Source organism: Cornus florida, unplaced genomic scaffold, assembly GCF_030987335.1.
Source record: "Cornus florida cultivar Cherokee Brave unplaced genomic scaffold, ASM3098733v1 CherokeeBrave_3.0.0_Hap2_Chr11, whole genome shotgun sequence".
Lineage (NCBI taxonomy): Eukaryota > Viridiplantae > Streptophyta > Magnoliopsida > Cornales > Cornaceae > Cornus > Cornus florida.
Genome location: NW_026775581.1, coordinates 106,444,809 through 106,573,937, shown reverse-complemented (window position 1 = coordinate 106,573,937; position 129,129 = coordinate 106,444,809). Strand labels below are relative to the sequence as shown.

The 129,129-nt window shown below is 34.2% G+C and overlaps 12 protein-coding genes and 1 pseudogene across 14 annotated transcripts; 8 read left to right on the top strand and 5 right to left on the bottom strand.

The window, feature by feature from the left end:
* The first annotated feature begins 23,521 nt into the window (after nt 1–23,521).
* LOC132283299 (ethylene-responsive transcription factor RAP2-12) lies at nt 23,522–26,484 on the top strand. Its single transcript, XM_059785237.1, has 3 exons — nt 23,522–23,921; nt 25,213–26,150; nt 26,257–26,484. The coding sequence occupies exons 1-2, from the start codon at nt 23,669–23,671 to the stop codon at nt 26,103–26,105; spliced, it is 1,146 nt and encodes a 381-aa protein (XP_059641220.1). The 5' UTR covers nt 23,522–23,668; the 3' UTR covers nt 26,106–26,150; nt 26,257–26,484.
* Nucleotides 26,485–29,390: 2,906 nt separating this feature from the next.
* Nucleotides 29,391–30,958, top strand: LOC132285234 (uncharacterized). The gene is made up of 4 exons (XM_059787405.1): nt 29,391–29,983; nt 30,092–30,184; nt 30,281–30,348; nt 30,590–30,958. The coding sequence occupies exons 1-3, from the start codon at nt 29,420–29,422 to the stop codon at nt 30,341–30,343; spliced, it is 720 nt and encodes a 239-aa protein (XP_059643388.1). The 5' UTR covers nt 29,391–29,419; the 3' UTR covers nt 30,344–30,348; nt 30,590–30,958.
* A 1,932-nt stretch (nt 30,959–32,890) lies between these two features.
* LOC132285508 (GDSL esterase/lipase 5-like) lies at nt 32,891–36,875 on the top strand. The gene is made up of 5 exons (XM_059787699.1): nt 32,891–33,188; nt 33,294–33,415; nt 34,696–34,926; nt 35,632–35,887; nt 36,524–36,875. Exons 1-5 carry the CDS (start codon nt 32,930–32,932, stop codon nt 36,754–36,756), a joined length of 1,101 nt encoding a protein of 366 aa, XP_059643682.1. The 5' UTR covers nt 32,891–32,929; the 3' UTR covers nt 36,757–36,875.
* A 341-nt stretch (nt 36,876–37,216) lies between these two features.
* Nucleotides 37,217–40,352, bottom strand: LOC132285509 (GDSL esterase/lipase 1-like). The gene is made up of 5 exons (XM_059787700.1): nt 39,960–40,352; nt 39,746–39,867; nt 38,030–38,248; nt 37,658–37,916; nt 37,217–37,548 (listed from the first exon to the last, which is right to left on the bottom strand). The coding sequence occupies exons 1-5, from the start codon at nt 40,210–40,212 to the stop codon at nt 37,304–37,306; spliced, it is 1,098 nt and encodes a 365-aa protein (XP_059643683.1). The 5' UTR covers nt 40,213–40,352; the 3' UTR covers nt 37,217–37,303.
* Nucleotides 40,353–40,411: 59 nt separating this feature from the next.
* Nucleotides 40,412–42,672, bottom strand: LOC132285510 (GDSL esterase/lipase 1-like; annotated as a pseudogene).
* A 10,045-nt stretch (nt 42,673–52,717) lies between these two features.
* On the top strand, nt 52,718–53,155 carry LOC132281789 (uncharacterized). Its single transcript, XM_059783457.1, has one exon. The coding sequence runs from the start codon at nt 52,718–52,720 to the stop codon at nt 53,153–53,155; it is 438 nt and encodes a 145-aa protein (XP_059639440.1).
* A 15,165-nt stretch (nt 53,156–68,320) lies between these two features.
* Nucleotides 68,321–68,758, top strand: LOC132281788 (uncharacterized). Its single transcript, XM_059783455.1, has one exon. It carries the CDS (start codon nt 68,321–68,323, stop codon nt 68,756–68,758), a length of 438 nt encoding a protein of 145 aa, XP_059639438.1.
* Nucleotides 68,759–79,381: 10,623 nt separating this feature from the next.
* Nucleotides 79,382–82,873, bottom strand: LOC132283781 (small ribosomal subunit protein uS2-like). Its single transcript, XM_059785796.1, has 5 exons — nt 82,603–82,873; nt 81,184–81,446; nt 80,717–80,914; nt 80,250–80,439; nt 79,382–79,694 (listed from the first exon to the last, which is right to left on the bottom strand). Exons 1-5 carry the CDS (start codon nt 82,748–82,750, stop codon nt 79,573–79,575), a joined length of 921 nt encoding a protein of 306 aa, XP_059641779.1. The 5' UTR covers nt 82,751–82,873; the 3' UTR covers nt 79,382–79,572.
* Nucleotides 82,874–87,244: 4,371 nt separating this feature from the next.
* LOC132287071 (protein SLOW WALKER 2) lies at nt 87,245–103,831 on the top strand. Of its 2 annotated transcripts, XM_059789548.1 has the most exons (17): nt 87,245–88,060; nt 89,149–89,224; nt 89,526–89,645; nt 91,966–92,041; nt 92,226–92,294; nt 92,448–92,528; nt 94,451–94,522; nt 96,153–96,245; nt 96,516–96,668; nt 99,129–99,212; nt 99,374–99,517; nt 100,809–100,898; nt 101,466–101,548; nt 101,666–101,778; nt 101,878–102,037; nt 102,321–102,543; nt 102,908–103,831. In XM_059789548.1, the coding sequence occupies exons 1-17, from the start codon at nt 87,319–87,321 to the stop codon at nt 103,523–103,525; spliced, it is 2,997 nt and encodes a 998-aa protein (XP_059645531.1). In that variant the 5' UTR covers nt 87,245–87,318; the 3' UTR covers nt 103,526–103,831. The 2 variants fall into 2 exon arrangements, with proteins under 2 accessions (XP_059645531.1, XP_059645530.1); XM_059789547.1 differs by having other exon boundaries at nt 101,666–102,037.
* An 862-nt stretch (nt 103,832–104,693) lies between these two features.
* LOC132285210 (17.4 kDa class III heat shock protein) lies at nt 104,694–106,933 on the bottom strand. Its single transcript, XM_059787379.1, has 3 exons — nt 106,698–106,933; nt 106,101–106,346; nt 104,694–105,377 (listed from the first exon to the last, which is right to left on the bottom strand). The coding sequence occupies exons 2-3, from the start codon at nt 106,323–106,325 to the stop codon at nt 105,120–105,122; spliced, it is 483 nt and encodes a 160-aa protein (XP_059643362.1). The 5' UTR covers nt 106,326–106,346; nt 106,698–106,933; the 3' UTR covers nt 104,694–105,119.
* Nucleotides 106,934–113,832: 6,899 nt separating this feature from the next.
* Nucleotides 113,833–114,207, top strand: LOC132281787 (auxin-responsive protein SAUR78-like). The gene has a single exon (XM_059783454.1). It carries the CDS (start codon nt 113,833–113,835, stop codon nt 114,205–114,207), a length of 375 nt encoding a protein of 124 aa, XP_059639437.1.
* Nucleotides 114,208–116,913: 2,706 nt separating this feature from the next.
* LOC132281786 (auxin-responsive protein SAUR40-like) lies at nt 116,914–117,231 on the bottom strand. The gene has a single exon (XM_059783453.1). It carries the CDS (start codon nt 117,229–117,231, stop codon nt 116,914–116,916), a length of 318 nt encoding a protein of 105 aa, XP_059639436.1.
* Nucleotides 117,232–119,587: 2,356 nt separating this feature from the next.
* On the top strand, nt 119,588–126,270 carry LOC132284343 (probable complex I intermediate-associated protein 30). Of its 2 annotated transcripts, XM_059786439.1 has the most exons (8): nt 119,588–120,455; nt 120,725–120,795; nt 121,005–121,118; nt 121,616–121,666; nt 123,270–123,361; nt 124,503–124,583; nt 124,712–124,810; nt 125,848–126,270. In XM_059786439.1, the coding sequence occupies exons 2-8, from the start codon at nt 120,744–120,746 to the stop codon at nt 126,034–126,036; spliced, it is 678 nt and encodes a 225-aa protein (XP_059642422.1). In that variant the 5' UTR covers nt 119,588–120,455; nt 120,725–120,743; the 3' UTR covers nt 126,037–126,270. The 2 variants fall into 2 exon arrangements, with proteins under 2 accessions (XP_059642422.1, XP_059642423.1); XM_059786440.1 differs by lacking the exon at nt 119,588–120,455 and having other exon boundaries at nt 120,462–120,795.
* The last annotated feature ends 2,859 nt before the right edge of the window (nt 126,271–129,129 follow it).

Below are 129,129 nucleotides of genomic sequence, written 5' to 3'. Positions count from 1 at the left end.
CTAACTCCTACATATTTTGGAATAAGTTGAATTAACTATAAAAGTTAAGTTCTACTTGTATGGATGTATATGCATCGGTATGGGACGGTGGCATATTAGGGATGGCTTAATAAAAAAAAAAAATACTAAGACTTACCTATTCTGAAATAAGATGGATTAACTACAAAAGTTAAGTCCTACTTATAACTTTGTGTCAGGTCAATAAGCTTTTTGAATGACACACTTTGAACGGACTTTATATATTTATGTTATGGTGCCATGGTATGAGCTTGAGTCTTAGGACCATGGTTAGGGTGCATATATCGCTTAGGATGGATAACTGGACAGTGGTTTTGTTCCTTGGTAGGTCTAGATACATATGACCACATTACGTGCGATTTGCATGATATCTTTACTCAGGCTGAGACATACCTATTGGACTAGTGAGCGTCCTATAGTGTGTAATATATACATATATGGGCTACTCTAGATATTGTTGAGTCTATCTAAGATGTATCTGCGTATCGGATTCCTGTTTGGATCGTAGTAGATCAGGACTTGCATGTGGGCCTGACCCACTCTATTATTTTTTTTTCAGGTGTTCAACAGTACCTGGCTTAGAGCTTGATCGTGTTGATGCAGATACAGACACTCACTCTTTCAGTTACATAGGATTTTCTTTCTATTTTAATTTTGGATTTTAATTCTGTAAATGTATTCAAGGATTTGGGATTAGGGGTCCACTAGGTGGATTCCCGAGTTGTACGATTTTAAATTCTATTTATTATTTCAAGTTTAAGGATTCTTATTTTAGATTTCTGTCAGCGTATTATTAATTTATTCTTAATTCAGTTTTTGTTTCTGCTTGTTTACATATTAATTGTTTGGTATCCCTCGGGTCTGTGCTCGGACTTGATCACCCGTGGCTCTAGAATCGAGGGGTATCACAGTTTGTATCAGAGCACTCCAGGATCTAGTGTCCTTAGGAGTGTTATTCGTTAGAAGTCTTCCGCGTTGCGTCTCTTAAAAACTTAGAGCCATATTAGGATTCGTTGTACTCTTTTACGGTTCGTTAGGAGGAGCAGCTGATGTCAATTATATTCCATAATTATGGAATGGTTGACACTAGAAGGAGGATGGGGTCTGCGGCGACAGCGAATCAGACCAAAGGAGTAGAGGAGTACGTTATCAAGTTCTCTACCAGAAGTAAAACTCGGGATCGAAGGTTTAGTTCTGGTTGGCGCTACTTTTGGAAGTACAAGCCAAGGAAGGATTTGGGAGTGTGTTTTAGGTCACCGTATGAAGGGACCAACACGAGTTTAGATGTTTTCATAGAGGAGACAACCGAGGAATAGAAGTCCGGAGAGGATTCTAGTGTCGAAAGGTTCAACATACTCAAGAAAGAGGGTAGTGAATCTTGGAAAGCAAGGATCACGCGATAGTGATCTTGTTCGCTAATAGTATAGTGAACGATACTAGTCGAGTTGGCATGTATCGACCTACAGATAGTTAAACTCTGGGATTACCTTTAGAAAAAGTAGATAAAGTGAACTTTTTAGGAGATTAAGATCGGATGGAGTTCTTTTCAGACCGAAGCGATGATTTTATATCACGTTTCGAGGAGTATGGGGATTAGGTTGGGACGTACTAAGTTGCTTTACAAAGCTACTTCGGACAGTTGGCATTCCGTGTATAAAGAGGATGAAGGTTAAGCCTTTGGAATTTGCTAAAGCAAATGGATTGTGTTGAGTTATGATTTGAGCTTAAGTTTCGAGGTTGGATGATTTCCTCTGAAACTGTAAAAAGAAAAATTGTGAACCAATCAGGTAAAGTTAATTTCTAAAAGAGATTTTCTTTGCTAGGAGGAACAATATTTTACGTAGGGTTCTATTGTGTTTTATTGTGTTTCATTGTGTGTGCTTTGTGTGTTTCCTTTTTCGTTAATTATTCCGGATCGAAAATACGGTTTAGTTGGGGACACAAGTGAGTGAACAGTCAACTACCGTTTTGGAGGAATAGCGGTAATTACGCTAGGATTTTGGGCATGTGGTCATGGGATTTGGTAAGTATATCTAACTTTAGCTAATCTGATGAACCTAGACATGCGTAGTTATAGTACGTTTCCAGGATGGGATAAGTAAACCAGCAGTTCGAGTCAAATGATATAGATTCATTTGATAAACTGCAACGTCACGATGGTTTATCGGAGGATCTTCTTGGAATTTTTTTTTAAAACAAGTGTTTTCAAGTCAGTAAGAGGATTTTGGGTACTAGTTTAAGTACTTGGTAAATGACACCGACTGAGGATAGTAGGCAGATTAACTATTCGTCAGTCTATCCTTAAATCAAGAATTTGGTTCATAAAGGTATGTCGTTAGGAGTAGTTACCGGAGTTGCATATCGAGGATGAAGCAAAGTCAATTCATTTGCACAAATAATAGGGAAATTTTTTTTTTAGGTAATGGTTCGCAACAAATAGTTATTGCTCAGAAATTGTTATCTATTTAGAGGATGACAAGATTCTATATGAAGTTGCGTTTGGACAGGATGTTTATTAGACACTTACTTGTATTAGAAAAGTAGGGTGTTGAATACTTAAAGGTGGGACCGAACACCTAAATCTGGAAGCTGGTGTTACCGAACTAACGATACTTTCCTTAAACAAACTGGAAGGGGAATGTACGGACTGAGGTTCGTAACTCTTAGTTTTTATTGCGCCTGAAGGAAACAAAATGCTTTATAGAAGGAAACAGATGTTTGGAGGGAAGGTAGGAGGAGAGACATAGTGCTTTGTCGTGCTTTGTCTCAAAGTCTGATATCTAGTAAATAATTTAGATGGCCCGTCAGAAATCATTAGATCTTTGTGGCCATTTCTCGTGCTAGAGCGGGCCTGACAGAGTAGTTTCCACGGATCTAGATGAGAGATTGCTAATTCTACGCAAGGGACAGGATTCTGGGTGACTGATACAATTAAATTAGCTTTGTGTTGTCTATTTTAGAACTGGTAAGATATCAGTTCCTACGCATAGCACGGATCACGGGACAGCTTAGTTGGACAGGTGTGGTGATTTACACTTTGCATTAAGTTACATCTCGTGGAGGTGGTGGAGAGAAGGCTGATTTTATCAACCGCTAGGGTAATTAAACCTTGGGTGGTTATTTTGAAAGTCAGTTAAGTTTTCGCATGAAAAAAATAATAAAATTTGCTATTACCAGGTAAATGGAGGTGATCAACTTGGAATGTTTGGGTTGACCCCATAGGGGGTAGTGCCTTCCTTCGATGAGTTTAGGGTACTGAGGGAGGAATAGTAGTTGTATTTCTAATTCTGGTAAAGGTCGGAGTGACTGAGGTGTAAAATTCATAAATTTTACATTGCAGTTAACTGAATAGGAGTTATAGTACGACTTATCAGGTTTGTCTTGGTGAGCCGGTATGGATAGAGACAGGTATATCACTATTTCTAAATGTATCATTTGCTAACAAGATGGAACATTAATACTTGGAGATCACTGGAGGTTTTTAGCCACTTCCTATATCGAGATAGGGTAGGACTAATCAGGAGAGGATTGTTGGTAGAAGTTACCAACATTAGTTGAAATTTTAATTTCCATATGGTTTAAGAATAGGGGATAGAGCGAGTTCGCGTGAGGATTACACTTTAGTGGTGTTTACTTTGGCGCTTCTTATCCGTTCTCCATTGCACTGATAACGGAGTTAGAGCATGTGGTTATTCAATATAACAGATAACCGGTGCTATGTCCAAGGAGTTTTCTGAAGGTGTTGGAGCAACAACTATGCTTCGCATCTCTAGACGGGATATGTGATCGCAATATTATATTTAAATCACGGTAAATATGCTTAGGATATATCCTAGGTTGGCATGGGTAATTGGAAGCGTTACTCAACTTTTCAGATATTATCTATGCTATTGTTGGTACAAGGGGGTTCATGCGACAAAGTCTGGGATTTTAGATAGTAGGTGGTGCTAATCTCTCACTGGTTGGTCCGGCCTGGAAGCGAGGTTATATGATAAAACCTTGATTTATGTAAGGATACATCGGAGAAATATATTCTCTTTTGGTAATAGGTGTGTACGGTTTGGAGGCGGCAATCGGATTTTGTAGATAGTTGAACTCGTATATAAGAGTTCTTTATCAGGATATGGTTGTTTAGAATGAAGGTTAGTTTTCTGTATTACACTGCCTTTTCACGGATTTTGCTAATCGAGTTAGGCAGTTACTTATATTATAGCGTTACCAACTTGTTAAGCGTTGCATGCATAAGAATTCTATGAGTCTGTTCTATGGAACATGGAGGAATAGGGATCATTACCCTTCACTAAATATTGGGTACGATTGGATCGTTGATAGATACAATCTCGGAGTTGTACATATATGTTATTTCTTATACATGGAAACTGAGTATATTGTTGGATATGTTGGAATTTAGTGGAGCTCATCTAATGGAGCTGTGTCACACGAAAACGGAAATAAATTTTGTAAAGTCATTAATTCAGAGTTTTGTGAATTCCGAGGACGGGATTCCTTTTGTTAGGGGGGAAGAATGTAATACACCTAGTTTCCAAAAAGATAGAATGGGAATTTAATTTTGATAATTTTGAGTTTTATTGCATTTTTAATATGCAAGCTATGTGTTTTGGTTGTTTAATTGATTAAGTGTGTATTTATTTTTAAATAAATGATTTACTTAAATTTATTTTAATTATTTACTTGAATAATTTGTTTAAGTTAATTGTTTTATTTAATTATTTTAATTGGATTAATTTTGTGATAGTTGATTTATTTTGTTCTCAACGTGACTGTTATATAGCTTTTCATTGGGTTTATAATTTTCATAGGCAGCCGTCATTGATTTGTAACCTAGGTTTACATATGGGCCGGGTTATATATGGATTAGGGTTTAATGTCTAAACTTATATATATGTATATTACAGTGGATTAGGGTTTAAAACAATACAAAAACAAAACGTAGGTTTTCTGTAGAACAAAGATACAGTGAGATATTGAGAGACACAGAGGAAGATAAAGAGAGGAGGTCTAGGTTTTGGTTTGGATTAAGTTTGGACCAAGAAGGAGGAAGGAGAGGTGTTTTTGGGTTGAACCAAGGCACTGGAGGAGCAGACTTGCAGTTTAGGAACCAAACATATTACAGAGACGGTGAATTAGAATTTCAAATCTGAAATTCAAAGGCAAGTTTCTGATCTTCCCTTTCCCAGGAATTTGTGTTCTGTGCATGCTTAGTTACACTCCAGGAATTAAAGTAAGACTTAATGACATCGTTTATACATGTTGTAACAGTATTAAACATCATTGAATATAAGCTGTTTTCATAGTTTTACACGTTCAGCTTAAAATCTTATTGTCAACGCTTTACAAATTGATGTTTAGTTCCGTTCTTGTTTGTATAACTCTGTCTTGTGGTTACTCTGGGATATGAGTGGGATCTTAAAAACTGAAATTAAACATGTTAAATAAGTTTCTAGTATGATGGAATTGGATCTGTTTCTCAGTCGACTACAAGTTCAGTCTTTTGTATGGTTGCCGTTGTTTCAAACTTTGATCTGTTATTTAACTAAAAAGGGTATAACTCTGTCTGGTGATTTATCTGGGATGAGGATAGGACTTTAAAATCTGTAATAAAACTATTTTTAAAGACTGTAACCGCCGGAGTCGAAGATGACAGATGCAGAACAAGCCAAGGCTCTTAGGGGTGAGAGCAGGCTTCAAAAATAGAGGGAGCCTGCTCCCAAAACACTAGAGCCGGCTCTCTAGGGGTGAGAGCCGGCTCCCACCCATCTAGAGCCAGCTCCCAAGGAAGGGGAGCCGGCTCTCCTAAAGTGGAGAAGGCTCTGTGAAACTTAGAGCCTTCTCTTTCTCTTAAAGGTGCGTAAAACTGAAATTTTATGTTCTATTTGGCTGAGTCTGGGTTTCTGGAATGGATTAAAGGCTGTTGAGTGAGGTAATACACTGCTTCTGATGTATGAAATAATTAAGAACCAAGCTTACATTCTGAATCTGGGACAGAATTAACAATAGTTTGATCAAAGGTCTAAATGTGGTTAAGGGAGCAACTGGCTTGTGTTGCAGACTGATGTGCAATTTGTTTTCTTTGCATGGTCTTAAGTTTTGAATTATGATCTGTAGTTGAGTTATGAACATTATGTTATTTAAATACATGTATGCTTGGTTGGGATTGACTGATAGCTTAAATCTATTATATATCTCATTTGCTACAACACTGTCTGGAAGAGATTTGATTTCTTTACATGTTCTTAGGTTTTGAAGCATGGTTGGCAGCTCTGTTATAAGCAGGTTATTATTCAATTATGTGTATGTGTGTTTGGAATAGTCTGATGCTTAATTCAGTACATATATGCACAATTATAGTACTGTTTGGAGAAGGAAGTTGCATAAACCTGTTATATCAATTTAATGGACTGAACCTTGGGTTCTAAGTCTTACAGTGGAGGCATGACTTAGTTACACCCATGTTTAACTATATTTATGTTGGACCAAATTTATATACACCCTGCTATGGAACTGCATCGATTTATGTACAAGTTGAGGAATGTGAATGCTTAGATTACTTTGGCAGTTTACATTATTGGAATGTTATAGTTAGGCCTTATAATGAATGCCTAATATTGATATATATGTATTTAGATTATAATGATGCATATTTTGGAGAATGGTTGTTGAATACATTGTGTTATTTGTAAACTATGATATTTGGAGGGTTGTATGCACCGGTATGGGACGGTGGCATATTAGGGACGGATTAGTTAAAATACTAACTCCTACCTATTTTGGAATAAGTTGAATTAACTATAAAAGTTAAGTTCTACTTGTATGGATGTATATGCATCGGTATGGGACGGTGGCATATTAGGGATGGCTTAGTAAAAAAAAAAATACTAAGACCTACCTATTCTGAAATAAGATGGATTAACTACAAAAGTTAAGTCCTACTTATAACTTTGTGTCAGGTCAATAAGCTTTTTGAATGACACACTTTGAACGGACTTTATATATTTATGTTATGGTGCCATGGTATGAGCTTGAGTCTTAGGACCATGGTTAGGGTGCATATATCGCCTAGGATGGATAATTGGACAGTGGTTTTGTTCCCTGGTAGGTCTAGATACACATGACCACATTACGTGCGGTTTGCATGGTATCTCTACTCAGGCTGAGACATACCTATTGGACTAGTGAGCGTCCTATAGTGTGTAATAAATACATATATGGACTACTCTAGATATTGTTGAGTCTATCTAAGATATATCTGCGTATCGGATTCCTGTTTGGATCGTAGTAGATCAGGACTTGCATGTGGGCCTGACCCACTCTATTATTTTTTTTCAGGTGTTCAACAGTACCTGGCTTAGAGCTTGATCGTGTTGATGCAGATACAGACACTCACTCTTTCAGTTACATAGGATTTTCTTTCTATTTTAATTTTGAATTTTAATTCTGTAAATGTATTCAAGGATTTAGGATTAGGGGTCCACTAGGTGGATTCCCGAGTTGTACGGTTTTAAATTCTATTTATTATTTCAAGTTTGAGGATTCTTATTTTAGATTTCTGTCAGCGTATTATTAATTTACTCTTAATTCAGTTTTTGTTTCTGCTTGTTTACATATTAATTGTTTGGTATCCCTCGGGCCTGTGCTCGGACTTGATCACCCGTGGCTCTAGAATCGAGGGGTATCACATTCTGCTTGCAACAGATTACTTTACCAAATGGGTAGAGGCAGAACCGTACCCTAGTGTCATTCAGACTCACGTGAGACGTTTCATTTGGAGTAATATCATTTGTCAGTTTGGTGTACCGAGGTCGATCGTCATGGACAATGGGACTAACCTCGATAGCAAACAGGTGAGAGAGTTGCTAGAATAATATGGAATCAATCAGAAGTTAACAGCGGTCAGCCATCCACAGGCAAATGGTCAGGCTAAGATCACAAATAGAACGATCTTCGCTTGCATAAAGAAGAAGCTTGAAGATGAGAAATGGAAGTGGTTGGATGAACTCCCGAACATTCTGTGGGCATACAGAACGACACCGAAGCGACTGACCGGAGAGAACCCGTTCACTATGGCATATGGTACCGAGGTAGTAATTCCGGTGGAGCATTAAGTTCCCACTGTTCGAAGCCTAGCATGGAATCAGGAGCAGAATGGTCATATGCTGAGTTTTAACCTCAATTTGCTTGAGGAAAAGAGGAATGCTGCAGCAGTAAGGCTTGTGTCATATCAGCAAACACTTATGAATAGCCATAACAGGAAGGTGAGGCATAGGGATTTTGTACTTGGTAATTTAGTTCTGAAAAGGAAAGTTGGAATTATCAAAAAAATTATGTCACATTGGGAAGAACCGTATAGAATTGCGGAAGTTATAGGAAAGGGGGCATATATGTTGGAAACTATGGCTGGAAGGCTGGTAAACAAGCCTTGGAATACCACATCTTTGAAAAGGTATTATCAATAAAAGTAAATTTTTGTTTGAAGCAATATTTACTTTTGAGTGTATAATTGCAAATTGACAAAACCTCAGAAAGTTGGTAAAAGCATTGCCTTCATGAGCGCCAGGCACTTATGCAAGATAAGTGGCAGCTGGCACTACGAGCCGAACGCTAAACACTTGCCAAAAAATAAGAAGCCAAGTGGTAAGTGGCATTCTAGCCGAGCGCCAGACACTTATGCAAGGTAAGTGGTAGCTGGCATTACGAGCCGAACGCCAAACACTTGCCAAAAAATGAGAAGCCAAGTGGCAAGTGGCATTCTAGCCGAGCGCCAGGCACTTATGTGATACCTCTTGGATCCGAGACGCGTGTTGATCAGGCTCAGGCCCAAACCCGAGGGATATCAAACAATTAATATGTTATAACGAACACAGATGACAAAATGAAATAAGAAATAAATAATTAACAGCCGGAAGAAACCTAAAAGAGAATCCTTTAAATTTTAAAAACTTAAAATATGATAATCCAAAACCTCCATAAGTTTAACAACTCGGGAATCCATCTCTAGTGGACCCCTAATAAAATCCCAAACTGCATGGAAGTAAAACTGAAGATAAAATCCAAATATAATATCTGGAAAGAAGTCCTACGTTGTCGGTAGAATAGAAGTCTGTATCTACTCCGCACGATCAAACTCTAACCCTGAAACTGACGAGTACCTGAAAAATATAAGGGTGGGTCAGCCCACATGCAAGTCCTGATCTACTACAATCTAAACAGGAATTCGATACGCAGAAACATACTAGAAAGACTCCACAATATCTAGAGTAGTCCATATATGTATAAGTACACACTATAGGACGTTCACTAGTCCAAAAAGGTCTGTCTCAGCCTGAATAAAGATACCATGCAAATCGCACATACTGTGGTTATGTGTATCTAGATCTACCAGGGAACAACACCTCTGTCCAGCTATCCATCCTAGGCAATATACGCACCCTAACCATGGTCCTGAGACTCAAGCTCATACCCTGGCACATATAATAAATATATAAAGTCCGTGTCCTCCTATTACAAAATATCAACCATCTGAAAAGTGGTTTGATAAATGTAAAGCAAATCCATCCTGAAACCATATTAAGTCATTCAATTATTTGATTGATATGACACAAGTAGGTGATGGACTTAACTCATAGGGTTAATCCATACCTTAATCCAAATTAGGTAGGATTTAGTGTTTGACTAATCCATACCTAGTATGTCACCGTCCCATACCGGTACATACAAATTCTCCATATAGCATAATTATTAAAACAACACTATATAATCAACAACCATCCTCCAGTATATCCATTTGTATAAATTCATACATATATCAATATTAGGTATTCACTACAGAACCTAAATATCATGCTCCAATCATTTAAATAGCTAGAATAAGACATATCATTTAAATCCTCCAAAACAGCCAATAAATTGATACAAATTAAATATCAATTTAAATCCAAGCTAAGTATGGTTAAATGTAATTAATTTACCGTACTCATAACACTGTAAAAATATATGATTATATATAATTAAATTATATAAAATATCTTTGCCAAGTTACAGTAATTAAAACCAACTAGACAGTGTGCAAGCTACCCGTTTCCTCTTAGGTTCTCCTTGCTCTATCCTTCAATCCAATTATGAATTTATATTTTTCCATCATAATACCAGTCTTATACAGTCCCATACATCACTTAAAACAATTTAAATGAAGTGTAGAACCCAGAAAACCCAAACAGCCCCTTAAAACACTACTGTGCGAGGCAAGAATAGAGCAGGCTCAACAAAAACATTGAGCCTGCTCTAAAATTCACTTAGAGCCGGCTCCTTCAACATTGACCCGGCTCCAAGTCCTTTATAGAGCCGGCTCCATCCATTTTGAGCCGGCTCTATTGGTAATTTAGAGCCTGCTCCTTTCCCTTTTGCAACCGTTGCCTGATCCAGCTTCGTCTGCTCCAACTCCGGTGATTATAGAGTCTCTGAGATGTTTTTAAATCTTTGTTCAAGTTCAAACTCAGTCCTAGGCATATATTAAACCACTGATATTCAACTAAAACATGCATGGAACACAAGCTTAAAAGCTATGATTACAGAACCTCTGTTGTCCAATTTTAAGCAAGTTCCAACAGAATTTACTTCAGTTTAATTTAGTGCAATTAAATATTGTTCTAAGCACTTGTTCTAGAGTTCAAACTCAGTCTTAGAGTGATTACAAGACATCTAATCACATCACTAATCCCAACCGCAACAAAACTGAAACATCCACCATACATGATACAAATAGCAGAACATCAAAAATTATTCAAAGCAGATAATTCACGATGTTAATTCAAAGATTAAACTAAATTCATGTATGCATAAAACATGTTACTATGTTGGTTTAAATCTGTTTTAACCTTTATTTAACCCCTGGAGTCCAACTAGTCATGCACAGAACATGAATTAATGGGAGAGAGAAGAACAGAACTTGCCTTTGAATTTCAGATTTGAAATTCTAATTCCCCGTCTCTGTGTGATATGTTCGTGTCCTACCCTGTAGTTCTGCACTACCCCGCTCCTTCCTTCTTGAGATGCTTTGCTAACCACCCAAGTTCACTCTATGTTTCCCTTCAATCTTTCGCTCTGTTTTCCCCCTATCTCACTGTATACGTGACTATGGTGAATAGGGTTTTATTTGTAACCCTAAACCAACGTATACACACATATATATAAACACTACAGAAACCCTAAGTCCATAAAGATATAACTCGGCCCATAGATAAACGTAGGTTATAATCAACGTCGGCTACCCATGTAAATTTAAACCTAAACTTGTAAACCTAACTTACGATAAGTAAGTAAATTAAAAAAGAAAAAGAAAAAAGAAAACAATTAATTAATAACAATTTTATTAGGTAATTAATCAAATAATACAATTTAATGAAAATTGAAGCCAAATAAATAATTAAAACAATTAACTCAATTAATCACAATTAATGCAAATAATTAATTAAAACAAATAAGTCAATTAATTCAAGTAATCCATTAAATAAAAAAAATGTAATAAAAATCATAAATTAAATACCAGAAATAGCCTTTTAAAATTAGGGGTATTACAACTTATGTAAGGTAAGTGGCTGCTGGCACTACGAGCCGAATGCCAAATACTTGCCAAAAAGTAAGAAGCCAAGTGGCAAGTGGTATTCTAGTCGAGCGCTAGGCACTTATGCAAGATAAGTGGCAGTTGGCACTACGAGCCGAACGCCAAACACTTGCCAAAAAACAAGAAGCCAAGTGGCAAGTGGCATTCTAGCCAAGCGCCAGACACTTATGCAAGGTAAGTGGCAACTGGCACTACGAGCCAAACGCCAAATACTTCCCAAAAAGCAAGAAGCCAAGTGGCAAGTGGCATTCTAGCCGAGCGCCCGGCACTTATACAAGATAAGTGGCAGTTGGCATTACGAGCCGAACACCAAACACTTGCCAAAAAGTAAGAAGCCAAGTGACAAATGGCATTCTAGCTGAGCGTCAGGCACTTATGCAAGATAAGTGGTAGCTGGCACTACGAACCGAACGCCAAACACTTGCCAAAAAACAAGAATCCAAATGGCAAGTGGCATTCTAGCCGAGTGCTAGGCACTTATGCAAGGTAAGTGGCAGTTGGCACTATGAGCCGAACGCCAAATACTTGTTAATTAGTAATAGACAAATGATGCAAAATAAAGTAGCAATTCATTCATACAAACAGTTATTGACAAACGATGCAAAGTTTGAAATCAAGAGTAATAAAAATTATCATTTTCATTTATATAAAGAGCTGTGAGAGTTACAAAGAAGACGATATAAAGAAAATGTAAGTACAATCAAGCTATACTCTTCTTCTCATTAACCCGCTCAGCTTCATCAACCCACTCAGCTTCAGCAATCCCCTCAGGATTGCTAGCGTTTCTTTCCCCGTCAGTGGTTGCTGCATCATTGTGAGGGGGGGAATCTAGCTGGATCACTGTTTCATTCTGCAAGGTTCGGCCCTCGGCAGAGGTTGTGGATAGAACCACGATAGACAGAGGATTCTGCAGGGTACCGCCCTCGGCAACAGTTGCAGATAGAACCACGACAAACAGAGGAGGAACGTCCAAAGGTGGAGAAGGAGGGGCAGGTATGACCCCGGAAGATGCAATCTCCGGGCATTCATCAAAGATATGCTCGGAAGGAGAGGAGTCAGGGTCAGTATAGATTCCTGGTGGATCAATCTCAAGTTCATTGTCAATGTCATCTAAAGTGGAACCGGTCTGACCCTCAGCAGGAAGACGGTCATTATAACCCTCTCTGAACCCTTCAGCATATCTGAGGGCTCTGATTCTGGAGAAGCGACCATGCAGAGCTGTCGCCCTGCTATTAACCTTGCCAATAACGCCAAGCAAGGCATTGCGCTCATTAAGAGCCCTCTTCTTAAAGGCCATATGCTCCGCTTGTTCGTCATGAAGCAAGCGCTGAAGGTTGTCCCTTTCAGTCTTACGCGACTCACGTTCGGTCTGCCAGATATTCATGAAGAGCGTTTTTCTCATCCTGAAGGGAGTCTGCTTCCTTCTTCAAACTATCCCTCTCCTTCTCAACATTGTTCAGTTGCACCATGAGTTCAGCATTTTTGGTGCTAATGATCTGGTTCTCTTTGTAACCTACTTCAACGTCTTTGGCGAACTTTCGTGCCTTAACATTGGCAGCCTCAACATGCTTTTGCATGGCTATCATGCCAAACAGAGTCTGCAAAATAATACATGAATATTAATTAAGCCGAACGTATGTTCAGAGAAATTGTAAAATGAAGATACTTCTGAGATGACTAAGACCTGGGTAAAAAATTACCTCCATAGCAGCTAAAGGAAAACGGCTGAACACTTCTTTTTGAGAAAGAACTTTGGCAACCTCAACATCTTTGGGGGACCACATGTTCTTGTAATAAGCCATGGCGGTTAGGCCATCTTTGAACATGGTGTCGCTCGGTTTAACAACCGATTCATCCGTTCGGACGAATCGAGGAGTCCATGGAGCCTCACCAGAGGCAGAAGCAGCGGCCGTGCCAAATACAGAAGGAACGACCGGTCTGATCTGGGGGGGGGGGGGTATGGCATGTTCGACCCTGAAGTCCGAACCCTCCTCGTCAGGGGAAGGTCATTAGGATTGCCCTTACAGTCAGGTTAGGGCCTTTTCCCTCGCTCTTTGTCTTGAATGGGTGCAGCGGGGGTAGAGGGGCCCCGAGTCCGAGGAGCGGTGCTCGGATTGACAAAAGGAACATTGATGATAGGGTTAGTATTCATTGCATTTGGAGTAGTGGTGGAGGTAATAGTAGAGGACGACGCTGAGGCTGGAGAACAAGAAGCTGCAGGAGTCGTCACAGCCCTAGGAGGAGCCTTCTTCCTACTGAAGGAAGGGATCTGGAGTTGACTCATTGTGGAACCGAGGACTGAAATGTCACTAAGGTTTTCAGATATGAGAAGCTCCGAACAAGAGGGGACGTTGCTCAGCACGTGTTCCTTCAGGTATGTGATCCTATCCCTGTAAATGCTATAACTGAGTTCATTATCCAAAGTGATACCTAGAGAATTGCAAAGAAAAGAACAAAAACGGGGAATGCAAATTTCACAAGGGCAGTCAGCCTTATGAGTCTTAAACTTTTTATAAGAAGAGACAGAACATTCGCCAAAGGCGTTCGGGATAGGATATTCATTGGTTGCTGGAGCAAACCAAGCTCCCCGAACCCCAACAATGCCTCTTTTCCACCCTTTTTCAAATTTAAGTTTGTCTGTACAGATGGACATCTTCTCGAACGGATAGAAATGGTAGTAAGCCTCATCCAACTTGATCTTGCTAACTTTATAACAAAGGAGAAGATAAATCAAATCAAGATCCAAACCTCTATCACGATTCAGAAATAACAGAATGGATAAAACCTTAAAAAAGTTGGGGTTAACTTGGAGAGGAGAAAATTTTCAACCTATTGAATACATAACAAAAGAAAGGATGCAGAGGGAATCTAATAATGTTTAAATGATGGAGGCAAAATAAGGTTTCACCAGGAAGAAGGCCTTCACCAGTTCTGATATTTACATTTGCGGGGCACTCCCTAACATGAATATTACTGGGAAGATGGAGTTTCATACGAAGAACATCTAGATCGATGGGCATGGTGAAAAAGATTATGAGCCTTGGCAAAGAATGCAGAGATTTTAGGAGGAAAGGGGCAACAAGACTAACCTCAAAGGATATTGCAAGGAAATTGAAGATGAAGAATCTTTCACAAGATTCGCCGGAGAAGATGAGATCTGACCAAAAAAGATGCAATTCGCCTTGAGAAAGTGGACTGAATTGATTGACAGCAGGATGTAAGAGATACGACAAGAAAAACTTTGATCGTGGAAAAAGGGTATTTAAAGGGAAAGTGGTCCCATTTGCCGAGACGTTAGGAAGCTGAAGGGATTCGAATTTCAAAAAGGACATTAATTCCGAGGTCGACTGCTCGGTGCCCCACGCAATCGTCTTGAGCTGTCAAATCATCATAAGCCGTCAAGTCATCATTGAGTCTCTAGATAATCACACCCTAATTAATGAGGGAGTGATTATGGGGGCAGTTGAGGATGCCAAAGATGGCTCGGGACAGATCCAACTCGCATAACAAAGTTTGGGCCTGATAATTGACATAGGCCCAAACTTGACGCCCACAAAGCAGACCGGGTGTAGTGGATTGACTAAAAAAGGCCTTCAAAGAGGATTCAGGCCCATAACCATTTAACCTTGAGGATAGGCCCAGCGGCGGAAGTTAGTTAAGAATGCTCTAAAGTAATGCAAATGGTCTATAAAATAGAAAGGAGAAAGGAGGAATGAAGGATGGAAAATTTTGAAGTGTAATGAAATTCTGTCAATTTAGAGAGAGAAAATTCATGCATCTTCACCTATCCTTTGAATATCATGGGACCAAGTGTATACAAAAAGGATAGTTGCATAATTGGAGAGTGTGAAAGTTGTGGTCCGAATTTTGTTTAGGGGATCCGGTTTTGAGAGAAAAATAAAAAATAATGCCGGCGGTGGATTGGTTCTAAAACTCTATCGTATCACAATATATAAGTGCATTTAGAGTTTTGAACAGTTCTAAAACTCTTTTGTATGGCAATATATAAAGTCATTTAGGTTTTGGGGTTGACGTGTGCCAAGAGAGAAGACGGATAGGTTTGGGGGACAGTGGACGTAGGGCCCATGTCGTAACATTGAGAAAACAGAACATGAAGGAAGGATCATCAAGCTCCAAATTCCCCATGGTACGTGATGATCTTTACTTTTCAATTTTCTATGACCAAGATGAGATCTTCCCGTTTCCAGATTAAAAATACGCACAAGAGTTGCAGTTACAGGAGGCTCTGTTTGTCCGCAGCAATCTCTGACAGATTGAATATCAAGAAACTTGAAACAGAAAATCAATCAACCAAGAAACAAAAGCCAACACTGAGAAGAGAAACTGATAAATCTTCACAAAGATTCTGTTCGATTTGCATGGAGGCAAAAGTACGTTTTTTTCTTTCCGGAAGTTGTTCAGACGCAAAAGTTGCAGCCATTCTTTTTGTGCATACTGCATTGGAAAATACGTAGCAATAAAGATAGAGGAAAATATTAGTATGTTCACGTTAGTGTGGCACAATTTTGGGATCATTCTAACAGGGTTAGGGACAAATTTTAAAAAATAATTTAAAACTTGTCAACTCCCAAAACTGTCTTGGTTAATAATAAATACATTTTATATCTTTGTGACTTTAATTTTGTTTTTTCTTCATTTTATATTTAAGTTTTAACAATATTTTTATTATTATAATTATTAAATATGTTTTAACATAATAGTTATGTGTGTGTGTGTATATATAGATACACCTATTTTGTTTTTTGCTTCATAAAATTGAAATTTGTAAAAATGTAAATAATTTAATTCACAAAATTGAAATTAAATTTTTTATTTTTATTTTTATTTCATCAATATTAATTTCAAAACTTCAATTATATGAAGTCAAATTAAGCCTTATAAAATTTATGTTAAATTTATTAAAATTTGGATTGTCTTTCTTATAAAATATGCAGCACGAGGTGCCAACTAGCTCCAACTTCTTCAATACGAATGAAGACGGAATGAGGTTAAAAAAAGAACTTTTTTATTCCTAGAGAAACATTCCATTTTGGAAAAAGTGATAATACTCACCTAATTGGAGAAGCTGCCAAGTCACTCTCTCTTGGCCAAAACACAATGGGACAATAATATTATAATAACAATATATGTCGACATAGTAATAGTAGTAGTGATCATTATTTTACATAAGTTAACTGCTTATTGGCGACACAATATATTAACATAATAGGTATAAGTGTGTGTGTGCGCGCGCGCGCTGCACAAATGCTATACATTAGAGCCGATGAGTTTAGCTCAAATATTTGAGGTGGGAGCCACCTCAAACCATCAAAGGCTGATGGAGGCACTCGATTTTCTGTGGGCTACTCATCCGTATCAAAATCATTTTCCATAATATATATATATATATATATATATATAGTTGTACAGAGTACCAACTTGGGACCTAAAAAAGTAAGAAAATATCAATGCAAAAGTACTGACACAGACATCATCGGGTGGTTTCTGGCCTTAGCAGCCGTATCTCCATGCATGAACTTGAAATTTATCATTTTGTTTACTTGAAATACAATTAACGTCAACATATAGTACGTAATTAACAATATATAAGATGGTCTATACGAGTCTAGCTAGCTCTTTTAAATCCATTATCAATAAAAAGGAGCTCATGTTCTTAAAATTATGTGGCCTAGTAGGAGTAGTGACATACATATATTCGCTCTTTCTGATTGTATTTTCTTATATCTCTATATATATGTAAAGGTTGTAAGATTAAAACAAAAAGTCCATTATTCCATAATATTGTAAGAGAACTGCGTTATGCTTATTTTATGAATAATTTTCTATGTATTTTTTTTTTCTTCATCTTTTTGTGATTATAGATTGCTTCTCTCTTCATATGAGCCAAATTAGTGTTCTTCCTGTCCTTTTTTATTATATATATATATATATATATATATATATATATATATGGTATGAAAACCAAATGAAATAGTACGTGTGTACGTAATTATATATGTACATGCACATGCACATCAAAGAGAATAGTGTCCACCACGAGCTTAACATCCTCGTCATCACCGACTTGGCAACTTGGGACAGTGAAGGCGTTACATATACAATATTGTACTATAATATTATAATATGATCACTATTATTGACAATCATTTTACTTTAACATTATTAATTTATTGGTTCTTAAGATTAGAATCACTAGATTAATTAATAGCAATAATAAAGATGTACCCAGCCTATCAGTTAAATTAGTATTAATTATTCAACTTAATTGTTTGGTGCATGTATGGTGGTGAGTTTCATATCTATCAACTGTTAATAACAATAATTAAAAAAAAGAATAAATGAAATAAAAGAGTTGATTTGACTGCAAATTACAATGTTTCTAAAAACAATAATTTAATTTCGAGTAGTACATTGAACAATTAGTGCTTTACAAATAAAAAATTAAAATGCGTACAAAATAAGATCAAAACATTTGACTATGGGCAATTAATAATCAATATATAAGATCGCTCGTTGGATACCATTAATTATGAAGTTCTGAAATATAAAAGGTTCATTCTAATTATACATGCAATGTTAATGCTATTTGGGGTGTTGAAAAAGAAAATTTTAAGACAATTCTTTTGATATTATTTTTATATAAAATCATTAATTAATGTTATTATTCAAATCCATATTTTAACACTTTTTAATTTGAATTTTCACAAACTTCAAAATTAATGTCAAACAAAATGTTTTTGTTTTTGTTTTGAATAACTCAAAGTATTCGAGGCTTCACTCTAACAAGTCGGGTAAGTAAATATAACAGCAAAAGTGTGGCATCAAATTACCATAAGTTCTTAAAAGGAATTCAATCCCAACCGGTCATTTTACCACTAAATCGACTCCTTAAAAATATGTTAAACAATTTTTTTTTTTTTTTTTTTTAAGGTAAATATGTTAAACAAATTGTTGTGAGAACTCTTCTGATCAAAGTAAAAACTTGTGAAACGTTTTTTTTAGGTAAATATGTTAAACAAAATGTTGTCAGAACTCTTCTGATCAAAGCAAACGGTACATGCAACATGTTATAGCAAACAATTAAAATTGTTGCGCATACGACAAGTGCATGATAGTTGCAACTTGCAACTAATTTACATGAACTGATGTCATCTGCACAAAGCTGTGTCAGTGCAATGAAAACTTAGATTTTTGGGATATCCCCACCATTTAATTTATAGACTTTAATTCATCTAAATTAGCAAATTCACGTAAATTATTTTTACAGATTTATTATTCTTTTCTTTGTAACAGCGACGTCTAGATATGGACCGTCTTGTATATTTTTCTCTTGATGTTTCCAATTGTTTCTAAATGTATTATTATGAGATCTTTACATATTTATATATATAAATAAATCAACATCCGAAGAGGACATGAGATATAATATCACTCACTTTTGAAATTTACTTTTGAAATTCAACATTTTTGTTGACCTTATTTATATAGACTTTTGAGCACTTAGAAAATTACGCATAAATACGTGCATAATACATACGAATATAATAACTTGACACACCAAACACATTGAATTCCGTCTACCGGTTAGGGAGGTGCATGTCCATCAATACAGACTTGTATATGTAGATTGCTTGTTCTTCTTTTTTTTGTTTTTTTTGGTTTTTTTTTGGAAAGGTAAGTTTGTTTTATAGAATAAAATAGATACAAGATTTTACAGGCCATTTGCAATACAAAAATACTGAGAGAAAATAATTTGAAGAACACGGCTCTCTAAGAGAGTTTTTGGGGATGATAACAGTCTAAAGCGCCAAAAGGAACCAGAATCACTCACTTCATGTGTTGTTGGCCCCACATTTCATTACTGTGGGTCCCACTCACCTTACTTTATATAATATTGGGTTGTTTTGTCGTCTTCTATTCTCTGTCATCTGTTCCGGCATTTACGCCAGATTCGGGTGCATGCACCTCTTTTATTTTTCATCCTTTTTAACCAACCCACTTTACGTTACTTCTCATTTTTCACCCTCACCTTACGACCTTTACCACGCCGTAAATAGCACCGGCATTTGCTACACTACCAAATTTGGTCTTCCATTCATACCCTCTTCCTCTCATTAATTCCACAATTTGCCATTTTAAACTTCCCCATTAATCACGCAAATACAAGGTGGCACCATGGTTAAAAAGAAAAAAATTTAGATTGTTTACTTAATAATTTAACATTAATTTAACATTCATAAAGTATGACTTAAATTCAAAATCTAACTAAGAAGATGGTCTCGATTCACTGAAAAAAAGCATTAAAGCCGTATATAATAAGAACGTGAAAGGCTTATATGTAATTTTTTCTGACTAGTACTTGAGTTTGAATATAATATAATGTAATTGAGAAAAAAAGAAAAAAAAAAAGAAAAAAAAAGAAAAGAAATGATTGTGTGAATTTCATGAAAGTTAGGTGGTTGAACAGGCTATATGTCCAGTCAAATTAGGTGACCCCAATTCCTTCTCTTAAATTAGGTATGCTGAACCTCAAAAGGATCCATGAGGGCCATCAAGCATCAGAGGCGGAAATTTGAGGAAGATAAAGTAATTTCCAATAAAGCCCATCATGTACCATTTTTAACATATAATATATATATATTAAATTCTTAATTTTCAAAGAGAAAAAGAAATTGAGTTACCCTAGCTTATGAATTACTCGTACTTTTCTTTTATGCCGATTAAGAAACCTATTTTTTGAGTTGAATACATTACTTTCTCCATACACACAGCGGCGGAGCCAGAATTTAATTTAGGGGGGTGTAATGTACTTGACTAAAAAAAAAATAGTTCAAATGACATGATTAATTTAGTTTTATTTTGAATTTATTGAGTTCATAAAATTACAACAATGAATGTAAATAAGAGGAAAAAAAAAAAAAAAAAAAAAAGGTTACATACGAGTGATATACAAGTTCGAAAAGAAAAATTTTAAGAAGTGCAAAAAAAAAAAAAAAAAAAAAAAAAACAGAGAACTTTGAAGAGAAAAAAATTAGGGTTTAATTGAATAGCAATGTAACTTTTTTTTTTTACAAAAAAAGAAAATTATAGGAATTTGAAGAGTAAATGAAGGGAAAAAAAAAAAAAGGAAATAAAATATAATTTTAGTAAATGAAAATTTTAGGAGAGCTTACTATAAAAATTTCTTCATGTATGATAAAAAAAAATAACAACAAAATGATACATAAATTGGGGATGGAGTGGGGGGGGGGGGGGGGGGGCACTCATAAGTTGTCGTGGAGTTATATATATGTGTGTGTGAGCATTGTTTTTGATAAGACGATTTGTTTTTATTTTTGTTTTTGTGTTTTTGATCGGACAATAATTAGGGTGTTAGTAATTAGTGGTTAGTGAAGATTAGGAGAAAGAGGATTGAACCTAAGATTAGAATTTGAAAAAATAAATTGTATATTGTGTACGTATGATTAAGTCAAACTTGACATAAGTTGTTTGCACGGCTAGCACTGAATATATGTTTTTTGAAGGGTAAACCGTAACTTTCCGGTCAAAAAAACAACAATTGTCACTTTTTGTTGGGAGCAGCAATAAGAACCACATTTTTCTACCACCTTCATACACCAGAATGATCTGGAAGATACACGATGAGGTAAACATATATGGATTTTCCACGTCAAAATCATATGCCTGCTCATGTAACAAATATACATAAATGAATTATTATATATAAATGGATAAATGGTGTTAATGAATTATATTTATTATTTAATAAAATTAACGTCTTATAATTTTGAAAAAATAAAAATATAAAAAAATATTGTTTATTGTTACAGAGATATTCACTTTTTGTCATTAAATATCACTTTTTGTAATGCACAAAAAATAATACCTAATGTACAAAAAATAGTATTCGTACAAAAAAATAATACTTAATACACAAAAAGTGATATTTGACAAACAAAAAGTGGTATATGATTGCACAAAAAGTAATACTTATGTTATGTGCTTAAAAGTAGTATTTTTATGGAGTAAACAATGTTATTTCATATCTATGTCAGTAATTTGGTCAGTTTTTTTTTTTTTTTTCAAAATTACAAAGCTTTGATTCTACCAAATAAAAAATATGAACTATTAACATCCTGAAGTAAAATGAATACTGTACGACTTTTATAATGTGTTACGGCACTGCCTTTATTTCAGAGTCCATGTCCCATGTTATGTGACACATCACGCATCCCACGGCCTTGTTGCTATCCATTCCTTCTGATAGTGACAATAAACATGCATTATACGACAGTGTGCAGTGTTGACAATCACATGATTCGCATCAATTAAGTAATTAAATTTTTTTTTTTTTAACAAAAATATTAGAGATTAATGATTAGAGGGGAGGAAGTAAGCTTTGAACATATACTTCTAAATATATGGAATAATTGAAACAACTCAATCATTCGACTAATACGTCACTAATTTTTAATTTCAGAACTTAAAACTGGATGCAATAAGCTACTTATTTTTAATTTTAGAACTTCAACCGCATACAAGAAAGTATTAGCTATTGAATATCCAAATCTAACATTGTTTAAGAAATTTAACATTAAATTAGTCAGTACCTTGTTAACCAAATTTCAGTACCATTTTCCATTTCTTTACAAGAAATCGTCATATGGTGGATATCTCATCAGATTGTTGTAATCTTCATTTACAGTATCTAAAAAAACTGTAGTTATTGAACCCACCTACAATGTCTACAATATCCTAGATGCATGTTCCTCTGTTTATCTTGAAAATTCTTTATTTTTTATTATTAATAAAATATTTATAAAGAGGTATACCACGTAACAACATACCCAAAATATATATAAATTTTTTTCAGCCCATGACTTATTCTAGGGGACAAGAGTCATTGCCACTGGGTTACCTTTTCTAGATGATACTTAGCAAATGTTTTACTCCGTGGCAGTTCATTTTTTTTTTTAATGTTCCGAATTAGTTGTTTTATTTAACAAGTGAAAGTAAAATAACTATTATCTTTTTATGGTAATTTTAAATTTTATAATTTTTTAAAAAAATTAAAAGAATAAATTGATAATTTTAAAAGAAATAATAATTAAGAATAATGCATTAATGGCATGATTCTTAAAAACTTTAATGGAAGAGATAGACTATTAATAAAAGATTGAGGAAGTATTTAACATAGAAAATTTGATTAAAAGCCTAATTAGTTTTCATCTCCCGACTAATGTGACAGTCAAAGGGAAATAGACTCTGTTTTATTGACTATTGATTTGTGTCTGTGTAAGATTCCAGTTGGACACGGTTTATTTGGGTTGCTAAAAAAAATCGATTTGGACATCATTTAATATAATTAAAAAATATGACTACTTCACAAATTCAATTAATAAAAGCTTTTCTCATTACTTTTAAATAATTTTCTATTAGAAAAAAGTCAACAAAATATTATTTAATAAACTAAAAGATAAAAATATTAGTGAATTAGAGGATAAAATTCATATAAGTTAATGCGGTGAAATTTTAGAATTGAAGGATCTAGTGATTATGCTCTATGTCATTAAACACTTTCATACGTACAGTTTCACCGCATATAAATATGCTCTAACCTCTAAAACATCCCACGTGTGAGTTAAATTGACGTTCCTGTCCTCGTAATAGTACTGATAATACTATAGAACCGAAATTTAAGCTTAATCTTGAGGGTATTCCAGGACTAAAAATCCTACAAACGTAATTAAAGAATTCAATGAAGGGTATTACAGTAACTAATTCCTGTACTACCTCGTTCCTGCCGATTTCAAACTGAGAACTATAAAGTGGACCTTCCTAGCTTATAAACCCTAAACTTTCTGTTCCTTCTCTTCCAAACATTTTCTGAAAAAAACTCCCAAGAAATATATTTCTCGATTTTCCTTCTCTCCAAACGGTCCTGCTTTTCTTAAATATTCCAACATTTTCTAGGAAAAATAAAAAAGAAGGATGTGTGGCGGTGCCATCATCTCCGGCTTCATTCCGGCGAACAAATCCCGCCGGTTGATCGCCGATTACCTCTGGCAGTCCGATTTCAAGAAGAACCCTAGCAATTACTACTCCAAGCCCCTGAGATCTGACATCGTTAACCTCGACGATGACTTCGAGGCCGATTTTCAGCATTTCAAGGAGTGCTCCGATGATGAGGACGAGGACGTCAAGCCCTATGCTTTCTCTGCTTCAAAGTCTGCCCTTTCTCATGGTAACAACAACCATTTCTCATCTAGTTTATCGATTGATTTTTATTTATTTATTTGTTTTTTCTTTTTCGATTTGAACTTGAAAGGTATGATTTTTTGGGGTTTGGAGTGTTTCTGATCGGTCTAAAAAATATTTATTTGTTTGTTTATTATTATATTTTTCTCAGTTTCTCCGTCTTTTGTGGAGGTTCAACTCAACTATATCTTTTTGTGTATTTTAGAATTAAAATTTAATTTTGATTGCTAAAAAACGCAGCTTTGTAAAATTTTGCGTGCTCTTCACTGAGCTACAATGGAAATGATATAGCCCTTTCCGATTGTTTTTCGACAAAATAGTTCCTTGGTAAATTTTTACCGGGAAAAGATATCTTGTTAAGACTCCCTTCTTTTATTTATTTTATTTTTTTGAAAAGGAAATAATGGTCAAAAAGCTTTCTGGGGAAAAAATTCCTTTGCGGATTTTATAATTTCTGGTTCATGGATCTAGCGAGGGAAATGAAAGGGAAAGAAGGAACTAGAGAGGAAATAGTGATTTTCGTCATGTTTTATATCTTAATTATAATTATATTTAAAATTTCAAGAAGAAAATTAGGAAAAAAGAAAATTAAAAAAATCTTCCTTAGCAGGAGACAAGATGGCTTCCTTTGCATGTTGCCATTTTCCTTCCTGATTTATTCCATGAATCAAAGAGGAAGACTTGTGGAAGTAAAAATTTGATCACAGGGTCACAGCTGAAACATTATTAGGGAATAATTTTATTTTTTCACGAGGGTATATTCAATTGTGGAAAAAGCCTTAATGTGGAGTTATATTTCTTGATGTTTTTTCACCTTGAAGCATGAAGAGTGTTTATCATTTTCCTTCAACGAATTAGATTAAGAAATCTTCACATCTCAGTTTTAATTTATTTTATCTGAATTCTTCATTTGACATGTGTTGTTTCTCTTGTTTCCTATTAACAAGTACATATTAAAACAAAATTTTATTGACTATAAAAAGCAGATTTATACTTATAGAATGAGATATGGCTGTAGGAAACTGAAGAAAAAAATATATATATATCAACAAGAGAATGAAATAAATTTTTTTTTTTTAATAAACAATTTTTATTTTTTATTTTTTTTATTTGGAAATAAATACACGAAACGAAAAATGGTTCCAAACAAGCTCTTGATGATTCACGTTTTCCCTAGATATGGTTTTTTCCCAATATAGACTTATGTAAGTTCACAGTGCATTTAGTTGTTTCAACTATTATTTGAAAATTCGTTTTATTTTTTCTTATTATTGAAGGATCTAAATCTACAAAATCTGTGGAATCTAATGGGGAAGCCGAAAAATCTTCTAAGAGAAAGAGGAAGAATCAATATAGAGGGATCCGACAGCGCCCGTGGGGTAAATGGGCTGCGGAGATCCGTGACCCGACGAAGGGAGTGAGGGTTTGGCTTGGAACTTTTAACACTGCAGAAGAAGCTGCTAGAGCTTATGATGCTGAGGCACGGAGGATTCGTGGCAAGAAAGCAAAGGTGAATTTCCCTGATGAAGCTCCACCAAGTGCCCCAAAGCGGACCATCAAGGCAAAAACTCAGAAAACGATTCCCAAGGAAAGCCTGCAATCTGATCAACTCACTCTGAACCTGAACTTCAATTTCACAAACAACACAGATTACTATGATACCTTGGGTTCAGTGGAAGTGAAACCGCCAACTAAGCAGTATGGATTTGCTGATACCTACACTGGTGCTGGCGAGGTTGGACTCGATTCATTTGGTCCATCAGATGGGTCCACCCTTTATTTTAGTTCCGATCAAGGAAGTAACTCTTTTGGTTGTTCTGACTTTGGGTGGGGAGAACATAATGCAAAGACACCTGAAATATCATCTGTTCTGTCAGCGACTGTAGAAGTTGATGAAGCTCAATTTATGGAAGATGGTAACCCTACGAAAAAACTGAAGTCTGATGCAGGGAACGTGGCACCTGTTGAAGAAAATGCTGTGAAGAATTTGTCTGAAGAGCTTTCTGCTTTCGAATCCCAGATGAATTTCTTTCAGATTCCATATCTTGAGGGAAAGTGGGATGGCTCGGTGGATACATTCCTCAGTGGTGATGCGACTCAGGATGGTGTGAACCCTATGGATCTGTGGACATTTGAAGACCTTCCTTCTATGTCAGGAGGAGTTTACTGAGCAACATCTGCCCCTTATGCTGGTTTTCTGTAAATAAGTCTACATGTATGCAAGTTTTCTCATTCTAGTATTATCATGCATGTAATTTGTCATTTGTTGGAGTTTAGTTGGGCAATAAATTGCTTTATGAGTTTCTTTTTTGTTGTTTCAGGTGTCTGTTGTTCGTGGAGATGGGAGGACAAACAGTAAAACCATGCCTAGGCCTTGGATGGGACGTTTTTTATATGCTGTTGGTATTTTGGAGGGAGAGTACATAGGTAATTAGGTTTACTTTGTATGAGACCTTGAATTTAGGTTTTTGAACATGAAATCTGTATGGATGATAATGACATGTGATGAAACTATTTGGTATTACTGACTATCGCTCCTTGTTTGTTTCTATCGTGATCCCCCCATTCACTCTCTCAAACGCCATCAAGTGTTGGTTCTAAATACCTAATATTTTTTTATTGGGAATTATCTTTTTTAAATATATATATTATAAATTTATTTTTACAGGCTTTAATTGTTCAGTTATACCTACTTACATGTTTCAGATTCATTAATTGATATGAATTGATTTACTATAGAAAATGGCATCTTTAGTTTATGATGGTAGTGAAGTTGTGATAGTTAATTTTCATGTATTTTGGAGTGGTCATTATTTCATTAGCTGCGACATGTGGCCTACCTCACAATATCCTTTTGATTTCCATGGAAAAAGATTGGATGGGTAGGGAAAGGGAAAGAGACGTGGAAAGAGTGTCATTTCCTTTGGGCTCATCATATTACTTGTTCTGGAAAGTGGACGAAATTTCTTCCTCAACGAATCTTTTTCTTTTTTGAAACATAAGCAACAAAACTAAGAAAAGTTTGTGGTAATGAAAAAATAAGTCCTCATTTCTTAAAGTTAATTCCATTTTAGGGGCTAGATTGGATGAACTTTACATATACCCATGTTTTAATGGGAATATATGATTGAAGCAAGTTTTGGAAGTTTCCCATGTGAAAGTGTCCAATTTTTAAAATTAGCAAATTGGGTGGCTGAAGTTGTAATTTTAGACATTATTCATGGGTGGACAGTGAAATTTGCAACAGTAGGAAGAAGTTGTAATTTTTAATAATGATGTGGCAAACAGCTGGTAATGAGTTGCTTTCCTCACCCTAAATATAGGAAAATGAATGGGATATTATAACTGAAAGAATAGTGGAGTGATTGACAATCTTTTGGATGCATTCAAGGGAGACTTACTTGCATCCAAGGGTACTAGTACATCAACTTGCTCTTTCTTTATTCCATCCATGTTTCACTTCTTTGTTTCCGCAGTATTTTTAGATATATATATATATATATATATATGGGATGTACAATTATGGGGTGTACGAATACGATAATTTATTAAACAATATCATCTTATTTGATAAAAATGAATCAGGTGACATTGAATGTAGTGAACTATTATTAATCCTTTGTGTGTGAATGACTCTCCTCCTTTCGGCTTTGTAGCAGTCAAGGGGTGGGGTCCAAATATTATTTTTTGAGATCACAATGCTCGGAAGATTAAGACCTCTTTGATGCGGACTACACCCAAAAAATCTAAAAACTGAGCCCATAAACTAGTACTATTGTGATAGTTGGTTAAGAGAGAGCTTTTGTCTTGCACAATCTTCTTTTTTTTTCTTTTTTTTCTTTTTTTTTTGTTGGGATTTACTCACACTGCCTTCATTGAAGTTACATTTTTTTGAGAAATAAGAGCCTTATATCGCTAGGCCACAGGCTTGTTAATCTGCACAATCTTTTTCTCTATTTTATTTAAAAAATTGTTGTATTACTGCTAGGTGAAGTACTTATGTTTCCTGTTTTTCTATTACACTATTGATCTAATATTATATAATTGTGATGGTTTAATCTCATCCAATAATTCTTAATCCTTTAAATTCGAATAGAGTTGGTGTGAAGTCGATTTATTATAGAACCGATCAAATATGCCAAAAAAGCAGTCAAAAGTAAGGTCTTCAAAGTTTTGTTTTTTTTTTTTTTTTGGATGATGATAACAAGGTTTGGATCATTTAATTTGGAGACCTGTCATAACCTATCGACTACATTTCTTACCTGGATACCACAATTGTAGGATAGGTTCCAATTTCCAAACCGGACACTTTTGATCAAATCAAATTTCTTGTCCGAGCAGTTGCTTGATATTATGATAAAAAGGTTGGCCAATCAAATTTAAATCACGGGTTCGGATTTCATAATAATTTCCGACTGTTAGACCTTTGGTGTGTCTGGTCTGTACTCCCAACACATTGCATTAGCGGGGTTACTTACCCATTTCTATTGCCATGGATGCAAAATTGAAGCACATATTAGAAAATTTTCCCCTAAAATCAAAATACTTCTTTTGCATAGTTATAAGGAGTGGCAATATTTTACACCACACGAGATAAAATGATTTGGGTTTGGGCTAATCATAATCGTGTGGACACGAATTGACTCGCTAACCAAACGTGTCGTATTCGTGTTTGACCATGTAAACACTATTAACCCGATTAACTAAACGTGTCTGATAAACGTGTCATATTTATGTAAAAAATGACCTATTTAACTAAATGTGTAGAATAAGTATGTCGTGTTCGTGCCAAAATTGACTCATTTCGTATTATGTCAAGTCTTGAGTCATTTATTAAACAGGTTACACGTATAATAATCGTATTCGTGTCTTAATCGTGTCGACACGAACATAACACACCAACATGAATTATCACCCCTAGTTAGTTAACGAAAATCATATAAGCCACATTTGATTTAATTAGGCCATAATTGACACTGTTGGAGCTTTTTATTTCCCGTACTGTCGGCTCCCTATGGGCACCATTAATATAGACCACCTAATATAACAAAAATGACGATTTTATGTAACATGAAATAATTCAATATGGTGATTTTGTGAAACATAAAAGATTATTTGCATGTGGAGTGACGTGGCACGTATTGGACTGTGACAACTGGCCAATTGTAAAACCTCCAGTACATGCAAATAACAGAATAGGAGACCCTTCATAGAAAAGTAACACTGTTAATTTGGTTCTAATATTTAACGAAGTTCACAGAATCAAAATAGAGTTGTCAATAGGAACAAGTCATACCTTTCCCCTCAAAGTCACTTATTGATACAAAGGGATTTTAAAGTCCTAGAAGTCACTCCAAGAAAGGAATTCAGAATCAGCCCTCACATTCCTCCTTTATTTGAAAGTAGTATCCTTCTTTTAGTAATCAAATAATCACATTAAGAGTTACTTCTTAAACATTAATTCCAATATGAAGAAGTTCTTCCATGGATGCTCATCAAGCACAATGTTCATATGTTTTCTGTTTTGTTGGACAATTTTGCCATCCATATTCCTTCAAGAAGTGCTTCTTCTTTCTTGTTCTCTTCCTTGTGTTCATTGTAACAGCCTTGGGGTTGGCCACATTGATCACCATCTTCATCTTGAAGCCTAAACAGCCCATTTTCTCTCTCCAAACAATCAAATTGGATTCCTATAAGCTCGGTTCTTATTCGGACTCAACCCTGTTTGTTTCATCTGTTGCTTCTTTGAACTTGAATGCCCAAAATCCAAACAGGGTTGGCATAAGATTCAGCCATTCGCGGCTTCACATTCTCTACCAAGGACTTCCCATAGGACTGATTCGAGTCCCAGGCTTCTACCAGCCTCCACATAGCATGAACATAAGCGTAAGAACGCGACTTCTGTTGCCTTGTCTCAATGTTAGCCAGCTCCTAGCTGGGGTGGTTTCATCTCAAGATGATTCAAACAACAATATTGTTCAGATGAAAATATATGGTGATATCAAAGCTTATGTGAGAATATTTCATATTACTTTGCCAAAAGTTAAGGTTTGTATTGTATAACTCATCATGCCAAAGTAATATATGTGTAGGACTACAAGTTTTGTCATGAAGGAAACGACTTCTGGTTTTTTCATTCATTTTTTCTTTGTGTAGGTTGCTTTGGATTGTGACATAAATATTGATTGTAGAGAGTTCACATTCAGAAATGGACTTTATAACATCATGACACTAGTTCAGAATCACACTGTATGTATTATTTCATTCTTTTTTCCCTACAATATTTCAAATGCAAACTCATATATTTATTAATTCTCAAATTACCACCTGATTTCAACTGTCCAGGCATCTTTTCCTTCGAACTCCCAAACATTCTTCAAGAAGTGCTCATTGGCTTTTTACTTGTAAAAAAGGTAAGTACGCATTACCTTTCAATGCCTTTCCCAGGGCTAACCACGGACTGATTTCAGGGACAATTAAATTACTGAGTAATTTGAGTAGCAACAATGTAGCATTCCTTTCCAATAGTGAGTGTCTATTTTCTATTAACGAGTGAGATAGTGACGTGCTATTGGAGGGGTTGGGGGGGCTACATGATTGGTTACCCCCAATTAATACTTGAAAATAATAATAATTATTGCTATGGTTTTGCAGGTAATGAGACAGAGAGAAATATGTTTTAGTCCAATTTTGGGAAATTCAAGTGCTCTTGAGCAACAACAGACAAAGGTTGGGTATTGTGGAAAGTTGTGTTGTGAGTGGGCAAATAGTAAATAGTGATCTGACTCTAATTGTTTCTGAATCAGATTCACAACCCTTTTATTGATGACCTCCTTGACTACAAATTGTTCAATTCCTGAAGAGGTTAATACCATTCCAAGGACAAGATCTACAGAGCTTCCAATTATTTCAGATCCTGTGCTGCCTATTTGCTACTACTCTTAATTAATATGCCCCCTTGTGGTGTGGGATACATATATATACATATATTTATTTTGATTTATATATGCAATGTAACAATTTTTTTGGCATTTGAATTCTGATTTTATAATGCAATGTTGATAAACAATATAAAATAGAAGTGAAAATCAATAATTTTTTGCTCCTCAAAATGGATTGGGATTCATTTAGAAATGGAAAGAAACAGAGCAATATTAATGCCTTGTCAAACGATAAAATGAAGTCAATACTTGACGTCTTATTTTAATTATAAAAGACCATGTGAAATTAATAGATCAACGACTTTGCATTATAATTGAAGAAGTCAACACTGCATTATAAAAGACAACATGTGAATATATAACAAAATTAGTTCTCCGTGTGCTTAGTACTTGGCTTGTACATATTTCTTTCACACGTTGTTGATGCTTGTAAGGAGACTTGGGAGAGGGAACTCATGGAAGACATGAGCCTCGTTTATTTTTATTTTTATTTTATTTTTTACAAGCATGGATGTAATATAAATATTAGATATTTGCAATCACTCTCAAATCATAATCAAGACTTGAACTCGAGACTTAAAGATAATAATTCTGAAAATTTATAATCCGAACAAACTTGATAGGTTGAAAAAAGATACTATATTTTACATGTTTAAATCACACTTTTGATGATTAAGTAAGATTAATAAACAATGATCTTAAAGATCATTGTTTATTATTTTTTAATATTATAATAAACTATTTCAAAAAATAGATGCATGTAGAACCGTTCTAAAATGATATTTCTTTCTTATCAAAAAAGTGTCTTACTTTCTTTTTTTGTCTGTTCCAAAATAATAGTGCATTTTCCTTTTTCAAATAATATATTTTACATCTTTCTATATATGTCATTTGAGTTTAAAATTTAATATTTTAATATTCAAAACTTCAAAGGTCAAGTTTGTAATTTTTTAAATAGACAATGCATTTTTCACATATCCCCTTCAAAATTATTACTTTTCATAAGTAACACACCAAAGAATATAAAATTAACTTGCTCAATAATTCGTTGTCCAAACGATAAAGTTGCTCCGGTTGTCCCAAAACTCCAACTGGCTTCACATGTTGTATTTTGTCACTGAATTAGTTAAATATTACAGCATGCACGAGGAATGATTCCAAAATTTGAAGCTGAGTACTCTTTTACCCCAAATTAGTCCAAACGATGATGAATCTTGTGCCAATTTTTTTTTTTATAATCAATTTCATCAAAGTTTGCTTTGACTTTTCCACATCTAGTTGCAAGCTTTGACCACTTCATTTCAAATTGTAAGAAACCGTGTGGACATCTCTTCAATAATTCCCTCTTTTTTTTTCTTTTTCTTTTTCTTTTTTTTTTTTGGTTTTTGGGAAAGTAATTCTCTTAAATTTAGATGGAAAAGCATTGGGCATGTGATAAAAAAATAAATAAATAAATAAATAAATTCAAATATTTGTGTCACTAGATTCATTGTTGGTAATTCAACACTTACACAATTTAAACTGTTTATATGTCAGTGTTATCATAATAGTCCCCACTTGCATAAAATAATTGATTGGTCCACATATCATTTTTTTTTACCACCATATTATATACTCATCTGTTTTATATTAGTAATATAGTTTTCCTTTTTGGAATCTCCCAGATTTATTATCTCATTTAAAAAGTCAAACAAAATAAATATTATCTTTTTATTATTATTTTTTAAAATTAAAAAATTTTCAACTCGACAGTACACATATTTAAATATAAAAGAATAAATTTATAATTTTAAAATGAAACAATTCATTAATTTCATATCAACGTAAAAACTTCTAAAATTAAATATGAACAACCAGTGTGGGATGAAGGGAATATATTAAAAGCTATTAATCATTATGATCTTCCTTAATCGAGATTATAGAGATATACCTAACACTTAGCGGGATTTATTTGTTTAATTTTTTTTTTACCGTTACGTATGGTATAAATCATAACATATTATAAACAGCTCATCCTGGTAAATGAGAAAGTGGTGAAGAAAAGAAGTCACTCATGGCAAGACTAAGCACCAATTCCTCTATCTTGATCCTCTACATGCTTTTCATCCCACCATCTTGCCTGAGCCAATCCCAGAAGCCCGGAAAGCTCACCGCTTTCTTCATATTCGGCGACTCTTTCTTCGACCCCGGCAACAACAACTACATCAACACCTCAACTCTTGACCAAGCAAACTTCTGGCCTTATGGAGAAACCTACTTCAAGTTCCCCACCGGACGGTTCTCCGATGGCCGCTTGATATCGGACTTCATCGGTAAGATTAGTATTGACATCCCTTATGCCATCATCACCATCCATTATGGTTAAAAATTAGCTATCTCTTCGTTTTACTAGAGTAGTTTGTGTATTTTCTTGGCAGCCAAACAAGCTGAGCTGCCATTGATTCCACCCTTCCTACAGCCGGGGGTTCGCCGGTATAATGCCGGAGTTAACTTTGCATCTGCTGGAGCTGGGGCATTGGTTGAGACTTTTCAAGGAGCGGTATGTAAATTATTTTTCACATTTTGCAAAAGAAAGTTGACTTTTGGTAACAGGGCATTTTTGTAACTAGTTAGGTAAAAAAAACAGATGAGTGCATGTCTTTCAAGAAAGTTACTTCTTTCCTAACAAAAAGTTTGATGTTAGTAGTTGTGAATCACATCTCACAAAGCAAAGATTAGTGGAGCAACCCTAACTTTGAAGCTATTTCAATGAAGAAAATTTTTCAGAAGGAAAATGATAACGCTAAATTCAGACCGTGTATCAGTACACTTTTTTCAAAAATATCCCGAATTACATCCAAATTAAACACAAAGGAACTAGTGGGAAATTTGATTTTCAATCTCCTAATATGCAAAATAAATAAATAAATAAATTTGGGAACTTTAAATTTCTATAGGAAGGTCTACAAATTATTGTAGTATTTAGGAAAAAAAGTGAGTTGAAAGTCTGTATAGCTTGAGAAATAAACTACTAACACAAAGTTTATGGGTATTAAAAGTATGGTTCGTCATATCTTTCGACTCTTTTTCAAATTTAATATGCAATTCGTCAATTTATACTAATTTTGTCTAACCCTGTTATACCCGCAATCGCAACTCATACTACTACCAATGATAAAAAGGTAGGACCTTTTGCAAAAACCCCGGGAATCACATTTCTATAAGTCAACTGAAGAAAAGGGGTTGTTTGTTAGGCAAAATCCAAATAGGAATGGTAATAATTTAAGTTAGGGCTCAACCCCCAATCTACTTTTTACTTTTTATTATAGGGTTGGATGCAAGTATATATTGGGCGTGGTCCCCTATATCATATCACCAAATATGGAGACTTGATTGGTCTAACATCAAGCCAGCTCCAAAAACTATATTCATGTCTTCTTCTTTCCGACACGTCCACACCATATATATTTGTTCTTGTTTCCTAGATACTATCCAAACTCATTTTGTTTCTTTTTTTCCTTTGTTTTTTAGTAGTTGAAAAAATAATGCAGCCTATAAGGAGGAAAAGAAAAGGTATGGATAGGATCAATTATGAAGGAAAACAAAAGAAAATGATAATGTTCTTCTTTAATTTCTTGTATTTTGACTATTATTATGTGTGAAACATAGTGGAGAAACAATTAATCACTATAGTGGACTTCCTTTTCATTTCTTTCTTTAATTTTTCATTCTTTTTTTCTTTTTTTTTTCTTTTCCCCTTTATTATGGTTTACCTATTCCAATGCCTTAGTTTGATCGATCAGTGCAGACTACTTAGTTGTATATTAATTAAATTTTCAGGTAATTAATCTGAAAACACAGCTGAGTTACTACAAGAAGGTTGAGGGTCAATTGAGACAAGAATTGGGGTATGTTGAGGCCAATAAAACCTTATCAAGAGCTATCTACTTGTTTAGCATTGGCACCAATGACTACATCAGTCTTTTCCTAACCAATTCCACCATGTTTCACTCCTATACTAAATCCCAATATGTAGAAATGGTCATTGGCAACTTGACTACTGCAATCAAAGTAAGTACTCTCTCTCTCTAAACACTTCCACCCTTCTCTCTCTCTCTCCAAACACTTCTCCAACTAGAACTCATCTTAAGAGTTTTAGGTGTTATACTGTTGTATGTGATCGGATAACCACATGTTATGGATAACCCCCAAACCCCAAATCTTTGAGATATTTGTATTTTAGTATATATGTGGTGAGGATCTCTCCCTTTTTTTACCATATAGACTTTAAGGTGAATGAAATAGGGGGATCTAAATCATTTCCAGTGAAACAGTAGGTCAGTAGGTTATGTTCTGTCCGTTGGAATGCTGTCCTTTCAAATTTTACTTCAATCATTTATTGAAACACACACAAAAAAAGTAGTAGTAATTTTTGAGGAGATATTCCAAACTCATTATTACATGAGTAAACTACAGTGATCTCTCTTAAGATTTGGACAAATTATACACAATACACTATTTAACATTTGTTAGTTTAATCTCTCCTAATATTTGATGCGTGTGCTCAATGATACTTCCTTTTCACTCCCAAAGTCTCTTTCCGGCTCTGACATGAAATTAGAAAAGGTCAAAAAGTAATCAATGTTAAATAGCTTACTGGTGTAATTTGCTTAAACCTTATAGAAAGTCAATGTAATTTACCCTTATTACATTGTTTAAGACATTTTACCATTGTCTATCACCTTCAATGATTTTGAAGTACTAATAACTTGGCAGGAGGTATATGATCGAGGTGGCAGAAAATTTGGGTTTCTGAATTTGGGGCCCTTGGGTTGTTTTCCAGGACTTCGAATAATTAAACCACAAAGTAATGGAGGCTGCCTAGAAGCTGCTTCAACCCTGGCAAAGTTGCATAATAAAGCACTCTCCTATTTCTTATCAGACTTGAAGAATCAGTTGCAGGGTTTCAAACATTCACTTTACGACTTCAACAGTAATCTGAGGCAAAGAATAAACCATCCCTCCAAATATGGTACACACACATATATATATATATTTATCTTCAACAATTCTCAATTTAGCTTTATATCAATTAGATGCATTCAAGCTCAAACAAAATTTGGATTGAAAAAAAAAAATGAGAATAGCTTTAAATGTTATTGGCCGAACCCTCACATTCTCGTTCCCTCATGTGAAGTGTTCAGTCCCTTAGCAGGCATTTGTAGGTGTGTTGAAGTATTTAGAAAGAAAATATATATATATCTCACTAGTGGGCTAAGATTTGATCCATGAGTATATAATTAAATTGATTAAATTTTGACAAGACCTTGTTGGGACTCTCACATACTATGAAAAATGTATACTTTTTAGGGATTGCGTGTACACTGGACCTCCAAAACCTGCCTTTAAGTACATAGTACACCACCTTGATCTGATCAACACCCTCCCCTCCATTATGTGATAAGGCATGGGCATGATCCTCCCAACCAATTATGGGATGGACCAAAACCAGACTATCCACAATGTTCACTGGTTAGGTGGCCAAAGATCATTTGATGATGTCAACAAACTCTAGACTGTAATGATGTTTATTTGTCTTTAACTCTCTCTACTTTCAATTGCTAAAGTTTCAAATGCTGAATGATGGGAAGTGTTGTGCATTGTAAAGGTTTCAAGGAAGGCAAAACAGCATGCTGTGGAACAGGGCCCTTCAGGGGTACATTCAGCTGTGGAGGAAAAAGGTTAGTGAAGGAATTTCAACTGTGTGAGAATCCAAATGATTATGTGTTTTGGGACTCTTACCATCTCACTGAAAGGGTTTACAAGATGATGGCAGATCAAATGTGGAGTGGAGCCAATAGAGGTTCTTACAATCTGAAGGATCTATTCCAATGCCTCTAAATTTGCCTCAAAATAAATTCAACTGTAAACACAATGTGTTCAAGAATAACCTATAACATTTATTGATTGCCCAAGCAAGCTATTATTTTAATTCTTTTTTTATCCACTTATGCACAGATGAGTACCATGTTTCATTTCAAAATAAAGGAATTGGAGGGGCCTTGCTCATGCAAAAATTGAGGATGGGACTTGGCACAATGGTAAAGTTATTTTATTGTGACTTGGGAGGTCATGGATTTAAAATAAGAAATAAACTCTTCATGTGAAGGTAAGACTATGTACATATAATCCTCCCCAACATCTCAGACCCTCGTGCACTAGACTATCCCTTATTTTACTCAACAAAAAGTTACAAGGATTAATTTAAAAACCATCAAAACATTTATGAAACATAATAAAAAAATGAGGCCTTTCTCCCAGAAGGATGAAATATTGAGCCACACACTTATTTATACTCAGGTTTTTTTTTTTTTTTTTTTTTAATAGGTCCACAAACACAATAAATTGGGGGCCAAATTATTGAGTGAACATATATATTAGTACTAGATTACCCTTGTGTATGTTGAAATAGAGCCTTCACATTGTAAGGCATTGCCACATCAGTATTTCCACTCCACATAAGCTTGGCAACATGCTGATTTGCTGCTTCAGTGGGATGATCAGAGTCAAAGAACACATATTCACTAGGATTCTCACACAACTCATACTCTTCTACTCCTCTCTTCCCTCCACAGCTATTTATTCCCCTGTATAGACCACTGCCACAGCATGCACTATTCCCTACCTTGAAACCTTCACATCACAATCACAAAATATGCTCATAAATACTTCATAGAGAAAATTTTGGGGAAAAGCTTTTTATCTACCATATATATGTTAATTAAGAAGATAGAAATGATACCATATTTTGTTGGGTTGTCTATGATTTCACCAAAACCAATAGATCCCATGAAATTTGAATACATAAATCCTTTCAACTTCTTCTCTAGCTTGTGGAGAGTTTTGGAAAGTGCCTTGTTGTGTTGCTTTACTAACTCTGCGATTACTTCTTTGCAGTCAACAACATTGGTTGGACAAGTGAGTATCCTAATACCTGGTACATTTTCGTAACTCCCCAAGCTATAAATTCCAAATTTCCTCCCTCCTTTCTTATATATTTCCTATAAAAAACAATATTCACAAGTATAAATCATTACACCCAAAGGTATGTGTGTATATATATATATATAGAAGTGAAGGATTGTGAAAATTGTGTATAAATTTATGTAGTTACTTTGAACACTTGTGTCAAGTTGCCAACCACCAGATCCACATATTCTTCTTCAGAATATGAAGAGTTCAGAAAAGGGTAATTGATATAGTCATTGGCACCAAATGCAAACATGTATACAGCATTTAACAACATCTGCTCAGCTTCTGTGTCACCTAGTTTCATCCTCCACAGCTTCTCTACTTTCTTAAAATTGCTTAGCTGTGTGTTAAGGTCAATCACCTACACAACACAACAACACAACTATGCAATCAAAAAATATTTTAAATCATAATAAATCATTAACTTGATGATACTATATATATCTATTTATCAGTACAAGATTAAAAATATGAAAAGTAAAACAGAGAAGTTATGCTAAAAGAGCAACTTTTTGGATGAACATATATTCGAGTTATATTAAAGGATCAAATTCTAATCAGGGCTGCCAAACTATAGAGTAAAGGACAAAGATATTTCAGCACAGGAAATTAACTCATTTGAAAGAATTAAAATATCTCCACCGTGTGAAGATTTTATATGGGACCCACATGGGTCCTACTTGAAATATCAAGAGGCAGATAAATTTTAGATATTTTAAAGAGTAGGCAGATAACTCGCACTCGTGCTTATTAGCCACAAAATTCTTATTTTTAAGGATTTGGGAGAAACAATTAATTAAGAGAGAATCCTTCGCAATTAAAGAAACGAATCAAGCTTTTTTCTTTCTCTTCTCTCCACGTTCTCTCTTTCTCTCTCTTGATTAACACCCTCAACAAATCTGTCTCTTTCTCTCTCTTGATTAATCCTCTAAGAATCTGTCTCTTTCTCTCTCATAGTTGACCCTTTGTTTTTTGATCAAATAGTCTCTCCACTTGCGTTCCATCCTTCCTCATTGCTAACAGACTAGGTTCTTGTAAGTTAGACTTCATCTATCATGTTTGTGACACTGTTTCATTCTATTTGAAATTTTTTTTTTTTGAGCTTTGGAATAACCTCATCACAAAAATTTTACGTGTTGTTTAATTATATTTTGAATTATTATTATTATTTTTTTTTTTTCATGTTTTTGAGCTTTAGAATAGCCTCATCTAAAAAAATTTATGTGTTCAAACTAAGAGAGAAATAAGCAAATTGGTTGAGGGTTAACCGAGAGATGAAAGAGAGGACGTGGAGAGGAGAGAGAAAAAAAGCTTGACTTGTTTCCTTAATTAATTCTCTCTCCCAATTCCTAAAAGTAAGAATTTTGTGGTTTATAAGCACGGACTCTTTAAACTTTTTGCAAAAGCACTCTCACAATAGTATTACTCTATTTTGAAACACCTACTTTTCTCAATTTACCTATAATTTTCCTAGAATAAAACCCCATGTAATTGTGGAAAATATGTGCCATTTTCTTGGTACTATGGTCAAAGATGAGGGCGTCGACCATAAGAAAGTGGGTTTAAACCTTAAGAGCAGCAATCTTTTGCCATTAATAAGAAATATATATGTATATATATATATATATCTAGTCCTCCTCTGCTAACACCTTCAATTAAATTGAGACCATATTGAATAATGACCTAATAGATATGACTTATGAGGCGTCATTTTTATTTTATTACAGAATAGAAGTTTATATAATTAGTGAACAGAGTAAAGATAATTTAGAGCACCTTCATTGATCTTTAGAGGTCCGTAATTGGTAAAAATAAAAAAAGAAATAAAAAAAGGGGTATAATGAATAACATTACATACATATCCTGGATAAATTTCAGCCAAAGCACCAGCTCCCGAAGATGCAAAGTTTGCCCCATAAACAAAATAATGATTGTTTGGTTGTAGATACGGAGGAATCAGTGGCAGCTTGGCATACTCAGCTGCAACAATTAAAACTCCAACTCTAAGCTAACTATCATTAATATAATTAATTTCTAATAAAAATTTTGGTAGTTGTATTAAATGATCTTACCAATAAAGTCTGGGATAAGACGGCCATCAGAAAATCTCCCAGTGGGATATTTGAAGAAGGATTCACCATACGGCCTAAAATTCGCCTGGAAACCAGTGGTAGTGTTGATGTAGTTACTGTTTCCGGCATCATAGAGTGAATCACCAAAGATGAAGAGGGCGGCGTGTTTATAATTATCATCTGTGCAGCCTACTTGAAGGAGAAGGCTTGCAAATGGCAGTAGGAGGCAGCAAAAAAAGCTCAATGTTGCCATGTGAAGCTAGCTACTTCAATTTTGTGCTACTTTCTCTCTTGGTTAATTACTAGTACTTATAGTAGAATCGAAGCACAAATATGTCCATTAAAAACTGTTCACAATGGATTCACATTACAAACACATGTAAACACTGTGATGACTTTTAATCAATTAGCTGTACTTTTCTTTGTTGAAAGGTAGCTACAGTTTTCGTCCACGCATTGAATACCATATGATAAGATTAAACTGACAGAGCCAATGACTCAACAACATAGAATTTTCAAAGCTAACAAATATTGACCCCAAAAGGATAGAAATATTGATCCACAAACTTGTTTGAATTTTTTTTTTTTCTCTGAGAAACATAATTAGATGAACAAATTATTAGATTAAGTTTGTTTATGTTCAAACAGAGTCTTCAAATTGTACGGCCATGCCATATCAGTAGTTCCACTCCACATTAGCTTTGCGATTTTCTGATTTACTGTTTCAGTGGGATGACCAGAATCAAAGAACACATATTCACGAACATTCGCACATAGCTCATACTCTTTCACTCCTCTCTTCCCTCCGCAGCTACCTATTCCCCTGTATGGACCACTGCCACAGCATGCACTTTTACTTTCCTTGAAACCTTCAAATCACAATCACAAAATGTATACTATGGTCATAAATACTTTATAAAGGAAAAGTGGGCATAAGCTTTTATATACATATATATTCATATGTTGAGAAGATAGAAATGATACCGTATTTTGATGGGTGGTTTATTATTTCACTAATAGGAGTGTAGAACTCGAAATTCGAATACATAAATCCTTTCAATTGCCGCTCTAGTTTATGGAGAGTTTTGGAGAGTGCCTGGTTGTGTAGCTTAGCTAAGGCTGTGATTTCTTCCATGCAGTCACCATCATTTCTTGGATAATTGAGGGCTCTGATCACTGGTAAACAACCCAATGGCCCCAATCTAAGAAGTCCAAATTTTCTCCCTCCTTTCTTTTATATTTCCTGCAAAAAATAGAATATTCAACATTATGCATATTTTGAATTAATGGTTTAATGTCCACATCACTACTCTATTGTTATATAATATACATGTGTAGCGACAGAGCAAAAGGGATCATGAAAATTGGATACAAATTTGTAGTTACTTTGATCACGTGCGTCAAGTTGCCAATCACCATATCCAAAAATTGTCCTTTAGAATATGAACGATAGAAACTGGAGTTTGTCAGGAAAGGGCTCACGTAGTCATTGTTGCCAATGCTAAACAAGTATACAGCATTTAACAACAGTTGATCAGCTTCTGTGTCACCTAGTTTCATCCTCAACAGCTTCTCTGCATTCTTAAAATTGCTTAGCTGTGTTTTAAGGTCAATCATCTACAGATTAAAAGACAACTATGCAATCAAAGAAACAAATATTTGAAATCATAATAAATCAATAACATAATGATAATATATCTCTGTGTCAATACAGGAAAACATACTATGAACAACTGTTGATGAACATATATTCAAGTTATATTCAATGATCAAATGCTAATTATGACTGTCAAACTACAAAATAAAACATATTGTGATAACCAAATGTGTTCGCTTTATTCAACTTTTTGGTTGCTTGGAATCTCATGATTGGCTGGAACCACGTGGTCCCGGACTACCTAATAATTTCTTGTGTTAGCAAGTCCAAATCCTAAAGGTAACCGCCTTTTGCGATAAATAACAGATATTAGGTCTATATCCGTTCTTCCTCTCCTAACACCCTCCTGGGATCACATTGGGTAATGACCCTTTGGCCACAAAGTCTAATAGGTATGAGGCATCATTTTTAATTTTTTTTTTAAATTAGACCACCTTCATTGAGAATTAATTGGAGGTATATACGTTGGTATAGGAAAGGGAATTAGTAAAAAAATTAGCTATGAGTAAGATCATTTAGACCAGCCTTCATTGAGCTTTAAAGGTCTGTTGGTATAGTAAAGGGACTTGATGAAAAACAATACATACCATTCCTGGATAAGTTTCAACCAAAGCACCAGCTCCAGCAGACGCAAAGTTAGTCCCATAAACATATTGATGATTGCTAGGTTGTAGATATGGTGGAATCAGTGGCAGCTTCGCGTACTCAGCTGCAACAATTGAACCTCCAACTCTAAGCTAATTACATTAAAGAAAATTATTGAGTTTGTATTAATTAATATATGATCTTACCAATAAAGTCTGGGATGAGTCTGCCATCAGAAAATCTCCCCGTGGGATGCTTGAAGAAAGTTTCACCATATGGCCTAAAATTGGCTCGGGAGGTAGTGTTGATGTAGTTGTTGTTTCCGGCATCAAAGAGTGAATCGCCAAAGATGAATAGGGTGGCGTGTCTATAATTATCATCAGTGTGACCAAGATGATTGGTGCAGCCTACTCCAAGGAGAAGGCTTGCAAGGGAAAGTAGGAGACAGAAAAGAAAGTTCAGTCTTGCCATGTGAAGCTACTTCAATTTTATGTAACTCTCTCCTTGGTTTCTCTTGTTAACTAGCAATGGATTCATACACAAAACACACACAAAATTGACTGTTTGCTAAACTTTTTTGTCTCCACGATTGAATACTAGGCGATTGGAAGAGCTTATATATAACAATGATTTGAGGATTGACTAACAAAAATATGGTCATGTACACGTAGGTAGTGATCTCACTAAAAGAAGAGGTAAAATTGCTCTGGAAAAAAAAAAAAAATTTATGTGAGTATGCTGTATAGGCTTTATTTGAAAGTCGCATAATCTTAATTAGACTATTTAAAATATTCAATTCAGAAAATGTTTGCTGTAAAAATAGGACTTCTTTTAAACTTCAATGCTTCTAGATAAGAACTGAGGACCTTAATTTTTTTTAGTAAAATTGCAGTCGAGCTTGGGCAACAAGATATCATGGTACTAGGAACATTGAATGTGATGATTAATTAACTAACTTTTTTATTTAAAGACCCGGGTTGATTATTTATAGATGTTGTTTTGAATTCTTCTCACTTGACAGTTGACATTTCAATCCTTGTTTCTCAATGTTAAAGAATATAAAATATATTGAGCTTTTGATCGACATAAATTCAGATTTGTCACTGTTAATTAATTAATTGATGTAATGGTAGCTAAAATATCGGGCTGACATAGGATATAAGAATAAACTATGGTTGTTTACACAATAAGAAACTTTCCAAAATTCTCCATCAGCTAGAGAAGCAGTTGAAAGGATTCAAGTACTCAAATTTCAAGTCATTTTCTTCCTTTAGTGAAAGAATGGACAATCCATCAAAATTTGGCATGCCAATACTATCTTCTTCAAACACATAGAACTGGAGTCATACAACTATATTAGGAATTTTTTGGATAACTGTCTCGTGCATGTGGGACAGGGAGACTGTATGTATCTGGTGGTTGTTGGTTATAGGGTGTTTTAAGAGGTCTGACACTAGTCATATAATTATATGAGAGAAACACTCAACCTTGAAATAAATTGGGTACTTGAACTCTCAACTCCTATATGACTATTTATCAATATATATAGTTTTATATATGTATGTAGTTTTTCCTCATAATATAGATTGTGTGAATATGGCTCCGTTTAGACATACACAAGGATGGATCTTAGCATGTATATCACGTCCAATATTATATATGTGTTCATTATTCACTTTAAATTGGCCCAATACTTCACCCTTTGGGGCTTAATAATTTATTGTTAAGCATAAACGATTTTGTAACATTTTTTGTTCAGTATTTGATTGAACCAAATGGATTTGCCAAGTTGATTGAGTGATACATGTATAATTATATATCCATTTAAAAGGACTGGATAAGAAGCAGATCATATACCATTATGGAATGTAATATATCTATTAATCAAGATATCAAGGCAACTTTAACATACAATCACCAAAAATATGAAAATACAATTACTAGTAGGATCTCTTTGGTGTCAAAGGAGCTACAATATTGTGGTAGTTAAAATTTTAAAATAATTAATAAATAATTTTTTTTGATTCCAGAGGTTGTGAACTTGTGACTTAAAGTCTAGTTTAAAATTTGCATCCTGAAAAACGATATATATAGTAAAATTTATGGCCACACCAACATTTTAACACACTCTCTCTCTCTTTTCTATAAAAGCAAAAGGTGGAACATTTGAGTTTCCAAATTGTGGTAATAATTCAACCTTTAGATGACTTGTTATGGGACCCAAATTACCGCTGTATTTATTGATGCAGGACAATAGAGTATGTAATAATGCAAAATATGGAGCAAGTACTAAGTACTAGTAGTAAGTACAGTTTTATCACAATACGAACGTGGGCTGCTCAAATTTGAGCCCCACACACACGGTGATGTCATGTTGATAGAGGAGTAGATCATGAGATAGCATGGGAGACAATAGCATCTGATATACTGATACATTCATAGTTCTCTCCCCCAAAAAAAATAATAATAAAATAAATGTTAGAAAGACATTTTGCTAGCTTATTCAGGCCCATTCATTCACTAAAAAAAAATACTCATTAATACATACTCCGTATATATAAAACAAACATTTGTGTTTCTCAAGAATTATTAAGCTCAAAAGGATAAGATATTGAGCGAAATTATTTATGGAACACATTATACTATGGACAGCATTATGAGATTAAATCTTTTTATATGTCCAAACAGTGCCCTTCAAACTAGGAGTACATGTGATACTCTTCGGATCCAAGACACGGGTTGATCCACCAATGAAATTTCAGGACTATCCTTTATAAAATTAGGGGTATTACATTAATTATTTAATTGCAATTTTTAATGATTAATTGTTTAATTGCTTAATTTGTTTGAATTACTTGTTGTTATTTGAAGGATGTGTCAGTTTACTTGATTATTTGTGTAATTATTTTTATTTGCATTTCATTGTTTAAGTTAATTAATTAATTAATTATTCTGTTTTAATTAGTTGTCTCAATTGTTTTAATTTAATTATTTTAATTGAATTAATTTTGTTGGATTTAATGCTTTAATTGTTTTAAATTAATTGTGTTAAATGACTGGATTTAGTTACATGAATTTAGTTTTTAACGTGACTGTTATATAGCTTTTCATAGACAGCTGTCATTGTTTATCACCTAGGTTTACCTATGGGCCGAGTTATATATGGATTAGGGTTTAATATCTAAACCTATATATATGTATATTACGTTGGTTTAGGGTTAGAAACAAAACCCTTTTCACCCTATTCACTTATACAGTGAAACAGAGAGAAACATAGAGGTATTATAGAGAGTGAGAGAATGAGGAGTGAAACTTGAGAGCGTACTGAGATAGGAGGAGGAAGGAGAGGTTGCTCGTAGGAGAAATCAAGGGCAACAGAGGTGGAACTGTAGTGACATTAACGGAGCATTCAGAAACTGTGGTTTAGAGTTTCAAATCTGAAACTCAAAGGTAAGTTCTATCTTTCTCTTTCCCTTTAATCTGTGTTCTGTGCATGCCTAGCTAGACTCCAGGAGTTTAATTAATACTAAAATGAAATAATTGTGCATGCTAAGTCGGAATTAAACAGAGACTTTCATGTTTGTATATGTTTATACGTGATTTATTTATTTTAGATCTTTATGCATGAACTATGGTATAAGTTTTAAATCTTTGCATGAAAAAAACACCTAAAATAACTTAGAATGGACGTATGGGGCTTAGGTTGAAGCTTAGAGGCCTTAACAATGGAGTTTTAGGGTTTACAGAGGCTGAACAGATGGAGAACAGACGGAGAAGACGAGTCAGCACGAACTCAGCCGACTGAGTTGGGGACTCAGCCAACTGAGTTGGCAATCCAGCCGGTTTAGTTGGACAGCGACGTGGATTTTAGTTTTTAATGCCCAGATTTGTTTTAAAACATATTTTAATTAAATCTAAAGGGTTAAATGGACTATGGAAGGTTCTAGAGTGTATAATACACCTCTTAGGCCTAAGGAATTGGTCAATATGGATTTGAGAATAATTTCTATAAATTATTGAGGGGTTGTTTAAATGGATCCAGTGGCTAAGGATGAGGAATTTGCTTGTTACAGACTTATGAATACTATTGGAAAGTATGTTGATGCTAATAGGTTAAAGCGTGTATTAATACAAGGTTAAACGATAAACTTGTAAGTGAAAAATTGGATAATGAATTGAAGTTCTTTACTGTGGCTCTAAAACGGTTTGAATGCTTTGCATGATTTAAAATTGTTAATCATGTCTCCCTATGTTATAAGCATATAGTTATTTATCTGCAAAGAAATAAGTATGCTTAGATGGAAGTTAATTGATGTTTTAAATTTACTTTACATTGCATAAGTTATGATACTGTTTGGAGGAGTTATATGCGTAGTCCTACTTTATAAATTTGAAGGACTCGAATAAGATTTCTAAGTCTTATATTGGATGTATAATTTGATCATACACATGTTTGACTGTATGTATGCTTATTTTGGAGTATGATTGATGAGTATTTATTCTTATTTTATTAATTATACGGACTTGTGTTATCTGGAGGATTGTATGCACCGGTATGGGACGGTGGCATACTAGGTATGGACTAGTTCAAACATTGTGTTTTACCTAACCTGGATTGAGTCATGGATTAACCCTAAATGTTAAGTCCATCTCATATTTGTATCATGTCAATAAAACAATTGAATGACCTACTTGGTTTCAGGATGGATTGACTATACATATATTAAACCACTACACAGATGGTTGATATTTTGTATTAGGAGTACGGATTTTATACGTCTATGATATGGTGCCATAGTATGAGCTTGAGTCTCAGGACCATAATTAGGGAGCGTATATTGCCTACGATGGATAACTAGACAGTAGTTGTTGTTCCCTGGTAGGTCTAGGTACACATGACCACATTATGTGCGATTTGTATGGTATCTCTACTCAGGCTGAGACAGACTTACTGGACTACCGAGCGTCCTATAGTGTGTACTATATATACATATATGGACTACTCTAGATATTGTTGAGTCTATTTAGGATGTATCTGCGTATCGGATTACTGTATGGATCGTAGTAGAATAGGACTTATATATGGGCCTGACCCACTCTCTTATTTTTTTCAGGTGTTCGTCAGTTCTAAAGTTAGAGCTTGGACGTGCGGCGCAGATACAGATATTCATTCCTCCAACTACGTAAGAATCTTTTCTATGTTTAGCTTTAGATTATTTCTCAGTATTTTATTTACTTTCAGTTTGGGATTTTTATTAGGGGTCCACTAGAGATGGATTCCCAAGTTGTTAAATTATTGGAGGGTTCTATTTTAAGGAAGTTTTGGATTGTTGGATATTAAGTATTCAAATTTTTAAGGATTATGTTTTAGTATTCTTTTCAGCTTTTAAACTTTTATTTCTTAAATTCCTTTTGTATTCTGTGTTCGTTATTATATATTAATTGTTTGATATCCCTAGGGTTTGGGCTTGAGCCTGATCAACCCGTGTCTCGGATCCGAAGGGTATCACATATGTGTCAGGTGGTGATGGATTATAGAGTATTCTAAGAAACCTGACACTACCTTTGTCGGCAAAATATATAAATAAATAAATAAAAGTCATATAATTATATGAGAAAAACACTCTAACCTTGAAATAAATTGGGGGTACTTGAACTCTCAACTCCTATGTGACTACTTATCAATATATATATATATATATATATATATAGTTTCATATATATATGTATGTAGTTTTTCCTAATAATATAGATTGTGTGCATATGTGATGAAGGTTTCAAAGAAGGGAAAAGTGCATGATGTGGCAGTAGTCCTTACAAGGGAATAAGTAGCTGTGGAGGACAGAGAGAAGTAAAAGAGTACGAGTTATGTGGGAATGTTGGTGAATATGTGTTCTTTGACTCTGGTCATCCCACTGAAACAACAAATCACCAATTTGCAAACCTAATGTTATTAAAGACTGTGTCCAATAGTGTGCATCAAACTGTAACAACTAAATAAATATTTTGTCAGCTGCTCCAAAATTCTACAAACGTCTGCTCCAATAACTATTCTTTTTTGTTTCTTAATTTTTAGTTATTTGTTTCATTGATTAAAGGGGAATTTTGACTTCACAAACATTTAAACAGTAACTTTGAGAACAATTAAAACGATCTTAATTTGTTTCTCCAACCCGTCTCATTTAACTTAAGACTTAAAATGCCAACCTAATTGATTAATTCTGACTCACGTTAGAAACCATGTCTTAATTATACCAAGAAACTACCCCTATAAATATTTTCCAACATCTACCCACCACCACTACCAAATTACAGATACAAGATTACCAATATTTACATATATTAAATAATTTTTGGATACATATAAAAATATATAATATTCTCTTTATTTTTATTTTTTAAATTAAATTGATCATCTTTGCATCAATGGCCACATCGAAAGGTTGGATGATTATCTTTTGTCTGGGAGCGCTAATTCTGATGTCTTCCAATTTCTTGATCACTGCCGAAGAAATCAGTAACGGTGCCATTGGAAGGAATAACACTCCGTGCGACAAAAAGTTGCATCCCCAGGGATGTAAGTCTCAACCAGCAAATTCGCCGTATCACAGAGGTTGTGAGGTTCCCGAACGCTGCCGTGGGAATCCACCACCAGTACCAAAATCAAAGATATTGTGAGAAAGATGAACTTTGTGTGGTGGACCTCACATGTATCATGTATGTGGCGGTGATCCAATGGTTATGCAAACAAGTATATGGGCATGTGAAAATCTCAAATGATATCATATGAATAAAACAATAAACTTGTTGCTCTCATGTTATAAGATTACTTTGGCATGTTGTGTTTATATGATTTGGAAAGAAAAGGAACTCTAAATGATACTCAAATTGGTAATTGGACGAGACTACTCACCTTTGAGATTAGAGGCGGCAATTGGGTGGATTTGAAAGAATTTTAAATGAGTTGGGTATGAATGAATCAGTAACACAATATCAAACCATTAATAACAGGTTATAAATGGGTAAGGGTTCAAATGGACGGATCAAAACGGGTTAACCCGTTCCAACTCATCCTTTTTTTTTTCTTTTCTTTTTTACTTTTGCAAATTTTTTACTTTCCTACCATCCACGGCTAAAAAAAACAATAATAATAATTTATTTTTACATTAATTTTTTTTATTTCAAAAAAAAAATATCATTTTTCTTTTGAAAAAAATTATTATACAACTCAGCGTAACTAGGTGTTATGATTGGTGGGCTCAAACCCACCCCGTAAAAATCTAAAAAAAAAAAATTACTATAGGTAATTTTAGCCCAACAAAAAATAAAAAAATTATTACTAGTATTAACTCACCTAAAAAAATTTTAACCCACCCCATTAACAATTCCTGAATCCGCCAATTTAATCAACAATATTAATTTGATATATATATATATATATATCCATTCTCTATATATAACTCCAATCCGGTTATTTACCTATATATAAGTCCAATGCAAGCAGGTATTAAGTTGCAGGCCCAAGAAAGAAAAAAACAAAAAGGCAGCAGGTTCGGAAAAAATAAGAATATTAAAGAGTTGCTGTGCAAAACAAACATGGTGATGTATCAAGTGCACAGTTTTGCGTACATGGGAAAGGAACTCTAAAGAGAAGGAAAGGTCAAGCAAAGAAAAGAATTATATTTTTATACATCGTCGCCTGTCTTATTTATTTTTTTTATAAATTTATATATGTAGGAAGTTGAAGAGTAAGGTAAAGAGAGTGTTATTGCTGAAAGAAAACAAATTAAACAATGATAGTTTTGTTTGAGCAGGATTAAGCTGGGTACTCACTTTTAATCTATCATTAACTCTTGAATGAATTATACGAGTATTCACTTTTTATCCATTACTGACACACTCATTTAAATTTGGGTGTCCAAATAATTTAATTTAAATGGGCGGTCTAATGAGTTTGGACTTAAATTGACGCCTTATTTGAGATTTACAACGCGAGTCCTACCATAATTTTACAATCTTTTGTATATAAATAGAGGCTTAGACATCCAATAAAGGGATCAAGCAATTCTACGCTTCGAGATATATTGTTCTTGTTTATCTTACTATTAATTGAGTAAGTTGTTTTATTTTTCTTAATCATTATTGGTTGAGCGAAATTTTGCACCTACACTTTGGCGCCGTCTGTGGGAAACGTATAGAAATAGATCCCCACCAAAGTTACAATACTTCAAATTAAAATCTCCAAGTCTAGCAACGTGACTTGGAATTAAATTTCTAAGTCAGCAACATGACGAAGTCGAAGGAGAGTATGGACTTGAATCCAACCCTTTTCAGACGTCTGAAGCCCGTGTTCCACACACGGCCAGATCTTTCTTTGCACAACAAGCGCAAGCGTCCAAAAGGATATTCAGACAACTCAACACGCCGTGTTCCTCACAAAGCCGAAGAATCTACCAAAGGATGTAGATCCGGCCAACACGTTTCAACCACAACCCAACACCCACATGGGTCTCTAATCAGATAAGTTTTCCAGGCCAATCTTTATTAAAAATTAAATACGTATTATATATATATATATATATATATATATATATATATATATCATTATATAGTAAATAAAGTCTAATTTGGCATGAGCCCTTGCCAACTCTTAACTTCCTTGATCTTTATTCTTTTCTCTAAATAAAGGAGGATGTTGGTATAAACATAAATTGATTTTAATTTGATTGAGTGTCATAATTCAATTAGTTCTTCATTCTTACTTTCCCAATATAGAACGTAAAAATAAAAAAAAAAATTAATAAAAAATAAATGTCTAGGGAATAATTCTAATGAAGCTAGCAAGATAACTGTTCATTCATAAATAATAGTGAATGAGTACGATTCTTATTATGCCATATATTGGAATCAGCACAAGAAGTTGCAGTAGTTGCACTGCGACTACTCCCCCTACTAATTTATTTCCGAAAGAGTGGATAAATTCTGTTTTGCTATAAACATAAATGAGGCAATTTATTGTATGCACGAATGTATTCTTTTAGACTTGTCTTTTCGTGTCAGTTACGGAGGTACATTTAAATTTGCAAATCACGGTTTCTGGATTTAATACCCACACTGCACTTACCAACGGATAGTACCAGTAGACTAATTTTATCCACTTAAAGGTCCTTGTAAAAAAAAAAAAAAAAAAAAAAAAAAAAAAAAAACTAATGATTCATTCATTAATTTCAAAATCTTGATATTTATTTTAAGTTATTCATATGATGGCTTATTAGAATGTGCCAGAAAGATTAGGAAACCAACGGGTCGGTGAACTTCCTGACTCACAAAAGAAGGCTCTGGATGAGCTCAAACACCTCATCCAAGAAGCCCTCAACAAGCACGAATTCAGTGCGCCGCTGCCATCTAAGGAAGAGGAGAAGCCCGCTGAGGCCGCTCCACCGATGGAAGAGGAAAAATCCGCAGCTGCTTCTATAGAAGAAGAACCAAAATCCGAAGAGAAAACAGAGGCCCCTGCTGAATCAAAGTTGGCGCAGCCTCCACCGCTGCTTGCAGTGGAAGCTTCGGAGATCGCCGAAGCAGTAGAAGAAACCGTCTAACGGGGAGAGGAGGTGTCCATCTTTGGAATTCCGCTTCTGGCAAACAAGAGAAGCGATGTGATTTTACTGAAATTCTTCAGAGGCAGCAGGATCTTTCATCATAGATCCAGACAAAGTACTTGCTAAGAAGAAGTGGATATGGCCTAGCCAAAAGTGGGTCACAACTGGTTTAACTCTGGTGAACTATCACTTTCCAAGTCCAGGCCATGAGCGCCGAGAAGCTCCCCTTCACTCTCCCGGCCCCAAAGTGGACTGTAATGTGAGCATGTTAAGGTATGCCAAGCTCATGTCAACCCATGACTGTCACAGAGCTCGTCCAAGGTGTCATCAACAGTGAGACTCGGGTCCTCTCCGTCTCCATGACCATGGAAGAGATCTTCCACGGCACCAAATCATTCAAGCAAGAGGTTTTTGATAAAGTTCAGCTCGAGTTCAGCCGGAGTTCACCGTCCTCACGGCCGAAACAGAATCCATTCGAGTCGGCTGCCATCAAGCCTAGCCATAACGGTTACCCATCGCCGTCCTTCTCACCGGCCGAGTTCAACCGAGTTGCCGTCGCTGCACCGCTATCAGACCCATGCTCGCCGTCGCTCTCATCTGATCTGTCACATCTGAGCCGTGCACAGTTTGACGCAACCACTTTGCCTCTCTACTACTCAAAAATTGATCAAATATCACTTGAGCTCCATTAGCAAAATCACCAAATTGAGCTTTCCAAATTACCAATACATTTGGATTTTCCATTGAATAACCCAATTCAAATCCCACAACACCAAATTCTGAAAGAGACTCTGGAACCCAAATCGTTCCCTATAAAACAGAGCCTATGCAGAGCAGTCTCTTTGTTTTCTTTTCATTTTCTCTCCCTCTAAACATACAGTAGTAACAATGTCTCTTCAAGAAGATCGAATAAGAAGATGGAGTTTGATCCTATGAATCCACTCGAAACTAGTGAAGAATATTACGACGACTACGTAACGCTCTTCCTAGATCAACCAGACTACATGCCAGCTATGGGTTACTCCAAAAGATTCAACACCACAGAAAGAAAACAAGTATATGATAACATCGTCAGTAATTCGCGTAAAATTGATGATCCATTCATGTCCTTCATCGCCATGAATCACTTTGATCAATACATTTCAAGGCAACCGCCATTGAACTTGAAAGATCTTGACATAGACCTATCTGCTAGAAGCTGCTTCAAACTTGCTGACATGATGTTAAGCTCTGGCACTTCCACAAATGCACTTCGATCCAAGAACAAAAATGTGAAGTATACAGAAGATCAAATTATGGGTGTGCTGGAAGGGAAAACGCGCCTAATAACAGTTTTATACTTCCTGGAACTTTAACTTGAATAATGCACAAATGAATCTTGATCTCAAAGTCGCAGCCGTTCGGATCAGAATGATTTCCCAAAGGGAAATTAAGATTTCAAAGGACTCGGCATCAATGGTTGCAGCAGCAGCAGCTCTTGTGGTTGCTTCCAAGGAGATGTTTCTGGCAAGGTATGAGGAGTTCAAGGAGGCTGTTGCAAATTCTCCATTTGTTAACAAGGAGGAAAAACATTCTACATCGCAGAGTATTAGTGTGTAACCAGTAGTGATGAGCAGATGACCGTCACCGCCGGCCAAACCCGCCGGTGCACCGAGAGTTCAAAGCTGCTTCCTCATGACCGGACAGGAGCTCATCCCAGCTGAACCACTCGTCTGCACTCAGCACCGCTGCCTCCATTATCGCTGGCCATCACCATCCTCGCCGAGCCGCCGTCCACCACATCCGAGCTTCTCCTTGCTCGCCTCCTCAATTGTTTGCTGCCTTGTATCAATTTATATATATATATATATCTATACATATATAGCCTCTGTTCCGGATACAAAATCGAACACACCCATAAGTCCATTCCAAATGACGGTGTTGATTCCAAGCCCAGGTGATGAGCGCACAACCAAGCTTTCTTCGGCATAGACTTCACCAAGTTGTCGTTGGAAACGAACTTGACACTTCAGTTCCTCCCGTTCCAGACCTTGTCAACTAGATCTCTAGACCGCATGGCAAATCCCGGCCTGATGCTTTGATTGTTATCCACTTTTTCAAAAGAAAATAGCTCCAAAGTCGTCGTTGGAGACGAACTTGACATTTTAATGGAGACTTGAGGGCACTGCCCGAGCATTATGGATCCAAGGCCGTCCTAAGAGGAGTTGGTATTCGGGACAAATATCAAATACTTGGAAATTAACAGGAAATGTGGTGGGACCTATTTTCATTGTCAGAGAAAGTGATTCGCATTGCAAGCAAGTGCATTCCCCACCATCTTTTTCAGTTGTTTAGCTGTGAAATTGATTGGGATGTGAGCCTCCTTTAGTACTTCCAAGAAACAATTAAGGAGTCTGTTTGAGGTGAGGAGCAGGACGAGTAGAGAGGTTTGGTTCGGCATCTTGCTGAAGGACTCATTTTGGAGCATTTAAAGCTTAAATATGTTCATTGGAGTGCATGTGGAACAAACGACAAACGTTAGCTTTGTCTTCCACGTAAGTACTTCAAAATTTAATCTACTACTTGAAGTTCTAAACATATTACATACATCAAAGAATTCCAATTGAACTTTAAATGTTTTTAGAGTTAGCATATGTCTCGGACCTCAAGAGTCCATAGATACCAAAAAAAAAAAAATTAAAAAAATTAAAAAAAAATGTGGAGGCAAGCCTAACAACAAAAAGTCTCGGACTTCAAGAGTCCGTAGGTACCTAAGTGTTCGGTACAAATCAACAATTCTTCTCAGGATCACAGCCGAGGAATTACATGCTTCAGACTATAAGTGTTCGATACAAATCAACAATTCCTCTCAGGCTCACAGCCGAGGAATTACATGCTTCGGACCCTAAGTGTCCGGTACAAATATTTGCTGTGAAATAAAAATCTTCGGATCTCAAGAATCCGAAGGTATCAAAAAAAAATTTCCTATAAGGCACAACAAGCGGCAAAGGGGAATAAAATTCATCTTCGGACCTCAAGCGTCTGCAGATTTCAAAATTTCTCTAAGGCACAACGAGCTACGAAGAGGAATAAAATTGATCTTCGGACCTCCAGCTTCTGCAAATTTCAAAATTCCTCTAACGCATAACGAGCTGCAAAGAGGACTAAAATTTTATGAAAATTACCTCAATTACGTTGAAGGTTAAATTTTCATGTAAACTCCTCCAAAGCACAAAGAGGGCCGATGCTTATAATTACATGAAAATTATCTACATCGCCGCTATCAAACGAGACATATTTTTTTTTCCTTCATGGGGGCAATACCTTCCATAATGGGGGCAATATAAGCAGCCCTAAAAAGATATTAAGAAAAGAAAACATATTCTCTCTTTTTTAAGCCCAACTATCTGGCCTAAATACAATTCCTCTCAGGCTCATGGCCGAGGAACTTCCTACCTCGGACCTCAAGAGTCCGATACATTACAGTTCCTCTTAGGCTTATAGCCGAGGAACTTACTACATCGGACCTCAAGAGTCCGATACATTACAATTCCAAACTATCTAGCCTAAATACAATTCCTCTTAGGCTCATGGCTGAGGAACTTACTACCTCGGACCTCAAGAGTCCGATACCTTACAGTTCCTCTCAAGCTCATAGCCGAGGAACTTACTACCTCGGACCTCAAGAGTCCGATACCTTACAGTTCCTCTCAGGCTAATGGCCGAGGAACTTACTACCTCGGACCTCAAGAGTCCGATACCTTACAGTTCCTCTCAGGCTCATGGCCGAGGAACTTACTACCTCGGACCTCAAGAGTCCGATACCTTACAGTTCCTCTCAGGCTCATGGCCGAGGAACTTACTACCTCGGACCTCAAGAGTCCGGTACATTACTGTTCCTCTCAGGCTTATAGCCGAGGAACTGCATACCTCAGACTTTAAGAGTCCGGTATATTACAGTTCCTCTCAGGCTCATAGCCGAGGAACTACATACCTCGGACCTCCAGAGTCCGGTACAATACAGTTTCCCTCAAACTTATCGCCGAGGAACTACATGCCTCGGCTCTCCAGAGTCCGTTACATTACAGTTCCTCTAAGGCTCAACGCCGAGGAATAATTCGCTTCGGACCCTAAGTGTCCGGTTCAACACGTTTCCTCTAAGGCTCAGCGCCGAGGAACTGTACATTTCGGACCACAAAAAATATAAGGTCCTCAAACAAGTGTATTTTCTTGAGAAACAGGAGGACATTACTGTGCAACAAAGCGTATACAATGTAAGGGCAATCACAAATTCCCATAACAGAGCAGAGTCAAAAGCGTCCACCACAGTTGGACTTGAAGTTGGAGGAATCGAAGGGTTGGGAGCTGCAGGAACTGATGAAGTTGGAGCTAGATGATCATCCTGATGAGACTGCACCATTTCAGCAAAAAGCACTTCAGCTTCTTGGGCTTGTGGACCCTCAGGATAAGGGAAGGACACTTCCATGTCAGCATTAAAGGCCTCCGGATCGTTCAACTTGTCTCCCGAACCTTGTACAAAGCCAAACCGAAAGGCCTTAGTCCTGGACAAGCGCACCAAGATGCAATCTTTGCATTCATGGCTGCATACGAGACCTTCTTTTAAGAATTGCCAAGATCTTTCTCCAACTTCTTAATGGAGAGAAGACAAAAAGGAAGGGAGAATGACGAACCTCAATGGCTCGAACAGGGGCAGATGGAGGCAGTTATTCAAACTCCATATTACATTCCCCGAGCAACTGCTAGTGCTACAGAGGGGTCGGTAATCATAGAATCACCAGAGTGAAGAACTGATTTATCAGCTCTAGATATAAATTGCTTCCAAGGTGCTCTAGTCTCTGTCATGACAAATGCTCTAACCTAGTGATGTGACAAAGTGAAGAACGTAAGGAATGAAATGAACGCAGTAAGAGCGGAAGTAACTCTTATGGAAACCCTTTGGTCAGAATATCAGTAATCACGCCTCAAATCCACTTCTTACGAAATTGGTAATCGTACAGCTTCAATTCCCTTCTTATTAGGAGTAGTACTCCAATTAAAAAAGGAATTGGGGGCTAAGTGTGGAGGGAAAAAATCCCCTCCAATGAGAATAATTCACGTCATCATAAATATAAACATATCCTTGATAAGTTTATAAAGCCCACCTCGCTCAAACCCAAATTGAGTTTGATACTAGTCCAAGATCACTGTTCACAAGCCCAATACTATTGTTATATGACCCTTAGCCCTGTTGAAGCCCGAATTAAGAGATTATCAGCCCAACATATTAATATTTAACATCCGATCCGTTACTCAAGCCCAGCCGGATCAAAGTATGTTCAGCCCAGTTACTCAAGAATGCACAAGTCCTACCAGTTGAAGGATTTACCGTAGAAGGAAAATTCTGAGATAGGAAGTTCTGTACAAGGCAAGTTCTATGTATGAAAAATTAGACAATGGAAAGAACTCTATTAGTAAAGAATGTTTATATAGAAAGAATTGGAGGGCAAGCAACGCGAGTCCTACCATAATTTTACAATCTTTTGTATATAAATAGAGGCTTAGACCTCCAATAAAGGGATCAAGCAATTCTACGCTTCGAGATATATTGTTCTTGTTTATCTTACTATTGATTGAGTGAGTTGTTTTATTTTTCTTAATCATTATTGGTTGAGCGAAATTTTGCACCTACAGACCTATTTTACCAAATGTAACAACGGACAGCAATATGAGATTAAGTTCTTACATATGTCCAAACAGTGCCTTCAAACTAGGAGTACATATGAAACGTTCAAACAGTCAGAGGTCAAAAAATTATCAACCGATTCAAACCGAACCATGATTTTTTTATTTTTCACTTAAAGTGTGAGATATATATATATATATATATATATATATATATATATATATATATATATATATATTTGTGTACTTTTTTAATCAAATAATATTTTTTGTTTTAATTCAACAAGTTGGATAGCCCGACAATTTGAACAGGCCAGTAAATATATATAGCGTTAGTTACACCGCTTGGAAATGTCCACTAAATATAATATTGTATAAGATGAAAATAAATTTATAAACAAAATTAAAATATTATTCAATTTTTATTAAATTATATTAATTTTTATAATTTTAATTTTTCAGTTTATTATCTATACTTTTATATATATATATAGATGTATGTATATTGATTAGTATATTTTCATGTGTGTCTCACTGAATTTCTGGCTTTAGATAAAGTGAAATAGAAACATATATAGTCGAGAAAAAGGTTTATTGTTGTTGTTGCTCTATTTTTTACATATTTTTACTACTTATAAATGCATATGAATTTTATAATTTTATATACATTGTAGACACCACATTTTGATGGTCTTGGTTCGACTTGTGAAAACATATTCATGATTGAAAATAATCTAATTAACAAAGGATACTCACATATTTCGCTTGTGACAAAATTCAGGTCTTTTAAAATAAATTTCATTAGATAAAGCATCATTTTTTTTTTTTTTGCATTTTTCAATGTTATAGGAAAGCAGCCTCAATTTTCAATTTTTTTTTTTTACCTCAAAACAAACATTCTTGTTTTGTTCTTTTACTATCAAGCTCTCGCTTTATCAAGCCATAGATTTTGTAGTATGAAAAAAAAAAAAGGTGTCAGATATATTGTTTGGTTATTTTTCTTTTATTTCTTTTCATCCAAATGATAGATGATGGCATTCATGAAACTGAACCCTTGCATGAGTTTTATAGCCAAGTATAAAGTTTTACGTTTCATGTAATTAAATTTGAAGAATTGAAAACTTCACAATAGCGTTTCATGTGATAATGATATTGTAAGGTGAGGGTAAGGAGAATAAGAAAGAAGAAATATTCTTAATAAAACGTGGAAAAAGAATACATTCACAATAGCCCCTCATTTTTTTATTTTTTTTATTTTTTTTTTTCCAAGTAGGGACGGACCTATATTCACAATTTTTATTTTTATTTACTGATATATCGACCTTTTTTTTTAATATATACTCATAAAATATTACTAAAGCCCCTCCTAAAATTATTACAAAATTTCAGTTTTGACCTCTTTTACCTAAAGTTCTGGGTCCGCCCGTGCTTCCAATGAACAATAAAGCAATATTATTGTTATGTCGAGACTCGACACATTGTGATAAAATATATACACTACAAATTACTTCATCATGTGCCATTCAGGAATATATATACGTATACATTTCATGTGCTCATTAATTCACTTTGAAAATACTATATAACTTAACATGTTATTAAAGACTGTCCAATATTGTGTATGATGTGTATAAAACTATAACAAATAAATAAAAATTTTGTTTGCTGCACCAAAATTCTACCAACGGTTGCTCCAATAACTACTGTTTTTTGTTAATTTCTTAATTTTTAGTTATTTGTTTCATTAATTAAGGAAATTTTTTACTTTACAAACAGTTAAACAACATAACTTTGAGAACAAATATGAAACCATATTGGCTTCTCCAACCCATCTAATTCAAACTTAAACTTAAAATGCCAACTCCAATTGATTAATTCTGACCTCACGTTAAAAAGCCCGTCTTAATCATACAAAGAATCTCTCCCTATAAATATATTTCAACATCTACCACCCTTACCAAATCAAAGATAGAGACTTACATATATTTTACATATATGTGTGGTGGTATCATGTATGTTGTGATTCAATGGTGCTATACATTCATATAATAGTATATGGGCACGTGAAATGCATGTGAAGTCCTCAAATAATTATATTATTTACTTGTTGAACAAATAGTTCATAATAATAAAACAATAAATTTGTTGCAAGATTACTTTGGCATATTGTGTTTATATGATTTGGGAAGAAAGAAATTCTAAAAGATATTTGAACTCGTACGTGGATGAGATTACTATCACATTTGAAGTCTACAAAACTATTAGACTAAAAACAGTGAACAATGATGACCAATTCGCAAGAAATTCTGTTATGAGGAGGGGTCGTTGAAGATTTTTTTTAATATATATATATTAAAGATACTTTTTAAAATAAAATAATAATATAAGAACTTAAATTTAATTAATAAACACGAGTAACTAGTTTAGAAAATGAGAGAGTAGAATAGATAGAGTCAATTACTAATTTACATATCATGGGATGCTAGAGAGTGAAGAAATGAGAGAGAACTTATTACTTTATTTTCTTTTAAATTTAAAAATATCATTGGATATAATAATATATAATGGGAAATTTTTGAAAATGAATAAGAAAAGATGGAGATTAGTTGTGTTTTACAATAAATTATTCAGTTCAAAAGGATATAATATTGCGCATGGAACATATCATACTGGGGACAGCATTATGAGATTAAATCTTTATATATATATATATATATATATATATATGCGCAAACAGTGCCTTCAAATTGTAGGGCAATACGATATCAGGTGGTCCCCTCCACATTAGGCTGGCAAATTGTTGGTTTGCCATTTCAGTTGGATGATGAGAATCAAAGAACACATATTCACAAGTATTCTCACATAGATATATGCATGCATTATATATTTGTGTACATGTATGTATATATAGAGAGAGAGAAATGGAACAACGGGTTCTTTTGTCCTCCAAATAATAATATATCAACATCACTGTTGCGCAAAGGTTTGACCACATATGGTATATAAATTACTTTTAAAATATAGAACTTTAACGTGTTATTAAAGACTGTGACCAATAGTGTGCATCAAACTGTAACAATTAAATAAATATTTTGTCAGCTGCTCCAAAATTCTACAAACGTCTGCTCCAATAACTATTCTTTTTTGTTTCTTAATTTTTAGTTATTTGTTTCATTGATTAAAGGGGAATTTTGACTTCACAAACATTTAAACAGTAACTTTGAGAACAATTAAAACGATCTTAATTTGTTTCTCCAACCCGTCTCATTTAACTTAAGACTTAAAATGCCAACCTAATTGATTAATTCTGACTCACGTTAGAAACCATGTCTTAATTATACCAAGAAACTACCCCTATAAATATTTTCCAACATCTACCCACCACCACTACCAAATTACAGATACAAGATTACCAATATTTACATATATTAAATAATTTTTGGATACATATAAAAATATATAATATTCTCTTTATTTTTATTTTTTAAATTAAATTGATCATCTTGGTATCAATGGCCACATCGAAAGGTTGGATGATTATCTTTTGTCTGGGAGCGCTAATTCTGATGTCTTCCAATTTCTTGATCACTGCCGAAGAAATCAGTAACGGTGCCATTGGAAGGAATAACACTCCGTGCGACAAAAAGTTGCATCCCCAGGGATGTAAGTCTCAACCAGCAAATTCGCCGTATCACAGAGGTTGTGAGGTTCCCGAACGCTGCCGTGGGAATCCACCACCAGTACCAAAATCAAAGATATTGTGAGAAAGATGAACTTTGTGTGGTGGACCTCACATGTATCATGTATGTGGCGGTGATCCAATGGTTATGCAAACAAGTATATGGGCATGTGAAAATCTCAAATGATATCATATGAATAAAACAATAAACTTGTTGCTCTCATGTTATACGATTACTTTGGCATGTTGTGTTTATATGATTTGGAAAGAAAAGGAACTCTAAATGATACTCAAATTGGTAATTGGACGAGACTACTCACCTTTGAGATTAGAGGCGGCAATTGGGTGGATTTGAAAGAATTTTAAATGAGTTGGGTATGAATGAATCAGTAACACAATATCAAACCATTAATAACAGGTTATAAATGGGTAAGGGTTCAAATGGACGGATCAAAACGGGTTAACCCATTCCAACTCATCCTTTTTTTCTTTTCTTTTCTTTTTTACTTTTGCAAATTTTTTACTTTCCTACCATCCACGGCTAAAAAAAACAATAATAATAATTTATTTTTACATTAATTTTTTTTATTTCAAAAAAAAAAAAATCATTTTTCTTTTGAAAAAAATTATTATACAACTCAGCGTAACTAGGTGTTATGATTGGTGGGCTCAAACCCACCCGTAAAAATCTAAAAAAAAAAAAAAAAAATTACTATAGGTAATTTTAGCCCAACAAAAAATAAAAAAATTATTACTAGTATTAACTCACCTAAAAAAATTTTAACCCAACCCATTAACAATTCCTGAATCCGCCAATTTAATCAACAATATTAATTTGATATATATATATATATATATCCATTCTCTATATATAAGTCCAATCCGGTTATATATCTATATATAAGTCCAATGCAAGCAGGTATTAAGTTGCAGGCCCAAGAAAGAAAAAAACAAAAAGGCAGCAGGTTCGGAAAAAATAAGAATAATAAAGAGTTGCTGTGCAAAACAAACATGGTGATGTATCAAGTGCACAGTTTTGCGTACATGGGAAAGGAACTCTAAAGAGAAGGAAAGGTCAAGCAAAGAAAAGAATTATATTTTTATACATCGTCGCCTGTCTTATTTATTTTTTTTATAAATTTATATATGTAGGAAGTTGAAGAGTAAGGTAAAGAGAGTGTTATTGCTGAAAGAAAACAAATTAAACAATGATAGTTTTGTTTGAGCAGGATTAAGCTGGGTACTCACTTTTAATCCATCATTAACTCTTGAATTATACGAGTATTTACTTTTTTATCCATTACTGACACACTCATTTAAATTTGGGTGTCCAAATAATTTAATTTTAATGGGTGGTCTAATGAGTTTGGACTTAAATTGACACCTTATTTGAGATCTACAACACTATTAGACTAAAAATAGTTATGTGCACAGAAATTCTATTAAGAGGGGGTGTGGTTGAAAGAATTAAAAATAAATAAATGTCCTCCCTTCATTGGGTCCATCATTGACCCTTGAATTATATGGGTACCCACTTTTTGATCTACAACACTATTAGACTAAAATTAGACTAAAAATAGTTATGTGCACAAAAATTCTATTAAGAGGGGTGTTTGTGACTAGAAATTATGAAAATTTACATTTTCATTTTTCTTGCTTATACATTAAATGTATATATATGGTTGAACTAATCTCAGAATTAGCCCCTGCCCAAGTCCGAAAAGGGGACTTAAGCATAAACATCACATAACATTCCTGGAAATGTTTCAACCAAAAGCAGCACCACCTCCAGCAGAAAGTTTGCCCCCATAAGCATAACCATTTTGGCTGAATTATTGTTGGCTAGTCTTTTCCTTCAGACAATTCAATTAAATGTCACAAGATGTCGAAAGATTGAATAACAATGGTGGAAAATGGCTGTATTCTAGCAACCATATACAAAAATAATCAAAGGGAAAAAGATGGTCAAGTACATGTAGGTTGTGACATAATTTGACATTTGTGTAAATCTAAAATTGAAGTTTGATGCACCAATACGTATGCTTTTGTTTTGAACTGTTTCGTTCAATATGGCGCATCAAAATTGAGGTTTGATGCAGAATGGTCTCAATTGTATGAAGTACCACATCAAATCTCAATTGTCATTTAAGCTTTTGGTATCCATCAAATGGCATCGGAGATACTCCCCATTCATTAGAATTTTTGTTTGTAGAGCAACTATCAACACAATATACATTTTCTAATCTCGCACCCCTTATAATTTGAAGTCATAAAGGTACATAGGCGTGAACCACACTAGCATTCAAGAATTTTCTTTGCATTATTACATTCTCAATTTCTCACCAAATAAATGAATTGTTTTCAAACTCAGTTTTCGACTTTCTAGCTGAAAATCCTAGTTCCAAGAAGAGAAAATATTTATCTATCTTAATTTGTATAGCATTCAGAGTTATAAAAGAAATTTTTTTATTTCAGCTACTAAAATTACTGAAATCCAGCCAACCTGTTTCTCAACCCAAGGGTTAACGCAGTTTCGTGCCACTTTTAACAGAAGAAACAAACATCAACGGGATAGAAAGAAAACCATATAAAGAACTTTAACGTGTTATTAAAGACTCTGACCAATAGTGTGCATCAAACTGTAACAATTAAATAAATATTTTGTCAGCTGCTCCAAAATTCTACAAACGTCTGCTCCAATAACTATTCTTTTTTGTTTCTTAATTTTTAGTTATTTGTTTCATTGATTAAAGGGGAATTTTGACTTCACAAACATTTAAACAGTAACTTTGAGAACAATTAAAACGATCTTAATTTGTTTCTCCAACCCGTCTCATTTAACTTAAGACTTAAAATGCCAACCTAATTGATTAATTCTAACTCACGTTAGAAACCATGTCTTAATTATACCAAGAAACTACTCCTATAAATATTTTCCAACATCTACCCACCACCACTACCAAATTACAGATACAAGATTACCAATATTTACATATATTAAATAATTTTTGGATACATATAAAAATATATAATATTCTCTTTATTTTTATTTTTTAAATTAAATTGATCATCTTGGCATCAATGGCCACATCGAAAGGTTGGATGATTATCTTTTGTCTGGGAGCGCTAATTCTGATGTCATCCAATTTCTTGATCACTGCCGAAGAAATCAGTAACGGTGCCATTGGAAGGAATAACACTCCGTGCGACAAAAAGTTGCATCCCCAGGGATGCAAGTCTCAACCAGCAAATTCGCCGTATCACAGAGGTTGTGAGGTTCCCGAACGCTGCCGTGGGAATCCACCACCAATACCAAAATCAAAGATATTGTGAGAAAGATGAACTTTGTGTGGTGGACCTCACATGTATCATGTATGTGGCGGTGATCCAATGGTTATGCAAACAAGTATATGGGCATGTGAAAATCTTAAATGATATCATATGAATAAAACAATAAACTTCTTGCTCTCATGTTATAAGATTACTTTGGCATGTTGTGTTTATATGATTTGGAAAGAAAAGGAACTCTAAATGATACTCAAATTGGTAATTGGACGAGACTACTCACCTTTGAGATTAGAGGTGGCAATTGGGTGGATTTGAACGAATTTTAAATGAGTTGGGCATGAATGAATCAGTAACACAATATCAAACCATTAATAACAGGTTATAAACGGATAAGGGTTCAAATGGACGGATCAAAACGGGTTAACCCGTTCCAACTCATCCTTTTTCTTTTCTTTTCTTTTTTACTTTTGCAAATTTTCTACCTTCCTACCATCCACGGCTAAAAAAAACAATAATAATAATTTATTTTTACATTAATTTTTTTTATTTCAAAAAAAAAATATCATTTTTCTTTTGAAAAAAATTATTATACAACTCAGCGTAACTAGGTGTTATGATTGGTGGGCTCAAACCCACCCCGTAAAAATTTTAAAAAAAAAAATTACTATAGGTAATTTTAGCCCAACAAAAAATAAAAAAATTATTACTAGTATTAACTCACCTAAAAAAAATTTTAACCCACCCCATTAACAATTCCTGAATCCGCCAATTTAATCAACAATATTAATTTGATATATATATATATATATATATATATATATCCATTCTCTATATATAAGTCCAATCCGGTTATATATCTATATATAAGTCCAATGCAAGCAGGTATTAAGTTGCAGGCCCAAGAAAGAAAAAAACAAAAAGGCAGCAGGTTCGGAAAAAATAAGAATAATAAAGAGTTGCTGTGCAAAACAAACATGGTGATGTATCAAGTGCACAGTTTTGCGTACAGGGGAAAGGAACTCTAAAGAGAAGGAAAGGTCAAGCAAAGAAAAGAATTATATTTTTATACATCGTCGCCTGTCTTATTTATTTTTTTTATAAATTTATATATGTAGGAAGTTGAAGAGTAAGGTAAAGAGAGTGTTATTGCTGAAAGAAAACAAATTAAACAATGATAGTTTTGTTTGAGCAGGATTAAGCTGGGTACTCACTTTTAATCTATCATTAACTCTTGAATTATACGAGTATTCACTTTTTATCCATTACTGACACACTCATTTAAATTTGGGTGTCCAAATAATTTAATTTAAATGGGCGGTCTAATGAGTTTGGACTTAAATTGACGCCTTATTTGAGATTTACAACGCGAGTCCTACCATAATTTTACAATCTTTTGTATATAAATAGAGGCTTAGACCTCCAATAAAGGGATCAAGCAATTCTACGTTTCGAGATATATTGTTCTTGTTTATCTTACTATTAATTGAGTGAGTTGTTTTATTTTTCTTAATCATTATTGGTTGAGCGAAATTTTGCACCTACACTTTGGCGCCGTATGTGGGAAACGTATAGAAATAGATCCCCACCAAAATTACAATACTTCAAATTAAAATCTCCAAGTCTAGCAACGTGACTTGGAATTAAATTTCTAAGTCAGCAACATGACGAAGTCGAAGGAGAGTATGGACTTGAATCCAACCCTTTTCAGATGTCTGAAGCCCGTGTTCCACACACGGCCAGATCTTTCTTTGCACAACAAGCGCAAGCGTCCAAAAGGATATTCAAACAACTCAACACGCCGTGTTCCTCACAAAGCCGAAGAATCTACCAAAGGATGTAGATCCGGCCAACACGTTTCAACCACAACCCAACACCCACATGGGTCTCTAATCAGATAAGTTTTCCAGGCCAATCTTTATTAAAAATTAAATACGTATTATATATATATATATATATATATATATATATATATATATATATATCATTATATAGTAAATAAAGTCTAATTTGGCATGAGCCCTTGCCAACTCTTAACTTCCTTGATCTTTATTCTTTTCTCTAAATAAAGGAGGATGTTGGTATAAACATAAATTGATTTTAATTTGATTGAGTGTCATAATTCAATTAGTTCTTCATTCTTACTTTCCCAATATAGAACGTAAAAATTAATAAAAAAATTAATAAAAAATAAATGTCTAGGGAATAATTCTAATGAAGCTAGCAAGATAACTGTTCATTCATAAATAATAGTGAATGAGTACGATTCTTATTATGCCATATATTGGAATCAGCACAAGAAGTTGCAGTAGTTGCACTGCGACTACTCCCCCTACTAATTTATTTCCGAAAGAGTGGATAAATTCTGTTTTGCTATAAACATAAATGAGGCAATTTATTGTATGCACGAATGCATTCTTTTAGACTTGTCTTTTCGTGTCAGTTACGGAGGTACATTTAAATTTACAAATCACGGTTTCTGGATTTAATACCCACACTGCACTTATCAACGGATAGTACCAGTAGACTAATTTTATCCACTTAAAGGTCCTTGTAAAAAAAAAAAAAAAAAAAAAAAAAAAACACTAATGATTCATTCATTAATTTCAAAATCTTGATAATTATTTTAAGTTATTCATATGATGGCTTATTAGAATGTGCCAGAAAGATTAGGAAACCAACGGGTCGATGAACTTCCTGACTCACAAAAGAAGGCTCTGGATGAGCTCAAACACCTCATCCAAGAAGCCCTCAACAAGCACGAATTCAGTGTGCCGCTGCCATCTAAGGAAGAGGAGAAGCCCGCTGAGGCCGCTCCACCGATGGAAGAGGAAAAATCCGCAGCTGCTTCTATAGAAGAAGAACCAAAATCCGAAGAGAAAACAGAGGCCCCTGCTGAATCAAAGTTGGCGCAGCCTCCACCGCTGCTTGCAGTGGAAGCTTCGAAGATCGCCGAAGCAGTAGAAAAAACCGTCTAACGGGGAGAGGAGGTGTCCATCTTTGGAATTCCGCTTCTGGCAAACAAGAGAAGCGATGTGATTTTACTGAAATTCTTCAGAGGCAGCAGGATCTTTCATCATAGATCCAGACAAAGTACTTGCTAAGAAGAAGTGGATATGGCCTAGCCAAAAGTGGGTCACAACTGGTTTAACTCTGGTGAACTATCACTTTCTAAGTCCAGGGCATGAGCACCGAGAAGCTCCCCTTCACTTTCCCGGCCCCAAAGTGGACTGTAATGTGAGCATGTTAAGGTATGCCAAGCTCATGTCAACCCATGACTGTCACAGAGCTCGTCCAAGGTGTCATCAACAGTGAGACTCGGGTCCTCTCCGTCTCCATGACCATGGAAGAGATCTTCCACGGCACCAAATCATTCAAGCAAGAGGTTTTTGATAAAGTTCAGCTCGAGTTCAGCCGGAGTTCACCATCCTCACGGCCGAAACAGAATCCATTCGAGTCGGCTGCCATCAAGCCTAGCCATAACGGTTACACATCGCCGTCCTTCTCACCGGCCGAGTTCAACCGAGTTGCCGTCGCTGCACCGCTATCAGACCCATGCTCGCCGTCGCTCTCATCTGATCTGTCACATCTGAGCCGTGCACAGTTTGACGCAACCACTTTGCCTCTCTACTACTCAAAAATTGATCGAATATCACTTGAGCTCCATTAGCAAAATCACCAAATTGAGCTTTCCAAATTACCAATACATTTGGATTTTCCATTGAATAACCCAATTCAAATCCCACAACACCAAATTCTGAAAGAGACTCTGGAACCCAAATCGTTCCCTATAAAACAGAGCCTATGCAGAGCAGTCTCTTTGTTTTCTTTTCATTTTCTCTCCCTCTAAACATACAGTAGTAACAATGTCTCTTCAAGAAGATCGAATAAGAAGATGGAGTTTGATCCTATGAATCCACTCGAAACTAGTGAAGAATATTACGACGACTACGTAACGCTCTTCCTAGATCAACCAGACTACATGCCAGCTATGGGTTACTCCAAAAGATTCAACACCACAGAAAGAAAACAAGTATATGATAACATCATCAGTAATTCGCGTAAAATTGATGATCCATTCATGTCCTTCATCGCCATGAATCACTTTGATCAATACATTTCAAGGCAACCGCCATTGAACTTGAAAGATCTTGACATAGACCTATCTGCTAGAAGCTGCTTCAAACTTGCTGACAAGATGTTAAGCTCTGGCACTTCCACAAATGCACTTCGATCCAAGAACAAAAATGTGAAGTATACAGAAGATCAAATTATGGGTGTGCTGGAAGGGAAAACGCGCCTAATAACAGTTTTATACTTCCTGGAACTTTAACTTGAATAATGCACAAATGAATCTTGATCTCAAAGTCGCAGCCGTTCGGATCATAATGATTTCCCAAAGGGAAATTAAGATTTCAAAGGACTCGGCATCAATGGTTGCAGCAGCAGCAGCTCTTGTGGTTGCTTCCAAGGAGATGTTTCTGGCAAGGTATGAGGAGTTCAAGGAGGCTGTTGCAAATTCTCCATTTGTTAACAAGGAGGAAAAACATTCTACATCGCAGAGTATTAGTGTGTAACCAGTAGTGATGAGCAGATGACCGTCACCGCCGGCCAAACCCGCCGGTGCACCGAGAGTTCAAAGCTGCTTCCTCATGACCGGACAGGAGCTCATCCCAGCTGAACCACTCGTCTGCACTCAGCACTGCTGCCTCCATTATCGCTGGCCATCTCCATCCTCGCCGAGCCGCCGTCCACCACATCCGAGCTTCTCCTTGCTCGCCTCCTCAGTTGTTTGCTGCCTTGTATCAATTTATATATATATATATCTATACATATATAGCCTCTGTTCCGGATGCAAAATCGAACACACCCATAAGTCCATTCCAAATGACGGTGTTGATTCCAAGCCCAGGTGATGAGCGCACAACCAAGCTTTCTTCGGCATAGACTTCACCAAGTTGTCGTTGGAAACGAACTTGACACTTCAGTTCCTCCCGTTCCAGACCTTGTCAACTAGATCTCTAGACCGCATGGCAAATCCCGGCCTGATGCTTTGATTGTTATCCACTTTTTCAAAAGAAAATAGCTCCAAAGTCGTCGTTGGAGACGAACTTGACATTTTAATGGAGACTTGAGGGCACTGCCCGAGCATTATGGATCCAAGGCCGTCCTAAGAGGAGTTGGTATTCGGGACAAATATCAAATACTTGGAAATTGACAGGAAATGTGGTGGGACCTATTTTCATTGTCAGAGAAAGTGATTCGCATTGCAAGCAAGTGCATTCCCCACCATCTTTTTCAGTTGTTTAGCTGTGAAATTGATTGGGATGTGAGCCTCCTTTAGTACTTCCAAGAAACAATTAAGGAGTCTGTTTGAGGTGAGGAGCAGGACGAGTAGAGAGGTTTGGTTCGGCATCTTGCTGAAGGACTCATTTTGGAGCATTTAAAGCTTAAATATGTTCATTGGAGTGCATGTGGAACAAACGACAAACGTTAGCTTTGTCTTCCACGTAAGTACTTCAAAATTTAATCTACTACTTGAAGTTCTAAACATATTACATACATCAAAGAATTCCAATTGAACTTTAAATGTTTTTAGAGTTAGCATATGTCTCGGACCTCAAGAGTCCATAGATACCAAAAAAAAAAAAAAAAATTAAAAAAAAATGTGGAGGCAAGCCTAACAACAAAAAGTCTCGGACTTCAAGAGTCCGTAGGTACCTAAGTGTTCGGTACAAATCAACAATTCTTCTCAGGATCACAGCCGAGGAATTACATGCTTCAGACCATAAGTATTCGATACAAATCAACAATTCCTCTCAGGCTCACAGCCGAGGAATTACATGCTTCGGACCCTAAGTGTCCGGTACAAATATTTGCTGTGAAATAAAAATCTTCGGATCTCAAGAATCCGAAGGTATCAAAAAAAAAATTCCTATAAGGCACAACAAGCGGCAAAGGGGAATAAAATTCATCTTCGGACCTCAAGCGTCTGCAGATTTCAAAATTTCTCTAAGGCACAACGAGCTACGAAGAGGAATAAAATTGATCTTCGGACCTCCAGCGTCTGCAGATTTCAAAATTCCTCTAACGCATAACGAGCTGCAAAGAGGAATAAAATTTTATGAAAATTACCTCAATTACGTCGAAGGTTAAATTTTCATGTAAACTCCTCCAAAGCACAAAGAGGGCCGATGCTTATAATTACATGAAAATTATCTACATCGCCGCTATCAAACGAGACATATTTTTCTTTCCTTCATGGGGGCAATACCTTCCATAATGGGGGCAATATAAGCAGCCCTAAAAAGATATTAAGAAAAGAAAACATATTCTCTCTTTGTTAAGCCCAACTATCTGGCCTAAATACAATTCCTCTCAGGCTCATGGCCGAGGAACTTCCTACCTCGGACCTCAAGAGTCCGATACATTACAGTTCCTCTTAGGCTTATAGCCGAGGAACTTACTACATCGGACCTCAAGAGTCCGATACATTACAATTCCAAACTATCTAGCCTAAATACAATTCCTCTCAAGCTCATGGCTGAGGAACTTACTACCTCGGACCTCAAGAGTCCGATACCTTACAGTTCCTCTCAAGCTCATAGCCGAGGAACTTACTACCTCGGACCTCAAGAGTCCGATACCTTACAGTTCCTCTCAGGCTCATGGCCGAGGAACTTACTACCTCGGACCTCACGAGTCCGATACCTTACAGTTCCTCTCAGGCTAATGGCCGAGGAACTTACTACCTCGGACCTCAAGAGTCCGATACTTTACAGTTCCTCTCAGGCTCATGGCCGAGGAACTTACTACCTCGGACCTCAAGAGTCCGATACCTTACAGTTCCTCTCAGGCTCATGGCCGAGGAACTTACTACCTCGGACCTCAAGAGTCCGATACCTTACAGTTCCTCTCAGGCTCATGGCCGAGGAACTTACTACCTCGGACCTCAAGAGTCCGGTACATTACAGTTCCTCTCAGGCTTATAGCCGAGGAACTGCATACCTCAGACTTTAAGAGTCCGGTACATTACAGTTCCTCTCAGGCTCATAGCCGAGGAACTACATACCTCGGACCTCCAGAGTCCGGTACAATACAGTTTCCCTCAAACTTATCGCCGAGGAACTACATGCCTCGGCTCTCCAGAGTTCGTTACATTACAGTTCCTCTAAGGCTCAACGCCGAGGAATAATTCGCTTCGGACCCTAAGTGTCCGGTTCAACTCGTTTCCTCTAAGGCTCAGCGCCGAGGAACTGTACATTTCGGACCACAAAAAATATAAGGTCCTCAAACAAGTGTATTTTCTTGAGAAACAGGAGGACATTACTATGCAACAAAGCGTATACAATGTAAGGGCAATCACAAATTCCCATAACAGAGCAGAGTCAAAAGCGTCCACCACAGTTGGACTTGAAGTTGGAGGAATCGAAGGGTTGGGAGCTGCAGGAACTGATGAAGTTGGAGCTAGATGATCATCCTGATGAGACTTCACCATTTCAGCAAAAAGCACTTCAGCTTCTTGGGCTTGTGGACCCTCAGGATAAGGGAAGGACACTTCCATGTCAGCATTAAAGGCCTCCGGATCGTTCAACTTGTCTCCCGAACCTTGTACAAAGCCAAACCGAAAGGCCTTAGTCCTGGACAAGCGCACCAAGATGCAATCTTTGCATTCATGGCTGCATACGAGACCTTCTTTTAAGAATTGCCAAGATCTTTCTCCAACTTCTTAATGGAGAGAAGACAAAAAGGAAGGGAGAATGACGAACCTCAATGGCTCGAACAGGGGCAGATGGAGGCAGTTATTCAAACTCCATATTACATTCCCCGAGCAACTGCTAGTGCTACAGAGGGGTCGGTAATCATAGAATCACCAGAGTGAAGAACTGATTTATCAGCTCTAGATATAAATTGCTTCCAAGGTGCTCTAGTCTCTGTTATGACAAATGCTCTAACCTAGTGATGTGACAAAGTGAAGAACGTAAGGAATGAAATGAACGCAGTAAGAGCGGAAGTAACTCTTATGGAAACCCTTTGGTCAGAATATCAGTAATCACGCCTCAAATCACTTCTTACGAAATTGGTAATCGTACAGCTTCAATTCCCTTCTTATTAGGAGTAGTACTCCAATTAAAAAAGGAATTGGGGGCTAAGTGTGGAGGGAAAAAATCCCCTCCAATGAGAATAATTCACGTCATCATAAATATAAACATATCCTTGATAAGTTTATAAAGCCCACCTCGCTCAAACCCAAATTGAGTTTGATACTAGTCCAAGATCACTGTTCACAAGCCCAATACTATTGTTATATGACCCTTAGCCCTGTTGAAGCCCGAATTAAGAGATTATCAGCCCAACATATTAATATTTAACATCCGGTCCGTTACTCAAGCCCAGCCGGATCAAAGTATGTTCAGCCCAGTTACTCAAGAATGCACAAGTCCTACCAGTTGAAGGATTTACCGTAGAAGGAAAATTCTGAGATAGGAAGTTCTGTACAAGGCAAGTTCTATGTATGAAAAATTAGACAATGGAAAGAACTCTATTAGTAAAGAATGTTTATATAGAAAGAATTGGAGGGCAAGTAACGCGAGTCCTACCATAATTTTACAATCTTTTGTATATAAATAGAGGCTTAGACCTCTAATAAAGGGATCAAGCAATTCTACGCTTCGAGATATATTGTTCTTGTTTATCTTACTATTGATTGAGTGAGTTGTTTTATTTTTCTTAATCATTATTGGTTGAGCGAAATTTTGCACCTACAGACCCATTTTACCAAATGTAACAACGGACAGCAATATGAGATTAAATTCTTACATATGTCCAAACAGTGCCTTCAAACTAGGAGTACATATGAAACGTTCAAACAGTCAGAGGTCAAAAAATTATCAACCGATTCAAACCGAACCATGATTTTTTTATTTTTCACTTAAAGTGTGAGATATATATATATATATATATATATTTGTGTACTTTTTTAATCAAATAATATTTTTTGTTTTAATTCAACAAGTTGGATAGCCCGACAATTTGAACAGGCCAGTAAATATATATAGCGTTAGTTACACCGCTTGGAAATGTCCACTAAATATAATATTGTATAAGATGAAAATAAATTTATAAACAAAATTAAAATATTATTCAATTTTTATTAAATTATATTAATTTTTATAATTTTAATTTTTCAGTTTATTATCTATACTTTTATATATATATATAGATGTATGTATATTGATTAGTATATTTTCATGTGTGTCTCACTGAATTTCTGGCTTTAGATAAAGTGAAATAGAAACATATATAGTCGAGAAAAAGGTTTATTGTTGTTGTTGCTCTATTTTTTACATATTTTTACTACTTATAAATGCATATGAATTTTATAATTTTATATACATTGTAGACACCACATTTTGATGGTCTTGGTTCGACTTGTGAAAACATATTCATGATTGAAAATAATCTAATTAACAAAGGATACTCATATATTTCGCTTGTGACAAAATTCAGGTCTTTTAAAATAAATTTCATTAGTTAAAGCATCATTTTTTTTTTTTTTTGCATTTTTCAATGTTATAGGAAAGCAGCCTCAATTTTCAATTTTTTTTTTTTACCTCAAAACAAACATTCTTGTTTTGTTCTTTTACTATCAAGCTCTCGCTTTATCAAGCCATAGATTTTGTAGTATGAAAAAAAAAAAAGGTGTCAGATATATTATTTGGTTATTTTTCTTTTATTTCTTTTCATCCAAATGATAGATGATGGCATTCATGAAACTGAACCCTTGCATGAGTTTTATAGCCAAGTATAAAGTTTTACGTTTCATGTAATTAAATTTGAAGAATTGAAAACTTCACAATAGCGTTTCATGTGATAATGATATTGTAAGGTGAGGGTAAGGAGAATAAGAAAGAAGAAATATTCTTAATAAAACGTGGAAAAAGAATACATTCACAATAGCCCCTCATTTTTTTATTTTTTTTATTTTTTTTTTTCCAAGTAGGGACGGACCTATATTCACAATTTTTATTTTTTTTTACTGATATATCAACCTTTTTTTTTAATATATACTCATAAAATATTACTAAAGCCCCCCCTAAAATTATTACAAAATTTCAGTTTTGACCTCTTTTACCTAAAGTTCTGGGTCCGCCCGTGCTTCCAATGAACAATAAAGCAATATTATTGTTATGTCGAGACTCGACACATTGTGATAAAATATATACACTACAAATTACTTCATCATGTGCCATTCAGGAATATATATACGTATACATTTCATGTGCTCATTAATTCACTTTGAAAATACTATATAACTTAACATGTTATTAAAGACTGTCCAATATTGTGTATGATGTGTATAAAACTATAACAAATAAATAAAAATTTTGTTTGCTGTACCAAAATTCTACCAACGGTTGCTCCAATAACTACTGTTTTTTGTTAATTTCTTAATTTTTAGTTATTTGTTTCATTAATTAAGGGAATTTTTTACTTTACAAACAGTTAAACAACATAACTTTGAGAACAAATATGAAACCATATTGGCTTCTCCAACCCATCTAATTCAAACTTAAACTTAAAATGCCAACTCCAATTGATTAATTCTGACCTCACGTTAAAAAGCCCGTCTTAATCATACAAAGAATCTCTCCTATAAATATATTTCAACATCTACCACCCTTACCAAATCAAAGATAGAGACTTACATATATTTTACATATATGTGTGGTGGTATCATGTATGTTGTGATTCAATGGTGCTATACATTCATATAATAGTATATGGGCACGTGAAATGCATGTGAAATCCACAAATAATTATATTATTTACTTGTTGAACAAATAGTTCATAATAATAAAACAATAAATTTGTTGCAAGATTACTTTGGCATGTTGTGTTTATATGATTTGGGAAGAAAGAAATTCTAAAAGATATTTGAACTCGTACGTGGATGAGATTACTATCACATTTGAAGTCTACAAAACTATTAGACTAAAAACAGTGAACAATGATGACCAATTCGCAAGAAATTCTGTTATGAGGAGGGGTCGTTGAAGATTTTTTTTAATATATATATATTAAAGATACTTTTTAAAATAAAATAATAATATAAGAACTTAAATTTAATTAATAAACACGAGTAACTAGTTTAGAAAATGAGAGAGTAGAATAGATAGAGTCAATTACTAATTTACATATCATGGGATGGTAGAGAGTGAAGAAATGAGAGAGAACTTATTACTTTATTTTCTTTTAAATTTAAAAATATCATTGGATATAATAATATATAATGGGAAATTTTTGAAAATGAATAAGAAAAGATGGAGATTAGTTGTGTTTTACAATAAATTATTCAGTTCAAAAGGATATAATATTGCGCATGGAACGTATCATACTGGGGACAGCATTATGAGATTAAATCTTTATATATATATATATATATATATATATATATATATGCGCAAACAGTGCCTTCAAATTGTAGGGCAATACGATATCAGGTGGTCCCCTCCACATTAGGCTGGCAAATTGTTGGTTTGCCATTTCAGTTGGATGATGAGAATCAAAGAACACATATTCACAAGTATTCTCACATAGATATATGCATGCATTATATATTTGTGTACATGTATGTATATATAGAGAGAGAGAAATGGAACAACGGGTTCTTTTGTCCTCCAAATAATAATATAGCAACATCACTGTTGCGCAAAGGTTTGACCACATATGGTATATAAATTACTTTTAAAATATAGAACTTTAACGTGTGATTAAACACTGTGACCAATAGTGTGCATCAAACTGTAACAATTAAATAAATATTTTGTCAGCTGCTCCAAAATTCTACAAACGTCTGCTCCAATAACTATTCTTTTTTGTTTCTTAATTTTTAGTTATTTGTTTCATTGATTAAAGGGGAATTTTGACTTCACAAACATTTAAACAGTAACTTTGAGAACAATTAAAACGATCTTAATTTGTTTCTCCAACCCGTCTCATTTAACTTAAGACTTAAAATGCCAACCTAATTGATTAATTCTGACTCACGTTAGAAACCATGTCTTAATTATACCAAGAAACTACCCCTATAAATATTTTCCAACATCTACCCACCACCACTACCAAATTACAGATACAAGATTACCAATATTTACATATATTAAATAATTTTTGGATACATATAAAAATATATAATATTCTCTTTATTTTTATTTTTTAAATTAAATTGATCATCTTGGCATCAATGGCCACATCGAAAGGTTGGATGATTATCTTTTGTCTGGGAGCGCTAATTCTGATGTCTTCCAATTTCTTGATCACTGCCGAAGAAATCAGTAACGGTGCCATTGGAAGGAATAACACTCCGTGCGACAAAAAGTTGCATCCCCAGGGATGCAAGTCTCAACCAGCAAATTCGCCGTATCACAGAGGTTGTGAGGTTCCCGAACGCTGCCGTGGGAATCCACCACCAGTACCAAAATCAAAGATATTGTGAGAAAGATGAACTTTGTGTGGTGGACCTCACATGTATCATGTATGTGGCGGTGATCCAATGGTTATGCAAACAAGTATATGGGCATGTGAAAATCTCAAATGATATCATATGAATAAAACAATAAACTTGTTGCTCTCATGTTATAAGATTACATTGGCATGTTGTGTTTATATGATTGGGAAAGAAAAGGAACCCTAAATGATACTCAAATTCGTAATTGGACGAGACTACTCACCTTTGAGATTAGAGGTGGCAATTGGGTAGATTTGAACGAATTTTAAATGAGTTGGGTATGAATGGATCAGTAACATAATATCAAACCATTAATAACAGGTTATAAATGGGTAAGGGTTCAAATGAACGGATCAAAACGGGTTAACCCGTTCCAACTCATCCTTTTTTTTTTTCTTTTCTTTTTTACTTTTGCAAATTTTTTACTTTCCTACCATCCACGGCTAAAAAAACAATAATAATAATTTATTTTTACATTATTTTTTTTTATTTCAAAAAAAAAAAATAAATTATTTTTCTTTCGAAAAAAATTATTATACAACTCAGCGTAACTAGGTGTTATGATTGGTGGGCTCAAACCCACCCCGTAAAAAATTTTTAAAAAAAAAATTTACTATAGGTAATTTTAGCCCAACAAAAAATAAAAAAATTATTACTAGTATTAACTCACCTAAAAAAATTTTAACCCACCCCATTAACAATTCCTGAATCCGCCAATTTAATCAACAATATTAATTTGATATATATATATATATCCATTCTCTATATATAAGTCCAATCCGGTTATATATCTATATATAAGTCGAATGCAAGCAGGTATTAAGTTGCAGGCCCAAGAAAGAAAAAAACAAAAAGGCAGCAGGTTCGGAAAAAATAAGAATAATAAAGAGTTGCTGTGCAAAACAAACATGGTGATGTATCAAGTGCACAGTTTTGCGTACATGGGAAAGGAACTCTAAAGAGAAGGAAAGGTCAAGCAAAGAAAAGAATTATATTTTTATACATCGTCGCCTGTCTTATTTATTTTTTTTATAAATTTATATATGTAGGAAGTTGAAGAGTAAGGTAAAGAGAGTGTTATTGCTGAAAGAAAACAAATTAAACAATGATAGTTTTGTTTGAGCAGGATTAAGCTGGGTACTCACTTTTAATCCATCATTAACTCTTGAATTATACGAGTATTCACTTTTTTATCCATTACTGACACACTCATTTAAATTTGGGTGTCCAAATAATTTAATTTTAATGGGTGGTCTAATGAGTTTGGACTTAAATTGACACCTTATTTGAGATCTACAACATTATTAGACTAAAAATAGTTATGTGCACAGAAATTCTATTAAGAGGGGGTGTGGTTGAAAGAATTAAAAATAAATAGATGTCCTCCCTTCATTGGGTCCATCATTGACCCTTGAATTATATGGGTACCCACTTTTTGATCTACAACACTACTAGACTAAAATTAGACTAAAAATAGTTATGTGCACAAAAATTCTATTAAGAGGGGTGTTTGTGACTAGAAATTATGAAAATTTACATTTTCATTTTTCTTGCTTATACATTAAATGTATATACATGGTTGAACTAATCTCAGAATTAGCCCCTGCCCAAGTCCGAAAAGGGGACTAAAGCATAAACATCACATAACATTCCTGGAAATGTTTCAACCAAAAGCACCACCACCTCCAGCAGAAAGTTTGCCCCCATAAGCATAACCATTTTGGCTGAATTATTGTTGGCTAGTCTTTTCCTTCACACAATTCAATTAAATGTCACAAGATGTCAAAAGATTGAATAACAATGGTGGGAAATGGCTGTATTCTAGCAACCATATACAAAAATAATCAAAGGGAAAAAGATGGTCAAGTACATGTAGGTTGTGACATAATTTGACATTTGTGTAAATCTAAAATTGAAGTTTGATGCACCAATACGTTCAATATGGCGCATCAAAATTGAGGTTTGATGCAGAATGGTCTCAATTGTATGAAGTACCACATCAAATCTCAATTGTCATTTAAGCTTTTGGTATCCATCAAATGGCATCGGAGATACTCCCCATTCATTAGAATTTTTGTTTGTAGAGCAACTATCAACACAATATACATTTTCTAATCTCGCACCCCTTATAATTTGAAGTCATAAAAGGTACATAGGCGTGAACCACACTAGCATTCAAGAATTTTCTTTGCATTATTACATTCTCAATTTCTCACCAAATAAATGATTTGTTTTCAAACTCAGTTTTCGACTTTCTAGCTGAAAGTCCTAGTTCCAAGAAGAGAAAATATTTATCTATCTTAATTTGTATAGCATTCAGAGTTATAAAAGAAATTTTTTTATTTCAGCTACTAAAATTACTGAAATCCAGCCAACCTGTTTCTCAACCCAAGGGTTAACGCAGTTTCGTGCCACTTTTAACAGAAGAAACAAACATCAACGGGATAGAAAGAAAACCATATAAATGATAATATAAATGTTAAACAACCAATCCATATTCTAGGAGCCCAACATCAATGTCAAAATTTTCAAACTAAACATAAACTACACCTCAACTTTTTTTTGCCAAAAACAAAATCCTTACAAGATCCCTTTTTTCGGACAGAAAGTTCAACGAAAACTAATAGAGTCGGAGGTCAAGGTCCCCATTCATTTTGAGAAGCAGCAGCAGGAACAGTATTGATTCCAGCACCCGGAATTGTTTCTGGTGGAGGTGCAGCTGCAGTATCCCAACCATCAGCAGCTATTTGCGCTGGCACTACAGTTCACACACAAAACAAATTAGAATTATAAATCCAGACCAACCCAATCGTGAGCTAAAATTGGCAACTGTAGTTCGCAAGGAACACAATGCAAAGAAAATTTATAGAAGAGAAGATAAAAATCTAGACAACATGGGGAACAAGAACAAATAACATAAAAAGAAAGTATTATACAGAAGAATCCACCACAATGGGGAACAAGAACAAAAAACATAAAAGAAAGTATTATTAAAAAGAATCCACAATTCAAAATTTTAATTTTGACAAGTGACTGCTTTGCTCTTAAAGTTACAAAGAAAATTGGCATATAATAAAGGAAAATCTATTATGAGGGACCCTCATTGTAAGTTTGAGCACTCATATGTTCAATCCCAACACGGGTATTTCAGTTGAGATGGTAAACATGTTCAAATTAAGAGAACTGAGAAGCTATCATCATAACCACGCGAACATTGCAAGACAACAAAGAAATTTTTAATTTATAAAATAAAAATGGGCCACATAAAGCCAAAGAGATCTAAAAAGTCCATTGTGATCAATAAAATACACACCTGTTCCTGGAGTGGCACCCGGGACCACGTCAGTGACCCACTGGCCATCAGTAATTTGGCTAGTAGGCCATTGATCACCTGCACCAGGAATTCCAGGAGCAGTGTAATCTCCGTAATCTCCTGCTGCAGGTGCTTCCTCTTCTGCTTGCTCCTTAGATTCCTCGGGCTCCCTGTAGAAAAATAAATCAACCTGTAGGTGAATGGCAAATGTTAGCCAACACAAATAGGAAGTTCACAATATTATCAATCACCTGCCACAATTGAATTATTACAATAAAATTCAAAGTTTGACAACTTGAAATGAATTGTATTAACCAAACAAACTTCATATCCGAATTCATATCTTTCTTTTATATGAAAAGAAAAATCAAATTGTGCAACCATTTCATATTCAAAATCAAAAAATAAAAAAAATAAAATAAAAAAATATATGAACAAAATACAAGCTTCTTTCTGATAATGTTTACCATGACATCCCACTTGTGCCCCTGAGGGATTGTGTTCCGCATCTGCAGAACCATCCTCGCCAGGAGCCAGAATAGACAGCCAATGCTGTGTTTTCCCTTGTTATTTGCAGGGATACCAATATCAACATATCGCATTGGGGAATCAGTGTCACAGAAAGCGATAGTTGGAATATTTCCAAGTGCAGCTTCCTTGATAGGCTGCAAAACCGTTTACAATGACAAATCAAGATCAAACAATATAAAGTATTCATTTCCAGGACACACAGTTATTAACAACCGTAAGAAAAATAAACAGAATATGTTAACACTACTTTATCATATTTGATAACTTCAGAATATATATTTGTTGATTAGCCTCCTATTTTAATAAGTGCAGTTTGTTCAAATGCATTTTCCACAAATGAAGTAATTTTCAATAATGCATCAGATGATTCACTTGAGAGTAAACAATTGAAAGAAGTATTAACTTGGTGATCAGTTCTTGGATCAGTGAGGATCAGGAGGCGAGGCTCGCTGAATGAAGTCTGAAGCTGATTAGTGAATGTTCCGGGAGTATGGCGCCCAGCAATTGCGTGAGCACCTGTGTACTGCGCAAACTTCAAAACTGCTCTCTGACCATATGGCCTAGCAGACTGAACAATGATGTCCTGCGGGTTCTCAATCGCAACAATAACCCTGGCTGCCAGCATAAGCTTATCCCATGTTTTTCCAAGGTTTATAATGTATATCCCTGAGCATTGAAATATTAATATTAATAATAATGCAGGGGAAAGAGTTATTTGGAAAAAAAAAATGAAGAATAAGAAGAAAACCACAGTGGAATAAAATAATCTCATCATCATCATTGTTTTATATACTATATGAATTCTCTTTTTTCCATTCCATTTTATGACGGAGTACAAGCGATCTCCTATTATATTTTTAGTTCTTACACACATATAAACATTGTTATTAATCCACTAACTAATCCATGTAAAGCAAATAATAATGGCATCTGAGAAGCAAGTATACATATTAAAACCTCACAGAGAAACAAAATTAAGAAAACATGCCATTTGATAATAAAAAATCAACCATAAAGTTGCGCAACCAAAGATGTGACAGATCATTTTTTACTCCCCAATAGTGTGAAATGGTACCAAAAACGCTGTACACATACTTTATTAAATGCCACTCTGAATAATTCGTATTGCCTTAAGTCATGGACAGGTTTTCTAGCTTAAATTTAAAGCAAATCCACATATATATCACATGAAGCATATATATATATATATATATATATACTCAAATATACATAAACTTGCAGAACAGTTTTCTGACTGATATGTTAACAAAGAGAGATTATATTCTTATCCAATACTCACAAGAGTCTTTGTTGGACAATTTTTATTGGACTCTACAGTTTATAACGTTACTCGTAGTAAAATGAAATAAATTTGAACACACAAAAATCCAAAAGAAATATTGCATAAAATGACATTCAACATCCAACAAAATACACAATTCAAACTTAGGCGACTGATCAACGAATCGACATGCACTGTTTACCACAGATCAAACAATAACTTTAATAATAATATACAAAAACGCTGTAAGCAAACAACAATAATTAACTAAATGTAGTCTATTGTCAGAAGCATATGAGAGAGGCGCATTTCAGAAAAACACAACTGTTTCAGATCTCAGTCAATAACAAACAGAATCAGAAACACATATAAATCCTTACATAAATATACAAGCATAATGAGCATAATGTTCCATATAACTGTTTGAGATCTCAATCGAATAAGAAAGAAATTCAGATATATATATATATGTGCATTTTAATACAAAAACACATTTGTACATGTATATATTTAGAGAGATAAATAAAGAAGAAATTGGACCATCGGTACGGCGCTTGAAGACGTAACGCTCCATCTGAAAATCGCAGTTTTTGGTGCCGAGTTGAACTTCGCCGGACAACATCATTTGTATATCTGCCTCCTTCGTCGAGAGTGCTCTCTCTCCCTGTGGGATTGACATCGACGCCATTGTTACTATTTGTTAAGTTTTAGGTTAGAAAGTGCTCTCTCTCTCTCTCTCTCACTGAACCAGACTTTACAACCTTTATGTGTCTTCTCAACTTCTCTGCAGTCTGCACAAGCGAAATTAGGGTTTCGGTGTGAAATTTATAGCACTCTTATCACTACTACAACCCTAGGTAATGTGTATGACCAAAGACACCCTGATGTTCTATGATAATTACCCTGTTAACTATGGGCTGGGTTGGACCAACCCAATTTGGGTCTGGCCAGAGTATTATCAATATTTGGGCTTTTGTTAGGTTTCCACTTGTGCTTCGACTTCAGTCCATTCGTTGGGTCCTTATTCACAGTGCTCCAAAAAAAACCACACACCTAATTGGGCCTTCTCACAATTCATCACCGGACTTGCGGTTCTCCCTATGCATCAAATAATTATCGAAAAAATTCTCCGAGAATAGTAACTCCATATCACAGGCGGACAGAGGAGGGTTTAGGTGGGCTTGACCTCCCCCTCAAAAAAATTTACTTATGAAATTGTGTAATTAAATTTATGTTCAAAACTAGTCCCTCCATTGACAATTCCTGAATTCACCCTTACTCCATATAAATTCGAATTTTCGACCTCTATACATATTTATGTCTATCTATACTAGAGTCAGATTTTTTAATTTTTACTACCATTAAAGGTGTATAGGTTTTTTATTTTTTGTGTACTTTTTTAATCAAATAATATTTTTGGTTTTAATTCAATAAGCTGGATAGCCCAAAAATTTAAACGGGCTTGTAAATATAAATATAGTTACACCTCTTCGAAATGTCCACTAAATATAATATTGAATAAGATAATGTATTTACAAAAAAATCAAAATATTATTCATATGTATTAAATTATATTCATTTTTATAATTTTAATTTTACTGTTTATTATCTATACTTCTGTATATATACACACTACTATATATGTATATTGATTTGTATATTTTTCATTTGATTTGACTGAAACTATGATCTTAGATAGAGCAAAATGAAAATATAGTTAAAGGCTTTTTATTGTAATTGCTAATGAAAAAAAAAAAAAAAAAGGTCTTCAAATCAATCCACTCTTGAAAAATCCTTTCTATTAAAGACCATGTCTAATAGTGTATCAAACTATTACAAATAAATAAATATTTTATTAGCTGTTCCAAAATTCTATCAACTCCAATAACTACTCTTTTTTGTTTCTTAACTCTAGTTATTTGTTTCATTAATTAAGGAAAATTTTGACTTTACAAATCGTTAAACAATAACTTTGAGACACAACTCAAAACGGTTTCTCCAACCTGTCTCATTTGACTTGAACTTAAAATGCCAACTCCAATTGATTAATTCTGACCTCACGTTAAAAAAACAAGTCTTAATTATGGGAAGAAACTCTCTCTATAAATTTCTTCCAACATCTAGCCCATCCCTACCGAACTAAAGATTGAAGCTTATCATATATTTACACACATATATATATAGATTTGACCATCTATTGATTGATTGTATCGATGGCCACATTTAAAGGGTGGATGATTATTTTTTGCTTCGCGCTAATTTTGATTTCATCTGATTTTTTAACCTCCGCAAAGGAAATCGGTTATGGTGCTATCGGAAGGGATGACGAACCGTGTGATAAAAAATCGCATCCCGATGGATGTAAGCCTGAACCAACAAATCCGTATACCAGAGGTTGTGAGAAAATCGAACACTGCCGTGATGGACCATAAGCAAAAATATTATGAGAAAGACCAACGTTGTGTGATGAACCACCTTAAAAGAATTTAAATTTTTTATTGATCTCACATGTATTATGTATGTAGTGACCCAATAGTACTACATTGGCATTTGGGCACGTGAAAGCCTTAAATAATTATATTATTTACTTCTGGAACAAATAGTTCATATGAATAAAACAATAAACTTGTTGCAAGATTACTTTGGCGTGTTGTGTTTACCCGATTTGAAAATAAGTAACTCTAAAAATACTCAAACTCATACATGAGATTACCATCACCTTTGAATCCTACAATATTACTATTAGGCTAAAAACAGTGATGGACCAAGAAATTCTATTGAAAGGAGGCGTTGTGGAAGGGGAAAAAAACATTTAAAAATAAATTAAATATAATTTTTTAAATAAAAATAATATATAAGAACTTAATTTTTATAAATAATATTTTCGCTTATTAAATTTACAAAAATTGGAAGGGGATGGACAGGTACATATAATGTGGGACAGGTGCATCACCTTTGAATCCTACAATATTAAATAAATCCAGTAGGGGTAGATGCCCCCACGGGCCCTTGTAAGTTTGTGCCTCTAATTTTTATCAGTATACTGTTAGATACATTCCTTTCTCGAATAAAAGTTTGTTTTGTTGGTTTTGTTAGTGTATTTTATGTTTGTGTTTAAGGGATGGATTTGACATTTTTAGAGAGGAAAACGTTTCTTCTTTTTTATTCATTCTTATTCGATTGAATGAGAGAAAAGATAAGAAGTTGACAACTTAGGTGTTGTTTAATAAAAAAATTAAGTACTTTAAATTTCAAGTGCTAAAGTTTTTAAATGGTTAAAAAGTCAATATTTTTAATAACTTTTTAAATTTTTAGTGTTCGTCCTTAAGTGATCAAACACACTAAATTGATTAAATATTAAATCGTTCTAGAATTAAGTAGGGTTGCAACTCGAATGGGTTGTGTGGGTTTAAGATACAACTCGAGTCCAACCCGACTCGTGAAATGTTTAACATGAGCCTAATTATAACCCCATTTTGAACCCTAACTACTCAACTTTAGATCAACCCATCCTTCTTTTAAATTCAGGTTCGCAACTTGGGCTTAGATTTCAAATTAGAAAGTTGGGTTAATTCGGGTTAATCACATGGTCAATCTTCACACTGAATATATAATGTGATCTTGAATTACTTTAAGATTAAATTATTCTTAAATAAATAAATAAAGCTTATTAAATTTTTTTAATAAATTACAAATAAATTCTTAGAAATTTAATTATCCTAAATGTTAACAAAAAAAATAAACAAGTAAATAGATTTAACAAAGGAAGTTGAAAAGAAAAAAGGTGATCATAAAAGATATTTGTCACCATTTTAAACAAAAATCAAAATGAAAATTCGGTCTCTGTTGGGGCTGCATTTTTTATATGTTATGCTCCATGTGCAAATGAATAATTATGGAAATTTTCTTGTAAATATTCCGAGTTTTAAAAATAAAATAAGATTTTTAGAGCAGATTCTTAGATTGGCTATTTCTTTCTGGATATGATGTATTATTGCACAACTCTTATATTTCTGAAATCATTGTTTCATAATATTTTTGTGCATCTATTATTAGCAATTTTTGGATGCACGGTTTGGGAGATATGAATTTTGGAAGTTCGAATGAATTAAACATTTTGTTCCAAATATTCCTCCTTTTACCTCCCTTAAATAGTTAAGGGGAGTTTACTGAAAACGCCGATAGTCGAGAGGGGTTTATGTCATGGAGACGCCGTGTAAAATTCTTCTAAACGGAGCCAAAATGATATTAAACACAAGTTCTAATTGTTTTCAAACGAGAAGAGCCCCGAATTGAATCCACAAACAAATGAACTGATAAAAAATATACTAAAAATTTAACTTGACTTATTTACAAATCTGAACTATTTGGGGACTAAAATTCTAACCGTCCATTTTAAATAGATATTACTATGCCACGAGTCATTCGCTAAGAGCATCTCCAATCGTTGTGTATCGTTGTGTATCGTTGTGTATATTATTTTGTGTAAATATAATGTGTCATGATGGATTTACATAAAAAATTTGAATAATTTAATTTTAGGTCCAACAGTTGTTTTATACCTTTTGTGTAAAAATATATCTCCCAATAATAATCAACCATATATCATGCCAGGGGCCACATAATTTTTATAAACTTACTTAATATATGGTTGATTCTTTAATAGAATGAAAAAGAGGGATAAAAATGAAATATGTTGATTTGACCATGTAAAATACATAACTCTTTTACACATTGGTGATGTGGCAATGTAGGTTAACAGATTATTAAAGACTGAAAAAATTTACACATTATAAGTGACAGGTGTATTTTATACAAAAAAAAAATATATATATATATATTAACATACTGCTAAGATGCTCTAACCCTTTACAAGTTATCAATGCATATAAAACCCTTGTAACCTTCCCATGAACTTACACTTTTAAAGTGGGAATGTTAATGATCTTTAATGCATCTAATGGAGGTAAATTATTTGGTAAAGCAATTGGCTATTCTGTTTGAGTAGTGTCGCCTTTCTTTTTTATTTATTTTTTTCTCGAATGCTATTCGTTTATTCAAGAATGGCAGGGGTAAGAAGATTACCAATTTGACCCTTGCCACTGTGTTGTACGGAGTGTACTTGAGTGCTATATTTGGTTATTTACTAAAATGGCCTTAGGGACGCACTTGCCTTCCGCCTCCAAAACCCTTCTCCAGGCTTTCTTCAAAGCCTCCGCTGGAAGCTGAAGCTCAAACCTCTCTGCACTTGTATCAATGGCTATTTCAAAACCTAAGAAGTCCAAACCAACCTTAGACTCAGAGCTCTTGAAATCCGACGTCGCATCGTTCGCTTCCTCAATAGGCCTCTCTTCCTCGGTCCCAACCTCAGGCTTCAACGACTCCGATTTTCGTAAAACCGGCCTTCTCAAATCCTCAGAAACACCAAAATCCAACGGCAACAACACAAAGCCAGAGAAGAGAGAGAAAGCTAAGAACAATAGCAACAACGACAATGAAGTACGAGCCAAACCCAGGGAGTATAGGAAGAACAACAATGAAGTACGAACCAAACCTAGGGACAATAGGAAGAACAACAATGAAGTACGAACCAAACCTAGGGTCCAAGTTGAACCCCGATCGGTTGACAATTCGAAAGGGTTTGACAAATACAAGGATCTCCCGAAGCTTCCATTGGCGAAGGCGAGTTCTTCGGGTGTGTGGTACGATGATTTGGCAGAATTGGAAGAGAAAGTGATTGGAGATGAAGGGAAGAAGAGGGTTGAGTTCAGGAACGTTGAGGAGTGGAAGGGTTTGGTGGCGAGGAAGAAGGAGCTAGCGGAGAGGCTGTTAGCACAGTACACGCAGGACTTCGAATCGTCGAGGGGTCAGAGTGGGGACATAAAGATGCTTGTTGCGACGCAGAGGTCGGGTACAGCAACCGACAAGGTGTCGGCGTTTTCAGTCATGCTCGGGGAGAATCCGATTGCGAATCTGAGATCACTTGATGCACTTTTGGGTAATCTTCTATGTCCAATACACTTTGCCAAGCAATCTATATCTTATCATCAACCATTCTATATTTTTCCTTCTCCATTTGTTATACAAATCTTATCAGTCCTCTTATAAGTGATTTTAGTTATAGGTATTATATGGGAAACTATCAATTGAAGTATTTAGGTGTTAAGGGGAAATGTTAGTAAGTTGTAGGCAGACAAGGTGCTAATGAGTTTCCTAATTTTTATGGTAGTTTTTGTTTCCTGCAAGTCAGTGAAATCAAACTTGATGCAGAATATAGAAAAAACTTGGTGAAGCCTCACAGATGATGATTACTTGTACAAAAATCTCCCGGGGTTACCAGTATCATTTGTATTAGGTCCTAGTATTTGAACATTCATGACATTGTTTGTTGGTCAGAAGGCCTTAAAGAACACAATGCAGGAGACACCAAGGGGCTATTTTTGCTATTTTCTTCTTCTTTTTTCTTTTCTTTTCTTTTCCTGGTATATATGAATGCAATAGCTGATGATGATTCTTTGATTTGTAGGTTAATCATCAATCCTTCCGCCTCTGTGTGGCGGTCTCTGTGAATTAGTCATTTTGAACTTTTTCTTCAAATGTATTTTTGGTAGATTCATGACTTTTACTCAATAATGTTCTGAGTCGGCAGAAACCTATATTGGATGGATAACCAGGATGTAAATATTTTTGTATGGTTTACAGAAATGCTACTTTATATCTAAATTTCCTGCTTTGTCCGAATCTTTGTTAAGTAGCTATTCATTGGAAATGAAAAATACTTGCTGGGTTTTGGTGATGGTTCTTTTAGTTACATTTCAGAGTGGGATAAAGTATAAAACTATGCTAGCAATTGCAAGCCAGCTGGGGTCCTTTTGGTTTTGTCTGGTGGTGTACATCTTAGATTTCACCTTGATTAATTGCTGCTGAGATTCTGAGGAGTTTAATATGCATCTGAGCTTATTTGATATCAACCGATTCTAAGTTGTTATCATAGATCAGTTGCTGCCCATTTATATTGATATCCTGGCTGGTCATCTGGTGCTGCATACATTGATATGCTACTAATGGACAAACTATGTGGTGCAGGAATGGTGACATCAAAAGTGGGGAAGCGCCATGCATTGACAGGCTTTGAAGCACTAAAAGAACTGTTCATTTCGAGGTTACATACTCTCTTCTTTTCCTCCCTCAATTGTTTGGTGAATGGAATTTTTCCTTATCTGTAATGCCCGTCTCTGTGGTGGACATATGCCCATGCAGGGAGGATTTGACTTAGTTCTCCCCCCCCCCCCCAAAAAAAAAAAAATTGGATACACACACACACAAACCTCCGCCTCCTTAGTTTGGCGTTTAATTGTTTGCCGTATTTATGTTGACATTAATGCACCCAAAAACTATATCATTGCAAATAATTTATGGAATACTTTTTAATTTCACACTTTCCCACTTTCCTTTTATGCCAGTCTATTACCTGATCGTAAGCTGAAGACCCTCTTCCAGCAGCCTGTAAATCATCTTCCTGAGTCAAAAGACGGTTACTCTCTTCTACTTCTTTGGTATTGGGAGGACTGCCTAAAGCAGAGGTATGCTAGACCTTCTCTCTCTCTCTCTCTCTCTCTCTTTCTTTTTTGTTTGCAGCTAGAAAAAGCATGCCTAACTTCTTGTGAGTGTCCATTTTAATCAAATTAGGTGGTCAAGGATTTTGAGCTTGATTATTCATATTTCAAGTCAAAACTAAACCTTATCATTGTAGCAAGCATCAGTTAGTACTTGGTTTATGCATATCTTGCCCTAAGATAAGGTAAAGTGAATGAATAACTTGGTTTTGGAAGCAATGAAACTTGAATCTTGTAAGCTTCAAATGGGGGTTACTGAAATAAGATGTGTGTTTAATCTTGAAATCAAGTTTCCATTGCTTGAGTTGTCTTGTCATACAAGGCATTGTAAAGTGCTCTGAAATATTGCACTTCATATTTTTACTATTAGGTTTAGGTTTAGGTTTAGGTTTGGTTGGCCAATGCCCAGGAAAAATTTGGAGAATACGCAGGAGATGAAGCGAAAGTTGGTTGAGAAATAGAGTGGGCATGGAAGCATTTCGAAACATAGAAAAGAACCTATCTAGATTGTACATTTTTTCAAGAAGGTATGGGTTTTAGAAAATTGGACCTCAAATGCACTTGCCATAGAGTAAGAAAACTAGAGATTTTGTTGAAATCCAGCAAAAATTGTGGATAAATGTGTTATTTTAATGAAAGTTAGTGGCCATGAACATTTAGCTTCTCCCGCCTACAAAAGAAGGAATTACACTTAGCTTCTCCCAATCTACCTTTCAAGTCAATGAAAGTAATACATGGAGAGCGTTGGGCGGGAAGCTAAAGTGGAGCGCCTACAGAACTACCTTGTGTAAAAAAGTAAATATAATAAATTGTCTTCCAAATGTCGAAACAGTTTTGTTCCTCACATGATAAGCATAGAGAAATAATTTACTTAATTTTAGCCTTGGTTGAAATTATTTAGATGCAGCTTAATTTCAGTGAAGGTCTGAAGTTGTTAGATCCTAAGCTTATAAACAGGGTTTGTGTGTACTGGAGATTAATGCATTTATCCACAAAGTATAAGCCAAAATGAACCAAAGAGGCGAGAGGGAAATGCAACATAACATTTGGAAAACTCACCAAATTATTATTATTATTATTATTATTAGGGTAAAATGCAAAAAAACTCCTGAACTATTACCCTTTTGCGAATAACTCCCTTGAACTAATGATTTGTTGCAATTAAGGACAAACTCATCACAAAAGACTATTTTAAAATTTTACCATTTCTCATTAAATTTGTCATTTCTTATTAAATTATTTTTCATTATTTTTTCTCTTATCTAAATATTAAATGTACCATTTACCTTAATTTTATTATTAATATAAATTTCATAAAAATGAAAAAAAAAAAAAAAAAAAAATAGAGTTGTAACTACCATTTTCTAAAATGATTAACTTATTATTTAAATTTTAATATTTATAATAAAACTTATTATACTTAATTTAAACCTTTTTACTGTAAACAAAATACCTTCTTTTTCATACAATATATTCATGAAAAATTAAGAAAATACTTAAGTAAAAAATGCCTTCTTTTTCATGCAATATATTCATTAAAAATTAAGAAATTACTTAAATTGTTTTAAAATTTTCGACTTAAGATTTTTATTTAAACAAATTTTCAAGAATTAAAGGTATTTTTTTTAAAATTTAATGGAGAATATGCCATCAAATTAATATGAATTTTTAAAATATATTTTAATAAGAAAAATGGATCAAGTGTAATTCAATAAGAAAGGGCATTATGGTCATTTAATGAAAAACAGCCCAGTCGTGGAGGCATTTTGCAACAAAATGTGATAGTTCAGGAGGTATTGTTCACAAAATATACTTCAAGGGGGTTATTTGCAAATTCGGACGTAGTTCAGGTTTTTTTTTTGGCACTTTACCCTTATTATTCTTATTTTGTCTTTTTTTAGGACAGTGTTATTGGTGCTTGACATTTAACTTTGCTCAACTTCACACCGAGTGCGAGGGAATTCAGAAACACACGGAATCGGGCTGTAGAAAGTTGAAATTGGACTGCCTAAAACATACAGAAATTGAATAGAAAATGTCTAAACTGCTCTCACATTTATGTTTATGGCACTTAAACTTGCTTAATTTGATGGGATTTCAGTTTTTCTTTAGAATTATCAGAAATACATCACATCTAGATACGTAAAGACAGATCTAATATCAGTCATGATTTTGCAATGTGAATCTCGACTGCAATAAATATTGATTGACAATATACTGAACTTTAGTTGAATCTTTTCTATTTAATGCACTCCCCTTCACTTGATCATTTACATGGTTGCTGCAGGTATGAACGTTTTGTTTTTGCACTTGAGGAAGCATCCAGAGATATGCTATCTATACTAAAAGACAAGGCATTGAAGGTTGATTGTTCATTTTTTGTTTGTCGTGTGTCGTTTCTGGCTATATCTTTATAATTATCTTGTTTTTCTAATGATTGGGTGTATTGAGATTTGAGAACTTGGGGTTTGTCCAATCTGAATTGTTCCTACACTCAGCTTACGATAGAATTTGGTTGGATTCTTATGTTTTCCTTCTGATGTTCAGATCATATATGCGTTGCTAAGGAGTAAATCAGAGCAAGAGCGCCGGTTGCTCTCTGCACTAGTTAACAAAGTACTTCACATTGAATTTTCATTTCATTTGAAGATATTAAAAATATCAGACATTGTAGTTTTTGTTCTTATTGAAGTCATCTGTTGAACTTAATATGATAACTGGAGCTTCTTTGAATCTATCCTCATTTCTTTTTCCTTTTTTTGCCAACAGGTAGGGGATCCTGAAAATAAGGCCGCATCTAATGCTGATTTTCACTTATCAAAGCTTTTATCGGACCATCCAAACATGAAGGTAAACTATATAGTGTAACTTTTTCTTTTGTTGATAAGTAACTATGTTGTGTAACTTCTTCTAATTATTTGCTTATCTTTATCTTTTTGGTCTATTTCTTTAGAACTAATTACTAGTTTACATAAAGAATATGAAGTGCAGCTTGAAACCTTTAGGAAATGATGGGGTATAGAACCAAACAATTTAAGTACGAACTGAAAGTGCTTTATGCTTTGTTCGGTAGGAAGGAAGGAAGAGGTGTGGAAAGAAAATAGGAAGGAAGGAACAAATTTTCTTTGTTCGATAGAGATGATACAAGGAAAGAAAGGATAATAGGAGGGATGTCTCATCCTTCCTTCTTTTCAAATTTTCATCCGTCCAAAAATGGGCGGAAGAGAGAAGGGAAGAAAAGTGGACTATTATAGAAGTTTTAAATTAAATACTATCCTAAATTACACAAATTTTAAATTACAGTACTATACTCTATAAATTACAATATTACAATATTATAGATAATACTGTACATAATGGTAAAATCTTTTAAAACTTTATCTTTCCTTCTTTCGTAACGAACATAATAATTGTGAGCTTATTCTCTTCTCTTCCATCCAACCGAACAAAAAGAAAGAAAGGCGCAATCTCTTCCCTAGGGATATCTCATCCATTCCTTCCATCTAAATTTTTTCTTTCCTACCGAACGGAGCATTAAACTCACAAATGTGTCAAGATCAGATATTACTTTCTCTTTATCAGAAAAAAGAAGGAAAAAAAAAAAAAGAAAAGAAAAAGATATTCCAACGAGAACTTGTTTAGATATATATATTTTTCAAGGAAACTTTCAAGGAGAGAAATTATTTATAGGAAGAAACCTTATTGGTCACTAAGTTAAGATGAAAATTTGTGGAGGATATGACATAGTGTGTGGTGGATATTGATATGGTAATAGTAATGATGGTGGGGAGGCTAAAAGATTGTGGAGGATATGAGATGGTGCTTGGTGAGATTGATTTGGAGATAGAAATGACATTGGTGAGGCTATTCTAGATGTTTCAGATGTTTCAGTGCGTATGATCTTATTTTATAATGTTAGTGAACACCTCTTGATTTAAGAGAGAGAATGTTTAGTATTTCTTAAAGTGGACTAAATAGGAGTTGGATTGATTTTTATTAACTAGAAGTTCAATTGAGTAACATGTGAAGATTGTAAGGTTATCTTAGGAGAGAGCTTAGCCTCACAACATAATTGATGGTTTCATATCTATATATTAAAGGGCAATAAAGAAATAGAGAAGAGTAAAAATCCAAGAACTAGGCAGTGGAATTTGAAACGATAGAAAGTAATATGTTTAAGAATAAAGTGATAGAAGAAATAACATGGAATTTAGAAGATAAAACTAATGTTGCAGAATGAGAATGTCCAAAACATAACAAAGAAAAAGGAATTTGTAGGACAGATACTTAGAAATGAAGAAAGTTTTAGAGAACACAAATACAGAAAAAGAGGAAGTTAAAAAATATTAAGAGATGCTAAATATAGTGCATACTCTAAATTAGGTAGAAATGATATGGAGAAGAATATATACGATTTTGGAAAGTGAGATGAAAACTAGAAATTTGAATTATATCAATTGCATCAATTGTGAGGTTCTAAGCATCTTGATGACAAGTAGAGTACAAAAAACAAATTTTCTAGGCGCAAGGTGCGCGTGGTGAAAAATGCATATAGCATTACAAGTGAAACTTGAAAGTGTTAAGACAGACACAATTTTTTTAATTAAGATCTAACAATTAAAGGAAGATAAGGCACAGATATATAATTCTAATGTTAGAGAACTAATTTTTGAAAGATCATTAATTTTGAGGTTCAATGCTTTTTTATATGCTTGTCGAGTGGTGTTATCTGGTAAAAAAAGTCACATTTTCGGCCTTCCTTTTTCTTACAGGCTGTGGTGATTGCTGAGGTGGATACTTTTCTTTTCCGGCCTCATTTGGGATTACGAGCCAAGTATCATGCTGTATGTTCAAATCACTAACCTATTTTGAACTCTGCCTTTTACTCCTCAGCAGTTAAACTTCTATGATTTTTAGTGTTTAACTGGCTCTTTAATGTTATTGCATATTATTATTAATTTTTAAATTATTAAGCATTTAGATAATGGATTCTTAAGCTTGACAAAGTACTAATTTCTCAATAGTTTTAGTAGGATCTCTTCAGTTCTTGCATGTGGAAAGTGGTATTTAGATAATTTCTTGCAAAACTATTGGTATATGTTAGAGGACTTTTCTTGTAGATTGAGATATCTAACTTCTCTACAGTTTCTAAATTCGGATCATAAAAATTTTATATGCATGGTTTCCCAATTCGCCCGTCTTATTCATTAAGCTGCAAATAAAGTTTATTGGCGTTTTTGTATTAGGTTCCTATGCATGTGTCTAGCTGTGGAGTACTCAGCTTGTTTTAGCATTATATCAGGATTATTTTTTTGCTGTTGAACAAAAAAATAAGAATAATAAGGATAAATATTGGCATTTGTAGTGTTTCCCAATTGATGGTTAACAATCATTTACAATTTTTTTTTTTTTTTACTTATAAATGAATAAATAAATTAAAAACAAAAAAAAAACGAAAACAAAACCATTGACATTTTTGCAATATCTTTGTCTTAGTATAGGAGAAAATTATTAGCTCTAGGAAATTGGTTAATAAGAGGCTATGAAACTTGATGTTCATCAATTGACTATCCCTGTGGCTCCACTGACGTATAAGGCCTCTGGTTAAGAACTTATTCCTTAATGGTTTCTCAATGCATCTCATTTTTTAAGCATCTGCCTTGTCCTTTTCCAAAATAGCTTCTTATGTTAAAATTTATATTAAATAATTGCTCTGCTAGGCATGGGCAGCTCCATGGATATATAACAATTCTGCCTCTGGAAATAAAAAGATCCTTGATTCTTGGCAGCCATAAGAGCAACTTTTAATGCTCTTAAAAAGGAGTATGTTTTCTGATTCGCAGCCAATTTGCCTAATTCTCCTATTTATACTAATTGCTAAGGAAATATTTATTGTTTCAAACCATCATTTCCAGCTAATCCATTTTGGGTTCTTGATTTAATTGTTCATATCTTTTATATAAGATTTGTTTAAATTTGGTCAAGGAAGTTCTGTTACTATAGTGCCTCAACCCAGACATCATGCTCTCACTCGGGCAAGCCAGTCTTTGTTTTCCAGTAAAATTTATAACTACTGTCAACGCATTAGATCTTTTTTCCACGGGATTGGTCCCCGGTTAGTAGGCAATGTTTGTATAACATTGGCCCGAGCAATTATATGATTTTTTATAAGGTGCAACTAAAGTTGGCTTACAATACATTTTCGTATAGTTTAAGTTGTGCAACTTAATTGGGATCCTGTGTGAAAATTTGAATTGTATTCTTTATGAAATTATGATGAACCCATCTTGATACTTAATTTGAATATCCACTATACGTTCTGATATATTGATTCCAATCACTTGGCTTGCCCCTGATTTCTAGGGCCCTAATCCTGGTTCTGGTAAGACCATATTTTTTATCTTGAACCTCTTTATCTGTGGTAATCTTTGTATAAGCTTCAAACAATTGTGTTCTGAATTTGTTCAATTGCAGGTTAACTTCTTGAACCAAATTCGGTTAAGTCACAAAAGAGATGGACCTAAAGTGGCAAAACATTTGATAGATGTATATTTTGGCCTGTTTAAGGTATCATTAGACTTCCTGTACCTTATTTTGAGTATTCATTAGTACTTTTTGGGTCTCTGAGCCTCTACTCAATTAATATATATATATATATATATTTATTTGACTCAAATTCATCCTCCTTATCCTCCTTATCAGAATAATTAAATAAATCATGTATAATCCCCCAAATACACTTTTTCTATTTAATAGATCAGGTCATTATGACACAAAGTTACATTTATAATTACTATGTTTTGAAATTTTATTAGTGTTCAAACCTTTTTGTTTCAGGTCCTGATTTCTGAGGCTGCTGGAGGTCATATGATGGACAAAAACAGCAAAGAAGAGTATAAAAAACCTTCCAATTCTTCCAAAAATAAAGAAAGTCCATCTTCTATATCACATTTTGAATTGGATTCACGTTTGCTAACAGCTCTTCTAACGGTTGGTATAGATAATTTTTTCTCCAGCTGATTTTTTTGTACATGGAACGTACTGCTCTGCCAATAAAGGCTATGTAGCTCAAATTGTAACTGTTGGAGAAAGTATGCCTATTTTCCAGCACATGGCTGTTCTTTCATTTATAGGTTAAATTTACTTTCCTGAAGCCAGTATATATTGTTTTCTTACTAGTAGCTTTCCAAAAGTTTCCTTAGATTAGATGTTCCAGCATTACTTTTGGGCTCGTATTGAAAAATGCATTTATTTATGCGACTCTTTTTGTCCATTGGGATAGAGCCTTGAAAGGGTAAAAATGTTGATCAGTCATTTTGCACTATGATTTGAGGGTCTAGTGGATATTCTCTGTTATATTTGATTTTGCTTTGAGAAAAATTGATTGTTTATTGTCGTGTACCAGTCTACTAGATGCCAATACCATTTTAAGATCCCATGCATGCCATTGACTATTATGTTTATCCTACATGTATGGATTTCTTTTTCGAACTTGGTCTTTTGTTGTTCAATCTACTTTGATTCCCAACGTTGCTGGCCAATATTTCTACTTGTAACGTAACGTTGTTTTCAGTTGCATAACAAAAAACAATGACCAACGGGCTAGTGGCCTAGCGGTATCAGCCTCTTACTTCCCAAAGGGAGGTCAGGGATTCAAGTCTCGAAAGAGACGTGTGTGTGAGTATCAACTAGGAAAAAAAAAAAAAATGAAGTATGATTGTGAAAATAAAACTGTAAAAAATAATAAGAAACGGCAGGGAAGTTTCCCTTGTAATAATATCCCAGATTCCTTTGCAAATAAAAATAGTTTTATGATAGTAATGTAATTTGAAAATTAATATGGACTGGCATTAACTTTCAGATTCTAAAATACACAATTATAGAAGGTGTTGCTGTTCGTTGAAAATCGTATATTTTTCTTAAGCATTTACCAGACACCCTTGTCACATGTGCAATGTGTCCTATGTATGATGGATGGCTTTTGTGATTTAAAGCACTTGAATCATTCATGCTATCATATATATATATATATATATATATATATATATATATATTTGATAAGTAAAAAATATATTAGAAAAATGTTCAAAAGGGGAACGCGTCCCTAATACACAAAAACAAAAGAGCAGAAATCAAACCTACAGATCAACAGAGTCCAAGAGATCAAAAAAATCATCAATCAAGGAGCAAGCGCTGCCTCTTACATAACAGAAAAGAGAGCGAAGAATATGAGACTTTAGGTTTGCTAAAGACGATTCCTTTCCTTCAAAATTTCTGTTATTTATACAAGTTTCTCTTTCCTTCTTTTTCTGTATGGTGTGGAAATTACTTCCCGGGAAAAAACATATAGAGAATATGGTTTGAAAGTTGGCATTTACAATCAAAAGTTTAGAAATCTCCTTTTCCTTGGTATAAATATAGATTAAGATCTAGTTGAAGTCTCAACACCAGCTCTTTTGTTTCTTTTTTCTTTTTTCAATATTCTCCAACTTTTCTATATATCGAAGATGATGCTATTGAGATCAGAAGTTGTGGACATTTATGATAGTGCACGTTTGAAGGTTGTGGAGTTTACTTTTGCAATCTGAAGTATTTATTATCTCGTGGTAATGCACTCTGTATTTCATGGCACTTCGCTATTTTCTATCATCGATTGACACCAATGCTTACCAATATATGTAGACTTTGCGATGAGTTTGAATAGTTCCCTGATTTTTTAAACATTTGTATATTATAATCAGATATCCTTTATTTGTGTTATTTTCCTTATTTTTTCAGTTACATTCCAGTATTCAAAAAGTATAAGTCGGTATGAGTTCACCCTTTTCTAGAGTATTAACAGCATACCACTATGATACTGTTATGTCATGATATATTGTTAATTTTGATTGCTGGTATTAAAAACTATAGTTCCATGGCCATCTGAGTAGAACCCAATCCTTAATGCGATCAATCTAAGCCAATCTACAGGCTACAACCTGATCACTTAAGAAAATCAGAAAAACAAGAAAAAAGGTGTAGAATCCTTGAAAATTAAGAAGTTATTTCATAATCGGGTTGATATACCTGGAATCAAACCCAAAACTAAACTGGGATATATAAGTGGGTTCTGTTCAACTCACCCAGATTTGAACCTAGTCGCAAGCTGATTAGCCATATACGTCTAGTGCGGTGGGATTGGTGGTTTGCGTATTGCCATCACCATATGCTCATCAATTGTTGATGTTGTGTAATTACTGCTTGTTCTTTTCTTTTTGTAATTTGTTTTTCATTTTTCTCTATGTGTCAACAGATTGATGGTCCCTTTGTTTTTTTTTCCATGCCTTATGGTTTTATAATTACATAACTTTTACATATTTAAGTTGCCTTCACTATGTTGTGTTACGGCGCATGAGCTTCCGTCCTAAAGGCTTACTCGACTTTTCTTGAATCTTTCTTCATATCCTGCAGGGAATCAATAGAGCATTTCCTTTCGTTTCAAGTGATGAAGCTGATGACATTATTGAGATCCAAACACCAATGCTCTTCCAGCTGGTGAGCTTTGCGACTGCTTGGCAACTTGTTTGTGTTAAAAATATGTGAAAGTTTTGCTTAAGAATGTAATATATTTGTTATTGCTGGATGCTGATCTGAGTGTGGTTAGAGTACTATTTCATATGTGCATTTGGAACTAAAAGTGACACTTTCTTGTGCAGGTTCATTCAAAGAACTTTAATGTAGGAGTTCAAGCATTAATGCTTCTTGATAAGATCTCATCGAAGAATCAGATTGTAAGCGATCGCTTTTACCGTGCCTTGTACTCAAAACTCCTGCTTCCAGCTGCCATGAATTCTTCCAAGGCAAGTGAATTTGTCTACTTTATTCAACAGTCGGGAGATGTGTCTTTGGCTTTAAAGCAATATATAATGTGTGTGTATATACCTATATGGAATTCAGTTTTATTAAAAGCCTTGCAATGGAACAATGGAGGTACTGTCTTCATGAGTACGCTAGAATTCTGTGTTTCACATATCAGAGAAGTCTGAGCTTTATTCTATCATATGTAGTGTTCTTTCCCCATACTTCTTTTATGACATTAAAATATCTCGACCTGTTTCTGGTACAGTATAGTAGAAGGTGAAGATGTTTAAATTCTTAACTTAAATTTCTACGCCCACTTGTTAGATATCTATCTTATCTATATCTAGGTAGAAGTGAGGAGGAATACAATAGTTGGCATTGTTGAGAATCCAGTTTTCCTCCTCTGCTGGTCTTGGACATATGGATGGTCATTGACTTTGTAAGGGCTTGCTGAGTCTACAAAGTCTCCAACAATATAGAACTCTTGTTGGGGTGGTGTGAAGTGACAAAAACCCCAATTTGAAGTCTTACTGTTGCAATACCTCTTCTTTCGAGTAACAAAGGGTTTGTCAAATAGCTTCTCCACTATGACATCTCATCTTGCAAGGGCATTTATACATTGCTTCTTCTCACCCTAGTGAGACTCTTGTTGCCATGGTTGCCTTTAATTAATTTCAAAAGGTAACATTGTGACCTGTGGTAAGGGTGTGAAGTGTGAACAAACACTTTAATTGTATGTTTTGGTTGATTTTCATGTCACACACTGCCCAACTATCAGAGTTGAGAATTGATGGGGTTTTTGAGGATTTGAACATTTGGATGGCGATATTAGTATTTGGAACTTGTGACAAACTATTGTTGGTTTGTTATGTTGCTTGCTTTCATTCTTTCTGCAAGTTGTAACATGGGCATTTGTGTAAAGCTCAAGAAATGGCTTTCAGGCTTGCAGTGCATAGAAGTTACTTGAATCAGTGCCTTTAGCAGCTAGCAACTTAGCATGCTAATCCTTATTTAAATTTGGGAATGTGGAAGCGTTTAACCAACTGCAATTACCCTATCATGAGGGAGAAGATGAATTTTATTTTTATTTTTTTCTAAAATCACTACCACTTTCTTCTTCCTTTTCTTTAATTCTGCTTTGTTGATAATTTGACTTGTGGCCTCTGCTATGAATTCAGTATGAGTAGAGTGGGACTCAAGAACTCAACTAATTTGTCTCAGAAAGGCTTCTTTTATTTTTTATTTTTATTCTTCTATTATTATTTTCTTCTAACGTGGTTTCTTCTTCAGGAAGAAATGTTTATTGGGCTACTTCTGAGAGCTATGAAAAGTGATATTAACTTAAAGCGAGTATCTGCCTTCTCAAAGCGTTTGTTGCAGGTTAGTGATGAAGTATCTTATCATTTTAGTGATGAAGTATCTTATCATTTTATTGGTCCTTCCAGTGGGTGTAAGACATCTAATAATTAAAACAACTGAAACGCCTCGGGACTCTGATTTTCTTCCTTACAAGGTTATTCAGTCAAATAATTTTATAACACATACAATACATGAATTTATGGCCTATGAATTCCTTTTCGCATCTTTCTTTGTTCCTTTATGTTCTGGGCGTTGATGCTAATATCTTTTTTTCCCGTAACTGGGCTTTGAAGCTAATTTTGACCCACTTCTGTTTAGTATGTCTGGCTTTTTAATATTCCTTGCTTGTTGGTGACGATAATTGAAGAAGGAATTCTGATACCCAAAGCATTAATGTTTTCCGAATTATTTGGAATTTCTCACTTGCTTCTTTCAGAAGAGGTGTATTTTATTTACGAAACTGTTCAAGAGTAAATAGTTGTCTTGGAGTACTTACCGGACATAGTGTCAATCTGATTAAAAAGGAAATTGCTTTTCTCCTTCTTCATGCACTTCATAAAAAGACTGATGGCTATAATATCTGAACAGGTTGCCCTTCAGCAGCCACCTCAGTATGCCTGTGGATGTCTTTTCCTCCTCTCCGAAGTCCTTAAAGCAAGACCGCCGCTTTGGTAAGTCTATGAATAAGCTTTACACCAATTTTATAATGTCTAGGTTGAAAACTTTGCAATTCTACATACCCAAACAAAAAGTGCTATTCTCTATTTAAGAATTCTCTTATCATGTAGGAATATGGTGCTTCAGAATGAGTCGGTTGATGAAGACCTTGAGCATTTTGATGATATTGTGGAAGAATCTGAAAATCAAGCAAGCATCACACCAAAGATACCCGATAATGATGGTGAAATTGTTCATAATAGTGATGGCATCAGTACTAGCAGTGATTCTTCACTAGATGGGGATGGCTCTCTGACTCTCAACTCTGAACATGATGTTTCAGATGAAGCAGATGACTTGTTTGTGGGCAGTGGTTCGGAAGATCTTCAGGAATCTGAAACAATGTCTGATCATAATGGAAATAAAAACCAACCTCAAGTATCCCAAGCGAAATCCTCATTGCCTGGAGGGTACAACCCACGGCACAGGGAACCAACTTACTGGTAATTCCATCTGCTTGGTGTTTCATTTGCAGTTGCGGTAGGAGCTAGAATGTCCTTTTTTTTTTCTTTCTCAATGACCAAAAAACGAAAGTTCCTTCACTCTCTGATGACATTTCTGCTCAAATATTGACCAGCGAGCTTTGATTATGTGCAGCCTAAAAGTTGCAGACACAATCTACTGTGTCTGACATTTATTTCCCTCTAATTTCTCTGTTATTACATTATAGTTCTGTTCAAATGTCATGTTGGTTTTGTTAATATTATCTGTTTTATGAATCAACAGCAACGCAGATTGTGTAAGCTGGTGGGAGCTCATGGTACTGGCTTCCCATGTGCATCCATCAGTTGCTACCATGGCCAGAACCCTTCTTTCAGGGGCAACCATTGTGTACAATGGAAACCCTTTAAATGACCTTTCACTTCCTTCCTTTCTGGACAAATTCATGGAGAAGAAACCAAAGAAGAGCGCATGGCACGGTGGTTCTCAGATTGAGCCTGCTAAAAAGGTTAGTATTGCTGCCTAACAATTTCAGTGAAGATATGTTTTTTCCTTGGACTTCCTGCTGTTATTGAATCTTTCAGAAGATATTTCTCTTCCATCAACATCCTGATTCAGCATTTCCATGAAATCTGCCCATTTCCTGAATGAAAATTGTCGAAATTAAGCTTGTAATTCGACTTTTCATATACTACTGGAAAACAAGATAACCAAAGGAACTAATTAGTAGGAAATTAGACCCTGCTATGTTTAAGATATTTGGAGTAAAGTTGGACTTTGCAAGTTAAATTGATACACTTCCTCACTGGAGCCCTAATATCCTGTGATTTCATTAAAACAACTGAGTTTTTGTCTCTTCGTTTCTCCTCTAGCTCGACATGAACAACCAGTTGATTGGGGCAGAAATTCTTTCATTGGCTGAAATGGATGTACCCCCAGAAGATCTTGTCTTTCACAAGTTCTACATGAACAAGATGAGTACCTCAAAGAAGCCAAAGAAGAAGAAAAAGAAGGGAACGGAGGATGAGGCTGCTGAAGAGTTATATGCAGTTGGTGGTGATGATGAGAGTGACAATGAAGAGATTGACAACATGTTAGATTCTGTTAATCCTTCTTTAGAGGCAGATGGTGATTATGATTACGATGATTTGGACGAGGTTGCTAATGAAGACGACGACAATTTAGTGGGCAATGTCAGTGATGAGGAGTTGGGCTTCACCTCAGATATTGCTGAGGAAGAAGGTGAGGGTCCCAACAATAACTACAGTGATGATGACAGTGAAGCTGTTGATATTGGAGATGTAGATGGTAAGAGTGATGAGGAGGATGGACTTGACCAACGAAAAAGGAAAAGGAAGTCTGGTACTACAGCGTCCCCTTTTGCGAGTCTTGAAGAGTATGAGCATCTATTGAATGAGGAAATTCCAACAGGAAACAAATCTACACAAGTACCCAAGTCAAAAAAGAAGAGGAAGATGTCCAAGTCTTGACTTTGCGTTTTACCTCCCACCTCATAGACCTCAGATCATTTATTCATGGGCAGTTTAGACATGATATTTGATAAGTTTTCAGAACCTGGGCTTGAGTGTTACGGAGTATTTATTCTCCTGAATCGGCATGGAGAAGGCCTGATCGATTTGGATTTGCTCAAGTGATGCTCATTTTTATTTCTCCAGACAGCAGGGCAAACTGTTTCAACTAGACATTGCTACGGTTCCCTTGTATGTCTTTTCGGAAATTTTCTTTCTTTTTGTAAAACTATTGATCTATATGATAGATTTTTTTTTTTATTTTAATTCAACGTTACATAATGGTTCTCACTGTAAGTTGAACAATCTCCAAAGTGAGTTTATAGGGTCACAGCGTCGATTCTGCAAGGTCTTGATTGCACACATCTGGAAATTATGTATTAGTAGTTAGTTTACAAAATAGAAAAACATGCTACGGTGGGAGAAAATTTCAGGACTCTTTTTAGGAGCTTTATTTTATATATATTGGCTACTTGTGTCTTTTAAGACTTTAATTAATGATTAAATTACTTTTTGTATCACCTTGCAAAATATATGATTATTGTGTAGAATGTATACATGTCGGACTTGTATATATATAAACACGTGTGAGCTTGATGATAATATATGCTTGCTTTTAAAGGGCAAGGAGTAGAACTAGATATGATTTTTCAAGACTGTTTGGACGGCGGTTCTAACTTCTAAGTGATTGTTCATATATAAACATATTATGTGAACATGCGATGTGCTTTAAATCTAGAAGATTATTAGATTGATATAATATCATCGAACTTGAATGGATTTTTGTGTAAATCTAATTAAAAAGTTGGGTTATCATCGGAACTTGAATGATTCAGATGTAAAGATTGATTTGAATCAGGTTATCATCGAACTTGAACGATTCAGATGTAAAGATTGATTTGAATCGGATTGAAGCTAACCGCGGGTCAAGTGCTTTACAGATGGTGCTTCATTAAAAAGTAATGGGAACAAGATGAAAATAAATAATAGTATGATAAATTTGTTTAATAAAGTATAACTAAAGGGTTAATTACACACTCAATTAAAGTTAATTAATTATACAGCTTTGTAATTAAAATTAGTTGAATTTATTTAGTTTATGTCAAGTTAATTACAATTAACACCACAGTTATCAAGTTCTATAGTGGATCTACAAGCGGAACATTCAGCACCAGTCTTTACAAGAAACTGCTCACATATGCACAATTTCTATAGCAATTGAACCCAAAAGCAGTATTTAGCACACCATTGATACCCAAAAGAGAGAGGTCAATTTATACAGCAATTGAACCCAAAAGCAATGCCATGCACAACATTGATAATTTGATACCCAAAAACAATGTTTTGCACAACATTGATACCCAGAAGCAATGTTTAGCACAATATTGATACCCAAAAGAGAGGTCAATTTCTACAGCAATTGAACCCAAAAGCAATGTTTTGCACAACATTGATACCAAAAAGTAAAAGGTGGGCGATAATACGAATAGACTTCATAGATACAGAATACCTACATCATCCTAGCAAGTAACTGAGGACTCCAACATGTCTTCCACTAAGCTATGGCAACCTCAACAGTCTTGGGTTTGGGTGGTGGAGGCAGCTTCTCAACAACCACGGTCAAGACCCCATTCTCACATTTGGCTGTGATTGCCGACACATTGCAATTCTCAGGCAACCGGAACTTCCTCAGCAACTTTTGGGGTCCCTTCCTCTCGAGCCTAATATACTTGCATCCTTCTTCTTCACCATCTTCCCGCTTCCTCTTCCCATTGCTTCGCACCACCAGAGTGTTCTTCTCCTCCACCATCACCTGCGTTGCAACGATACACAACTCCTTTAGCCATCGAGCACCAGATTTAAGCAAAGCCCACATCACAAGGGTTGTGAATCAAATTTACGATGGAGGATTGGTTAGACGTTTGGTTGCTTGTAAAATGTTGCATAAGAACTTCGTAAATAACAATGCTTTTTTTCCTTTTTGGTTGACTACACACGAGGACATATCCGAACGAGTCTCTCACATTATGTTAAATCATCAATAACTATCAATTATTTTCCTTTATATCACATTTGAATCGACTCTTTGAAATTGGAATTGGAGTAAAAACTTTGAATTAAGTTTCCTCCAATTAAAAATACAGAAATTTCACTGTATCTTTTTAAACCTTAAGAGTTATCTCATTATATTAATAAAATAACTTTCTAAATTTTATGCATTCAGTATTCAATGATGACAGAACACAAACATGAAAAATGTGTACATTCAAACTCAACCAAACCTCCTCTCAACTATTTATAAGTTAAAAAACACACATATGGTACAATACACACACATACATATACGCACATTGAGATTGCGGATACACAAATGTATATATTTACAAGCATAGTTCCATATATGCACATGCATAAATGATTATACAAGAACCCGCATTTGTAAACATGATCATGCATAAGTGTATTGTTCATTTCTCTATGAATTCAACTAAGCAAATAGATTTAGCATTAACAATTGAGAAAAATGATAAATTACCTGAATGTCAGACTTGGATAAACCAGGCACATCCATGTAGAAGACAAACTCCTTGGGAGTGTCAAGAATGTCAACTTGAATGCTCCCCACCCCTTTGTTGTCATCGGTGTCCTCAGACCGCGAAGGAAACATGAATTTTCCCACACTTTCCGGGAAATTGAGGAGGTGACTCACTGCAGAGGCCAAATCGCCATTGAACACATTCGAATCCGCAACTCTGCTCATCTTGTTTGGATCACACAGAATCTGCACAATAACACACAGTAATTTCGTATTAGCATTGCTCTGTTTTTATTAGTGTTCTCGCAAAAGCACTTTTTCTTTGTTTTAGAGGTACAAAACTTTTGTCGATTTGTGCTCAAATGTTTCAAAGAATAATCAGAACAGTAAATCAAATGACAATTGTTTCCGATGTGCTCTCGTCTATGAATTCCCAAAATTAAAGGAAAAAATCCAAACAATTTGCTGTTTGTTTGGTGAGAAAACAAAGGAGAACGAAAAGGAAACTTGGAATGACATTAAATCTACGGATATGAACTTGTCGTACACCAACACACAATCAAATTGGAAACCCTAATGACTGACTCTAGTTCTTACCTTGTAAATGTATTTGGATTAGTGTGGAGAAAGTAAGAGAGCAACGTAGTGAGAAAATGCAAGTCGAGAAGTAATGGAGATTGTGATGAGGAGTGTTTGATTGCTGAGAAAGGGGGGAGAAAAATCTGGGATTTAAGACGATTGGGGAAAGCTCCAGAAGACTCCCGAAAAAACTAGAACCGTCGTGCGCTGCCCAGACCGTTGGTTAATGTGCAGCAACGTGAAGAAAATAATAATAATGGAATTTTTTTAAGAAGGTCGTAGAAGAACTCTTTGAAAAAAAATAAATAAAAAAATAAAAAATAAAAATAGAAGAACTCTAATGTTTGGATGGAATTAAATTTATAAGAAATCATTATCTATCTAATTGCGTAAGATTAGATGGATTAACATGTTTAAGTGAATTTGTTTTTAACCAATATTCCTTTTCTTTGGTCTATTTGTTTTTAAAAATTGTGATAATGTGAAAGTTTAAAATAAAATAAATTTGTTGTTAGATAAAACTGCGCATTTATTATTGAAAATTTATGTGCTGAATTTAATTAATATTTAAAATCTAATATTTTATTTATTTATTTATTATTTAAATAAGGTCACCAGGAAAAAAATAGTCATATGATACTCATATAGAATATAATTCTCAAAGCGTTTTGAAAAATCTCTACATCTATTTTTTTAGTAAAGAAGGATTTGAATGCTAAAAAGACTAAAGTATTCTTCTATAATTGAATAACAAAAAATAATTAAATGTGAAGAGTCAATGGTCTCCAATGCATTATTAGCTTTGTGTGGTCCATAAAATTATTTCAAATGAAATGAATATAGTAAGTGCACTTTCATTTTTCATGTGCCAATGTGAATATAAATGTTAAATCTCTTTCAGTAATAAAATGACATCTTGCTTTAATGTTAGACGACTTTTCTCTTTAAAGTATATATATATATTGAATATTGATTTTATTGACATGGTATATAATATATTTTATCTTTTTTTTTTAAGTAATTTCTATTTGAGTTAAAAATTGTTCGAATTATATATATGCGTATGATTAAGACTCTTTACAAGTTTAAAAATTTAAACTTGAATTTCAATTTCAAAAACTACATTTAGTTGTTAATGTTCCTATATTTCACGCTCATATTCTAATTTTTCATTTTTTACTATTTTTATTTGTTATATTAAATGAGAATTCAACATTTTATTTTCCCCAAAACCCTTATTGAGTGTGACATGCTATTAAAAGTTATATTATTTTTCAAAATTTCCTTGATCATTTTTTTAAATTATTACAATATGTTTTCAAATTTATTTTTTAACTCCCCTCATGTTCAGTGCAAATTTCCAAGATTCTCGTACAATTTCACACCACACAATCATACTTCTCAACTCAATTTAATGATAATAAAATTTGAAACATTCATCATCATCATCAGTAAACAAGTTATTTTAAATTTTATCCTTTTATAGTGCGTTCATAAGTTCAATGCATTTAATTTTAATGTTCCTATCAAAACCCTTATTGACTGTGACCTATTATCAGAATTTACATATTTTTTTCTTTCAAAATTTTCTTGCATCGTGTTTTTATTTTTATTTTATTTTATTTTTTTTCGGTTATAAGAAGTTGTGAACTGATTAAGTGTTGGGACATTGATAATTAAAAGTGCACCATTTTGTTTTCCTGAAATCTCCATGTTCTGGTCTGTCTCTTCTTTTTATTTAATTTTTAATTTGAGGCATGTGGGATTGATGTGGAATTAAGGCACAGTTAAATTTACATATAATACTTGTCCCTTCCACAGTCAAGCGATGTGATTGTGGAGTCCCGTTTTAATAAGTTCATGGTCATTACGACTTTAAAACGCGTTATCTCATAGAAAATGAACTGTTGAATTTATATATAACACTTGCCTTTTTCACACACAGGCGATGTTAGATTGTGCACATATAGTATTATGATCAAAAAGCAATCTGACATTACTGAAAAGTAACGTTTGTATGTGAGTAAAAAAATGTTTAAAAAATTATTATTATAATATTTGACCAAATTTAAGAGTTGTCAAAAAATTAATATAATATTTTAAAAAATTTAATATAATATTTAACCAAATTTAAGATTTGTCATTAAATTTAACCCCTAATATTTTGAGATACTTTGTTATCTTTGGTCGTTTACATACCATCTCAATTTACAAATCCATAATGCTATATAAAATAACCAGAGATAACAAAGTATCCCAAACTGCTTTAGTTAGGCCCATATATGTTGAAGTCGTGTGGAACGGTGGGACCTAATTTAATAACATATATTGGTTGCACCATCCATGTTAGACGTTTGTGCAAACAGACAATTTCATAGCTTTAATTACTTGATATCTCAAGATTTGAAGATTCTCTTCCATAGCTACTCTTCTCTTCCTGCATTCTCACTTTCAAATGTACAAGTTTGTATCTTCATAAGTTGGTATATTAATGATTTTGAATATACTGTATATTTCATCTCTGTTTTTGAGTTATTTTTATCCGAATTCAAAATTGTTCAAAATTGATTCATGCATATCAGCTTAAATTTTGACTCATATACTCTTTATGAGTTCAAAAGATTAAACTTAAATCTCAATTTAAAATTTGTAAAACATATATATATATATATTTAATTTCACCATATTTTATATTTTTATATTTCATATATGTAACAAAATTTTACAATTTTTTTTTTTAAAAAAAACAGGAAGGAAAAAAGCACTGTACTAAGGATTCACTGTACCTTACGCAGTTCACTGTACTAGGGATCCGATGGAACCAAAGCATAAAATTGAAGATTGAAGAGACTTTTCCCTGCTACTTCTAAGTTAGCCAGCCACTAACAAGAAATTTACAAAATTTAATTGAAATTTACAATCAAATCCCCATTTTATGACCACCAAACAATAATTTTTTTAAAAAGCATCTTAAACGATTGTGGCCAATTATTACAATATATATATATATATATATATAGTAAATTTTCACATCGATCTCAATTTTACGAAAAAAGAAAAAGAAAAAGAAAAAGAAATTGGAAAAGAAAAAACCAAAAAGAAAGGAAGCTGGACCATCAAATTATTAATAATATTTAAAATCTAATATTTCATCTTATTTATTTATCATTCAAATAAGGTCACCAAGGAAAACATCCCTTGTGGCATGCATATATAATATAATTCTCAATTCGTTCAAAAAAATTTCTACAAGTTTTTTTTTTTATTAACAAATAAGGATCTGAATGCTAAAAAAACTAAAGTGTCTCTCTATAACTGAATTAAAAAAATAAAAAATAATTAAATGTGAAATAACTAAAATGTTCCCATTATTTTCCTTCTTCGCCTTATATGAAGGATTATGGGAAGAGAAAAGGATGTTTTCGAAATTTTATATCTTAAAATTGTTTAAATTTGTAACAAAATAGATTATTTTATCATTTTTTCAAACTTAACGTACTTATATACAAAATTTAAACATTAGGACTTTGTCCTTGAAATAATAAGTTAATTGATAATAAGTTAATTGATAATAAGTTTCTATCAGTTAAAATCTTTCTCCATTTTAAGTATAACAAATTTATTTTATGTGATATTCAAATTATCTTATCAAACACAAATATCTACTTAATGGGTTTTAGAATTAAGTGTTGAATTGAATTATCAAATATTAGTATAGTGTTCAATTGTTAAGGGAATCACGATCTATTATAGCATTCTTTAAATTATTAAGCACAAAAAGATTTTAATAGAGATTCTTTTTGGAAAGTTAAAATGTTTTGGAAAATTGGTTTTCCTCAAAATTTAATTTTTTCCCAATAAAAGCTAATAAAATGTTAAAATGTTTCCTATTTACAGCCTTTTCCACTGTTTTTCATCTAATTCAACTCAAGTCCAAAAAAATAGGAAAAAAAATTCAATTGGCCTCTAACCAAACACGTTTACCGTCTCTTTTGGTCGGTTGGTCCCAATATTTTTAACTTTTTATTTTTCTTTTTCGTAACTTCCGTTTATTTTGGTCCACTTTTTGAGTTTTTATTTTCTTGTTTTTGGTGATTTTCTCTATCCTTGCTCTCACACTTTTTTGGCCATTCTCTATTTGTATCTCTATGTTATCTTTTATTTTTGTTCTTCTAATTTAGAATTGTGAGCACAGTTCGGCATTAGGATCTATGATTTTGAGTGCAGTCCGGTATGAGATTATATATATCAATTTTTACCCTTTCATTTATTTTTCGTTTCTAGATCTATCGATTTTGTGATTATTTTGCCTTTTATTTCAGATCAATAAACATGAGCACTACATCGCACTGGATTGAGGTATGATGTTTATCTCCATTTCTCAATATATCAATTTTCCATATTAATTTCTTAAAAAATATATATTAATTTTACTCTTTCATTTTTGTTTTCCTGTGTTTTGATATATATATATATATATATATATATATATATATATTTACAGATCTATCATTTTGAGTTTAACAAAAACGAGCAGTGAATCTCAAGAATCACACCACAGTGAGATACTCCGAATGATATTTCTCTTCGTTTTACAGTCTATCAAACTTTAATATTAATTTCCTAAAAAAAAATTAATTTTCAATTTTTAATTTCTTTTCATTTTTATATCTATCAATGTTCAGTTTGCCTTCCTATAAAATGTTGAAAGTTAATGATAAAATAAAAAATTATAAAGGTAAAGTCACCTATCATGGAATGATTCAAATGCTGGAGAATTTAAAATTGGTGGGGGTGGACTCCATGAAAGGAAATTACACCACTAATGTGTTAAAAAGAAAAAAGAAAAAAAAACCCACCACTACATCAACTGGTTAAAAGAAAAGAAACGAAATAGTTCACCACTAAAGTAATAAAAGTTTAATAAATATAAAAGAATATGAATAGTAAATTATTTTTGACATAAATTAGTCTTATGAAATTCTTCTTATAAGTTCGACTCCCCTCCCACGGAATCCTTCGCCCTTGACTGCTAGTGTCTTCAACCTTTTGAAGGTGAAACCTTAAGACAACTTGTTTTTAATCCAACAGCTTATACAGGTTTATTTGCTGAGCTCTTCTAATAATTAAAATTTTAATAAAGTAAAATTAAAATTTTAATACAGTATAGTTTAGTTAGTGGTAATAGATGGATATCATCTAGCCTAGACTGTATTTTTAAGTGGAATAATATATACATATATATATATATATATATAGAATGTGACATTTTAGCACCAGTCTAATTTCATTAAAGCCATTATGCAATTTTAATTAAGAAAAATTTCAATAATACCTTTTAGATTCTCCATTAAGAATAATGTATTTTTTAAAAGGTATTAAATGTGAAAAGTCATGGCCTCCAATGCATTATTAGTTTTGTGTGGTCCATAAAATTATTTCAAATGAAATGAATATAGTAGGTGCACTGTCGTTTTTTATGTGCCAATGTGAATGTGAGTGTCAAATCTCTTTTAGTAGTTAGAATGTTATTTTGCTTTAATGTTAGACTTGTGGAGTCTCTTCTAATAATTAAAATTTTAATAAAGCAATAAACTAGTTTAGTTAGTGGTAATAGATGGATACCATCTAGCCTAGACTGTATTTTGAAGTGGTAAAAAAAATATCTATATAAGAATGTGGCATTTTAGCAATCGCTCCAGTCTAATTTCATTATTTCATTCAAGCCATTATGCAATATTAATTAGGAAAATTTTCAATTATACCTTTTAGATTCTCCATTAAGAATCATGTATTTTTTACGCCTGCAATTGTATTGTTGTTCATTCAAACGAAATTTGTTAGGGTCTGTTTGGCCAAACGAATATGTGGGATGAGGGATTGGGAGTTTAAAGGATTAACCTATTAAATATACGCCCAATAATTTTAAGGGTAACCTATAAAAAATAATTTGATCATGTGACCTGTAGTAGGTCAATTACCGTTATTGTGGCAACAAAGTTTAAGGGCGGGGGATTTTGTAAAAACAGAGAGTGTTTAAGGGTCTGCCTAAATATTAATTTAAAGAAATTTCTTATAAGAGAAAATAGTTAAAGGATATTATGTAATCTGTACTATTATAAATTATGCAATCTGTACTAAGGAGAGCTTGATAATATTTTTTTATTAGTAAAATTAATTAGTTTTGATGTATGTTTTGTCATCATTAAATAAATAGGTATCAAATCTTATAAGATTACAAAAATAGTCATTAAATAAGTATAAATTTTTTAATAAAAAAATTATAATGAACTATTAAATAGGAAGAATCAAATTTATTATTAATTGAGTTCAACTTATTTTAATTCCAAAGGTAGTATTGGCAAAGGTTCAAGTCTTACAGAGACAGGTATTAAGTCGCATAAAGCAAGAAAGGGAGTGAGAACGAATTCAAGAACGGAAGTGCGAAAACGACAAAATTAAGTTACAAATAATGGTAATGAAAGCGAAAGCGCGCGCAGAGCTTGAGAGCTGGAGTGTGCTTCGTGCGCTCGGAATGTGAAAGTGACACCCATTGAGGAGGATTGGTTGACTTAGGACACATATATATATTTTCTTTGTTAGGATTTTTAAAAAAAAACATAAATAAAATAAAAAATCAGCTTGTTTAAAAAATAAAGTACATTTTTTTTTTTGTGTTTCAAGAAAAAAAAGCAAGTATAATATAAACTATAATTTAACTTGTTTATTAAAATGGAACAACAAGTAACAAATTATCATTTGAAAATCTGAATTAATTGTACGAAGAAAAAATTGGTATAATTACCAGGAAAACAAATGCACGCATCTTGTGCATCCATCCCGTTTGCAATCACACAAAAAAACAGCGACTGTTTCTGAAGCGATGATTAAATTCCAGCAAAAGCCAAACATCGCCGCAGATGGTTTTCATTTTCCACCCTAAAAGCATCCTCCGTGGTCCCCACACATGAGTTGTGATAACCACTTGAATTTACACATTTATCCCTCAGTCCTCTCCCTCACCTCCTATTTATACAAACACACTACCCTCCCCGTTCTCCATTCCAATTCCTGCCTTTTTCTCTATTAAAATTATTCTCTCTATATTATATACGAGTATATATATATATATCAGCAAGATATATATATAACAATGGGGAAACATGGAAAGCTAACAAAGCTCAAGTCTGCATTGAAGAAGTGGCCCTCTTTCAGAAAGCTTGACCGTACAGAGAGCGGCAGATGTATCGCCACCACAAACGGCGGGTCTGAGGGTGGAGAAAGTGCTAGCATAGATGGGAATCTCCACCCCGTTTACGTCGGAAAAGCTCAGAGGCGGTATCTTGTTAGCTCCGAAGTGATTGACCATCCTGTGTTTCAAGAGCTGGCCAACAAAACGGACGGCTCTGATGGAAAGATCTCTGTTGGATGCGAGGTTGTGCTGTTCGATCACTTTCTGTGGATGTTGGAGAATGGTGGGTCGCATTTGGAATCAATGGACGAGCTTGTTGAGCTCTATAGTTACTGACTGTAGTGATAGTCGTCCTATATATATATGTGTGTGTGTGTGTGCTCTCTCTATATATATGACATGCTTAATTATATGTAGTTGTATATGCATGTTCTGATGTAATGTTGCTGCGCAGTGTAAGAGGGTAGAAGAGTATTGAAACTGAGTGTTTTTCAGAAGTTAGCCAATTTGCAGATTTCTCTGTCTCTCCCTCTTTGTTATTTATGATAAAGTGATATATACACAATGAACTAACTCAAATCTGTTTCGAGATTATTCAGAAATTATGAATTGAATTTGGTTGTTCGGAGTGTGTATGAAAGCTAACTCGATCAGTCTTATAATTTTGGGCCCCCCAAAAAAAACAACAGAGAAAGATAAGGATGAATTGTTAAGATAATGATAGTTGTATATGATTGTTATTTTAGATAAATTTTATGCTCATTGGGGAATAAGAAATCATTACACACACATATATACATAATCCGAGATCAAAAAATAGAAAATTATAAGTAAAGCCTATCCAAAATCCACTCATTGTTGTAAGGGACGGATGTACATGAACGGTAGGTCCAAATCTTTAAGAGTTTGTGTGGAAATTGTTCATCAAACAACTCAGTTGTGTTAGTGATACATTTATTTTCATAATTTGGCTTAGATCGGCCAGTTGATCTGCAACAATCCATGAATCCAATAGATTTTTATATATTTTATATTCATGCAATAAGATTTTTCATCTCACAAGGTTTGACACCAAAAGACTCCAAATTGCCAACTGGAAGATGGTATATTTATGTGAGCAGTGATAATATGTCTAAAGGGAAGAAGCAACTGGAGAAGTTCAAAAGCATGTGGGGTTCACGATTTCAAGAAGAGTAAACAAACGTACATATAAAGGAGGCAAGTTTTGGGCGTATTTGAAACTTCATGTACGTTGTTACAACATCACTATCTTTCGTTCTCACATAATCATTATATATATATATATATATATGTCCAAAGATTATTTCAAGTTATTTGGCAAATTGCAATGCTTTTGCAAGCAGTGCTTACAAACAGATTCATTAATTGAGTTTGTAAGGAAAAGAAAAAAAAAAAAACTGAAGTATATATGGGTTGGTTGTTTGTAAAACAAATTGCCATATAAGTGCGTAAATAGCAAATCAAAGCAGCTGGCCTCTTAACTGTCAGATATCATCTCTGGAAATGTTTGTCACATTGAATATAGATGTAAACCACTAGAGAGCAAGTGGTTTATTTTACTGCTTTTTCACTGGATTCCACATTATTCATCAAATTAGATTTTTGTTTTTCTTTTGGTTATTTCATTTTATGGTAATTCTTTAATTGACAACAACAGACTACACACAAGGGGGCTTTGGTGGGCCTCATCATCAGATGAGGCCAACAGAGACTTGTGTCTAAATTAGAACTGTCGATTGTCGTAGCTCGCTTTTTGAGAAAGAAAATGTAAGAATAAAATTTCCTTCCCTTTTCTTTTAGTTCTTCTTCCTTCACCAAATCTTAAACCAATGAGAGGGTTGGTCCAAAAAGCGCAATTCCCCAAAAAAGCATTTCTATTCTTATATAATTGACTTGCATATATGCAAATGGGGCTGCCAGAGTTTTTCAAACTGCAACCAGAAACTTAAACAACTCAAATCAATTCTCCTTTTGTTTTTCCTGTTTTGGCAAAATGGTAAGATTCATAGCATCTGTACGTTCTACACTAGTCACACACACACTAACGTGATATATATATAGATCAAATTAAAGATAACATATTTGGCATTCTAATCCAAATGAAATTATGAATGGTACTGGTCCTACAAACGACCTGTTGATGATTGATTGAAAAACACATCTAAAATGGACCTAATGACAACATCTAAAATGGACCTGATGACAAGTAGTGGGTGAGGACCAAACCATCTAGTCTCGGTTGCCTTTAACCAATTAGACATATGAGGAGATCAGATCAAAAGTCCAAATATCCAACTATATACCTTTCATATATATATATATATATATAATATGATATATATATATAACAGAATAAGGTATGATATATATATATATAATAGAATAAGGTATGATATTAAAGAAATAAAATACATTTTATACATTAAAAAAAGAAAAAAAAGAAAAAAAGAAAAGAGAACTGTGATAGAGAGTACGACTCCAAACAACTAGTAAGACACACACAACACACACTCTGTTATCATTGACCATCCTGAGTTCCAATAACTTCCCCCCTAAAAAAAAAAAAAAAAAAATACGAGAAAACATTATTTTGCATTGAATTAATTTTATATTTTTTCTTTTATTCGTCTTTTGGTAAACCATAGTTTTTTTCATTCTAAAGTGTATAAAGCATCTTCTTAATCTGTCGCCTGAACAACTTGTCCAAATTTGCTAGGCTTAAGAATTAGACCATCAAGCTAGTAAACATTCATTAGGTTTTTGGGACTATAATCACACAATAGTCCCCTAATAATATGACACAATTTTTTTTTTTTTTTTTTTTTTCTGATGATTGTACATATAATTGCCATCTTCAAGGTTACAGCATGCTAATCTCTAAAAACACGAACTACTGAAGTAATTCAATCAAAAGATGAAAAAGATAACTATACCCATGAAGATGGAATTAATTAAAAACATTTGGTGATGGAATTTTTTTACCTGCACAAATTAATTAACAAAGCACTGGGACCCTAGTACCTAGGTGAATCGGTCTCTAACCCTCAGCACCTTCTGCTTGGCCCCCTTGTTCTTCCAATATTCCTCGAAAGCCTTGGATTCGTACGGAATCCTAAGAATGCCTTCTTGACAGAAACCATATTCCTCCGCTGTCTTGAACAGAAACCCCCTGAAATCTGCATCACAGAAAGCTGTGGTGTGAACCATAAATCGCTTCGTTTCATTGTCCACCCCCACTGCAACAGGTATGTAACCTTTCGGTGTCAATGGAGGTCCTCTTAACCGCTTCACTCCACCAACCCCGATAATCTTGCTCAACTTACTCCCGCTCACTCCCATAACTAAAATTCCAATACCTCTGTTTACTTTTATGCTGAGCTGCTCGATCAACCACCTTGTATTATTCACTGCATGTCCTTCTCAACCCTCTACTCCGTTCTCCAGCTCTTCTGGTGTGTATATATATATATAGCATCTAATATGAATATATGTGGCTCATATGGAAACACAAGGCCGTGCATATATACATGTCCTTGCTTGTCCATTGCTTTTGGTTTGATTAATTAATCGATGTTGATAAGCGATATTTTTCATGAATGTACCAAATAAATTTTTGTTATTGGTGTCGTTGTCACATCTGATTACATTCAATTAGAGAGGCAGATTGCATGCCGTGACCACAAAGTTGATTATATGATTTAATAAATTATTCTAATCTTATCATCCATCATTAATTTACAATATAATCCTTGACTCATCGTCAAACGGCTGCTATACAGTGTTTGTATTGAACCTTCTGTCCTTTTTCTAGAGTATCTTCTCTAAATTCTTCTTTTAATATAGCCAGTTTTCATATGTACGTCATACGGAAAAAGGCATTGATATATGGTTCTTCTTTTGTTGTTTGTTCCGTTCACATTTGATCTACAATGCTCGCTGGGTTGTACATGTCTGTACTGGTTTGGATCATGCTTTGTACAAGGCATGCAATATAAATATTTCTTTTTAATTAAATTATTATATAGTATCTGTCTGTTATTTAGAAAATCAGGTTGATGGTTCTTATTTTGTTGTTTTTTATGTGATCACACCCTCACACACCATCTGTTTCGTTTCCTCATTTAATTAATAATACGCACTGACTGTACAATGTGTGTACTACTGGTACATTTTGCCCGGAAAAAATTAATAAAAAAATGTGTGAACTGGTATGAATACTTTGTACTGGTTGCGTACAAGATGATAGGTTATACATATCGAGTATATATATATATATATATGATGTATATGATGGCTGCATAAATTAATATATGACGTCCTCTTGCTCCTGCCTGATTCAAATTGTTGATTATTCAATGTTTGGAAAGCACCTTCAAGCAACGGTATTTACGTTTTAATTTCACCTAATAAACGGATTTTAGTTAATTTATTTATTATTATTTTTTTACTAGTTTATTTATTTTTGGTAAGTAGATATATATAGTTATTATTAATTTTTTTTATTCTTTTGATGCAAACTAGCTTGTCAGTGGGTTTATATACATACACTCATTGTTGCAAATATATATATATATGGTGAATTGTATTTTACGTTCTAGGGTTTGACCCGAGCAATACTTCTCATCTTCCAAGCAGTAGAAGGTGGATAGATTTTTATTGGAACAAAAGTGGGCTTGGGACTTTCTTGAAAAGAATGGGGGGCATAGCTTACTTTTTGAATTTTTTAAAAGTTATTTTAAAAAAATATCTTCAAAATTTAATTATAATTTTGGAAGGTTGTACACTCACGAAATTGTCTCTTCAAAGGTCCAAGAATTATTTTTCGAAAACTCAGAGATGAATGCCTAACCTAATTTAAATCCTTTTGTTTTAAGACTTTTTTTTGGTTCAAGTCCAATCTTAATATAAAACAGTTCTTCAAACTCTTGAAAAATCATATTGGATTTATATTGGCCCCGCCAATTAGCACCCTTTTACAATAGAAAATATTCAATTAGTTCCCAATTTATTAAGTTTTTAATACCTCAATCTAATATTAGGAAAATTGCAAAGGGATAACCTAATACTATAAAATAATTAAAAGAAAGAAAAAACAAAAAAGAAATCACACTTTTAAGACAAATAATTAATTAAATTAAAATTAGTAAAGTTATTTTATTTTTGTGGTATAAGTATCAAGTTTAAGATTTGACTCTTACTAAGTGTAAATTTATTGGGAGAGGTGTGTTAGTATCAACTATTAAAAAAAAAAAAAAAAAGAGAAACCTAATATAGAAATCACACTATGATATTTATCTGGCGTAACAAAAAATACACTCAAAGACGAACAATTAGTTAAACTAGTAATCTCTTAACCCGGAAAGTCTAAACACATGAAACGATGTCGTTTGTCTTGTGCTACTATTTCCACCGCCTGAGACCTTGCCTTCGCGATTCGTCTTCCACTTGATACTAGGGCTGCAAGTTGGGCGGGTTCAACTCAGCCCAATCCCAACCCAACCTCAACCCGAATCGGGTTGGGTTGGGCTAACCCGAATTATACTTAACATGGGTTATAGTAAAAATCCAGCCCGAATATTTTTGGGCCGGTCGGGTCGGGTTGACTTTTTAAAAATTATATATATATATTTTTTGGAAAATATATATATTATATAGATATATATATATATATATATATTATTAAAAAACAAAAAAATTTAGGTTGCAGCCTCCCGTCTCATTCTCAACTCTCTCTCTCTCTCTCTCTCTGCAACTTCAAACTTCAAAATCTACAAGAATCAGAAGTTCAAAATCCATATATTTCAGATCTGTCTGCAAGAATCAAAAGTTCAAAATCCATATATTTCAGATCATTTCAGATTGTTCAAAAAATCAAAACCCATATGTTTCAGTTTCCATCGCCGGCTGTTCCAGTTCTTGCCGTTCGCAAGCTTCAGCCGTCTCAAGCTTGCCCCTCTCTCTCTCTGCAACTGCTAACTTGTATGTATGGGTTTTGTTTTTATTTTTGGAAGTGACGGCGGCGGCGGTGGATCGGCTGAGGACGGCGGCAGAGAGAGACAAAGAGAAAGAGAAAGAGAAAGAAGAGAAAAGAAAAGAGAAAAGAGAAAAAAAAAAAAATTCGGGCAGAGAGAGAAAGAGAAAGAAGAGAGAGGAGAGAGAAAAAAAAAAAAAAAAAATTTCGGGCAGAAAGAAGAAAGGGAAAGAAGAGAGAGGAGAGTGAAAAAAAAAAAAAAATCGGGGCAGGAAGAAGAAAGAGAAAGAAAGAGAGGAGAGAGAAAAAAAATTTCGGGGAGGAGAGAGAAAAGAGAAAAAAAAAATTTAATTTTGGGTTGGGTTCGGGTTGAGCCCGAGCCCAACCCGAATTGTTTGGATTTTGATAAAAATCAACCCGAGCATGAACCCGATTTGTAAATTGCGTGGCCAAATTTTAAAATTTTTGGGTTGGGGTTGGGCTGGGCTGGGCTAACCCGCCCAACTTGCAGCCCTGCTTGATACCACTAACATTTGACCCCGTCAGTTCTGCAGTTGCGTCACCGTCGCAGTCAGTAACTCCGACAAGACCTGTGAGTATCTCTCTCATCTCTCTCTATACGCGAACGACTTTGATTTCAATTTGAAGCTTGAACTTTGAATTTAGGGTTTAACATTGTGAAATTCACCTGAACATTCTAACAAATTATTTGGTAAATTATTGTGAAATTAATCTAACAAGGTTTTATAGAATCGAGGCCTTCCTAAGTTGGCTGTAGATTTAGCAGTTTGAAGAATCGCGAAACGGCTTCTTTGAATTCAGCTAACAAATTTCGGAAAAAATGTCTTCTTAAATCTGTAGAGATTTTGAGGAAACACAGATGTCAAGGTTTCGCTCACTGTGGCGAGCTTCTTTGAATGCAACTAAGAAAGGTACTCTATTTTCGTTCTCTGTGTGTATGTTTATATGTATGTATATATCTTGTAGATTATTGGAAGATGATGAACTGTGCATTTGAGGCCTGTGAAACTGCTTTCTTTTTAATCATAAAGAACAACTTATATATCTGTTCAGTGTGGATTTGTTCCTTTAATTATTGTATCTCAGTGATTATTGCAATTCAGCTTTTGTCGAATTGCAGCTCTCACATGGAATGCTGAAGACTTTATTCCTCCCACTGAGAGATATATTTTCAATTTCAATTCAAAGGAAGAGCTAAAAAAGTGGCATCTGTATTCAGATTCTGAATATGGAGGTGAGAGTGATGTCTCTGTTACATGAATATGTAGTCTAACAGAATCTTCCAATCTAACAAAAACAGTATCGGAAATTTATAATAGGCATTTCTCGCTTTATCTGTGTATAGAGATTTAGGTCTGAATCCTGTCTGCCCCTCCCATCATTCTTGATTATTGGGACAACATACTAGCATTTTACACCTAAACTTCATCCCTTATTTGAAATTTCTATCTTCTTAGGTCCAGCATTTTGTAATGGTGGTTTAATATTGCATATATGAATAAATTGAGCTTACTGAAGAAAACCTTATCCTAGATCCACTTATTCACATAAACACACATAAAGTAGAAGTCTTGAGATAATATAGAACATATTGGCTTGATTTTATTTAAATATTTTTCCAGTGTGCTGGCAATTGGTGTACAGTCAATGATTCTGCAGTAATTGCTGATAATGAATAATGATTATTGAAATAGACACTAATATATTTGTCAATGGTTGGTTACTTTTCAGGTCTGTCCTCAGCTTCTTTGGAGATTAAGGATGTTGGAAATGGGCTAAGTGGTATTAGTCAATGCCTGTTTTAGATTCTCTTGCAGCTCCAAATACTGATTATGATATATTGTGATTTCCAAATATTTTTGCTCGAAACATCACCTTTCAGCTATATGAACACTAATTACAAAACTAAATTTCTCCTGATATATGAGCAAGAAACTTCTGCAAAAAAATTAATTGAAGTGAGCCTTCATAGTGCATGTTAACTTATGATCCAAATCGTGGTTCCAATTGTTACCGAAATACAAACGCTTGGCTTAGTTTTTTTTCTTTTTCGTGGAAAAGCTCTAACTTTTTATTCCCTCATGTTTGAAGGATTTCAATAATCTGTATGCTGGAAATGTTAGTGCATCTATGACAATCTCCAATCCTTATACTGGCTGGTGAATGATTAGTTGTAACCATAGACAGTTGGCTTAGTTTTCATTTTCTCAGTACATTCTGAGTGCAGTCTTTATTTGCCAGGCTTTCATGAATCACCTAATTTCTCTCTCTGAATTGATAAATTGTGTGGTAATTTTCCACTATATTACTATTCAAGTAATGTAAATACTCAGTTTGTGTATTACAAAGCACTCGTACCAGTTATTTGAGCGAAAGTCTTGTCTATTGGGACCAATGACCTGTGGAAGAACAAAAATCTTCTGCAAGAAATATCCATGAGAAAATATGAAGAAAGGTTATTTGGACTTATGTGATGCCTTAAGGCAGAAATTGGTTGCATAATAACCTGGACTAATAAGAGATATGATTTACTTGTCAAGTGAAAGCTCTTCCCTCTTCTCCTTATAGGTGTCTCTTTTACCCACTTGGAAACTTGATGGGAAGGAGATTGTTGTGTCCTTCAATATTCTATTTTTCTTTCGCTTTGCATCATTAGCGTGTATGGCTTTGCTCAATGATCTTAGAAGAAAACTTGTCTGTTATTCTTTTCTAGGATAAGATGCACAGGCCTCCTCTATGGTTTCCTTACACACAGACGACTCTCTTGGTTTGGAAAATCACTCTAAGGTCCCTTCTAGTTTGGCTGTCTGAATAAATTTTCAAACCAAGAGGAAGGTTCTTGAACTTACCCTTTTCCCATTATGAGTGGAATATAGGAGTGTGAATGAGCAGCAGAATCTGTAAAGATAGTGGTAAAAAACTGCTCATTGATTATTTGAACCTACCTGTCAATCCAACCTTGTTATTTTTATTTCTTCACTCCTTCAATGTTACTGTGTAAACAATATACTTTAAGTTGCGGCCTTTATATTGATCAATTTGAAGCATGTCATGCTGCACATTATTATGTAGCTGAAGTTCATCACCACGAACTTTTTTTTGGAAGTTCTTTATTTTTATATTTTTTTATTTTTATGTAAATCGTTATTCGTTAAATTGCTCCATGAACCTTTACTTTTGTTATGCTTAGTTTCTTGGTTGTAATTTCACAATTAAGTCTTCTATTATCTAACAAACAAATGAATATTGATTACAAACATCTCTTAAACTTGAGAGCTTATAAGTCAAATTTTGCATGATCCTCTATATCTCTTTACTTCCAATGGAAGTTTAATCTGATATTTTTTACTTCTGAGCACTAATTTACTCTTGATGCATTTGATAGGAATTTTTCATGGAAATCTTTCTTTGGATGTATCTGAGGATTCAAAATGGAACATTAGTAGGAGTGGCTTTTGCGGAATGCGGTCTAAGAAGGTGAATAATATTTCAGTCATTCTTTATTTTTTGTAGTGAAAATGAGTTTTGACATTGTTAGGATCTATAGATCAAGATTTAAATGTGGATTTAGAAGTTCTATTCCTGTTTGAATTTATTTAAGCAGTTATGTATAGTATCTGTAACTATTAGTGGTTGCAGTTGTTCTGTAGCATCTATAATTATCAGTGGTTACAATCGTTCTGTATTATTCAGCTATCTATGTCATCATGTCACTCTTACATGCTAAGCAAAGAAATCAAGCCAGTAAGTCTTGAAATATTGGAGGTGGGAGGGTCAATCTGAATTCTCTCTTAGGGAAAATAATTATACCCAGTTCAGTTCCTCCATTATGAGTGGATCTTTAATAATATTTAGCATCACTTGGTGTAGATCAAATTAATTTTGTGAAACTCTTATCATAAAGCCATAAAGGCCATTTCCTCAAATGTATCTACTGGGGAACCTTGTTTGCATAAATTATCTATGCAAGCTAGGATATTTATTTGCCTGGTCTTCATGCATGTTACTTGCGTGTGTGTGTGTGTGTTTTTTTTTTTTGGCTTTGTATTATTTTGGCATCAGAATATAAGTTCTTGCTAGCGACCTATTGGTCCAATATTATGAGGTTGGCATTGAAGGACTTCTGTTCAGGAATTTAATCCAATAAATTGGGTGAAGGTGAGTGGCTTTTGCGATTAGGTTAGGAACTTTTCAGTCTTTTGCTGATTTAGAGAAATGAAATCAGATTTGGTTTATTTTTGAGAAAGAAGGTACAGCCTTATGAATTATGATATCTCTTAATCTTAAGAAGTTGTTTTTGATCGTCAATTATTTCTTGTGTCTCTGTGTGATAAGTACACTTCTGTATAGTATTTCTATGTGGACGCAAACTGAACTAATGATTCTTTTTCCTAACAGAACTTTACATGTCTAGAATAATTCCCCCTTTCCTTACCTTCCGGGGAAAAAAAGGTTGAAACTGAAATTAGTTCATCTGATACTAGGTTACAAAGGATGGTGCATGCTCTCGTAATGCTGGATGAAATGGAATAAGCCCTTGTCTTTCTTGTTTTTATGATGCCATTAGGGACTTGTATTGGCATGGCAGCATTTACTTACCAACGTGTGTTTTTTGCAGTTCGATGGCTTCATTGATTTGGACCCATATGACACGATAGCACTAAAACTTAGAGGAGATGGGAGATCTTACATATCTACTGTGAGTATACTTTCTCCTTTTATGTGAGAGAAGGTACATGAGAAAGGAAGCACAAATCATACTTCTGATGTTCTAGCTTTTTCTTTTATTATTGCTGGTATTGAAACTTTTGTCAATATTCTATGCAGATCTATACAGAAAATTGGGTGAATTCACCTGGACAAGAGGAAGATAATTCATGGCAAGCATTTGTTTTTGTGCCCAAAGACAATTGGTACATTGCGAAGGCAAGTTCTTTGCACTTCTAGCTCATCTCCGTAGATGTTGACATAAGTAACTCAACTGCAATAGGGCGCAATAATTCTTGCATGTTACTGTAAATAACTGGCTGTATTCATAGAAAAAGAAAGAGGAAAGAAACAGAACGAGTAAGATAGAAACACCATACTGATTGGAAAAGCTTCACAAGCAGGCCAAGAATACATTGAGCTGTAATTATTGGTGACCGTTGATTTGCATCTGCTTATGAGATTTACCATCTATGATGTTGCTGATTTCTTTATAGTTTTGACTTTGTGCAGGATTACTGACCATATAAAGACTGAACTTTTAGTAAAATGAGCCAGCCCATTGTAGAAATTTTTGCTAAACATGAAAATAAGTTTTACTGGACGTATGAGTATCTAATAAAAGTAGCATTGTGTAATTTTCTCTTGTGATCTAATAATGTTATTTGTGTATTGAAAAGTACTTTTTTTTAAGATACTGAAGTTGAAATGTTAATGGTATTGAAACTCTACCAACGTCAATCAATATGTGCTGCTATTATATACGAAAAATTGTCAGCCCCAAAATGAAGACAGCTACTTGAATTTTTTTTTTTAGAATATGGAAATTGTAATCATCAAATTCCAAGCTATCTTGTGCTGCGTAGAAATAGTCTTTTAGAACTACTTCCTGAAATTAGTCCCTAAGAGAATTAAAAACCAAGAAGTGGGAAATTAGCTAGCTGTGGCTGCACACCAAATTGCATGCTAGAAGATGGTTAAAGGTTATGTATTCATTTTCTCGTCTTTTAAACTTGTGCACGATTGCATCACAGAAGAGGAAGGCACAAAGGGCAAAACATAGAATCTGCATTAATTAGTTGCTTTGTATATATGCTGCTTGATTTGATTCATTGGGATATAATTGACTTATATCATATTTGATACAGGAAAGAATTTTGATGCTTTGCCATACTTACATCACATGCTGTAGGGTTTTCCAAAAAATATGATTTAACTATTTGGTTATGCGTGTATTTTTCAATGGGGCTTTACAGATTCCTCTTGCTCGATATCTTCCAACATGGAGGGGGAATGTCATAGATGTAAATCTGGAAATGAATCCATCCCGAGTTGTTGGCATGTCTTTCTCCGTCAATGCAGAAGGTGGAATGCCAGGTGCTAGAACCGGGCCAGGTGATTTCCAATTGGAAATTGATTGGATCAAAGCCTTGAGAACACACTAGTTTTGGTATACATCTTTCTACTCCAATGTGTTGTCAACTGAAGAACTAAAAGTGTCCATTTGGATATGAATTGAGCTAGGTGTGTGTTCTCAGTTTTTTCTGTTGAGGCTCTTGGATTAGAGGTAATGAAGTCAGTGTTGAATATTGGTTTAAGTTCTGTACAATCTTATATAAATGTGGTTTATTTTTTTTATTCTCTTCGCTAATCTAATATCCAGAGGAGCTGAGTTTGATTGATTCATGTACCGAAAATTGTATATTGCGTGCATTGCCTTAGCATGTATACACGCTTATTGCATATGTTCGTGCCGATAAATTTTACCTCCCATTTCATCATTCTTCAAATCCGTTTTTGTTGCTTGTAATATATATCTACATCCACTAGTCAGTTGATTTATTAAGTAAATTAGTCAAACTTATACGGTCTACTTATAAATTCCATTGTTGAATTGAGTCAAACTTGGATAACCCTAGGCTGAGTTTATTTGGCTATTGAATGCATGTTTAATTGCCTTTTATTTTATTTTATTTGTAATTTTTAGAAGTTCATATGTATAATTCAAAAAATAATAACAGGATACAATAAAATATAGATAATAAAGTTAAAATAATATGTCTAATCAAGTCAACTTGTTAATGAGTATTATTCACGTTTGAGTTTGTTCTTTGAAGTCATAATTGAATCGGGGCCATGTCACTGCTCCATTTGAGTTTCAAATTTCAACAATTTCAACTCCTTTGAGTCTTTTTTACGAAAAATCATTATACAATTTGGAATAATGTGATATTGACAAATAATTATGTAGTCAACTTTATTATATATATTTTTTATTAGGTGGCCACTTGTGTTTGATTGGAATTTTATTACGTGATTCCAAATTATGTAATAATTTTTCATAATTCACAATCAAACTACTTGACAGTATATATAATAAAATCAGAAATATTGTATCAATTTTTGTTTTGGTAAAGGGAAATGTCACCCATCAAGATTAGTTGTTAGATATTTAGTTAGATACAGAAAAGTACTAGTAATGAGCTCTCAATTTGTGTGCAGCTCATAATTGAATGGAAGGGTTAGAGATTTGTAAGTGGAATTGTTTACAACCAAATGACAGTTGGTGTTCGTCAAAACTTGGTTGGCGTCAAAAGCCAACAACAGCTGGTGTTCGTGGAGTTTCTATCAAGAATGACCCCCATTGGATCAGGACAAAATGGAACCCACTGCCTTTACATTCCCAGTTTCATGAATGGACAAACACCCTCATTCTTGAAACTTCGGACTTGGATGAGACTAACAATGTTGACCATGAATTCATGTCCTTTTCGGCTTGTCCCACCGTCGGCTTCCAATGGGTAAGTGTGTATATAGGTTTTGGATGTTATTTTACTTATAATTTAAATTTCTTATATCCTATTCTACGGAAACTTATTATCGAAAATTGCAGCCATTATGGGAAAAAGTAAAAAAAATAAAATCATCGTGAAAGCAAAAATTAAACTATGTGAATGATATAATCAAGCCATTAATACAAGCACAACTAAATCTGCGCCTTTCTTCCTTTATTTTGGTTCCTTATAAAACTAAATTGAAGCCCAATAACTACAAGATGAAACCCAATAAATAATAAAGGCGGCTTGTATCGAATTATGCAATACTTAATTTGTTATTATTAATGTAAAAGTTAAACTCAATTTTTTATTCAGGCTCAACTGAGTGATCATGTACCATTTTAGGTAAAATGGCAAAATACCAGGCCTTTAGAATTAGGAGTGGTATTCCGTGTTGGCGTGTCATGTTTACAAAACAAATACAAGTAGAGTCAACACAAGCATGATGCAATTATTAATCATATCACGAACACGACATGACATGTGTAACTTGTTTAATAAATGGGTCAAGATTTGACACGACGCGAAAAGACATATTTAAGTCACTTTTTGAGACGAACTCGACACGATTAGCTAAATGAGTCATTTTTTACATGAACACGACACGTTTATAATCGGATTAATCGTATCATAATCGTGTTAGTTGAGTCAAATACGAACATACACGTTTAATTAGTGTGTCAATTCGTATTTACACGATTACGACACGAACACGATTAGTCCAAACACAAATTCTCTTATCTCATATTCCAAATCCTCTTATCTCATATTGTGTTAACATGTCGTATCAAATATTATTAATACAACAAAAAAGATACCACTTGTTTTATAAATATTGTGCATAGAAAATTTACAAATGTATAAAAAAAAATAATATAATAATAAAAAGTCTTTATGATAATGCGAATGGCATGCCGGTGAATATTAAAAAATTGAGGTGCATACTAGTAAGTGGGCCCCTTCGCTATACTTGATTAAATTGATTTAATGAGCCCTAACCTCATACCATTTACATAAGTTTCGCCCCCACTTGTGGGACCAGAATCACCTCATTTCCTAGCTTTTTTTTTTTTAATGAACAGTAATTATTAAGGTGGGTAAAAATATTTATTTATTTTGTACACAATTTATATATATATATGTATACACTGGCTATAAATACTATTTTTTCTTCCCTCTTTTATTTTCAGCAACCCAAATCCCGCCATTTTCTCCTTGATTTTAATTTCTTTTCAAAATCTCGTCATTTCAGCAATTGAGATTTTGATTTCTTTCCAAAATATTGTTTACCGTGAGTCTTTTGTTAATTTTCACAAAAAATATCAATCAACCCAAATCCCGCCAGTTGCTTAGATTGGCCCAAAGGTTTCCCAGAGAGAAAGAGATCGTTTTTTACTTATTATCTTTTTCTTCTTTCAAATCTCCATAATTCTCTTTGATTTGTTTTCAAAACAAATCACACATCTATTTCTCAATTCCTTTATTTTCATAAATTTTTCAGATCTAAATCTCCATTCATTTGTTTCGATAAATTTTTACTTTCCTTTCTTCGTATACTAGGTCATTTTATTCCAAATTAACATAGTAATATTGGAACAGAGCAACATCTGAACTGGCATGATTTTTTTGTTTAATTATTTGTGTTCTGAATAACATCCCAAACAGTTTGTAATTTAAGTCAATATAAGTTGTACGTAACAT

What these genes read in the sequence shown, in the direction of transcription:
- LOC132285210 (XM_059787379.1), bottom strand. Translation starts at nt 106,325, where the DNA reads ATGAGCAGAGTTGCGGATTCGAATGTGTTCAATGGCGATTTGGCCTCT. An exon ending in TATCCAAGTCTGACATTCAG is followed by an intron (nt 105,378 to 106,100) that starts GTAATTTATCAT and finishes GTTGCAACGCAG; the next exon opens with GTGATGGTGGAGGAGAAGAA.
- LOC132283299 (XM_059785237.1), top strand. Translation starts at nt 23,669, where the DNA reads ATGTGTGGCGGTGCCATCATCTCCGGCTTCATTCCGGCGAACAAATCC. An exon ending in AAAGTCTGCCCTTTCTCATG is followed by an intron (nt 23,922 to 25,212) that starts GTAACAACAACC and finishes TTATTATTGAAG; the next exon opens with GATCTAAATCTACAAAATCT.
- LOC132285508 (XM_059787699.1), top strand. Translation starts at nt 32,930, where the DNA reads ATGGCAAGACTAAGCACCAATTCCTCTATCTTGATCCTCTACATGCTT. An exon ending in TTGAGACTTTTCAAGGAGCG is followed by an intron (nt 33,416 to 34,695) that starts GTATGTAAATTA and finishes TTAAATTTTCAG; the next exon opens with GTAATTAATCTGAAAACACA. An exon ending in AAACCATCCCTCCAAATATG is followed by an intron (nt 35,888 to 36,523) that starts GTACACACACAT and finishes TGCATTGTAAAG; the next exon opens with GTTTCAAGGAAGGCAAAACA.
- LOC132285509 (XM_059787700.1), bottom strand. Translation starts at nt 40,212, where the DNA reads ATGGCAACATTGAGCTTTTTTTGCTGCCTCCTACTGCCATTTGCAAGC. An exon ending in ACTTGACACAAGTGTTCAAA is followed by an intron (nt 37,917 to 38,029) that starts GTAACTACATAA and finishes TGTTTTTTATAG; the next exon opens with GAAATATATAAGAAAGGAGG. An exon ending in AGACAACCCAACAAAATATG is followed by an intron (nt 37,549 to 37,657) that starts GTATCATTTCTA and finishes TGTGATGTGAAG; the next exon opens with GTTTCAAGGTAGGGAATAGT.
- LOC132283781 (XM_059785796.1), bottom strand. Translation starts at nt 82,750, where the DNA reads ATGGCGTCGATGTCAATCCCACAGGGAGAGAGAGCACTCTCGACGAAG. An exon ending in ATCCAAGAACTGATCACCAA is followed by an intron (nt 80,915 to 81,183) that starts GTTAATACTTCT and finishes ACGGTTTTGCAG; the next exon opens with CCTATCAAGGAAGCTGCACT. An exon ending in GGGTGCCACTCCAGGAACAG is followed by an intron (nt 79,695 to 80,249) that starts GTGTGTATTTTA and finishes TGTGAACTGTAG; the next exon opens with TGCCAGCGCAAATAGCTGCT.
- LOC132281787 (XM_059783454.1), top strand. Translation starts at nt 113,833, where the DNA reads ATGGGGAAACATGGAAAGCTAACAAAGCTCAAGTCTGCATTGAAGAAG.
- LOC132281789 (XM_059783457.1), top strand. Translation starts at nt 52,718, where the DNA reads ATGGAGTTTGATCCTATGAATCCACTCGAAACTAGTGAAGAATATTAC.
- LOC132287071 (XM_059789547.1), top strand. Translation starts at nt 87,319, where the DNA reads ATGGCTATTTCAAAACCTAAGAAGTCCAAACCAACCTTAGACTCAGAG. An exon ending in TATATTTTGGCCTGTTTAAG is followed by an intron (nt 96,246 to 96,515) that starts GTATCATTAGAC and finishes TTTTTGTTTCAG; the next exon opens with GTCCTGATTTCTGAGGCTGC. An exon ending in TGCTAACAGCTCTTCTAACG is followed by an intron (nt 96,669 to 99,128) that starts GTTGGTATAGAT and finishes CATATCCTGCAG; the next exon opens with GGAATCAATAGAGCATTTCC.
- LOC132281786 (XM_059783453.1), bottom strand. Translation starts at nt 117,231, where the DNA reads ATGGGAGTGAGCGGGAGTAAGTTGAGCAAGATTATCGGGGTTGGTGGA.
- LOC132284343 (XM_059786439.1), top strand. Translation starts at nt 120,744, where the DNA reads ATGTCAAGGTTTCGCTCACTGTGGCGAGCTTCTTTGAATGCAACTAAG. An exon ending in GCGGAATGCGGTCTAAGAAG is followed by an intron (nt 123,362 to 124,502) that starts GTGAATAATATT and finishes TGTTTTTTGCAG; the next exon opens with TTCGATGGCTTCATTGATTT. An exon ending in ACAATTGGTACATTGCGAAG is followed by an intron (nt 124,811 to 125,847) that starts GCAAGTTCTTTG and finishes GGGGCTTTACAG; the next exon opens with ATTCCTCTTGCTCGATATCT.
- LOC132285234 (XM_059787405.1), top strand. Translation starts at nt 29,420, where the DNA reads ATGGATGCTCATCAAGCACAATGTTCATATGTTTTCTGTTTTGTTGGA. An exon ending in TTACTTTGCCAAAAGTTAAG is followed by an intron (nt 29,984 to 30,091) that starts GTTTGTATTGTA and finishes TTCTTTGTGTAG; the next exon opens with GTTGCTTTGGATTGTGACAT. An exon ending in CACTAGTTCAGAATCACACT is followed by an intron (nt 30,185 to 30,280) that starts GTATGTATTATT and finishes TCAACTGTCCAG; the next exon opens with GCATCTTTTCCTTCGAACTC.
- LOC132281788 (XM_059783455.1), top strand. Translation starts at nt 68,321, where the DNA reads ATGGAGTTTGATCCTATGAATCCACTCGAAACTAGTGAAGAATATTAC.